Here is a 144,179-nt window from a genome sequence, read left to right as displayed (position 1 = left end):
TGCACATAGTGTTTTATACATGCTTCTCTTTAAAATAATGATATACTTCCTTGATGCACTCTCCAGACCTAGATACTTTGAAGCCTTATCAAAATGTTGAGCTAATAGACATAACACAAATGCTAATTATGAAGTAGGGAAGGGCACTGCTTACTGATAAACTCTATTAAAAAGCCTAATTACACAGGCGTTTCAGTAGTGGGTATATTTAAAAAGCCAGCTCCCATAACATTTACTGCAGGATTGTTGAGTCTAGGACCACAATAAGCTGCCGATGGGAAACTGAAGAAGCGATGCAATGGTGGCTTCATACAAACACCTGGGTAAGCAACAAGGTGTTAATGGTCTGATGGGCACAAGGTTCTGCTGCTCCAGTCTTCTCTGTCTTGACATAAAGTGTTGGTTTGCATCCACAATTTCAGTGGACATTTGTCAGGATCACATGGTATCTGAAGACAAAATTTACCCATTGAAGACCTAAAAGAAGAAGTACAAAATTTTCATTTCACATGTGCATATAAATTAGGTTCACCTCTGCCCATTGAGGAGCCGCTCTCTGTATATGTCACAGACAGTACAACACCAAATTTGTCTAAAAGAAAACTACAGCTTTCCCATTCCTGCAAATGTGACTAGAGAGTAAATGGACAAAATTGGCTTGGCACAACCACCAAACACAGATTTGCACTTACTCACAGGTAAAGTGACACTTAAATACAGTTGTAGAGAGATTTATAATTATCTGGCATGCAGTAATACCCACCTGCACATTGGTTTGACATACTTATTATATGCATCCAAAAGATACTATCAAGGAATATGCAAATGATGATTTGGAGATTAAAAAAATGTTGTTGATCAGAAACTATAACATATATGATTAAGCATGTAGAGACTCACAGCAGCATGAGACCTCCCTCCTCAGTACTTCCATGAAGAATCATATATGGGTTTTTTAATACTGGAATACATCCGCTGCAGCCAGTTTTTCTCACTATTATTGTGATACTGCTGAAGAACATACTGAAAAGCCCATGAATAAATAGCATATTTTTCCATGTCTTCTGTGAAGCAATCAGTATACATCAAGAAGAATAATAAATATAATAACAAGGCATAGATTTTTTCAATGTGTAGTGAATTGAATGATGATGGGTTGTGCTATGCATTAGTGAGCTTTCCTAATGGCATCACAGTTTCCACAAATGACAGCTTATGGAATACTTCAGGAAACATTTTGCTTTGAATTAATTCCATCTTCCTTACAATTTTTAGTATAATGATTTCTACTTGTCAGTTTTCTTATGGACTTAACTAATTACTCTGCAGACAAGCAAAGAATAACTGAAAAAATTGTCATAATGAAGTTAAGAAGTTCACTATATCAAGAAGAAATACAACTAATTGCCTTTTCTGTTTTCTTGCATTTTGACTGAAAGTAGAATCCATTCCACTATGAAGACATAGCAAATTCTAGAGCCACGGTTCCCAAGGTCTACTGAATTCTATCTTCCTAGTACAGAGGAGTATTCCAGTGTTATAAGGAAACACAGAAAATATGTTGGCTACAGGCTCACACATTGTTGCCAATGTTTTGCATGCTGCTATAATTACACTGGGAGAATAAATGAGAAAAGAACCTCTGCACATCTGCAGGGAAAAGCCTCTACACATTTGTTTCACACTGTTTATGTGAAGTCTGTGGAGTTATTTCAATTTTGGGAATGTCTGAAAATAACTAACTCTCTGTTCCTATGAGGGCTGTATAGGCTAAAAATCTCATCCTGAAACGGAATAAAACATTCACAGACAAATTTTTTCAGTGATTCCAAGCCATGCTTCTACTTCATATAATGATGCACAACATATGACTGAAACATAAATCGATACATATATGATCAAACTTCTGAAGGATTAATTTTAAGATCATCTCCAGTGTGACACCTGTACTTTCTGAAGTATCTGAAAGTGATGTAAAGGGGAAAAATCAGTGATAATAAAAATTTTTCTAAACCCTATTTCACCTGTGTGTGATCAAATCATCCTTTCTGTGTAGGTCCTCATCTTTGACAGACCTGTATTGATGGACCTGCATTGATAGACCTGCAGGGGACTTCACAGCACAGATCACCAGTTTCATGGCATCTTGCAAGAAATCCACAGTTCCCCTGTTTCAGCTGTGTGGTGTTTTCTCTGGTGCCAGAAAATGGCTGGTTCCATTCTAGAAGATACCTGATAAATTACAAGCATAATAATAACTAAAATGCAAGGACTATTTCCCTGGTGGGATAAGTAACTTGAAATAACAGTGCCTTTCAAAGAACAAGGCTTTACACTTGTTTCAGAAGAACTGCGTTCCAGATGTGATTCAGCAGTTTGTTGTATATGTTGTCCCTGGGAAATCACCTCTTTGTGTCATACTGCACATGAGTGTGGAGGATATGTTTTACATTCCTAAGCATTACAGGGATGTGATTGAAAGTTTATTGAAATTAATGGAATTTGAATATTTTATATGAACTCAACATCAAAATTGAACGTATCCTCTTCTGTTTAATCAGAATAATATTTTAATTTCATTCCTTCTTTCAAGATACTGAGTTTTTGCTCGCTCATAATTTTACAAGTTCCTTGTATGAGCAGGAATCTTCTCATCTTCTCAAATGTGATTATGATTATGCAGTTTACATACTGAAACAACTCCAGAGCTGATGTCCTTCAGGAAACTGACTTTGATGTCTGTGTTAAATCAGATCAAGCATCTGTCTTCAAAGGCAAGGCTATGCTTGTGTTACCACAATTTTGTTGTCTCTGCACTCAGTCACATGCACATGGGGGCATCTCCTTCATACTGGAACTATAGTGTCCTCTGTGGAAAGCTGTGAGGCAGAATAATAAATGCATTTGTGATTTTGTCAGAACCCCACAGCAAGGCACAGGATAGTTACTACATGGTACTTTGAATTCAGGGACCATCTATGCTTGTATTCTGTGTAGAGCTGGAAGCCAGAATCTAGCTGTGGTGACTAACTGTGGAAACCTGACCTCCTCTACCACCTCAGGCAGGCACTTAGGTTTCCAACATGAGTTTCAAGATATTTAAGGAAGAGCCATATTAATTTTAATTAAATATATCCCTTGAACTGATGTAAGGAAAAGGTAAATCTTGAAGGTTCCAATGCAAGGGAAAAACATGGAACAGAAAAATCAAGGCAGGAACATGGGTGTCTAGCGTAAAAGCCTGTCCCAAAGCAACATCCTTTTCTCAGTCTGTAGTAATATCCAGCTGTGATTTTTGAGTTCTATAAACTTAGTCTGCAGGTGCTTAAACCTTCATCTTACATTCTTACTGGCTACATTCCTAGCGCTTACACAAAGGCAGAGTTTATGTTAATGTCCTGATACTTAAAAAAAAAAAAAAGTGTAGTGATCAGTATCCATCATCTTTCCAACTGCCTTGTCACTACATCAATTAATACAATTGAGCAAAAAATGTCACAAGCCCAGTGGAAAAACCTTTACACAGCCTTTCAGGGGGAAGTTTACTCCCAGCTTTTTTTCCCTTGCATTAGCTCCTGTCATCCACAAAACAACAGAACCCAGTGGTGTCAATTATATTTGATTGACTGAGTAAAGCACACACACAAATAAGCAAAAACAATGGACACAAAAATCTATATATGACTCCCCTTGTCAGTGAGAATGCCTGTCTTCTCCATTTTCATGCTGCACGGTGTCCTGCTGCTACAGGCTTAAATGTTTCCTTCAGCCCCCAAACTATCACCAATTAAGTTAGCAGGGTCTTCAAAGGTGTCAAATGACTCCCTGGGCAATTGGCTGTAACTGCTGTTCAATAAATGAGGTCTAATTTATCAGTTTAACTTCACTTTTAAAAACCTAATGTCTCCTGGTACCATGTGCCATTTGCCCAGGGTGTGAAGAGATGCCTGCCACGTCGCATTTTGAAAATTGTATGAGCTCGTGTTAGCAGTCACGTGTTTTGTCTCTCATACCTTTTCTCCCAGTTTGAAAGATGTATTTAAATAAAATATACTTGACTGGACTTGTGCAGTATGGTACCCCAATAAACTATGCCTAGAAAAACAAATAAAAGGAATAGACACAGCTCATTTCTGGTTTTGGTATAGGAGGAGTTTGATTGCACCTTAAATAACAGCCTCTTCTTACTTTTACTGCAATTCTTTTACACTGACCCTGCATGGAAACAATGGTAGCTGCGTTAGAGATGCAGGAATTCTGTGGCCAGCATAGGAGATGCTCTTTCAGAGGATACATTTTTCAAGGCATATGGCGCAGGGTATGATTGTGGCCTACCACCAGCACTCTAAAAGCGTCAAGCATTACAGAAAAGTAATGTTTTTCTGGTATTAAAGAATAAAATATGTTTTTGCTACAAAGGATCACAGCACCAAGCCTGACAGAGTTCAAGAGACGTATGGACAATACTCTCGGGCACATGGTGTGACTCTTGGGGATGGTCCTGTACAGGGCCAGGAGCTGGACTCAATAATCGTCCAACTTGGCATGTCCTGTGATTCTGTGATTCTGTGATTCTGTGAAAGCTTGTGCTAGGAACAAAACTATTGCTTTCACATGTGTCAGCAATAATATACATCTGTAGTAATGGAAATTCTGATAACACAAGGCAGCTTTAATTACATATTTGAGTAATACCGAAGTGCAACTTTTATGTGTTTTGGGTTTTTCTTTATTTAAATGCCAAAGTTGCTCAGTAAGGCAAACATATTATCATGTGAGTTACTGCTTCAATGCGATTTTTTTAAATCTACCTGACCTAATACAGGATTTGAAATATATGGAAAAAATGTCTTGTACCTGAAATAAAAACCCACACCTACACTGCATGCTAGTCACACCATGGGATGATTGTAATATGGTTTCTGTGCAACCTTCTTAACTTGCCAGTTTCTGTTTTGATTCGAAGGTATCTGCAACACACCTACTCCTAACCCGAAGCCATCCTCTCATATAACATAAGAACCTTAATTTAACATCGAGGCTCATTATACGATTGATATTAGTGTGACACATGAGAAACATTTTAGACTCTAAGCTTATAAACATGACAATAAGAACCAGTCTGGCAAAAGCAAGAAGGCACTTCATATCCACATTCAGAAAGAAGATACTAGTGGAACTGGGCTTTGAAAAACTTAATGACAATCACAAATTCGCAAAAAAAGAGTCATCTGCTATAACATTAGAATGAGTCAAAAGGGTAAAGGATTTCCCTTCACCTTAAAGACATTGAAGGGACACGAGTAGAGCAGAATAACTTTGTAATCTACTCATTTTATCTGAACATCTTTCTCAACACCTGCAGACTTCATTTATCTTTAAAAGACACTAAAATTTTCTGTACTACATACATCCTCATGAGGTCTCAGCAAGTTTTTGTGCAACATTGCTGTACAGTATTTCTCTCCTCTTATATCATCATTGCTTTTTCTTCTTGTCCATGACTGAGGACTACATTGCAAACCGTGATTGTTACTGTTTCTCTCCCTCTCTCATTTCCAAGTACAAAGCCTCTCACTCTGAAGCAGAGTTTTTTACCAATACCAATGTTATTAACCTGGCTATTTTTATGATGAATTTTCCTTTTTTTTCTGTTACTGTAATCCTCACTGTTATTTGATCATTCCTGTAGGACACTCAGGTCCCCTACTGCTGACAGTTCCTCTCCACTCTACACCTTGGACAACTGCAAAGGCTACTAATATCCATAGTGACTTCTCAGAAACTTTCCCTGTGACCTTAGAGCAGATGTTTAATCTCCTGTTCAAAACCAAACTGCTACCACCTCATTTTTAGCTGATTACCACCAGCTTTACAGTTGTTATGTTAATCTCTACCTTAACTGATAATTTTTCATGTTAGAGCATGTCAGATCCTTTAATATAGTCCAGCCAGCTTTGTTTCATCTTCTTCACAAAATCAATTACTGAGTAATGGTATTGAACTTTGGAAGAGTAAGTCGCTTGGATCTTAGCTATAAACTGCTAATTATGAACCTGTAAAGTTTTCTTATAAACCCTGCCTGACTTGTGAATTTATAAACCAGAACCTACAGAATAGTCAGACACAGATTATTTGCTCCCTCTAATTAAAACTCCCATTGAGCTCAAAGAGTTAAATGTAAATTTGAGTTTTATTCCATCTTGGACATGATCCCTTTAGTCAATGTCCCTTTGTATTATGTCACTAATTGTATCTTAAATTTTCTTCTTATCAATAAGAAAGAACTTGTGCTGTTGCTCCAGTTAATGGTTCAAGAAAGGAAACACTGAAGTTGAGATGTTCTTAAAAGAATGCAAAAATAAACCCAACTAGAGGAAGACAAAGTCCAGACCTAGATTTGTCTCAAATTTACCTGTAGTCAATCTGAACCAGACAGCCTCAAAGTGTTCATTGAGCAGCTTTGACGGTGCTATTTACATTACAGGTAGGTAATAGGTCTTATACCCATGCTGCCCCTGTAAAACTATAACAAAATGCAGCCATACAGTATCCACTCTAAAAACCAGTGTGGGAAGGGAAACCCCAGAAAGCCCTAAAAAGTAAAACCAGGTAGCCAATTATTTTTACAACATAAACAAATAGCTACAGTAGCAGGAGCATTTGGTCGTAATATCAATTTGGGAAAAAAAAATGTATGTAGAATTATCTGTGTGTAGTGAAGTAATTTTTCATCTCTCACTTCTCTGAATACCAGGTAGGTGACTGACTAATTTCCTACTTCTTCCTACAAACTTTTCTTCCCCAGCAAAACCTTGGCTGGCAGGTGTAGCATTTCCTTGACCTCAGAGAGAGAAGTGGTGCCAGCATGCAACATCAAACAGTGCATAGTCTTTATCCAAAAAAAACCTCATGGAAGCACAAAACAATGACAGATAAATAGACAATTTCAGTTTCCTGCCCACCACCCCCCCCCCCGATCTGCCTTCTGTCTATTCAAGTTTTGTTTGCAGCCCATTTTGTTTGCTGATCCTGTGATTAAAATTATAATAGTGTCAGATGAAGTTACCTCTGCTCAGGGCTGGAACAGGACTAGGAAACCTGCTCTGCATGATGGGAGAAGAGGTACAGTGCCAGCAGTGACCAGGTGGGCAGCAAACATCTTTGTGAGGGATTAAAACAACTCATGGGCTCCTGGTAGTAGTAAGATCCACTGCAGCAGTGACCTTCTGAGAGAAGCTTGGGAGTGCTTTCTGGTATTACCAGTGACAGCCAGAGTGGGAGAAATTTACTTGAAAAACATAGGCCCTATCAAGTGCATCTTTCAAAAAACAGTGATAACATTAAAGAATTGAGTGGTATTAAGATGTTTTTGTTCCTAGTTCAGAGTCAAACACTATGTTGCATTAACAAAGCTGTTCAAGGGTGTTTATAGCTTGGATTCTGTTTGCAAGAATTCCTGTGTTCCTAAAATGTGAAAAGTGTCACTTTTTTTTAAACTAAAATCAGAATGAATAGTCATAAGTTTTTATACACTTGCCACACTTACCTTAAAGCTGTTAATAAACACCCATGAAGACTTATTCAAATTACATGACCCTTCTGACCTGCTTTCATAACCTACCTTCTCCTCACTTATATTCTATCCCGCTTGTCCTGTAGCCTGACACTGAACTCCCATTTGACTCTTTTCAGACTCTTTTCAGCGCTTCTCTTTTTTCAGAATAGACCCATATTCTGTTACCAGCTGCTCTTCTGGCAGCCCTGGCCGTACATTCCTGCTGGAAGTATCAAGACAGCTATTGAAAATGCCTTTTTTTTTTTTTTTTTTTTTTTTTTTAATGAATACCTACATACCCGTCGTGCTGTGGACTATTGCCCTCTGGAGTTCAGACCTAGGATGAGCATTTTCTCAACGTGTCTTTCAGACAGAAGACTTTGCACTATTTGCCCCTTTTCCCTTCATTGAATGAGTTTACAGCTAAGAAGGAATTTTTCTGGCTTTAGCTCAACCTGGTCTACATGCATAGAGAGATCTGAAATATTTGCTCCTTGCAATTACATATTTTTCTTTAGGGCCAAGCCAGCAATTGTGCTAATCTTGGTTCATTACATCATTAATGCTTATCTTAACTTTAGAAAAATTTCAGAGTTTAGAAGTGTTTGACGTTTTTGGGCATGAGTGGTTTCTTGTTCCCACACATTGGTATTAATTATGGAAATTACTGTTCCAGCCCTAATAGCCAATCTCAGCTATCACAACAAGTGTGTGTGTGTGTGAAGATAAGAAACTCACCCAACCTCTTGAAGTATGTTTTTAAGAAATGGTATATGAAAATCAAATTGAAAAAAAAAAGTAAGAACTGCTGTGGTGCTATTGTATTCTGTGGAAATTTGACTGTACGGAGCCAAACGTTTTTGTTTGTGCTCAGAATTGGTCACACAACTTAATTAGCAAAAACTCTGGTTTAGAAATACAGATTCAAGAAAGAATGGAGGTTTAGTCACTTGGCTTTTCCTACATCTTATGGAATCATGCTCCATAAATATGTCAGGTTCATCTGTGTAGTCCCTCATAACAGCATTTGAACCCTTGATTACACAGTTATGGGAGATGCAGGGCAAGTGGTCTGAAAGACAGTTAAACACCTTAGGGTTTCATGAATACAGGTGTCAAGATAGGGCAGAAAGACTATAAATAATCTGACAAAGGTGATGGATATGCCAGACACTTTCCTTCTTGAACTACTAATTAAATCAACCAGGAGGTACATACCCATAGGAAATCAGACTCCTGAAGTTCTGGTCATCCTGAAATTAGCTATTTTAAAATTAGGATTTGGTAGGAAAGTGCCACCCCTAGCCCAGGTTTAGAAATGCTTTCAGAATATTTAGAATATGCTTAACCAGACTTAGCTGCAGACTGCCCTCTAAGACCTGGAGACGTGTTCCCTCTCCTCAATTTCATTTTATCTAGCCATCAGAAAGAACCTTTCATTTGCTTTGGTTTTGGTAGAGTTGTCTGGTGGTGAAATCAGGCAATGCACAGCCTCTGCCATCAGGGTTCTGTGGGAGTGTGGGCATAAGGCAGGCAAAATCTCTGATGGGATTTCCTTTGGAGCAACAATTGAGGCAGTGACCCTGCTGCCATCACCACATACAAGCAGCTCCACTGAGTCAAATGAGACCACTCACAAACAGGCAAGTCAGCAGGACATAAATATCTAAATGGCATTGGAATATCCATTCCTTAAAATCACTGATAAGGAATACTTCACTCGAGAAGAGCGACGTAATATAATCCTTGCTTTACTATGGCTTCTGAATAAAATTGCAGTTGGACAGTGTTGTTAGCATAGTTCCTAATGAAGATATACAGGGCTCTATTTTTGGAGAGTTTATAACAGGTCTTGTGACAGCCCACGGAGATTTATACTGCAGAATGTCTTCAGATATCTACTGGCTTCCCTCACACAAAGGTATTCCATGGTCCTACAGACTTCATTCTGATGCATCTCAGGAGAGAAGGCTGCTTATTAACTCGTCTAGTGTGAAATATTAACTGATGGCCTTGCACTATGTTTTGTCATGCATTAAGCTTTATACAGTCACTTAAAAAATCAAATCCATGCCCATGTATTCTGAATTCTTAATAGATATTTTAGCAAGACTAACAGAAACATTTCTTGGCTTAACACCAAAAAAATCAGATTTTAAAGAAGCTGAAATACTAATCAATGGTTCTTTAGTCTGGCTTGTTTTTGTACTACATTAAAAAAGTTCTGAAAATGCTTGAATCCCCCAAAGTCTGTTAAAAAAAATGAAATCTTCTTCTCCCAGACCACAGTTTGGTGAAATAAATTAGTATAATGATTTATGTTTACGGTTTTAGTCAATTCTGATAGAGATTATAGAGACAAAATGACAAACTGCCTTAGAGGTAAACTTAAATCATGTCAGCCAATCTTTAGTTTTTCCTTACTCTAATTGCTCCTCTTGTTCATTTATCTTCCTAGGCAATCTTTAGAAGAAATACTAGTTTAATCAGTGCATGTGCAAACCACCAGAGATAAAAAGTTTAGCCTAATTTGTCTCACTAAATTGTAATGCCTCTAGTAAACAAATGTTGGCTTGAAAGGAAACCAAGAAAATCTAAATAAACACCCTCCACAAAATGTTTCTTTACTCTTTGTTACACATAGCGTTGCTGATTTTTTTTTAAACTTTTCCTTTTGATGCAAGCAAAAAAACCCATACGCATTATATGTTTTTGCTGTTTCCTAGGTAGCTCTTAAGCATAAGTAATTTCATATTATTACAGAAAAGTAATGCAAATAATTAAATGCAGAATAAAATATTATAACAATATGATCAAAAGAGATTAATTTTAATTTCTCTTTTTATGGTTTTGAGGCCAATATAATTTTTCTACTCACAGCATGCAGTATTTGCTAACTTGGTATAGCTTTATTGCTGTTAATCTTATCTTCCTCTCACTCAAGTGAACAGTTTTGCCACTCACTTTGGGAGAAGTAGGTTCCGTCCATTAAGCTCTGCTTCCACAAATGCATATCCTTTTTCAGTGGAAGTGCTTGGCATGGAAAAGCATGTAAATGTGTGAATCTTTGCAGAGTAGAGACATAAGACAATAAACAATCACTGGATCAAAAGTGTCCCTGGTATAAATTAATTCAGACCACTCATTTCATTTCTGGAAAGTTAAGATCCCTTAATGCAGACTAAACTTGCTTAAAAAATCCACAGCTCTAATTGCCCAACAATATGCAGTGGCTCAATTTTAGAGGACTATTTCAATGGCTACATTTTGGTTGTTTTTCTGAAGCAAAAGTCCTATCAATGGGAGAAATCTCATTAAAGGGAATTTTGACCTTATAAGGCTTCCAGGATCCAGACTTTCTGGGCATCTCAGATTAGAATCTGATCTCAATAGCTAGGTTTTTTCAAAATACATGTGTGTGTCATTACTCATAAAACTAATCCCAGCAACTGAGACCATATATGTGAGAAAATGAGCATGTATTTTCAAATGGTTGCTGGGGCCCTAATCATTCTTTTATTTTTTCCTCCTAATCATCAGGATCCCATCAGATTTTATATCTAGAAATTTTTGTTATATATCACTGTATAAACCTGAATCCTGTTGCTCATGTTCTACAGGGAGGAGAGACACTTTTAAGCAAAAAAAGTATAGCAGCATCTATAATAAGGTTACTGGCTGAGATACCTTGTTATTAGACAGCATCCTTGCCAAATATTTATGCGCTGGGTGGAAAATATGCTTTCTTCCTAATTAAGAAATTAGAAAGTAAAGATAAAAGTAGAGCATCTCCATTTCTGGACAACAGAGACATAACTCATGTCAGATGCTACAATTCTTATCACTTTCTCATTATACACATTTATCATGGTCATTCATCTACTTATCAGGTCTGCATGATGCTACAAACATCAAAAAAGCACAAACAGCCAAAAGACCTCTAAAAGAGCATGACTTTGTGCCTGACCTTTGAAAATATATCAAAAACACTTAATGTTCTGTCTCACAGTCAGCAAATTATGTAAATTTTAAAGATTAAACACAAGCCTGCAGAATATATGTGTGCGTGTGTGAATATATATATATATCAGACTGTATTATCAACATATTTTTAATGCTCCATGTCTCTTTTTTCATTGCTCTGTTTGGTGAGCCAGCCTCTGAAATGTTTTAAATTGCCATAGTTCCTTAGTAAAGCAAGTTGCAGCTGTGCCAGTTTACACAAACTGAAGATCAAACCCATGCTCATTTCTGAGAAATAGTTGGTCTGGTCTGGTCTGGATTCTGTTGTTCCAGGGCTTGAAAAGGACCTAACTACACTCTGGGAACAGTACAACTACAACAGAGAGAAATTAGAAGCAGGTCCTCTCCATGTCGCCTCAATACTAGTAGAAGCACAACAGCCCTTTTTTGTGTGTCTCGCAGAGTCTTTACACAGAGGCTCATAGCCTGGCTACATGGATGACCAGATAAAAGAAATGTTTCTCTCTGTTAACTTTGTCAAGTGATCAGCAGGTTCAATCAATCAGAACAATATTCTCTAAGAAAACCTAACTCCACTCCCCGAGCACATTGACAAGCTGATTTTTATAGCTCTTCTTTGTAAGGATGGCTGTCAGAAGAGCAATATATAGAGTATAATTAGGAAATACCAGTCTGAGACCTGTTGGTTGCTGTTACTGAAAGCTGGTGGAAAGTGGAGAAAATGGCTCAGCTCCAGCAAGCTGGTGTCCTTGCACCCATCTCATACATCCTTTGATCAGCTCCTGGGGGAAAGAGAGGTGAGTAAGGGCATCCTGTCTCCTTACCTCATAAGGCACGGGAAAGTAACACAGCATGGAAGAAATTACTGTAGCAGACAGCTGTCCATCCTCTCTGGATTACTCCTCACATCTCCTCAGGATCTCATCTTGGTAGTTGTCTGCCAAGGGAATATGCTAGGTATGGGTAGTTCAGGTGGGCACTGAGAGACTTTCTGACTGCTTCTGTGCACCTTTGTACAAGTTTATCTGAATGAGAAAGAAGAAACAAAATACAGTTCAAGCATTCCTCTTTCAATGAAATTTAAGAAATATGAGCAAGACACTTGACATGCAGCTCATTTCTATTTTCAGGACAAAGTCAAACAGTGATTATGAGACCTCAGACATCATTTTAGCTTTCTAAGTGTGAATTACAGAGGATTGAACTGAGTGTTGAAAACAATCTGGCAAATGTAGCCTTTTTGTGAGATACTTAAGAACAGATCACAACTTTACAAAATAATAAATAATTTCAATTGTATGATGAATTGTTATTTTAGTTGATTTAAAAAAAATGTGTCTGCCTGCTTACAGCTCTTGCTGTAAATGTCATATTACTTGACATGCTGTGTCACGCCCTTGATGAATGGTTTCAGCATCATACTTATAGTGAGTACCTGAAAAATCATAAGGAGTTGAAGGATGATTAGACAAAAGCAGGTAAGATCTCTTTTCTTAAGCACTGCTTTAACTTCCAGGTAGCGTAGAAATACATGTACTCTGGCAGCTTAATGGTAAAGGATGTTGTGCTACAAGTTGTGCCACCTAGCAAAATGGACAGTGGTGTTTGTGGTCCTAAAAATCATAATTCCACATGGGAATAATGTCACTGGGAGCTCCAGCTCAGACCCCTTTGATGTGGTCTCTTGAAGATGTGACACCAAACATGCAGCTGTTCTCAGCAGTTCCCCAGTGAGGGTCATAAAATTATATGGGATGTCTGACCCACAACGGAGAGATGAGATTGAAACAATAAACATGAAGCAAGAAAGATGGTAAAGTGATGGTCTTGGAAATCACCAAAGAAGGGTAGAGAAATCCTTTCCCATTGATCTGAGATTCACAGAATGTGACTTGTCAACCTCTCCAGTTTAACAATGCTGCCCTGCAGGAACTGCCTTTATGAGAAAGGCTGTATTAACAATCTGTAGTTATTAAAATGCAGACTTTATTTTCCTGAGAGTGACACCAAAAGTCTAAATAACAGTAGTCATACTTTTGCTATAGGGATGTTTTACTGTTGCAATCAGGATGCAATTATAATGCCACGTAAAACAGGCCACCAAAGACCTACTCTAGCAAAAGGCTATCAGTGGTAAGAGAAAGCACACCACAAAAACTGTGTTTCTGTTACTGATCCCTTGAGATTGCACAGCCCATTGTTCCTGTTTTCAGTGAATTCTTGGTGGGGATCTGCAAGGATTTACAACTTTAGCACAGGATAATCAATTCAAATACTGAAGCACAGCTCTGAAACTATCCAATCAAAACCAAACTGACAGTGAAAAAGAGATAAAGCATGTGTTTGGAAGCTGCACACCACATTATGAGAACTCGACAGAACAGTGACATTGCAGCACCAGGCAGAATCGGAATGTATGGGCAGAAGACAGACTACTAATGTGCACAGCAGAAACCGATTAAAACTGAAAGATGACAGGCTAAACACCACTGTTTTACAGAATAAAGGCTGAGCAGATGGTTAACAATGCTGATCCTTTTGCACTATTTCCCACATGTATATAATAAGCCTGAAGCCTAAGGAGAAAAAAAAAACACTCCTACTTTGCTGAGACTGTAATATAACAATAAGTTTTCCTCTTTGCCCATGTTTGCTAGATTTTGGTTATATTGCCAGAGCATATTACACACAATCTATTGCATTTTACAAGAAACACTGAACAGGTTAACCTAAAGGCCCAATAAACTATACACAGAATATTCTGAGGAGGTTTAATGAAGAAAAATATACTTTAAAGTTTAATTCACAGCAGATTGTTGCTGGGGTTTTTTTCGTTTTTTTGTTTTTTTTTTTTTTTGAGAGAGAGACTTACAGTCTCAAGTGCCTATAAGCAGATTGTTCAAGCCCCAGTATGGAAAATGCCATGCAGTATAATTGCATAATCTGACTTCAGTGATGATATTAAGATGACCTACTGGTATTAAATATGAAATCTTTTGTGAATCTCAAACCTAATTTTGGAGAAGTCATTTACTGCTATTTTTGCACTGATATAAGACGTAGGCTGCATTTCTCAGTTTTCTACTCCTAAAATGTTTACCTTTCTGGAAGGTTAGCTCTCAGGATAAGCTAACTTGCAATTAAGGAGGTAGTCTCATAAGTAATAAATTTAAAAAGGAAGGGATTGAAAACTGTTGTCTAACAGACCTGCTTCACAGATAAGCAAAAAGGAACAATTTAAATAAACTAATAACTTCTGCAGCTTTGTACAACAATTAAACTAATAGAAGATGCACATACTGAGAGAACATTCACAATACCTCTAGAAGATCATTGACAACATTTAATCAATCAGAGCAAGATCTGTTTGAGTATGAAATTTTAAACACACGAAATTAACACCTAGAGATCACTATAGGAATATATAAAGCACAGAGTTTAAAAATAAATGCTATCTTGGTCAGTGACAGAAACCCTCAGTTGTATTGCGAGCTGCAAAATGGTATAAGCAATATAGACAAAGCATGATGGGGCAATAGATCACAGTAATAACATTTGCAATAAACAATAACAGAACAAAGCAGACATCTATAAAAATCCCATGAGGAATTTGCCTTATCCATAATTTTTTTTACATTTGAGAAACTGTGTCAGGAAAGGCCATTACAGCCAATGGCACCAATTAATTTCTGCAACTTTTAATGACATGTTTCTGGGTAAAAACCTCAGATAATACCCCAGGCTCATGATTGATAGAAGCCTGTGTTTGATTTGTACCAGACTGTTGATTTTTTAGCATTTTTAAAGAGTCCCAGTGCAGCCAATCAAGCAATCAACATGAAATACTCAGATCTTTGCTTGTAAAGTACAAGAAAACAGAAAGACAATGGGACTTTCTTCATGGTGTTGACAGAATATTGGTGATTTTATTTCAGTAGCTCTCCAAATGATGGATTACCCAAATTTTTATTCCAGAAGCAAATGATAACCAAAAAGAAATGTCTGATTCTCATGCCATTCTGGATATTATTTTACCTTTAGAAGGGCTGTTGAAATGCAGAGGAGATAAAAATAATTGATTTTGAGAGGTGAAACATCCAAATAAACTGATTTCATATTTGGTTTTCTGTCTTCAGCTAACCAATAGGTTCAAGGATATAAAAAAAATCCAGCCTGGGGTTCTCTCATAATAAATACATGGAGAATTTAGAAAATGCAAACACAATTCCCTATTATTTTCCAGAAGTCTTTACCAACATTTCTTTTATAGTTTGAGATCAATTGCAGAATTAAACTGCCTGAAAACAGAGGTAGGTACATCTTTGCTCTCTAGTGAGCTTCTCACACCCATTGCAATAGATCCTGATGTCTCCGTCTCTGTAAACAGCAAGACAAATGTAACCATTGTGATATTCAAATAGATAAATAAAAGCTCTCAGTGTAAAAATGGAAAATCGTGTTTGTGGATTCGTTCTACAGGGCAGCTGAGCATGCAGGAAAAGTGTTCATACATGTAACTCTATGTGTGTGAGTGCTCGGGGGTGGTCCCTGGACACCACAGCTTTTAGCACGAACAAAAACAGCAGCAGAGAAAGTGACAGGGGCTGGTTTTCTTAGCTACCTGCTTAGCATACAAGTGCTGTAATCACCTCATGCTGGTCTCATGGATAGCCAGCCAGGCCTACAAGCAGCAAAAAGATATGGTAGACAGTCCTGTGAACTCTGGTTTATTGCACTGACGTAATCGTGTAAACTGGCAAAGGGGCATGGGGAGAAGCAAGCCACGTAGCTAAAAAACTCTTAGGCTTGTGAGAGTGTCTGTGGAAATCAGACTGCCAATGTCCAAGACTTCTGGTGGAGGCTTGGATGTGTGTCCTGCACAACTGCTCAGGCACTTTCCTGATTCTCTGTGGTGACCTGTCTGTATCTGTTGGTGTCTGCCTCCACATTCCTTCCTAATTGCTGTAAATGGGATATGTGTCCTCATGGAGAATACACCACAGGATGATTTCTCTGAGGCTTAGCTCTCAGGATAGTCTAACAAGAACTTTCCTAGTTATGAACACAAATTAATTTCTGAGATCTGGGGCTTTGACATTTGAAGACTGTTAACTGTATGTAAATATGCAGTGGGAGCAAGGATCTCATTCATTAAACGGCCTTGAAGGGTTCTAATAACTCATATTGAATTGATCTATTTACAATATTTTCTGAATACTAGAAAGTTTTGAAATACTATGAATGAGAATACATGTAGCATGGGCAACAAATAACAGATCTCAGTGGCGCATTGTACTTCTCACGGTAAGTACTGGTACTGGTACATCACTACTGAGCTAATAGTTACTTTATTCCCCTCTTACTGCCGATTAAGAACTCAAACTGCAGGTACAAATGGTAATAAACAGTCTAACCAAGCCCTCTCACCTGGACTGCCAGGAAAGATTGTACCAACTCATGGAAACGGGCTAATCTTACTCAATTTGGTACATTAGTGGGGAGTTCAGAACTGTAAATTCTATGAAACAAATAGACCTCATTCCTAACAAGATTTGTATGCACACTATTAGAATTACTCCTTTTTGAAAGACCCCTCTGTCACATTAAACTAATTTTATTTGCTACTCCCAAGCTCTTGAAAATGAAAACACCTCTCCCTAAAATATCTAATTTTCTTTTACTGTCCTGGTTCATATGAAAAAAAAAAAAAATCTGGTCTTTCAGTCCCTTCCCTGCCTTAAAAGCTACAGTCCGTCCACAAACAAGCAAAGACTTCCTTATTTTCTTTGGACAAAATAATTTACCACTACAATTTTTTAGTTAATGCTTCTTTCATTACAGGAAATCCTTGTTATATTATCCATTATAGGGGTCAGATGTGCTATCAATGCCTATAATATAGCTGTCCTATAACTATGAGTGCACTAGAGGTTAAAATTTGACTCTTATCATATGTATTCTGCAAGAATCTTCAAGTTCTTCTTGTCCCAAGCATTGCCCCTCTCAATTCTTTTGAATTGATTAGTACTTTCTCTTTGAAGAATAATTATCTACCATAGAAAAATAGTGTTTGCTTTCATGTATATAAGGTATGACAAATTCAAAGGCTACAAGTATTAACAAACAATCGTTTACTTTTATTGGCAGAGCTATGCAAAAGAATACCTCAGTAACAGCAGTGCAGATATTAATTATTATGTAAAGATCAGGAAAGAGATTTTGGAAAAAATGCCACCAGATTTTGGAAACAAGTACCGTGTTTTTCTTTCCTGTTGTCTTTGTGACAACTACTGGAAATACTCAAACTAAAAAGTGAAATATGTCACAGATGACTCAAGTAAACATGCAGTTTGTTTTGTAAAAAGACGGGTGTTTCATCCCAGAGCCTAATTCAGTAGATTTATCTGCTACAATTACTGTGCTTTGATCACTCCAGAATAGGTGGTGTAGTGTGGGGTGTAGCTGTCCTTTTCCAATTCACTCTCCTTATCAGGATACATGTCTGTTGATTTGTGGGAAGCTGGCTGTTTTTCGTTCCTGACAAACTCCAGTGATTAAAATGTAGTGGCTTGCTCTTGTTCCCCTGATAAAGGTGACAGCTGCAGAGTTTCCAGTGTTAGTGGATATGGTCCATGCAGATTGCTTTTTAATGAAAGCAATATATTATCTTACCTAGAGACCCTGCAGCCTTACCTTGTTAATGTATTCTAGCTTGGCACCACATTCATCTATAAATTAGTTGTATTAAACATGCTTCTTACTATTTATCCAGTCTCTAAAGAGTTGTGGTTGTTTTGGTTGTTTTCTTTGGTTTTTTGTTTGTTTTTTGGTTTTTTGGGGTTTTTTTACTTTGTTTGTTTGTTTGTTTTGTCTGCAACTTTGCTTCATACCTCCTCCAGCAACACTATGATACACACAATGAACAGTGGTGTAGAGTTTTCAGAAAAATATCTAGCATTAAATAATATAGTCACAGACACCTCTGTACTTGATGACTTGATAATCCTTCACATTTAGCCATTAAAATATGCAGTAAAGGATGTGAAATCAACTACACCTGATTATATAAGTCATAGCTGCAAAGATTTTTCCCTTTAATTTTAAAATCAATTACTGAAGTAATTTATAAAACAAAACAAAACACAGGTTTCATCTAAACAAATTTGTCCTTCAGTTTTGCAGTCATATCTCTTTCAATTGTCTGAAACATAGCAGACTGAAAATTCCAGTTGCATTGTATCCTTTAAGAAAATTTTGCAGGTCTCTGGAACATTCAAATGCCAAATTCATTATCACCAAGAATAGTCTGTTCTTCAGATATAAGCACTGCATTCACTGTCAATAATTTATACTATTTCCAGCAACCTCCATCTTGAACTAAGTTTCATAAAAGGACTGGAATATCACTTAGGAACCAACTTCTTCTATTAGAAGTATTTTCCTAACAAAAGATAAATATTTAAAATTAATTTGTCTCATAAAATACACATAAAATGTAACAGTTGAATTACATTCCTGTTATTTATTCCTAAGTTATAATGAGAATTTAGTACACTGGTATAATATAATTCAAACGTGATCATTCCATTATCTTTACAAATCTCTTGTATCTATCATAATAAAAAAATAAGAAGTGGTTCAATAATTCAGAAATATGTGAGCTGCTAACTACTGTGAGAATGTTTTACAAATCTTACAATTTAACTATGCCATGGTCAGTACAAAGACTTTTTCAGTGGTGGGTGCATTTTGTACTTGAAATATTGGAATTTAACTTCTTTAGAGTGCCTGTGTGTTTTTGCTCTGTTTGTATCTTTGCTAACAATGCATGTACAGTAAGAGAGATAAGTAAGGGATTAGTAAGGGCTTAAAGGAAAGCCTTTGGTTTATATACACTTTGAACACTGCCTTCACAGTTAACTTTTTGAATTTTTGCATTTTGTTGGAAAGATAACAAAATACTGTACCTGTTTATTTCCTCCATCTAAACCAGAACACTTATCTCTTGGTTTCTTTAAAATGCTCTTCGTCTTTCTAGATATTTTATAAAAATAAAGGTACTCTTGAATTTCTCTCAGCAGCAGCTTTGATGCTAAAGAATTATATTAATTCCTTTTCGGTCTTGCTTTTGTTTATGTTATAAATTTTAAAGTCAACCAGACATGGTATGTTTTCTTGTTTCAAGTGAATAAATTGCCATCTTTTGGTTAAATACCTAGCATCCATTGAGCCTGTGAATGCAGAGATAAAGACAGAGAAAGAAAGCATGTAAACCTGTAATTCTGAGAAGGGCCATAAAGCCTTCTGGTCACTTAACCCGGAAATACCAGTTCGCAGCTGGGGTGGGAACTGCACTTTCTCATGCTCCCTTTTCTCTGGCAAGGTTGCTTTCTAAAAATAGTTTCACTTTTTCTCCATGACAAATATGTGAGATGTATTAAAGGTACAAGTACACCTCATGCAATATTGCAATCCTTTACGTTCTCTCCAAATCTCTTTAAAATCAACAAAAAGTCTCCAGATTCCTAAGTTACTTCAGACACGTGTTTGCTCCTTGTCAATACAGATAATTTAGTTTTTTTCTTAATAAACATCTAAAGTCCTGATTATACTATGCTGACATCTGAATCATGTATACTAAATAACTGAGGTCATAGTCAGAGATTTAATGCTTTAACTGGTAAATTAATGTCATGGGTGAATTTGAGTCTCTAGAGAAGACAGTTTGATTTTTGCTATCATGAATTCATACAGATCCAAAACTGAACAGCACCAATTTAACACTGTTTATTACCTCTGTAGTGATCTAAAGAGTACTTGCATGTACTATACATCATCATTCAACTGCTTGGAACTCAAGTTGATTATCTGAAAGGGTGCCTGTCTTAGCAGAATTGGTTCTAATAAAATGGAAAACACTTTAGATAAAATTTTCTTTTAAGCACTGGGGGTGCACTTGTAGATTGTTCTTTCTATTTGGTGTGATAGTATTGGCATTGCTGTTACTCCATTGCCATATTTTGAGGAGAGGCAATATTTTATTTCATTTCAGCAAATTCTTGCATTTTGCTTCTCATAAATAAAGAATTCAATAAACTACCCATGAAAGAGCTTGTAAAACTATGTATTATGAACTGAAAAGTTTGATAATCATGTAGAAAGCAATTGAATGAACCACTGACAATCTCATCTCACTAGGAGATATTTAGGACCACAGTTCATGTATTTTTCTACGTTTTGTCTTTGGCATGCATACATAGCCCCATGAACACACAGCCTTGCATGCTTAGGATATATTCCACCCCCTTTTTGTTCATCAGTTGTGACTCAAGGGCACACAGCCACCAAATCAGACAACAACCTCTGTACCTCCCCATCCTTCAGCAGTAGCCTGTGTAGCTGGGAAAGGCAACAGCCAGGCCCTGTACCATTTCTGTGCCTGGTCCCAGAAAAGGCTAGGAAGGGGGGGAGCAGATGTGATGCATCAAAGACAGAGAATATGACTCTACCATCAGGAAAGAAAAGGGAAAAGTACAAAGGCTCAAGAGTAAAAAAAGAGTTTTCATTTTGTCCCCATTAATCATTGAGACAACTGTACACGTCTACAAAACATACACAAGCAAACCCAGAGAGTGCTGATTGCAGCATTTGTTCTTTACATATAGCCAACCATTGCTTTGCAAATTGGTTCCTCTGATATATTTTGCCATAAATAATCTGTTTAGAGCAAGCATTAGATACACTATATGGGTTGTTCTCCACTATCTTTTTTGTATATTGGCGTTGCACAAAGAGATTTTGATTGACAAAATAACACACTGGTGTAAAACAAGCAGAAATGTCATGTCATAAATCACAACAGAAAGAAAAGAGATTATCAAACAACTAAATAATGCAACCCACAGCAAAACACACCAGTAAATCATATAAAGCAGGGTAAATTAGATAACACCGTCCATATACAATTACACTGGTTGGCTCCCACGACAGCCTTTAAATGTGACATGTTATTTGACATATATGCAATTAGGGCTTAAAATCAATTTTTTTATATTCCATTTAAAATAAAAAATGTGCTATTTCGAAATCAAATACTACCTTTTTAGTCAAGATGGACAAGAAGTAGTATCAGGTAGCAGCAGCATCTCAGCAGCATAATGCAAGCTAGAAAAGGATGGTTTTCCTGAATACTGTGAAAGATAATATTTCAGATAATTATTCACGCACAGTTATTTATGCTTATTTATCGTTCCAAATTTGCCCCCCTCCACACACAGGACTTATTGTAAAACCAGGATCCATTGAAAAGTAAAAACTCTAAAGCACAATTATATGGATGACACATTAACTATCAAAGAGGGGTTAGCTGTTTCTTGGTAGACAGAGTAACAGAACCACAGTATCTCTAGTGTTCAGTCCCACGGGAAAGTGACAAAAGGGACACCCTGGTACAACACTGAGCACAGAGCTAGGAGAAGGAACATGGCTGATGGGATTTTTTAGGGCTGTCAGATTCACATAACTACTCTGCCACTCTTCTTTCATCAGAATACTCAGAGCAGCAGTGCTTTGCTTCCTTACACAACTTAAAGAAGCATTAGAAGGATTGACTGGTTTCAGTGAAAGTTTGAGAATGAAAGTCATCAGAAACATGTTCAATGTTCAGCATCATTCGGTGATAGTTGCCAGTCAGAGTCCCAGCCTCCTTTGTGCTTTTCTGGCTATCCACTGGCACCTGGGTATCAAATGCCTCCAAGGCTCTAGGCTGACAGATAGGTGACATGAAGTGGCCCAAAGGTCAGAGAGACATACCAGTGCAAGCAAACGATCTATGTTTCTGTCTTTTCCTTACTTTCACTTGTTTTCTCTCTCCAGCCAGAGGGAGAACCTTGCTATACCCAGGTTCACAACCTGCTTACATGTCTCTTCCAAAAGGACTCTATTCACTTCCCATTAGTTACTCCCTCTTTCAGATCCCAACATCTGTGGAGTTCATGTTGTAGGGCCACACATGTATATTCATGTTCTGCTGTGAGGTGCAGCCTACTCATGTCCCAGCTAAGCTAGTTCACCTTGATGCTACCTTGTAGTGCCCTCCCAGAAAGGGACTTGGTGCATAGCTCTGGAGAAGGTAGGTAACTTTCATTTCAAATTCTTAGTTTGTATTTTTCTTCATTTTTACCTGCCTACCAGTCATCAAAAGCTAGTATCTTCCTGTGGCTTCTCACTGCTGATCCAAAGGAAGTTGTGCTGAGAAAAGGACAGTTTTGATGGTTTGAGAACTCCATTTGAATCATTAGTGCAAAGTCATCATTCTCTCTGTCCTTCCTGTGTTTTGGCAAAGAAAAGAAACCTTTCTGATCCCCCAAAGAGAAGATGACAAAATTAATCACATAAAAAATTATTTTAAAAATATACAGTTATTTCCCTTCTACTTGGGAAGTTATATTCCATGAAGGTCAACTGTGCAGTAACTTTGACATTTCTTGTAAATTTTCGTGTAGAAAAAGAATACTTCAGAAATGCCTGCTATACATAGCTTTTAAATGATCAGATGACTACTTCAAAAGTATGAAAAACCGTATTAGCTCCTTTATATAAAACTGATACTAAAATAGGCTTATGTATACCCTGGTGCTTTTGTCTCTTTTTTCTCCTTGCAGTCTATTTGTTATACAGACAATTTAAAAAAAAGTAATAGGGAAGTACTTTACAATTTCCATAGAAATGATTTTCCAGGTCATCATAAAAACTTTAAATCATTTGAGGAATCAAATATAATACATTGCACCTGAAGAGAGCTCCTAAAAGTGAGGCAACTGCACTAGGTAGAAACCCAGAGAAAAGTTAAACAGCGCAAGTAAATGGGTTTTGTTGCCATTCATTGTTCCTTTCCTTTCTATTTCTGTCTTGTCTTGAATCATAAGGCTGTTGCATCAGGAATTGATTGTGCTTTATGCTAAGGTAAATAGTTCTTGCTTATTAAATACAAATGGAACAAGTATGAATGATACATAAAAACTCTTCACTCTTTTATTTCCATAGAAACATGAAACCTTAGGAAATAGTAATTACTAAAGCAAACTGTTCTGCCATGATAGCTGTAATCATGGTTGTACTTTATGACAGGGTATTGAAATGAAGTTCTCTCTAATACTTCTGTGCACTGTCCTGTTGGCATTAATGCTGTGTTGTTGAATCAGACCCACAGATAAAATTAATTCTGGTGATGAGCGCTAAATCAATTTTTCATTACCTTTCCTTTGATTCTATGTGTGATTAAAAAAATGGCACCTTGTTGGTGAAAACTCATTCTGTATCTTTTTTAGCATTTTCATCCAATACACTTGATGAGCAAAGGGCAAATATTCTGGAGTGTCCTCATTCCAGACTCTTGTTTCACGATGATTGCAAAAGAGTGCTGTTCTAAATTACTTTCCTGGAAAAACAGACAGGATTGAGGGAATGACACCCTTCGAGGCTGGTTTTTCTGAATACAGAGAAAGCAATTAAATCTCACTGGATTTCTCTTCGAGACCTGCACATACTGAAAACATGCAAGATCAGACTGTTCCTTGATAAACGGAGCAAAAGCATCAGATGTGCTTGTACTAGTCACCAGGGCGTGACTAGTACATTTTCTCAAATTGCCTGCTGCGGGGAAAGAGGATTGAGGCGGGGAGCGGGAAAAGGACACAGCTGCCACAGTAAGCCGTCCCCTGGGTTGCTAACTTTAATTTTAGTTTTGCAGAGGGCGTGCACGCGATCTCCCACGCCACAGGAAAGGTCCAGCAAGCCTTTAACTCAGGGACAGCACTTGGAGAATCTTATTTCGTTCCTCCGCTTCGCTCCCTCCCCACTGGCGGACAGCAAAAGCAGCCGGAGACGGAGAAGGGTGCGGAGGCAGCGCATTCCGGCGGACGGGCGGGCGGGTGGGTTTCCTGACCCCTCCTGCCTGTTAGAGGGCGCAGGACGCTTCCCATGAGATGGAGACATCCCTGCCAGCCGCCCGTCCCTCTCTCACTCCGGCCCCTGAGTACAGGGAGAGGACGGCGACGGCGTCTCGCTGCCTCTCACCGCGGGACGAGGGCCCCCTCTGCTGCCTTCCTCGAGGAAATGACCTTCCAGGGAAAACAGCGCTCCTGCACGCGACCGGCGGCGTTCTTTTAGGATGAACGCTAAAGCCTCGCGTCTCACCTGCTAGAGGGATGACGGAGGGTTTGGCATCTCTTCTTTCCCGCGTGGTGAGTGAGAAGAAAGAGGTGATTAGATCACAGAGTATTTTCTCCACCTGTGCCCTCGGCTACCTGGTCATGCCCCAGTCTGGTGCTCTTTCATATGAGATAAGCGGGCATTTTTCTCCCCCTTACTGCTGCTACAAATGCCTGGATAGGAAAACATGGTAGGGCACTCTTCCTGGGTAGGCAATCCCTTATCTTAGCTATGAAAAAGTGAACAGATTTACCGTCCTTATTTATGATGTTATCCGTAAGCCAATATACCACGCAATCAATACACAATCAATTTTCGTAACTGGAGTCAGACAGAAGGGCAGAACTCAGCAGTCATCTTCCCAGCCCTACAGTGACAAATGACTGTGTGGCAGTTCTGCTTATGAAACACTCCTGGTGGATCACTTAGAAGATCAGGTCACCTACTTCATGCGCAAGAAGGGGCACTGATCTTACCACCGTAAGGCAATTCTGGGGCAGTCTGCCTCAACTGCTGTGATTGCAGCTGTATTTACTCAGCGAGTAACATAGCTTCTTATTGAAGCTCGTTACTTTGTTACTGCCCTTTGACAAGATTAACTTCTTCCAATCTCTGCCTGGGAGTCTCATTGCTCATGGCTACAGTCAAGACACCCAGAGAAAACCGTGTAAGAGTTTAGATAAGGTCTTACCAAGTATTGGAAATCATCCATTTCTCACTTTTTCGTCTGTCAGCCTGATTGGCAGCTGCAGACAGCCTCTGCTGTAGGAAAGGGTTGATCTCAGAGGCTGATGGGAATCATAAGTTCATTATTCCAAACAACAAAAGAGCAAAAGCAGAGTGAATCCAAACTTGGACAAAGTAAAAACCATCACATTACAGAATACCTTCACCTTTCTGTCTCCTAGGGTCTACTTGAGGTGTTCTCTGGGTTTAACCAAGTGTTTAATTTAAGCTTGATGCATTCATAAAACTACAGCAAGTGTAACTGGAGTAACAGCCTCACCTGACTAAAGGTATGACAAACAAGCTTGTGAAGGCTTGTGGTCAGTGCACAAGCAGTAGCAGAGCTGAGGCCCTGTTGTGAGAGAAATTATTACTACTCCTGTGTCTTTTTTAGGTAGCAGTGAAAGAGAAAAGGTGTTTTAGACTGGATCAGCTGCAGTAAATGCTTGGGTTTTCATGTGCTAGTGTAAAAAACAGCCTTATGAATACCATGGTACTCCAAGCTGATTCCTCTGTAACAAGTGGACATGACCTTATTCTTCTGGCTGGCAGAAGAAATCAAACCAGGACACTGCCTTTTCCTCTACATGGTTAAAAAGGCTGCCATGCTGTCTGAGAGAGAAAAGGTCTTTTCCAAAATGTGGGTTTTTTCTTCTGTCATAGAAAAAGAAACAGTCTGCTCCTACTGAGATCCTCTGTAGCTGTCATTTTGTAACAGGTTTGGTTCTATGTTTTAACGTGCTCTGATAAAGGTCTGACACTTGGGTGTCATTAGTCTCTAAAAAAGACTGGAAAGAGAAAAGCAAGAGCATCTCCAGCAGAGGCCAGTGCATATTTCAAAATAAAACATCCTACCAAATGCTGTTTCGGAGATGTGTATAGGCATCTTTCTAGAAGTGCAAGTTTCTCAGCACTCACTTGCACCAGGTACAGGTATTCACATGTGGTATCACCCCTCGGTGACTTGTTCATCATTTCACAGTCCTCTCTGCCAATTTCTTTCTTTTCCTGCAGTTCTGCTTCACACTTTCTTTTCTGACACCAAGTTTTGTATTTGTCAGTGCATAAATAGAACCAGGATTGTAAAAATATTCTGTTTGGCAGCCAGGCTTGGCAGTTCCAATCAATTAGGACCACAAGTCATGATGGGATGGAGAAGGCAGCCCAGGCCCAGGGTGTATAAATGTTCTCATGGCCCAAAAATTCTCCTGGCTAACCCAGCCCCAAGCAATTCAATCTGCTTAAATTACTGTGTTTTCCAGTGTGCCTGTGCTGTTCTAGTGTGGTTTGCTTCATACTTCTAAGGTGAGCGGTACTTCAGGAATTGTTTCTGTGATGCTGACAAAGCATCTTCTTATCTTGGGTCCTGAGGGTGAGCAGCAGGGGTAAGGGAGGTGGTTGATAGGCCTTTGGTGAACAGTCCCTGTGGATGTGTATGGGCAGCCTGAAGCATATGACAGGAGAGGAGCTGCACAAGTGCTCAGCTTTCTGGACATCTTTCTGTGGTTGTGGTCAGTCTTCACAAATGTGATGAAGATGGCACTTCTAGCTCAGCTTCACCTGCAAACCTGTTCAGCTTCTAGAGTGAAGTATGGCCCATCCCAGACAAGCCATGGAGAAAAGATCAGTAAGATATACAGTAAAAGAAAGAAACGGTGGTGGTAGTCCACCCAACAGCTCACCCTTCCTCTCTGACTAATCACTGAACAATTCTTAGCACTGATTTTAGGGGTATGTAGTGCAAGGCGTAGTAAATTAGTATTAGCTATTCCTCAGAATTGTGCTGACATCCACAACACAAGTGAATTACAACCAAGATAACTTAGCTACATGTTTACTTACGTGCATGTACATATTCAGCTACAGGGATAAAAGGTGTTTCCAACAGCTACCTGTCTGTCCACAGCTGGGTACCTGCATTGCAACACTGTGTTCTGTTAGTTCATCTCAGCTGTTGGGCAGAGCACTGGGAGAAGCCAGGACCAAAAATAACTCCATTACCACTGCAGCTATGGATTCGGTTGTTTCACTTGGCAGCATATGCACCCTGTGAAACATAGGTTCAACTTCTCCCATGTGGGCTGCCTGACCTAATATCAGCTCTAACTGGGTACAGCAGTGTAGTAGTGATTAAGGAAATGACAGAAGAACACAAATTCATCAGCTGGCTCAACACAGATTTTAGTTTTGAATTTAACATGGTCTATAGTCAACAAGATAAACAAAGCATTCATTGTTGCAGCTCCATCTGTACTACAGTCAGGGGGTACCTGTGTACAGCACTGACTGTACACTGTACACACAGAGTTGTGTGTATTATATACCTGTGGTAATAGCTTCTTCTTTCTATCAGATCATAAAATGTTAGTTTTGGAAAACCAATCTGCTGGAAATGGTGCTCTGGTTTCAGAGTTGAATTGATGAATTGATGGTTCAGACATTGTTCTTGTGGGCAGATTAGTCTCAAGTTACCAGAACAGCCAGACATGACTGCATCCTGATCTTCTCTGCTCCCTTTCTCAATCCAGTAGTTTCAGGCAGCCGTTCTCCAGTTGTCGATATATTTCCTAGAGTTTCCATGTCCAAACAAGCCCAAGATCAAAATTATAATCACAGGATCTAGGCAACAGATTCAGACAATCTCTCAGATTAACCTAAATGGAAGTTCAACCTCTTGGTTGCTAACTGCAGGCTACCTTATAACGATCTCTTGTTAAAATTCATAACAGACTTATTCATTGGACTGAGGTACTTCCCCAGTTTTGCTTCTTGCCCAAAAAAAGCACACTTGAAACGAACTTTTTTTTTTTTTTCTGGCACCATAAGACCTGTTAGACCTACTCTTACTTCTTTTTTCCTGTCAAGAAAGTCTACTTTGTGTCCACTCTGCTGTCCTCTAATTTTAGTCCCTGTACTGTGAGTATTTGTGTTCTCTGTTAGGCCTGGTTCAGGCTTCACTAATCCCTGGATTGCTTACTTGCTCAACAAATATACAGGTCTCATTTACCTTTTACAGTAACCCAAACTGAAATTATTGATTTTCTGTTTCCTTCAGGACACGGTGTTAAACTGCTTCACTTCCAAACTAGAGAAACTGCACACAGCAGAAAATCCCCCTGAAAATGTAAAAAGGTCAGTGGTGCATTTGATGACATGAGTGCTTATAAAGCCATATAATTCATCATTTGTTACTACAGAACTTGTTCCTAAGGGGATTAGCGTTTGCCAATAAATATACCATATGCTGGATTCTGTATGGAGATTTTTTAAGCTACCTTACTAAGTCATTAAGGATCTCCCATGACAACTATGACTAAAATGGGCCAAACCCACCAGGGTTCCCTAGACCAATGAAGCATGTAGGTTAAAGGATGAAGTCATGTCTCATTCGTGTACCAATTCTTCAGTGAGACGTTTACAATTAAATAGTTTGGTTGTGACTTGTCTTTTGGGGAGAACTATTACTCCTCTGTGAGGATGTGGACTTAACCCTTTCTTCTCTCCAGAAGAAGAAAGGAAAAAGAACACAGATGAAAGTAAAGTAGAATTAGTGGCTAGTGAGGTTTAGATTCCAACAAGAACTGTGGATATTGAAGAAAGGTTATTAGTACTTTCCAATTACTATTACATTGTAACTTATTTTTTAAGTCAAAGGACCAAATAAAAGGAATAAAACCAGTTTTCAGAAATTGGCCTTTCATAGGAAGGGCTTATGTGTTTCACCTTCATTTTCTCATGGTCCTTCCTTAGCAAAGTTGCATGAAACTGCAGAGAGAGAAAATGGGCTTTCCAGCGACTGCAGCAGGAAGCTCTATGAGACAGACACAAGCATGAGCTCACTCACGGTCTGTAGCTTCCTGTACCAACCAAATGAGAAAAATCTTTTTGCAGATGGTGAGAAAGGATCAAATTGCTTCTTTGGATCTCAACTATCTTCCTGACTCTTGTGCCAAAATAGTTAATATTTCCGTTGCCTCCAGTCATCCTCTCCCGTGTTACGCTCTGCCAGTAAATGAAACAATCGCTCTTTAAAACACACAACCTGCCTTTGTGCATGTTCAGACTTAAGCACTCACAAAAAAACGTGTTTGCTTTTGATATAAAAACATTATATATACACTCTCAACACTGCATGTGCTGAACTAAAACCTAAATCCCATCACTGGAGCCAAATTCTTTGAAGAACTAAGACTGACTGGGGGCAGATCCGCAGCATGTGAGAAACTCTGAGGATCTCTGGAGATGAAAGACATTACTTAATTGTAAACACCGGGAAAAATTCCCAGTATAGCTGAAAATTAATGACAAAATTCCCAAGAAACTTCATTAGAAGGAATATTTGTGACATAGAACAAATGGCTAAATTTATCATGATGGATACAGTGTAAATGATTAAATAAAGGAGGAAAAGACATGAAATAAAAACAATAGTACTCTATATTTTCTCAAACGATCTTAAAATGGATGCTCAAAATCTACATAATGTTAGGATTTTACCTTCTTGAAAAATTTTTTGCCCTGTTTTAAGTTTCTGTTTGCACTAACAGGGAGATTTCCTGAAGCAAATCATGTTACACTAGCAGAGAAAGTTCCAGTTCAGGTAATATTCAAGTGAATGCATGTCCTACCTATAGAAATATATACAGCTTATTTACTTTGCCCACTGTCTAGAATTCACATGAGAACCAACCAGCACAAATTTAGCAAATCTGAGAGGAAATAGAATAAGAGAAGAAAAGTATGTGTCTGCTTATCTGTTTAAACTTACTCTTAAATGTAAACAACTTTCAATAAAGCCAAACCCAAGCAATTAACAACCAGGTAATCCTGTTGACCTCACCAATCCAATAATCACTTTATTTCAGTGCTACAAAAGAAATGGTTCATACTGGCATATGGGATGCCTTTTCCACACTAAATTTAAAACAGCTGCAATAGTCAAAATGAACCAAGGCCAGAACCATACACGAAGGTGCTATTTTGAACAGAACAAAATGAGCCGCCTGATTAACAGAATTCTTATTTGCCTTGCCATGCTTTGGGAGCTGCTGTGTCTTTCTTTCTTCTCCAGTATACTTTAAATAATTATTCATGTCACAGTGTTTAAACACATGAAAGCTGTATGGACCTGGTAAATTAAAATGAGTGCTGTGCAAGTGATCCATTCCTCCTGCAAGCATGGGTGGTACACAGAAGAAATGATAGATTTTATGTGTATGTTTTAGAATACAGAGTACTTGAGAGTCCACATTATCCTGACCATTACAGAATGGTTCTGCTCCAAGACATGTCAGAGAAATGACACTGAATGGGCTTTCAGGGAAAAACTGTCTGACAGCCTGACTACTTGCAAATCATTAAGTTGCCAGTTTTTCCTTTCCTATCAATAAAATAAGATAGAAAGCAGAATGAAGTCATTTAGCCAGATAGGCAAATACAAGTTCTTGAGAGCAGAGGATGTTGATTAGCTGTGGGACCTGTGAGAAGCCATCTCATCCAGGTAATTATGAGGCCTCTGAGACCTGCAGGTCTATTGCCTAGAGCAGTACCATGATTTTTGGCTCCTAGATTTTTTTCCAGCAGTCATTGCTACAGCCACTGTAGACTTCTAAATCATTATTTTGGCTGATGAAACAGTAAAGGCTTGAGTTCATCATCTATGGGCTGATCTCACTGCTCTGCAGGTGTCAGGCCCCGACGTCCAGGCAGAGACGGTCTTTGCTGTCTTTTCAGCCATATTGTAACACAGGTTAATTAAAAGCACTGTGGTTATAAAAGAGAACATACTTTTCCTCCCAGTATTCTCACCACCAAAATTTACATCATTATTAAGAAGTTTTGAAACAATTAAATATCCTTGTAGACATAGCCTTTTAAGCAACAACTGGTTCTGTCAGGCTTGAGGATCGGGTCTCAAATACACTTTTAGTTCTCTCTCAAAAAGGCTGCACCCCAAAAAGCACACACGCATGTGCTTCTGTGTTGATCTGGTCAAACCGTTTGTGTTTACATATTTCATTAACTTAAAAGAAATAAAAAAAAAAGATTTCTAGTGAGTCTGCCTTTATTTAGGAATAATACTCTGCTAGTATGAAGTTACTAATTTCTCTCCTGTCATGTGCATGCCCACCATAACGAAAACAGAGCAAAGCAGTGAAGTCTCATTATTAAGCCTATCTGTCACCGTTTGAAAAACTGCATAATCTTGTGCTACCTTTACCCTGAGCCTTGCTTGCCACTTTCAGCGCTACCCTGAAATGTTACACGCTCTGTCTCCCTCTGGTGATCAACAAGGCCACACGGCAGTGAGCATCTCCATGATGCCATGACTTGTCTGTCACTGCTTCTCTGTATCACTTGTGTTCTAGACGCAGGGTACCCCTCAATTGCCACTCAAAATCCAAATGATTGTATGCAAACAATATTTGCATTCTGACCCCCATACCTTATATTTTAACAGCTTACACCCTGCAATACTGCGAACAGTTTGATGAAAAATGTTCCTGTAATACTTTAGTGACAGAAGCTAGAGACTACATTAAAGACCTGTGCTTTAAAACCTGGAGTACACTGCACTTAAAGTGGCACAAAAAAACATCTGGAATACAGACAGTAATACTCTCAGTGTAGTTGCTAATTGGATGATCATACTACTGATTTATGATTTTGCAGTTAGTGAGATTCAAATAGCATTTCAATGCACACGGTCTGAACTTATCTTCTAAAATATTTGTCTGTAAAATCCTTCCAAATTATGTTGCATTAAGTTCTAAATATGTCATTAGGAAGATTTTAGCTCCTGAAAAGGCTTTTATGTGAAATATTTCTTAAGTAGCTCCCTACTGCCTTGCACATCGTACTTCCAGTGCTTTGAATAATGGTAGCTGCTGAGTTATATCTCATACCTGTTTGACATCTTAAATTCTATTGATATATATTTATACATTTACATATACATACAAAAGAATATCTATCTATCCACATCCAAACACATATCTCAAGGACAAGGGTAGAAGTGAAAAATCAGTCTCCATTAGAAATGGATTTCTCTTGTTTCTGGAACTCTCTACTCTCTTTACTTTCAGAATAAATTAAATCTGTTCCATACTTGACTAAAAGGTCCTAAAGATGGTGACTTCCAACAGCTTCAAAAGGTGCAGTTGCAGAACCATGAAGTGGCCTCTTGACTGCCAAGCATTTCTCTAAGAGACAGCAATGGAAATCTCCAGTGGCTTAGCTGCTTTGGTTTTATTTAACACCAAACTTTCTTCCCCTTACTCTCTGCTGGATATGATCTGGTCCTTTTTTTAAAGGCTCTTCAGAACAGATAATAGACATGTTAAACACACAGACTCTGGTCTAAAAATTTTATGTTGAAGTACAAATATCTCCTGTCCTTCTGTTGAGAAAGTCTGGAAAGGGATGAATAACAGCTCCCTATAGATGCCTGCTTGTCATGCGGCAAATTTCTTTATTCAAAGAAACCAGAAATTCCAAAAGAGCGAGTTCACTACTTTTCCAGTAGTGGACTTTCGTAAATAAAACCTCAAAATAAATTGGAACATCCAAATGCATTTAACACCCAGATGCAATAAGGTTATGATATGTTTGTTGTAAAAGTGTAATAAAAAGCAAACTAGGAGAATGCCTGTTGTTTGGGGTTTTTTAATTGCTACAGCATAAAACGGATTTCTCCTTGTTTCTTTTACTGCACTTTCTGTTTCAGCATTTGTTTAGCTTGTTCCTATGAAGACAGCAAAAGCTTTCAGTGTGGAATGGGATTTCTTTATGAATAATCTTAGTTCATAATTTCTTTTACTGCTTTGAAGCATACTTTAAAGCATTTACCTTCAGGACCATCAGGTTTATGAAGACACAGCACAACTCTACTGAAAACAGTCAAAACTTATCTCCAGTCCTGACACTGGATGTCACTGAATGGCAATTTTCCACCACAGAATTAGAGTAGTTGTGGATATGGTTGACTGTTTTTTAACTACTTCATACTATAGAGGGAAAACAGCTTCAGAAAAACAACTTAGGAGAGTAAGCCCAGGAACATATCAGGCAAACACATTTAAGACAGTGAGACATCCAAGTGACTTTTAGGTGAGAACAGTCAGCACTTTGCACACAGAAGTGCTTTTTTTTTTTTTTTTTTTTTAAAGCAATGCATTTAAAATGATCTCTTGCAAATGCATTCCCAGGGGATCAAGAAATTATGGGCAATAGATTTTGAGGATATTTCTTTCTCCTGTTAGGATTTTATGAGGTCAAAGTATAATTTTGATCTGTAACATCATCTGTAAGGAGTGCTCAAAGGGTTTTCAAGTGTCTCAGAAAGTAGTTCACACAAATGCATGGTTTTGGGATGTAAATCTTCATGCCAAAGAACTCAGCCTTTATCACTGGAATGGCAAAGGTAACTTCTTCCTGTGCTGTTAGGAGAAGCCACATTTATCTTGTTGATATCTCTAAGATGCTTTTTTATGCCTGTCTCCAGCAAGGGAAAGACAGAATTCACATTTGAGCAACAAGAAATGGAACTGAATGCTAAGTACAGCACAGGATCACTCCTAGGATTGCCACTGGGCAGTGGCAGCTTCTCTTCACCAAAATGGGCACCTTTAATTCCTTTTAATTAAAGCTGGACTGTTCAACTGTCCTTAGTGAGTAATCACAGAATCACAGAATCAGACAACGTTTGTTTAAGGCTGGAAGGAATCACTGAAGGTCACCTAGTCCAACATCCCTGCTCAAGTAGGGATCCTTAAAGGACGTTACTGAGGATTGTGTCCAGGTGTGTTTTGAATATATCCATGGAGGAGACTCCACAGCCTCTCTGGGAAGTCTGTTCAGTGCTCAGTCACCGTCACAGTAGATATTCCACATCATTCCAATGGAACTTCCTGTGTTCCAGTTTCTACCTGTTGCCTCTTATCCTATTGCTTGGCACCACCACGAAGAGCCTGACTCCATCCTCCTGATACCCTTCCTTCAGATACTTATAGACGTTGATAAGAATCCCTCTCAGTCATGTCACCAGCTCCCTCAACCTTTCCTCATAAGAGAAGAGCTTCAGTTCCCCTTTGTAGCTCTCCACTAGACTTGTCCCAGAAGCTCCATGTCTCTTGTACAAAGGAGCCCAGAACTAGACACAGCACTCCAGGTGAGGCCTCACCAGAGTAGAGCAGTAGCAGGATCAACTCCTTCAACCTACTAGCAACGCTTCTCCTGATGCAGCCCAGGATGCTACTGGCCTCCTCAGCTACAAGGGCACTCTGCTGGCTCTCTTCTCCTGTACTGCATGTGTAGTGAAGCCTGAGGATCCTGTAAACAAACCTTTGCTTATAGCTCTAATACCTTGTGGCTACTGAAAAATAACATTGCACTGAGCAAAAAGATTTTATCTGGTTTCTTAAAAGACCAGAAGTATATTTTAGAAGCTGTCACAATTTGGGTAGACATTTTCAAGGGAGCCTGAAGTTAAGCCACCTGTTTGATCCCTTAGCAAACCTGTACATGGATATTATTTGATCAGTGTTCTCAGCTAATAAATGCCATATCATGAACCTCTGGCAGAATTGTTGGTTGACTTGACAGTGCTTTAAAAGACACAATGTCTTAAGACCTCACAGTTTTCCCTCTTAAGCTGATTCTGTCACAATTGAATCACAGATCCATTAAAAGAGAATTGCCTGAAAGGGATCTCAGGAGGTCATCCAAGTCCAACTGCCTGCTCCGTGGCATTTCTGATGGTTGCTGCTGGCATGTAATTTCTGACAGCTGTTTCGCCAACCTGTTCTTAAAATCCTCCAATTACGGCTCTCTCACATCTTCCCCCAGCTATTGTTTCCAGTGCTACCATTACTTGTGGAAAATTCTGCTAACACATAACCTCCATCCCCTTTGCTACAGCTCTATATTCACTGCCTCTTATTCTATCCATAGTAGGCAATGTGCAGAGCAAAAAGGGGAGGCATTTATTCCTGTCCTCCTTTTTAGGTGTGTACTGGAAGACAGTTGTCTTACCTTTAACATCTGCATGCATACACAGACACATGGGTATATGGCCAAGACACAGCTTTCTAAACTGCAACCCCCCTGAATTGGTCCCTATACTGCAGTTTTCCTGGATTTTACACATATCTATACACCATCTACATAAAAGTTTATGTTCATGTCTACACAGGAAAGAGGGCAAATTTCCAGACCCACATGATTTTATTTTTTCTCTTAGAGCAGTATTTCTAACTGGCAAAAGAGATAAGAAGCTAACTCTCTGTTCTAACAGTGTCAGGATTTCTTATCAGTTTTCCAAATATACCCTGAATAATTATTTTCCTTCCTCCTGTACACTGTTTGCCAGTAAGCACACTGGCAAAACACCTAGCAGCTTGAGTAGGAAAGGAAGTGACTCTGCAGATGTCAAAAAGTAACATGTTCTTCAGGAAACAGATGGCTTGAGCTATTATTTATAGCTGACCATATATGTTAAAAAAAGCAGTCCATGTTACAAAATCTGGAGTATTTGGAAAATCAGTGATGCATTATTGAATGTGTGCCAGAGGATGGGTGGATCATGCTGTGTATGTAGTCCCTTTATTTGGAAGAGGTTGTGTGGCACACTAATAAACTACCTGATTTGTCCTGGCTGACTTCTCTGATACTTGGGTCAAAGTTACATATCGAGTGGTCAGTATAATGAAGAAAAGATGGGTACAAATAGTGCGTAGCATGTCTGGTGTATGCAAGAAAGGTGATAGGGCAGTGATAATGTGCAAAGACAGAGGATGAACTGCAGGTTATGCAGTGCTTGGGCTTTTACATTTGGGCAACTTAAATTCGGCGTAGTTCAGTGTCTGAAAGACATTTTGGTTACAGGGCATGTGCTGGACTTCTGCACAATTATGTACTTACTTGCAACCTCAATATGCATTTATAAACAGAGAAACAAGGTTATATGATAAGCTAATTATGTAACAGGCTATACTTGGGTACAGCTGATGTACAGTTGGGAAGACATTTCTGAATAGGAAATGCAATATAATTTGAGAAATCATTCTTATTAGGTCATTGAAAACCATTTCATGACAGATAATTAAGCTTTGTAGTTTGATGCTACAAATACAGGGACTGTATTTTTCACAAATATTTCTGTTGATTTTTCACTAAGTGGGTTTTTAAAAGGCTAAGAAATATTTCAAGGGTGTGAGGAGGTGAATCTTAGTCTACGTGCAGACAAAAGTTGTCTTATCAAGAAATCTGTTCACTAATCCTTTACTTCATACCTAGGATGTGATGTGCTGACATTTTTACTTTACTTTTAACTGTGTTGCGTGACCCTATTCTGACATTGCTTGTGATGGTAGGTGATGAAACATGCAATAAATCAGCTCTCAGAGAACATGTTTCTGAGACAGTTACCATTTTGTTATAAATAAGTGGATGTTAGAGTGGTTTTTTACTGTTTTGATGTGAATCATATTTTGTTATGCCATTGATCTTATGTCAGCTTGATGTTACAAAAAGGTTTCTGAATGACAGTTACAATGAAATGAATATTAAATCTGTTTGTCTAACTTGTCTCTTTCATCTCCTTCACACATCAACTATGCTGACTGTAGTTATTTTATTAATTAGTAACTTAGTAAATCAATGTATTCACTCTCTAATATGGAGACTGAAAGGCAAATAAATGAAATATTACTAAAATGCTGCTCTACTAATGCAGGACAAAGCATAGCCCACCATTTTGATGATGAAATAAAGCACCATTCTTGCAGTTTTGATGCTTGCTGCTTATCTCAAGTACCAGAAACAAATGAATTGGTGAGTCATGAAAAAAAACAAGGCTGTTAGCAAATTATTTTCGTTCTTCAAAAAGGAGAGTCAGAGATTATCTGAACTTAGGAATTCACTACTGCTCTCTGGCATCATGTTTATTACAGAACTGCAGGACAAACACAGAGAAGTCTTATTCTGACATTTTTGTGCAGTAACAGAACATGAATGGTTATTCATTTTACCTGTGGTGTCCACAGATACAACTTTATTAGGACACACATTGGTTCACTAGTAAATGACTGCCTTCTTTGATCAAAAATTTTTAAGTGGACAGAGGAGGACCTTTTCTGCAAGAGCTGTAATAATAAGGGATTTGTGTTCCTGTTAAAAACTTTGGTTAACTGATGTTTCTGAAGACGTTTGCTGGAAATTCCCTGATCATCTCTCCTGCCTCTGGGAAATGCTTATGCTTTGCTGACAGAAGCCTGACTTAGACTCATGCCAGTAGGGATATGCCTGGAGGATTACAAACTAAACAGAAAGAGTTACGGCACCTGGATTCTATACCTACTAAGGACACAAATATGCAGAGCGCACACGCATCTGCCAGCTGAAGATCACAGAATCAGCATTTCTCTAATAGGCATGACATCAGAATGTACCATGTGCAGGCTTTGGGGTAGGAAAGAAACTACAAGTTAGGAATAATAAAATCAGCAGTTTATACAACATGAGCTCACCTTAAACCTTCCAGACACTACTTTTCATGCTTAGATCTAATTGGCCTCTCTTCTGCACTAGCTACCCCTAAATAGCTTTCTGTCACAATGTGTTCAGGAACCACGGATATCTCTAACCACAGACTCCAAACATTTTCTGGTAATCCCAATCCTATCTTCTGTAGTAATGTCTATTGCCCTAGGATACTTGCATAATTTGATTCTTTATGTGTTGTGCAAGAATATACTCTAGAAATTGCTACATTGCAGAAAGCAGGTAACTTTTAAATCCTCAGTCTCCAGAATAGGCCATTTCTTTCTTCCAGGACTTGACAATACTTACATCCTGATCTGCTTCAAATCCCTTCACTGAAATTTAATCTCCTGCTTCAGATATCTATATATCTATAGATAGCTGTGGCAGACTTTACACATCTCCAGTCTGTCAGGATCACTCAGCAGGATTGCTTCTTCTGCCACTCACATGACCACAGCCAACTCTCCTCACACTCTCAAAAATGCAAACTGCCTGTTTGTTTTAGGCCCATCTACAAGACACAGAATCTCTCCTTTTTAGCTCTCTTTCAGCACTCTGGCAATTGCAGCACATGTGTCTCTTCTCATTTTGCATTCAGGTTTTTCATATGCACAAAGACGACAGGAGGCCCAGTCAGAGGTATTGCTTTTCCTGGCTCACAGATATTTTTAGAGGTTTGGTTGTTTCTTTAAACAACACAGCGCAGGTCAGCTGGAGTGCTAGGTTTATCACTTTAGCTCAAAAATCAGAGTGTTGCCAAGTGATAGATAAGAACTGTGGAAAGAATTTCTGAACTTCATTTCTGTAAGTACATTAATTTTATTTCTATTTGTGTGGGTTGTTTTTGTTTTGGGTGGGTTTTTTGTTGAGTTTTTGTTTGGTTTTTTTTCGGTTGGTTGGTTGCTTTTTTTGGTGTGTAGGATTTTTTAATTTTCTTTTCTGTTTTTCTGATGTCTCAACTGGCCCCATTTTATCCAGTAGTACTCTGCACTTATCCAAAGCCTATAACGAGGGTGCCTGGGGCATTCAGTCATCTTGGTCCATGGCAGCTGTATGGCCAAATGTGACATCACTCTGAAGACTGACACAAAGAAAGACATTTATCTCACTTAGCTAAAGGCATTCAAATACTATAACTCTTCCAAGAGCTTTACTATCTCACTTCCCTGTAGTAAGTAGGAAGGGACTAGCTGGTACTCCTGGTAAACAAGATATCTCTAATAGGTAGAATGAATCCCATTCAGGAAGTTTCTCTCTCCTCACTGACCAGAAACAAAGCCCAATGGTCAAGATAGACACAGCAAAAGAAGAGGCACAAGAAACTGCATAGAAAGCAATTCCACTGTATTTAATTAAAATCCTCACCTGTCCACATTTTTTAGTTACTAGTTCTGCAAGTGCAGGAATTTAATTTTTATAATATCATAACTTTTTATGTCCCTGCCCACTGCAGGGATGCTGAAACTCAATGGTCTTTAAAGGTCCCTTCCAACCCAAACCACCACTTCATGATTCTATGACTGTCTTTGACATATATAAAATTTCTTTGGCAAACTTCTTTTGACTTCCCTATGTTCTATTAGAACAGTTAGTAAAATAAATCCCCATGTATTTGAATCTTTCTCAGCAAACCATAGCAGTCTTCAAATGGAAATAAATCAATATAATCAAAATAAAGCAAACATATATACACATATTTGATATAAATAAATGTGACAAGTAAAGACTGCCTAGTATAGTACTCTGCTTTGGATGCTGTGCCGTATGACACATTTGAAGAATCTACTCATAGTTTACTAGAAACAAAATGAAATAATTCATTTTCTCTGAAAAGTTCAAAGAACAGTCAATAAAAGGATCATGACAGCTTTGAGAGAATGTGGACTGGAGTTTCATCAGAATATTCACTCATTTGAACAAAGCTGAGCACACTGCTGGTGTTTTGCAAGTAACAGTACTTGGTAACTTAAAATTACATTTATACTTTTTTTTTATTTCGACACATTTTAAAGCTGATAAATGACCACTAAAGCAATTCTTGACTCGATTGACTGAACTGAAATACAGGTACTGGACATTCTCTAATTATCTAATGAACACCAAAAACAACAATAAAAAACTTAAAGCTCAAAAGAGGAAATGAAGTATGAGAGATATCTGCACTCATTGTGTCCTATTAGCACCATCTTTATTTCCTTTTTACAAAAAAATAGAAATAACAACAGACAAATATACTCGGTAAAAAAAAATCAATGCTTTTGCCTTGGTCTCACTGAGGAGCTGCGCAGGCAGAGTCCTGGCTGAAACTTTGACAGTATATGCCACTGACAAAGGGAAATAAAGGTATATGCAATATATCCATGCAAGACACAAAGTACAAAATGTGTTCTGTGGCCCAACAAACATTTTGGAGGTTGCCTGTGTCATAACAATTTTCAAATTACTGTTGCTCACCCATGCCTTTACATAGCACAGCTTACAAACAAGTTACATATACACATATATCATAAAAAAGATTTGTTTATGATCTAACTGCTACAGATTAAGGCATCCTAACAGCTGCTGTTTTGCTGGTGAGGGGTATGTCTCATATTAGTGTTTTAAAAGGCTATATTTCAGGAATTTCAAATGAAGTAAGACATCATCACGTGGTTTAGAGGAAGAATTCCTGCAGCTTTGGCTCTTCAGTACTCTTTTGACTGACAGATTTCTGGCTGTTACAGTTGATGTCATCATGCCTGGAAAACAAAGAAAGTTATTAATGGTAACACTAACAATATAGAGGTATTTGCACTGTGCTTATTTATCCTGTTTTATTCCATTTGCATGTACTGAAGTCTGAATTAATCTTTCTCTCTGAGCTTATTTTTCTAGACATGTACTACACAAAATACTTTTTAATACTGTGTATTTCTACTGAGTTGCAGCTTTCATTCTGAAATCAAACCTGGAAACCATTGGGATGATGAAGAGCTTTTTCAGTCATGGCATTAATTAGTGTGCTGTTGTAAGGTAGTGGTAAAAATGAACAGAACACCAAAAAATTTCTTGCCCTTTAGTGAAAAGTATCACAGTGACAAACAGATCCACTACAATAAACATTAGACATATCCTATTGGTTTCTGACTCTGCCTGTAATGGAATCATCTTGTCCCCATTACTAATCATCAGAGAGAAATGAACACTTTCAGAAGATGATTCACGGTATTTATTCTATGTGTCTGCTTTAGGTAGAAGATGGAGGCAAACACCATAGCAAAAATGGAAAGCAGTAATTATCTTTCTGACATGGGCCTGTATCTGTTTTAACATTGTAATTTATGTAAAAACTCAATTCTAGTCATTAGGATTTTATTAGATGCACAGTTGAGGATAATTTCTCCATAGCGTGTTTTCATTTCCCCACTAGGTAAACTTAAAAAAATAATTTAAAAATCTGTCTATCGTGTATGAGATTCGAATGATAGCTTGCCAATTAGGGTGAAAAAATTAATAACTACATATTTGTAACACTAGTTTTCTTCATTTCCTTTGATATGTTCTTGTTCTGAATTCCCAGCATGTTCCCCCTCTCTTCAATTAACCTTCCAACTAATTGAAGTCCACAGCAACTTGCAAATCAGTTAAAAATCTCACTTTTAGTTATACTACTGAACAGCAAAGCAGCAAAACTCCTACAACGCAATGATGACTACCTGGTTTGCTGCTGCAAAGGACAGATACTACAGTGAAGGCAAGAGCATATGTACAAAAAAGTTTGTCTTAAACTCAAATATTTGTGAGCCTGATTCTTATAAACTGGAATCAATTTATTTCATTCTGCAACCATCACAAAGAACTAAATATTCCCCATAACCTTGTGGTTACTTCAGGATTTAACAGATGTTGACCTTCTCATAGATCACAGTTGTGGGTCTTAATAAGAGGTAAGAGGGTATCAGGGATCATTTTATTTTAAAATCTCCTTCATTCATCTAAATTACTATTGTCACATACCCAAAGTAAGAGCAAAAGGCACAAAATTGAGGCAGACTTTGTAGGAATGGGATTGAGGTAAAAGAGGATCATTTACCTTTTTGCCGTATCTACTTTTTGGCACTTAACATGCATTGCTGTTATCAACAATATGTTTAGCATTACTCACATAGCTTTATTAAAGGCTGCTTTCTAAGGCTAAGATAATTAACTACTGCATGAGCTTAGACTTGCAGTGCTGAAAGTCCCTGTTGGTGAATCCCCCATGTAGAGTCTCACTAGGCACTCTAAAGAACCCAGTTTGTAGCTCTATGGTTGCAATATGACCTCAAAGAGCATCATTTTTAGCGAATGCAGACGTCTCTAGGTGACAATACTGTGACCTGCAGAAAATGTATTACCGATTCTACTAATTAGTAACCAAATTCCTAATCAATTTTCTCACATCTTCTGGTGCCTGTATAGCCCCAGAAATACTAAAAATCCCCTCATGCAGCAAGCAGTGATGCATGATCATAGCAGTTCACAACAGAACAAATGTAAATTTTCTGAGACAAGGTTTAAATTACTTTCATATTGATGTTATACTGTACTAGCTTGAATTGCTACTATTTTATGAGACATACAGATAAGTATTCTTTTTCTGGAGTATATATTTGAAGTTTTAATTTATCTAGCACTAGGTCTGGCAGTAGTATTAGGTTAGATCCACTTAACCGTTTTAGAAATATGCCCAGTTTACTATCTGACAGAAATCTGACAGTGGATTCTGCTGATTGTCCCAATGTATGAAGCAATTTTTGCTGTTGATAGTTGCAGCAAATACAGGAGTTTGTATTGATATGGTGAGTTAGTGCTTACTTTAATGTAATGCAAGTCTCAGATAATTTAAAGTGTGGGAAAGAGCTGTTCATTGGCACGCACGTAAGATGGAAAAAACCTACAGCTATTTGCTTGGAGTTGTAATTTGCCAAAAACTAGCTAATCCTTCCAAAAGGGGAAAAATTATCCCAAATCATCCTGTACATCTGAAATTTCCTTCAAGGCTTTCAGAAAAATAGGGTGTATCAAACTTAAAAAGGCCACTAAAAATTCTAGCACAGTCCTCTGCTATTAAGCTGTGACCAATTTGAAAAAAACAAACCACAGAGCCTTGATGTATTTGGGTATTTTGAATGAAAATTAAACAAACAAACAAACAAGACCAAAAAAATTAAATAAAGAGAAGCTGAAGAAAAAGAAAACAGGAAACTGGTGGACAGGAATTTCATCTCTCTGAAGGCAGATTTTGTATAATGACTTCATATTTCAGGAGATGATAATAAAATCCCTTATATAAGGCGCTAGAGTTAAAATGGGTTTGCAACTGTGTCCAGCAATGTAATTCCCCAATATAACAATCTTCAAAGGTTTAAAACACCAAAGATTATAGTCTTTTCCAGAAAGTTGTTTTTTTCAAAATAGTTCTGAAACAGTATTACATAGTCTCCCCAGGCCACCCAGGGGAAATTCAGATAACGTCCAGGGGCTTGTAGTCCACACCATAGTGATGTTCTATTATTTAAATTTCACAGCTACTGGGCATCATGCAGTGGACTAATAACAGGCACCCATTTTTCCCATTCAAAAATCACAGGAGATATTAAAAGGCATCACAAGGCTGGCTTAGAACCTCTGACAGCCTTTGGGTCTGTGTTCTGATTTCTGAAAAGCACAACAGAACTTCCATTCTTATGTGATTTTTGGAGATCTCATGCCACAGACTCTGGCACACAATTTGCCCATTTCTGTCCTAATTTGTGGGTACCATAACAGTCTCCTCAAACTGTGCCCCTCATGCACTCTGTTCCTTGTTTCCTGCTCTCTGGTTCTACATGTGTCCACTGCCATGGGGGCAACTTCAGGACATGGTGCCTGGACCATTAGTGCCTGGAGGTGTAATCAGGAGCTCAGGCCCAGCCATCACCCTCCCAGCAGGTGACTTCACATCTCTGCAGTGGCAGCCAGACCTTCCCTATCTCTCACTGTTTCTGGGAAATACCATGTTGTCAGGGATTTCTCACACAAGAGGAGTTACACAAGGCAATGCCAAATTACAACAAATGGCTACATTTGGGAGACAGCTCCAACATAAGGATGAGCTTAATGGTTTTGTATTCCTCTATGGCCTGGACAGGCAGCTGGATGTTTTGACTGGAGGCTGACCACTGATGCTCCCTCAAACTACTACTGTGAAGTTTTGTGCACAGGAGTTTCCCCTCTTTGTTTTCTGGAGAGAATGAAACATCTTGGAAATCTTACAGTTCTGTTTCTGGTTTCACATATGCTGTGCCAATGACTTCAGAACAAAACTCCCATTTCCATTACAGAAATTCGGTTTTCAAGTATGGGAAGGTCCTGGCAATAGCAAATAAGTGAACAAAAAACCAAATGTATTAGATATAGAAAATACTAATCTGAAAGTAATTTAGGCTCCTGAACTGCAGAATGACTAACGTCAGACTAACTTTACATCTGAGTTTAACAGAAAAAGGAATTTGTGAGTGTTAAGAGTTGAGTAAAAATGGCAGGCAATTTTTAGAACGCATTTGCTTACAAAATAAACATTGGTCATCGAGTCCAACTCCTGGCCCTGCACAGGACTATCCCCAAGAGCCACACCATGTGCCCGAGAGCACTGTCCAAATACTTTTTGAACTCTGTCAGCCTGTTCCAGTGCCCAACCACCCTCCAACCTAAACCTCCCCCGACACAACTTCAGGCCATTCCCTTGGGTCCTGTCACTGGTCACCACAGAGAATAGATCAGTGCCTGCCCCTCCTCTTCCCCTCACAAGGAAGTTGTAGACTGCAGTGAGGTCTCCCTTCAATCTGCTCCAGGCTGAACAGACCAAGTGACCTCAGCAGCTCCTCATACAGCTTCCCCTCAAGGCCCTTCATCCTTTTCGCTGCCCTCATTTAGACACTCTCTAATGGCTTAAATGTTCTTTTCCCAACATGTCTTTATGGACATTGGGGGACTGATCTTTATCTGCTCCAAATTAAGGAGTTTGAACACAGTCATGGCTGATCAGATTTTTACAAAACAGATTTAAGTTCAAAACCCAAGAGAGAGTAAGAAAAAAGCGAAAATAAAAGACTACTACTTGAAGCACTACTACTTAAAGTAGAGCACTCTGCCTCATGTTCTCTGTACTCTATTTAGAGATGAACTGTGGTCTTTTTTGCTCTCCTCATGAGAGGAAATTTAATTTCCATTCTCATCTGGTTCTTGACTTTCATTCAATGGAGGTAGAATACTCAGCCAAAGTCTGCTATACACCCTGGTGGATTTATGAGTATGAATACTTTCTGTACTTGCTTGGAACTGAATCCTGTAGCCAGTTCAATGGTGACATCAGCAGAAATTCATCATAAATTTCTGCTTTTCTAGGAATTTAGATGTTCATCTACTTCCCTTTTTGTGAATCAATAGATTCCAGTGTTTCAATTACAAATAACGTTAGCAAACACAATTTGAGAAAACAAAGCAACAGAGATGCTAAACATTAGCATGCATAAGCACATACCAAGCATAGTTACACAGAGGTTCTTCATTCAACGTGCTAGAGGAAAGACTGGTGTAGCTGAAGAAAGGATCCTAAGGAAGTACAACATCATATCAGTTAAAAGCATGCACTGTGCTCACCACATGCATAACATGGAAATCTACCAAAACATGCAGTCAGACAGCCACAGTAATGTTTCAACAGATTTCTTTTTATGCCTGAATCTGTTACCTCTTTGAGATGTGTGCTGTGGTCCTTTGGGTTGGTATGAAAATTTATTCTTTCCACAGTTTTGATGTTGACAAGAGTGACATGCAAACATGGCCTTTTCACAGACAATAAGCGTTTTACAGTGCAAGCATCAATCCTGTTAGAATTACCTCATACAATTCTTCAGATTTCTTAGGGAACTACGAAAACTGCTCATGACCCTACAATCTATCAGAACATCTTTGAAGACAGACTGTCTTTTCGTTTGTCACTATGAAATCTGAATCACTCACTTGAAAAAAGAAGCCATTGTGTTATATAAATACTTCCATATTAAACTGGCTGTTCAAGTAGATGGTTCAGGTCTTCAAAGACTCAGACTAGTAGTTCATATTGTGATTCTCAGTAAACTTTAAGAAATGCAGTCCCACTTCAATTTAGCCTGCTTCCTCTCTTTTGAATTTTTAATTTAATTTAATTTCATTTCATTTCATTTTACAGTATGCTATACACTACTGTTCTAGCAGCACCCACTAACATGGACTGCTCACTGTTTCCAAATTCTCTCTTTCCACTGTTTCTTTTCCATACCCATTTTGCCTCCTCTTTGCCTAAGATTTTCCTGTGTTTTTCTCCCATTACCTTGTCATACTTTTAACAGTATATAATTCACCAATTCTTCTCCTCCTGCTATTGGCCCACTTTAAGTTTTTTTTTCATCTTGAATTTATTTTTCCACCTCATGTCTTTCCATCCACCCCTTCCCTCCCAGTGTGACTTCCACAGAGAATAAAATCATCTACCATTCCCTCTCAACTGTATTTTATCTCCAGATGCTCATACTTCTCTCCACTCTACAAACACACTGCGCCCACAGTATTTCCTCCCTCTGTCTCTTTCATTCAATACCTCTTTCTCTTGAAAGATACATTTGTTCAAAGTATTTTCTCCTTCCTTTAAACAAGAGGGACACTCCTCTTTCTGTTGGGATCCCAGAAAGGACATTGTGTTGACTGCAAAGAGGGGATGATCTGGATCCAGTACATTTTGCTACAGACCAACCATATGCTCTGGTACAAGAAGACTCTGTTATGAGGAGAAGGTGGGCAAATAACACTGTAACTCACACAGAAGCCAGAAGGACCATTTCTGCAATTTTTCCTGGTTGTACTTCTCATCAAGTCTTGGCTATAGGACAGGCCAGGGTGAGTCCTTCAGCTATTTACTCCTCAGATATCCCATGGTTTCAAGAGTGACATTCTCATTGTAAGTTTTGTCACTCGGTGCAATATCAAACATCATTTCCATGTGAATCACATTTCAGTAGAAAGCTTTAAACATAGAATATGTGAACCACATGCTCTAAGAGTACAGACTGTACAGTCTTGTACAGACAAGCAACACCTGCCACTCCTCAGAAAAGCCTTCCAAAATTAAAAGGGATTTATACAGGTCAAATACAATAAAGTATTTGTGTGCATCCTTTTGCTATAGAAAGGCAAGAGGAAGAAGCTGTCAAATTTATTCATTACTTAAAGAGACTAGAAAAAAAAAGGCCCTTCCTTCTTTCAGTGCACTCACTGGCTTGTTTCTTCCTTTTGAGAGAACTGCTGGATTTCCCTTGCTGTCTGTTGTCTTCCTTCCTGATGAGGTAAAAGGCAGCGTCGATGAGGTTTTGACCTGGTTTGCTGTTTGACAGTTGTTATTGTTATTTTGGTTGCCACTCAGTGTCTCCATTATGGACCGAAAGGTTCCAAAAGGCCTTTTCAGCTGATCCCCTATATGCTCCCCAGAGCTGGGTGGAGCCCGCATGAGTCCTTTGCTCTGGTCTTTATCCTTTTCCTCATTTAGTTCTGACTCTGCTAGCTCCACCTGCACCACAGGCTCCTCGAAAGTTACACGAAGTTTCAAATTTTGAGACGTTCTGCGCTTTGAAGATGGAGACTTGAGAGCACTCTTAGGGCTTGTGGCAACCTTTTGAGCAGTGGCACTATCCGAGCTGGACGGAGAGTTGTCTCCACAAAACTGGTTCTGAGGTACCGTACCAGACTGATACGGGGCTTCGTTATCGGGATCACTGCTCTCTGAAGTAGGGGAAGGACTGTGACCATCCACAGACTTAGAGACCCTGATACCAAAGGGGAAGCGGCGTCCTGCCGCAGAAGTGTGTTTCTTAAGCATCAGGTTCAAACTCTCTGTGCTCTCAACACTCTCCACTATAGGCTGAGGTCTTGGTTTGTCAGTTCTTTTCGCAGGAGTGTTCTTGTGGTCCTCAAAATTAGGTGAATCTGTATCAGACTCGCTGAGAGACCGCTGCATCAGTTGCCTCAGTCGGGCTAACTTCAACTCCCTTTTCTCTGGCAAAATCTTCTTCACGTTCTTGGAGGATGCATGAGCATCCTGAAATTCCAAAGTCAGCTTTTCCTGCATACAGACATTTTCAGATATTTCCTTCCCCAACAACTGACGCAAGATTTTATCTGAGTCCTCATCTTTTATCTTGGCTCGAGTGCGACTAGAAGTTCCCAAGCTGCCAAGAATCTGAATCCCATCTTGGGTGTTCAATTTACTTTTTGGTGGAGACAATTCATCTGCTTCAGATGGTTTCCACTGGGGTTTGCCAGAAGCAGGAGATGATGGCAAGCTTAAAGAAAAAAAAGAAGAAACACCACAGTGAAATTAATGCATATTTAAAATGTGAAATTGCCATTTCCCATCTCAGCTTCTTATTACGTATCCTCTTCATTGCTACTCACATGGAATTTATTACTATGATGCTACAGCAAAGATTACATAAAGAAGGATGTAACCCTGTTTCCACTCTTATTCAGGATCTGAGGACCTTCACTTTCTCTTACAAAGAAAACTCCTTATAACCAAAACTTAGAATTTAAATTTAAACACCAAATATGACTTTATGAGGAAAACTCTAGAGAAACTACTGTTTCCTATTTATGGGAATTGTTTCATATTTTGTCATGTTTTAAAAGGCAAAGAAACCTGCACAAGGTCAAATGCCTCCTATCCAAGTCACATCATAATACAAAAGTAGCTCATTCTAAGTACTGTGAAAGGACTAGCTCTCCACATTGCAATGATTTCATATATCTACACTTCATGTGGTGCTAACAGCCATATAAGACCTCATAAAGAGTCAGAGCCATTTGCACTCAAAACTTTTTCAGATATGAAATACTGAAAAGCAAGAGAAAGGTGACAAGAATGTATTTCAACACTATTAGAATAATAAATTAAATTTAGAACTCCAAATGTTTTATAGCAAGGAAACAGCAATTTGACATAAGCCCAGTTTGCAAAGAATGTAAATTACAGAGATCTTTTCTTTCCCTGTGACATATGCTAGAGCTCATAATACTTATATACATTCTTATTTTAAACCAATTTTCCACTATGCAAGGACAAGATGACAAAATTAAAGTTAGTGTGAGGCAGGCAAGCAGCTTCTGCTCTGCTGAGTCCATATTCTCACAGTGTAAAAAATTCACATGCCTGTACTACCCACGTCATTTTCAATTCCCTTTGTGTTTTTTTCCCTATGCTAACCAAAACAGACACTAAAGAATATGCATTTATCTATAGTAGACATTCCCAGCAAAAGGGATAAGTTCTTTTAGATCTGCTACGGACTCCTTGGATGATGATGATATCCACAAGTGAGTTCTAACCGGAAGGAAAAATAGTAGCCAACCATGAAATAAAACAGAGTACAATTTTCAGACTTGCTCACTTAACTAAAATAATATTGAAACCTACCCTTTTACAGAAATAGTGAATGCTGAGAGATCTGCTCTCACCTTATCTTACCTGACATTGAAAGTAAAACAGTCCTGGTGTTCAGCAGTACTCAGATGTGAGACCACTTGGAAAGACCAGTCAGCAAAAATCACAGAAACCAAATGAGCTGGAAGACAACATTTGGTCCCATTGTACCTACTAAGCTGGCAGACAGGGAAGACAAAAATTCCTAAAAAAAAGACAAAAAAACCGTCTTTCCAGTGTGGTTTTCTACTTCAGCAGGAGTTCGGAGTTTACAGCCCTTTCCTAGCTGAAGTTCCTTTACACAAATGCAACTGCAATCCCAATGTCTTTGTTATCTACTATTGTAACTATCTGCACCTGCCTGAAACAATGACACATGAAATCCAGGGACGTGGAGCATTTGTACAGAAAAATGCTTGAGATTCTGTAAGAATCAAAAAAAAGCAGTCACTCATCCTCTGAGTTCATACTTGATAACCCAAAGCCGTGATCATCAATGCCTGCAGAAGCTTTTATGCTGGCTACTTAAACACAGATGTAGCTTCCTAACAACTCCGAAACAAGAAGAACCACTGTGTATGTCTTCCAGAGCGGAAAATGTATTAGAAGGTAATGATAAACTGAGTTCTCTTTGCATGTGAGTTACTTCTTTTCAAAGTAATCTTCAGATTGCTGTGAGTGAGAAGCTGGGCTTGCTTGACTTCCATGCATCACACTGCCAGAGATCCAGTCCTCAGTCTTCACCTTCGTCTTCTTTAATGTTTGAAACGTCACTTGAGTTTCTTTCTCCAACTTCTGACATGATACATAAGCAATACATAAAATTTCTAGAGTTTTCACTTTTTATTCAAGCTACTGCAGGTAAAAGATTTAATGAGCGTAAAGAGCCTTATTAATCTGAAGGCAGGATTTGTTGGTAACTGGCTTTATAACTTACTGCTAGCAGTAATGTACAGTGGATCAACATGAGGTCAAACTTTACAACTTTCCTACAGATTTCTAGGATCCTCTGCTGTTCATCTAATTCAAAATATAGTATATTTCACTGTAAAACTGGTTTTCACTCTGTTGGGAAACAGGGACTATTTAGTTCATACTCAAAAATTCCAATATTTATCAACATTACACACTGCCAAATTCCAGAAGCTCACCTTTGAGCCCACAAGGTAAACCCCCCACATTTTCTTTACAGAACACATTTACTACTTAGCCACATCACAGCTTCTCCTGGATAACTGATATACCAGGAAAATGTGCAAATCCAGACTGCAGCACAATTCCCCACCTCACCTTGGGGATGTGGGCAGTGACTTGCCCTCCAACCGCTGGGCTTCTAAAAGCTGCTGAAGTTGGTTCTGTAATGTCACACGTTCCACCGTCTGCCTGCAAGAAAATTTAAGACTGTTTACCTCAAACTGTAAAACTGTCTGCATTAGCAATCTGTGGGGTAACAGACACTATCCTTTCAACTTTGTATTAAAGGAAGAAGTCCTCTTCATCTGTACTTTATGTAGTAAGTAAATAGAGAACTCATAAATAAGAAAATACAGAGTTTGTACTTTTTTCTGAATCTCTGTTGGCATTTTATAATCACTGCACAAGAACAGCTGAGAGAATCTCACTTGTCAGATTATTTATTATACTTCATATAAGAAAAAGTGTGTGATCATAAGCAGCAGAGAATTGGAACTGAGTGACTCACAGATACAAAGATCTGGCAGAGCAAACTTAGGGCCCTTTAGTTCTTACTTGTTTGTAGAAAGGAATAGAAAATGGACACATTTAACAGTCACTTCTGATGTTTGGTGGTTGACTTTTATTTAGCTAAGCAACAGCTGAGACAACTGTTCTCTCCTCTTCTATCTGCAAATGAACTCAGAGAGGAGCCTTTGCCCACTGGAAAGGACTGGTCCAATCTTCAGCTGCAGGATGGAGTTAGGTATGACCTCTGTGCCACATCTGCTTGCTGCCCAACCTTACTGAAGGTCCTACTTGTGCTCTGCATCCATCTTATAGCACCCAGTAGTGCTATACCTAATGCCATTTATCACTTTCAGTGTGGTGTTGTGATTGTTTTGTAAATAGCTTTAGAAACCAACACTCAAAAATGGTAATAGTACCTAAAAATTGTTAGTAATATGAGAGTGATATCCATTCTAGAAACAACATTTAACATTTATCGTGTGCAATCACTATATCTCTTGTCCTGCAATATACTTATTTCCATAGGAAGGACTCAGTTGAACAGTATAACCTACAAACCCTCAAGCAGCTTTACAAGAATGATAGAATAGAACAATTTGGCACAAAAAGGTCTTCTCCCTTTCCCTGCTCCCATACAATTCAGACTTTCCATTCTAACATCAAAACACTCCTTCAGCTTGTTGACCACCACAGACAACATTCAGTCTTGTTTAGTGACCTGTAATTTCCAGTGCTTCTAAACACTGCACAGACAGAATTATTGGGAATTACTGGAAAACAAGAGACTTAGAGCTTTTTATTACTGTACATATGCTATCAAACAGAATTGGTATATTGTGTTTTATTCCCCGGTCCTGATGAAATGACCATGGGAAAATGACTTTTTATCTGCTTCTCCCAGGCTTTGCTTCTGTTGCTGTATAAGTAATATGTTTTTAGGACTTTTATTCTTGTTGGATCTGCAGAACTAAGACAGTTCTCAAACAGTGAGCTGGGCACTTTCCTAGCATGCCATGAGCAGAAGATTTAGTGGAGTTCCAAATGAAGCCTTTATAACTGGCAATGTCAAAGCCAGAAAGAATCCAGATGACTTTTTAAACTAAAGGTTGTACTTGCAGGGCTGGCAGAAAACAAATGTTTTACTTTTAATATATCAAAGTGGATTTGAAAAGTGCTACAGAAATAAAGGTGTGACCTTGACATACTGCCTTGCCATTGCATTTTACAATACAGTCATGCTTTATGTAGATCCTTTCTTCCTTTAATTTTCCATCTTCCTTCTTCTAGCCTACACACTTCCTTAGACCATTTTAAGATTAATCCTACCATCTGTCAACATTGGCTTATATTGCAGATCCCGAGATACTCTCTTTTAAGAACCAGCAAAATTTTCATTCGAAATTAGGTTGTGATGCAATTTCTCTATTTTTTTTTTGTCTTTTATCCTTCTTTTAATTTCTTTTTTAAAATACCTAAATAATGCAGCTAACAGTTTTTAATGTGTTTAATGTTTTTAGCTTTAGTGGAAATTTCTAATATGTCTTCTTCTGAGATAATATTCTCATTCCACTTAAACATTTCAATTTTAAAAGAATTGAAGTCTCCTCCATTTTCACAGTTCCAGTTAGTGTATAACTCACATAAACTAACACATCTTGCCACCACCACCCCTAAAGATATATAACATACACATATATACCTAAGATAATATTGGAAACAAGGCATCACAGCTTCTTGGAATAGCAACACTGCAAAGTATTAAAACCAGACTGATTTAGGAGATAAGATCACGGTAGCTTCTGGGCTAAGAGAGTCTACTTACTTTATTATACTTAATGGACAAATTCTGGGTCTTACCTTAGACAATATTCCCATGGAGTAATATGTAAGGACTCTTCTGTGTCTACTTAGACAGCTGTGGACCCCAACTACCTCCTAATGAAATCTGGGAGCTCAGTAACTCAGCAGGGAATAGGCTGAGGCACTGGGCGCTACTGAAGTATCTTTCATAACATGTTTTCTTATTTCTCCATTTTTTTCAAATAAAACAAGAATAGCCACTATACAAAGCAGAAAATAGAATGGCTTAACTAAGTAAGAAAAAGATGAACATTGTGAAGTTTACACTGAGTTTCTCACTATGCGTCTATATAATACACAATACCATAAAAAACTCCCCATACCAACCAAAAACCCAGCAACTTGCACACATTTTACCATAGCACTACACAAAAAAAAAAAAAAAAAAAAAAAAAAAAAAAAAAATTAGCTATTTTTACAGCTATTCCTGTGAGTTCCAGGAAAATCATGGATTTCTTTTACAGCACATTGAAAAGTGATAGCAACAGAAGATATTAAATTATTTTCTCAGCTTCATTTTTTGACTCCTGGTTTGTTTTGATCTTTGCCTTGCCAGAGATTTTGTCTTGAAAGTGTATCAAAAGAATCTGTAAGTGTCTCTGTTAAACTGATATACACATCCAGGTCCATAAATGTGGGATAGTGAAACCATTTCAGAATGCAGGTCCATCAGCAAGTAGCACTGTAAAATAAGTCTATGGAAGCATTCATTTTATGTCATTAATTTTGACATGGTCTCTTCAGACCAGGAAAGCCCAAACAATAAAAGTCATACTGTAGGTAGGAATTTTCCACACTTGCAACTAAAGATTTTTTAGGTAGATAAAATCAGTGAAGGAGTAAGTAAGATTGTAAGACCTATGGAAAGCTCAGGAAGTAAAACAAAAGCAGACTATTTAGTACAGTCTCTTTGAGAAACTCTTGTGACTGTCCTAAGTATTTTGTTTAGTTCAGAAAGTTGTATTGGATTGACCAAAATTCTGCAATTATGAAGAGATGTAAAGCAAAGCTTGCAGTTTGAAGACAGTAACAGCAAGATTTTGTGGGCCACATTCTTTTCTACCTATGGAAAGGTTTGCTTGGTTCTTTCCCTTTGTTGGGGAAAACCCTCAGTTAATCCTCTTGTGAAGATTTGATGGAACATCAGTACTAACTGCTTATTTCCTTCTTTCTTTTTTTTTTTTTAATTAAAAAACAAAATTTTAAAAAAAGGCTTTTATCTCTGAATGGATACTTAGACCCAGCACAGAACATTTTGCTATACTCCTCTGTATTTGTCAGCTGATCTGCTTTGGTTCAAAGAGCTGAAAGATGTGAAGACTCTGGAAAAATGTGATTTTATTGTTTTTGTTTTGTGCCTTTCTTTCAGGAATGGCTTCAAATAGTGTGATGGATTGGAATAACTTCTCTCCAGAACTGCTCTGTGTTGTCTTCATGATTGGAAAAGCTCATAAAAAGAGAATGAAAGATGGTACATCCTTCTTTGGGTTAAGACCTTTGAAGATAGGTGCTTGTTTAAGTTTCTTTGCTGCTTTTCTTCTTGCACAATATCAACCATTCCAGTCTTCCTGTGGTTGGACACATTGTGTTATCTGAGAGAGACTCTTATGCCTTATTAATGACCCACTCAGAATCATGAAATCACAGAATCACAGAATATGCCACATTGAAAGGGACCCACAAAGATCATCGAGTCCAATTCCTAGACCTGCACAGGACCATCCCCAAGAGTCACACCATGTGCCCAAGAGTATCATCTAAATGCTTTTTGAACTATGCCAGACTTGGTGCTGTGACCACTTCCCTGGGGAGCCTGTTCCAGTGCCCAGCCACCCTCTGGGTGGGGAACCTCTTTTTAATATCCAACCTAAATCTATCCTGGCACAACTTTATGCAGTTCCCTCGGGTCCTGTCACTGGTCACCACAGAGAAGAGATCAGTGCCTGTCCCTCCTGTCCCCTCACAAGGACGTTGTAGACTGCAATGGGGTCTCCCCTCAGTCTCCTCCAGGTTGAACAGACCAAGTGACTTCAGCAGCTCCTCCTACAGCTTCCCCTCAAGGTCCTTCAGCATCTTGCATGATCAGCTCATGTTTACAGCAGCTCAGGAAAGGCTAGAAAGCACATAAGGGCTTTCAGTGTTGATACTGATTGCTCAGGTAATCCATCATGATACAACCATACCTCTTTTGTCTCTAGAACAGTGTTAATTGACACTTGCACAAGTAGTGGAGAAAATACAAGAAAGCTAGTTCAGCTGCCCAAGTTGGAGCTATTCCTACATAACAGCCATTTGAACTGATTTAGACTGTAAACTGGACTTCTATCTGTTGCCATCTGATGTTTTCAGGATCCTTTGAGAAGCTGTTGCAGACAGGTACTTCACACCATCCTCGGATTTTTAAGAAGGATGAGCATTGCAAACAGGGCAAGAGCCTTTTTCCATCATCCTCTCTGCCTCCTGAGCATGAGCCTCTGAACATGGTCCATTGCTTCTATCAAAACCACTCACAGCCTGGGGCCTGCAGCCCAAATAGCCATGCAGAAGCTGCTCTTTCAAGCAGAAAACAGAATATTTCACTGCCTCAGTAAACTGCTACAGGGTTGCACAAGAGACTTACATCTCTCTGTAGAAGAGGAAGAAAAGGCTGCTGCCTGGAACTAATCTGAATCCTGAAAAATAGACTGATGAAGGGAAGCAGATTTAATTCCAGCTGAAACAAGCAAAGAAACCCATCAGGGACCAGATAAGAATCATTTAAATTACTTCCTATGGATACAATCTATGAGATGACAGTGGGGAGACTTGGAAAAGTGTTAATACTTTTGTCATGAAAGTCACAACTAGACTATTTCTGTGGGGGTGAGCAGCCTGCTGACTGATATAAGAAGTCTTTCTCTTCTATAAGAGAAATAACACTTATATCAAGTACTGGGTGAGGACTGAAGAGAACTGAAAACATGGAGACTCTGTGGTTGCCATTTCTACCTCCTGGTGTGTGTTTCCTTTTTTTTTTCTACTGAGCAATGGGGAAAATAAATTTCATTATATATTGTGTCAGATGCTAATGCAGCCTACTTAGGAAATGCCCTAGATTGTATTTTTTTTTCCTTTATGTCAGCTGATTTTATTTTTATTTTTCAGCAAATGAACCAACTTACAGGTACTTTAAAATACCCAGGGAACAGTGTCAGACTGTGAAATTATGAAAATTGAAAATTATAATAATTCTCAGTTTACTGTTTGTATTTTTGACAGTATTAATGATAAAGAAGAATGAAGATATCACAAAGAGAAAACATCAATGTAAAGACAGGGAGACCATTTACCAGCTACTGTCATGGGCAAAAGAGACTTGACTTGGGAAATTTAACTTAATTCATTGTCAATTAGCATAAATATTTCATTATTGCTTCAGGTTTGCAGAAATAAAAAAGGACAGACGTTTAAAACATCTATCCTCCCCTTTTGCAAGCTCAAATTTATCTGCACTGCTAGATCCAACTCTCCCCAGTTCTCAGGCTTTACTCCAGACACCTCTCTTCCCCTCTTGTCACTGCTGCAGGTTACACCCAGTCTCTTCAGTGAGCCAATATGCAGCACAGGTCAGGGTTCATGTGTAGCAGTTTTTCACTGCTGCTCCCTTTTTCTCCACTTTCTCTCGTGCTCTAGTGTGGGTCCTTGACAGGCTGCAGTCCATTCAGGAAATCACCAGTGTGGACTTACCCATGGGCTGTAATCCTTTCGAGGGATGTCCCTGTTCTACCATGGTACTCTATGGGCCACAGTCCCTTTGGGGATGTGCCTTCTCCAACATAGTGTGCCTCCAGCTCCTCTGACCTTGCTGTCCCCTCTGTTCGTCATTCTTCTGGTTCTCTTCTCTCTGGCATTTTCTGCCCTTTCTTAAATATATTTTCACAGAGGTGCTTCAAGATTGATCTATGTAGCTGTGTCCTGAAGTGGACCTGTTGCAGAAAGTTGTGTCCAGCAAAAAGTAGCCTCTCATCTGTTCTCACTGAGGCCACTCTACAGCTTCCCTACTAGCAGAGTATTATAATTTATACCCAGTAAAATTAGCTACATGCTGCTTGCCTAAAATGATATGGTCTTCTCTAAACATGGGATTATCAGAAGTCAGTTTCATGGACTGTGATAGCTGACAAGGTCTTGATCACATATTTAAATTGGAACAATGTTATGTCAGTGTTGATGGTTTCTAAGAGTCTTATGAGCCTATTGACATGGTAAGTCACAGTAACTGCACCTACAACTAAAGAAAGCAATTGAAAAAATTTGTGTTTTGAAATAACAGGTTCTTTAAAGAATGTTTAATAAAAAATCATACTAAAATATTAAAACCAGTTCATATGAAGGACAAACAGAACAGAAGATATTTCTTCAGTAGCCATTGTGGGCTTTGGTGACCTTCCAGGTCTGAAAAAACCCCTCCAAGTACTATTTCTACTATTCTTCCCAACATCAACACCCAGCACTGTAAGTGGGAAGACCCACTCACTGTATACAAAAGCATGCTATGTGAACAGAAACCATGACCAGTAATGATGTGATCCCAAGGTATGCAAAGGGAAAGGAACTGGATTGCTTCATATATACCTTTTTCATTTCTCGCTCCTTTCATCTATGTTCATAGCAAACTGCCACAAAGAAAACAGCTGAAAAATTGAGCTGCTAAAGGTGAAAGGGCAAATACTTGAGAGTAGGAAAGAGCAGAGAAATAAAGTAGAAATATGACTTGAAAATGTCATATATATGAAGCAGAAAACAGACACTGCAAATAAATTGAATATGAAGTAGGGTATTGTTTTAAGATCAATCACTCTGCTAACAATGAAACACTTACTCCTTCAGCTGCTTAGTTAGCTTGACAACCTGAGAGGCCAATGACATACACGTCTCCACAACTACTAAGTAGCGGGAACACATGGTATGCCCCTGTCGCTCAGCACTTTGTGAGGGTTTCTCTCCCACGTGGTTTTGCATGGTGACATTTGCTCCATATTCAACCAATGTCTGCAAAAACATAAAAGGGAACAGTGACATCTCTAAGTATAAGTCTCTGCTGTGACTTCTAATCATCACAAGAATGGCTGGATGCAAAACACTCCTGAATAAAATGCCTGAAAATGTTAGTCTGAGCCAGTAATTTTTAAAATTCAGTCACTGACAAGCCTGTATGCAGCTTGAACTCAAACCACATACCACTAAAATCTACCCCTTAGTGCAACAACAACATAGAAGAGTGAGTTGTGGTTCAGAAGAGCTATAAAAATATTATATTATTTCTTCCTCTCCCCTTGCGCTTCTACTCAATTAATTTTTCTGCTCATTTGTTTACACAGCATAGTACCACTTGTAGCATTCATAAAGTGAGTGAGATCGTCAAATGAAAACAGAGGACTTTCATTAGGTCACCTATTAATTCTCTCCTGCACCACAGTAATAATGCATTACAGAAAATGGTGATAACTTTACACATAGCAGACCTAGAAAAGAAGACACAGGCAAGTGCAATTCAAAGGACATCAGTTCTAGATAACATCAGGGTCCAGAGCAGTGTGCCAGTCAGTTTATAGTGGGTGGTGATGAGTGTAATGGTTTACCAGGTCTAGTAGCTGCTCTTGGGATCTCCACACCCTTAGAACCTTTTGGGAATGTCACCGCTACAGTATTTCCTGACTCCTTTTGTGGTTTACCTCTCAGTTTCTTACCACAGCAGAATCCCTACATTTAAAACACTCAGTAGAGCAGTCTCAGTGTCCTGGTTCCTTAGCTAAGTGATGTTTGGATATGAAAGACAAGGTAGATACTTTAGGTCAGACAGGCACAAATTTCTTATTGCAGAAAAAGATCTGCACAATGATTTTATCAATCTGGTGGGAGTTTTGGTTTCTTAATGATGAAAGAAGTCTCACTGCTTTGCACTTGCTTGGCTAATCCCTATTTTTTCTTGAAGACATACTGAAATATGGGTCAGCTTTTAGTCCGTAAGAAAAATTATGCCTTATATTCTGATGTATATCCCCATGTTATCAGTACTATCCCCATGTTATCAGTACTATCCCCAGTACTATCAGAGAAGATTAGGTTGTTGCTGGAGAACCATCCAGGTTGTGAGCATGACATTTAAGTTACTTTGGGACTTGAATACAGAGCATTCTAAAAGCATAAGAAGTTCTGTCAGGCTGACTCAAGACACACAATAACTGAAGCAAGAATTGAGGCCAAGTCTTCACTCTTTATAATCTGTTTGTGATAATCAGTGTTACATAGTATTTGGATTACTGAAGAACACAGAATAGGACCTAAATGTTCTCAGCAATGCTCTGACACACATTGATCATAGAACTCAGGAAAATTTCTGAGCAACATCATAATACACCCAAAAACTGCAGCTTATTAACATTATACATACACATGCAGAAGAGCTGAGCTCTTGCTTGAGTTATCTAAGCAGAGCTGGTAAGCCACTGATGATTAGAGTGACCTTCTGACCACAAACAGCAGGCACAGCGATCTGAGAAAGAAGAATGCTGGTCTGCCTGGTCTGCTAAAACCACACAGAAAGGAAAGTTATGAACACTCTTGCACTGTATCTCATGTGTTTAATTTATCAAGAAAGAAAATAAGGGAGGGAGAGTTATGACCTTGCAGAAAGTAATCTTATAGTTAGGAACATGATAGCAGTGTCATTTGCTCATAAACACGGTGAATGAGAGCTCCAGGGAATCACTGAAAGACTGTGACTCTCCATTTTTATGCTGCTGCTTATAATTTCCTTGTCTCCTCATTGACTTTTTTCTTCTTACCAGATTATTCACTGTACATTGTTTTAAATTAGAGTATAAGCTTATTGAGCAGAGGGCTTATTTTGTTTCACAGCACAACAAAATATCAGCTACACTTAAGACTGTGAGGTGTTAGTGAAGCGACATAACTAACATTGCGTATTTTTATCATCATTAAATATTTTCATGACTTATTTCTCATGGCTTCAACACAAAGCACTTGCTGATTTGTATATTTATCTAAAATATAATAATCCTAAGAATTCTAAGGCATTTATTAAGGTTCATTCCTCACAGGAAAAAAAGGGCTAGTCCATTTTTGGTTTATTTTTATTCATGAGAACAGCCTGTAGATGTCACCACTCTGTTCAAAATCATCTACACTCACTTCTTTTTCAAATGCATTGTACATCTCAGTGAGGCACTGTTGAGATAGCAACCCTAAACACACACTGTATAGCAACCCTAAGTACACCCTCTACCACAATGGTACTCCCTGATAGTAAATCATTAACATTTCTTCTATCCATTTTTTTCCCATCTGATCATAATCATTGTCTACAGTACAATAATAAAACCACTAGATGCAGAATGGATGTGATGATTTGTTTACGTTATTCTCATACAAGTTTCTACAATGTCTATTCCTCTCATCTTAAAAAAAAAAAAAAGATACACCCCCTTAATGAGAAAATGCAGAGATGGTCATGTCCTCCAAATCTATTTCACTGTCTTCTTTTCAAGTCTATTCATTCAGCTCAGCTATGACCTGTTTTTCTTTTTTATTATGTGAAACTCTCAAACTGGCTTTTATGGAGTTATGTCTTCTCTGTGTCCAGATCTATAAATAGATTGCTATATTAATAATAATAATAATAATAATAATAATAATCAGCAGCTCTGAAGCTTATTGCAGACTAGCGGTATTTCTTTTAGGGTTGGACTAATACAAATATTCTGTACTTGCAGTGGCCTAAAAGGTTATGTGGATCAGTTCATATGTGGTAACAGGACTAGTATGTTTACTGATATATATCTGAGTCTTTTGACTCTGAGAATTACTGTTCCTTTTTAGACATGTCTTCCTCCCTACTGTGGGAGAGAACTTTAATTTTTATTTTTTGCCTTTCTGCCAAGTGGTTATTTACTCTTTTATCTGTTCTTCTCCAGTGAGTAATTTGTTTATCAAATATCTTTCTGCAATTTCGTGGAATAATTTTATTATTATTTCTTCTCCAAATAGTTTTCACTCAAAGTGGCCACAACACAAATACGGAAATGTACTCCTGTGACTAGTGGCTCTAGCAAATTTGATGGACAGGGAGTATGTCTGCAATTCAACACAGAGTTAAGTTGCTTCAGTTTCAACCATTTACCAGCAGTCCTGATCAGCAAGGGAGGTCCCTATGACTGGAAGTTGCCAAACATGGCACCCATCTATAAGAAGGGTGGGAAACAGGATCCAGGGAACCATAGGCCTGTCAGCGCAACCTCAGTGCCAAGGAAGTTCATGGAGTAGATTGTCTTAACTGTCACCATGCAACAAGTACGGGACAACCAGGGGATCTTGCCCAGTCAATATGAGTTTATGAAAGCAGGTCCTACTTGACTGACCTGGTCTTCTGCGACAAAGGGATGAGTAAAAGGTTGTGCATGACATCTACCCAGACTTTAGTAAAACATTTGACACTGTTTTCCAGAGCATTCTCCTGGAGAAACGGCTTCCAATGGTATGAGTGGATGTACTGTTCATGGGGTGAAAAACTGGTTGGATGGCAGAGCCCTGAGCACGGTGGTGAATGGAGTTACCACCAGTTACCAGCTGGTGGTTGGTCACTAGTGGGGCTCCTCAGGGCTCAGTATTGGGGCCAGTCCTGTTTCATATAACTGACAACATGGACTAGGAGATCGAGTGCACCTCCAGTAAGCTCACAGATGACACCAGGTTGGGTGGGAGTGCTGATCTTCTTGAGGGCAGGAAGGCTCTGCAGAGGAATCTGGACAGGTTGGATTGAAGGGATGAGGCCAGTTGTATGAGATTCAACAAGGCCAAATGTCAGGTCCTGCACTTGGGCCCCAACAACCCCATGCAGTGTGACAGGATTGGAGCGGAGTGTCTGGAAAGTTGCCTAGGGTGCTGGTTGACAGCTGTCTGAACATCAGCCAGCAGTGTGCCCAGGCGGCCAAGAAGGCCAATGGTATTCTGGCTTGTATGAGCAATACTGTGGCCAGCAGGACTGGGGAACTGACGGTCCCTTTGTACTGGGCACTGGTGAGGCTGCACCTTAAATCCTGTGTTCAGTTTTGGGCTCTTCACTACAAGAAAGACATTGAGGTGCTGGAGTGAGTCCAGAGAAGGGGAACAGAGCTGTGGAAGTCTCATGAGGAGCATCTGAGGGAGCTGAGATTGTTTAGCCTGGAGAAAAGGAGACTGAGGAGAGACCTATCACTCTTCACAACTACCTGAAAGGCGGCTGTTGTGAGATGGGGGTTGGCCTCTTCTCCCAGCTAACAAGTAACAGGACAAGAGGAAACTGCCGCAAGGTGCACCAGGGGAGGTTTAGATTAGATACTAGGGGGAAAAAAATCACAAAAAGGGTTGTTAAGCATTGGAACAGATTGCTCAGGGAAGTGGCGGAGCCACCATCCCTAGCAGTGTTCCAAAACTGTGTGGATATGGCACTTGAACACATGGTTTAATGGTGAACATGGTGGTGGTGCCAGTTTGAAGGTTGGACTTGAGGATCTCAAAGGTCTTTTCCAACCTTAATGATTTTCTGGTTCTATGATTCTATGACCTAGCCATCCAGTTTAACCCTATGACTTTTTTTGGTATGTCTGCATTGAACATCGGTACTGGACAGAGGTATCCAAACTGGTTTATTCAGATCTGACTCCCAGAAGTATCATAGATGTGTAAGCCTTTTCAGCCAGATAAATTACCATTTTAAGCACCTCTATAAAACAGAACTATATTGCTTTCAGTGGCCAAGATGATTCTCTGAGAATTAGTTAGAAATTAGCATCACTCTACATTGTTTAGCATAGATTCATTTGAAGATGACAAATCTGAAAAGGATGGTTTACTCAAGGTGTAAATCCTTCAACAAACTTATCTGTTACACTTCTCCTAGGCTGGAGAGCTACAACTACTCAATGAGAAAAGAAACAGAAGGAAAATATCAGAACAGTAAGAAGAGTACACATACCTGCACTCTCTGCCCTTTTGTAACACAAAAACATACACACTAGATGCTTATGCATAAATAATATAATCATGCTTTCATCTTGCAATACAACATTTATTTTAGACTTGCAACAGCATAATTGAGAATAGAATAAAAAACTTGGAGCATTTCAGTATTCCAGGCTGACTCCTACTGGTCTAAAATTCGTCTTTCTAGTATATTTTAATATACCAATAATTATTCCTACTTAGATCTCCCATAATAAGTTTTGGTTGCTGTCATTCAAGCTTGATGCTTAGAGGTGTCTGATATAACTACCACTCTACCTGTATGCATCCTAGATAGCCATGTTGAGCAGCTATGTGAACAGCAGTATTTCCATCCTGGTCAACTTCATCCAGTGAAATTCCTTGTTCTTGCATAAACTGAAGAAGCCATAGAAGGATTTTCTCCTAGGGGAAGGGGGAAAGAAATGTCACAAAAGATAAGAAATAACGGAAAGCTAAATTATATGCTAGAGGAATACTGGTATTGCCATCTGTTACTATTACTATCCATTAATTCCTTGTTTTCAGTGTCTCTTAACTTTGTAGGACTTAGCGCATCATGGGTCTCTAGTTTGGGGGTTTTTTGTTGGTGGGTTCTTTTCCCCAAAGGAAATAAGCTGAAATACTTTATTTTATAAAAATATATAATAGCCAAAATATGAGTGCTGTAACACATTCTGAGAAACTGTACGCAAAGAGCATGCCTGCCTCTGTGTTGGTGATGAAATATGGGGCAGAACAACCCACATATCAATTTGAAAATCAGCTTGTGAAATTTGGTCAAAGTTCACAAGCCTCTTTGGAAAATTAAAACAGTAGTATGCTTAGATCACAGAGCTGAGCAGTTGGATTCTTCAAATCTCTAGCCACTTCCCAGCTCTGTGTGGTTGTGCTAGAGGAGAAGCAACTCAACTAAACACAGGAAATCTTGCTAGCCTAAGATCTCAGTGTATTGACTAATGGGTCATTTGTATGTCCTGCATGCTGGGAAGGATGGGGAGACTTGGACTCCAAAAATTTTCAAGTGAAAGTCTGGAAGTCAAAACTGAGGTACAACCTTAATTTTGTACAAACGTCACTTTTTCTGTGTGTGTATACAGTTGTAATACACATTTATCTGGATATCCTTTTCTAACAATGGATAGCTTATAAAAGTGCACGAAGCTTATTTCATATCTTATTTTCCCCAGCAGGTTTATTTGGAAAAAATTTCTTCTCTCTAGGAACTTTCCATGCCTCTCCAGATTAAATTTCATTTTGCCTTACCGAATATGAATCATATTGAAAATCTAGAATAAATCTATAGATTACACAGAAAAGTGAGATCCATTAAAGGATAGCTGACTACAGCTTTATTCGCAGTTTTTGCACCTGAATAGCTGAAAGAACAAATTACCTCCTAGCTTAAAATTCTTTTCTGTAAACATGTATTTTTTTAGTATCTTCCATTTGTATCAATCGTGTAACACTGACACAAGCTGTAGATCAAAAGGGCTGTGTGGATTCTATTGTTGAGGCAAGCGCAGACTTAACCTGCAGCACCTCAGTGGCTTCAGTGACGCATAAGTACGTAACCACCCACAGTCAGATAAAAGCAAAGGTCTCTAAAAGCAAAGTGTATCTAAATAAAACAGTATTGGAAGCATGTAGAGGACTCTGAGTAGGAAAGAGGTAAAAAAGAAAAAGAATAAAAATGAGGAAAGAAAATTCTAGAAAGGCTGGGTATAAAACAATTTTTTTTTGTATAAAACTACCACAAATATTTTAATCTCAATGAAAAGGGGAGAAATCGCCAGACTCTTCCAGGGCTATTCCAAATGATTCTGCCCATTCAAACACCTGGATTTCTGCTTACTATTTCAGAGGGCTAGTCTGTCTGGCAAGTATCTTCCTCATATCTTTATTTTAACAGCAATTTTGTTTTTATTACAGGGTGAAGGCATAGGTGTTTTTACTTCTCCTTGACTGAATGCCCAATACAGTTGACAGACAGCATGGAGAGATGACTTCAGATCACATATCCCTTTAAAAATATTCTTGAGCAGTTTCACAATATGCCGGTGGTGTTGGTCAGAAATGAAGAAGGATTATACTACTCCTGTGAATTGCCTTTATGTTTTAATAATTAAAAGAAAAATATTTTAGCAAAACTCCTCTGCAGAACTGGAAGACAACTACAGCTTTGAAATCATATATTTCTTTGGAATGTAATAGGGACCAGAATGTCAAGCGTTCTGTAATTTTGCAATCACAATCAGCATGGAGCAAATGATGCTTTCTATTAATTTATCTTGTCAATGTGGAAATCAAGTGCCTGGATGGCTATAATCAATCATCTGTACTTACAACTATCTGTGCATCAAGAGATCACAGGCACAAAGTCATAGTCCTACTCAAACTCTTTGTGTTTCTCTCAAATGAGTACATTTTTTAGCAAATTTATCCTTGACCAAAAAAACCCCAAGAAAACAAATATTTTTTTCACATAAAACTAGGGAAAATGAAAACATCATACATCAAAATATACCACATATCGCTATACTAACACTCAGGTTGTAAGAAAAGTGTTCCCCGGAGAAGGTTCACAGTCATCAATGCAATTTATTCAGACAAAATGAAGGATAATAAGAAAATTGTTGAGATGAAGACAATGGAAAATAATAACTTTTTTGTTATTTTACAACAGCAATTGACAAATACTAATGAATTATTCAATATACCTGGTATTTTTAATTCCTACTATGATCTTATGTTGTAGCAGTCACTAACATCCCTCTAGCATATTCTAGACCTACAATAATCCAAACATGCCTATAAAAAGATTCTGGTAAAATTTGGGAAAGGTTGCAGACTTTGGTTTCATCAGTTGGCTTTTGGAGAAGAAAGTACAACTAACAAAGACCATTTAAATGATTACATGGTCAACAAAGGTAAGGATTAGCATGGTGAGAGAACTGACTCTACAGCTACCCTAGCCCCATCATTTGATATTAATTAAATAAGCTGTCCTTCCAGTACCCGTTCACAGCAGAAGAGTGGGAGTCAGTGAAAACAACATATTACCCTTGGAAAAATGACATTAGGCAGGCAGGCAAACATCCTGAGGTGCAAAATAAGGTATTTTTTTAGGCATCTGTGTATCTGAATGTCATATACTGCTTTCCACTGTGCTCTCCAGCACTGTATTAGCATCAGCTTGTGCATGGGATCCCTTCTAGGTCCTCAGTCATGCTTTAGGCTGTTTCCCTAATGTCCCCCTAGATTCTCTGGAGCTCAGAAGCCACAAAACTCTGGCATTTCCCACCCTCCACCTCTTACCTTTGCAGTCCATACTACCACAACACCCCTGTTGGAAAGAAACTCTTAATCAGAACTAGGACAATAGGTACCTAGGACTGCACCACCATCTTCCTGTGACATGGTGATTGTGCCAGGCACGTTGTATGCTGTGTACTCATGACTTATGCCCAACATGAAGAGGCCTGTAAACAATCATGGTTTCTTCTTGCATAATCTCATGCTTAAAGAAACCCTTGCTAAGAGGTGTGCTGACTAGGCTACACGTTGACTTTAAGCTTTTGTGCTCTTCCGTCAGATTGACTTATGTAGTCCCTCTCTCATTGGAAAAATATAAGACTGCTGACATGCCTTTGGAGTCAGGCCATGACACCAAAACCATATGGTTTGATGACCTTTAACACAGGAGCTTTGCTATGAACTCCGCTTTGCTGCCCATTCTAAATCATAATTGTTGAAGAAAATATGGTGCGCCTAAAATGCCTGGGGAAACAATGGATGGACTGACTCTTTTACAAAATGATTCAATAGCAGGTCTTCCTTGTAAAAATATTATTCTTGTAACTCTGCCAAGACCAGTGTTTACACGGATTATCTCCTGTGTAAGTAATGGTAAAATAAATTAAAGCTTCAAGGATAGTGCCAACTAAGCATTTAAATTTCTCAAAGTTTTTTTCTTCTTAACACAGTTGGGTAATATAGTCTGGCATTCCTTCAGCCCCAACATTCCCTCATGTTTGCAGATTGTTTATGGAATATGAAAAAAAGATAACTGACATTACATGTGAACTTTTTTTGGCATTCAGCTAACTAAAAATTTGGCAGCAATTTATGTATCACCTTTTCAAATTTCATTGGTGGCTGACTGTAGCTGGTGTTTCTCAACCAGCAGAGCTTCCGTTCTGCTTTGAAAAGAATCTAGATAAAGTGTGTCAGATCTGTTTCTGGCAGTAGACAGCATAGCTCACTGAAAAAACACAAAGCTTCAAGGGATTTAGTTTATATAAATATCTTTAGAGATGAAGATAAAATTAGGCTAATCAAGTGAAGATATGAATTTAAGTTCACATGCAACTTTCTCTCTCAAACGTTTTCTTCCCAGTAGCAAGCACGCTTTTCTTGAATCAGTTCTGATCTGGCTCACAGCTTCCCTATATTCAGTGCTGTGTTTACAGGCCAAACTTGGAAAGCAGGACACCATCAATCTGTATATCTGGCAGGGTCCTAACTTGCACCAGTAACATCTGCATAGTAGGTGAGTGGAGAAAAGGCAAAGGAAGTCTTTGCACAGCATGAAAACAAGGGAGTCTGCGTGCTTATGGAAACAGCAGGAGAAAGGGTAGACTTCCAGCTCCGTAGCCTTACAAACCTGCTTCTTTCTTTCCCCTACAGTAAATTCATGCTTGGAGAGTAGCAGTTAACAGCAGAAATAGCCACAATAATTGTATGGCATTGAATGAGACAATCACACTTGCACAGGAAAGAATGATTTTCTTAGCAGTTATATTTTGCTTGTTCTCTCTCAATAAGATTAAAACGCATTAGCACAAAACCAGTGGGATTTGGTGTCCCTGCCCATGGCAGGTGTGTTGGAACCAGATGATTTTTAAGGTCCCTACTATTCCATGATTCTATGATTTATCTTTAATGTCTGTTGAAGAAAGTCTGGGACAAAGTTGTCCATCTGTCAAAGACATTAAAGAAGAATAATCAATCATTATTCCTTGCACAGTAGATCCTGGAGAAGGTCCTTTGAAGAGGGGTTATTGCATTGTCTACTTAGGAAAAAACAGACTTTGTGGGAAGACAATGTAGTATAATTAAGTGGCATATATGTTCCTCCAGATGTTAGCAAAGCACTAGAATGCTGTACTTCAGTGGTTTCTTTTTATTATATTTATAGATAAGTTAGGTGTGAAACAGGATTGATTTGCAACATATTTATGTATGTAGTGCTCAATAAAAGTGGCTAGAGCCAGACAGATGATGTTCAAGTTTCACCACACTTCACTTCCAATATGTTGAATTCTTAAATTACCACAATTTGCAAATTTTTTTTGAGAACAGTCTCTCCTGAAAAGATAATATGAACTATCCCAATATATTTGTTGCTTAGCTAATCTTCCTAGATGTTCTTGGTTGGCCTAATATGCCAGTTAATCTTCTCCTAGCCATCAGTCAAAGCTAAAACAAACAAACAAAAAACTTAAGAGAGAAAACACTGAAAAAAGGAAAGATTTTGCTATATTTGATCTAATTCAGAACACCTGCAATTAAAAGTCACAGAATGATACACATGCTTTAAATTAAAATTATTTTATGAGCATCTAAATAATCTCTTTGAAAAAGTAAATGAAAGTCATACCTGGCCATAGCAACCTGCATAATGAATAAGGCTTGGGTGGTCTTTTGAGCAACTGAGTTCTGCAATAGCTTCTGTTTCACTCACCATCCATCGAACACACTCCAGTTGACCATTCTAAACAAGTAAAAAAAATTTCAGTTCCAGCTGTTTCCACCCTAAACACATCTACTAAACAGGGAAAAGCTTATCAAAATTATTAAAAAGTTATTAATTTCCCGTTTGCTTAAAAACATGTTCTTTTGTCTGCTTTTACGTCATGTGTTTTGATCTGGCTGTCCCAGACCAAGTACAGTTTGGCAATTGATTATAGTGAAAGGGGCAATGTGAAAGTGTCAGTCTAATAGGATTGTGGTACCACAATAGGTACCACAATCTGGTACCTACACTCAGATTGTTCAGAGAGAAACCATAGTTCTGTTTCCATCACTTGTACAGCAAGGTTCAATGACAAAATGAGATTATTTGCTGGAGTAGAATGAAGAATCTACCTAGAAACCCAAGTTTTCATTGAACACCAATTAAATGCATGCCTCTTAAATTATTCTTACATATGTAGTAGCTGAATGCCTAAACCTCATGGATTAGGACCTCTGCCCAACAGGCACTCTACAAACACAAATTAAGGAGATGGTTCTTCACCTGAACACCTTTTACAGCCTCGTCTCAAGATTCTCAAGCTGCTATGCACACTCCTAGTAGTTTGCAAGTTACTATGAAGTAGGATGTAGATACTGTGGACACATTAACATTTTCTTCACAGCATGCTCACAGCCCAGTGTAAAGGCAAGAATTTTGTCAGCTCCTCTTCCTGCAGCCCCTTTTCAGCAATAGTATGTTGGTAAATGCAGTTTGGCATGACCTATGTTGTGGCCTGCTCTTACCGACGTTTTTCAACTCATACGTTCATAAAGGTTTATATTCTAAAGGATAGCTGAGACAAGAATTTCAGTTGCTCAGTCAAAACCTCACAAAGGTCAACATACATAACAGAAAAAAGTGGTTTGTGTGCATAAGATAGATAAAGCAATAAACAGAAAGAAATAAATATTCATTTCAAGTTTCAATTTTATTTTATAAAAGCACAGAAAAGAATGTAGTGCATGTTCACCTATACAAAATTATGGGAAAAATAAATATTGAAATAAAATTAATTTTATATCTCTTATTCCTTCCATATGTAATGTATGCACACAAATACAAAAATACACACTATTTTACTTTACTTACTTTGTCTCAATTTCAGCAATGAAGTAAAACTATGAAGCTGCTTGTATTCTTTTTATCACACTAGAAAAATCCTCCTCCTCATATCTGGGTTCAAATATAAGTATGAATAACTAATAATTTTTTTATTTTGTTTTCCTTTGTATCACAACTGAATAAAATATTTTTGTATTTTTAAAATTAAAGAATTAATAAAATTAAGTACCTGCTAAAGTAAGATAATTTTGCTAATGTGGAAAGGATTTCTCCAGAGTTAGTTAAAATAAACTATCAGTATCAAACTTGACATCCACAAGTCCACGGGCCCTGATGGGATGTACCCACAAGTGCTGAGAGAGCTGGCAGACACCATAGTGATAATCCAAAAACTGGGGAGATCAGGAGAGGTGCCCAAGGACTGTAAGAAACCAAATGTCATCCAGTCATCAAAAACAGCAAGAAGGAAGACCTAGGGTACTACAGTCCAGTTGGCCTCACCTCAATCCCTGGAAAGGTGATGGAATGACTCATACTGGAAGCCATCTCTAGGCATGTGAAAGACAAAATTTGATCAGAAGTAGTCCGTACGGATTCACTAAAGGGAAATCATTCTTGACCAACCTGATTGCCTTCTACAATGGGACAACTGGATGGGAGGGGAATGAAGATGAAGGGAGGGCAGTGGATGTTGTCTACCTCAACTTCAGCAAGGCTTTTGACACTGTCTCTCACAACATCCTCACAGGCAAACTCAGAAAGCACAGGCTGGATGAGTGGATGGTGAGGTGGATTAAGAACTGACTCACAGTGGGTCTCAGAGGGTTCTGATGTAACTACCAGTGTTACTATGGAGCCCAGTATTGTTTAACATATCCCTCAATGACCCGAAGGGGCAGATGCCTCCTCAGCAAGTTTGCTGATGACACAAAGCCAGAAGGAGTGGCTGATACCCCAGAAGGCTGTGCAGCCCTTCGGGAGGACCTGGATAAATTAGAGATGTGGGCAGTGCAGAACCTTCTGAAATTCAGTGAAGGCACATGCAGGTCCTGCACCTGGGGAAGAATAACCCCACCGTATAGGCTGGGAGCCGATCTCCGGGAAAGCAACTCTGTGGAGAAGTACCTGGGGGTCCTGGTGGACATCAAGCTGTCCATGAGCCAGCAGTGTGTCCTCATGGCCAAGAAGGCCAATACTATCCTAGGATGCAAAAGGAAGGGCAATGCCAGCAGATGAAGGGAGGTGATCCTGCCCCTCTACTCAGTCCTAGTGAGGCCACGTCTGGAGTACTGTGTCCAGTTCTGGGCTCCTCAGTACAAGAGAGAATGGAGCTCCTGGAATGGGTCCAGCAGAGAGCTATGATGATTATTAGGTGGTGATTAGGGGACTGGAGCCCCTCTCATAGGAGGAGAGGGTGAGGGAGCAGGGCCTGTTTAGCCAGAAGAAGAAAGAACTGAGAGGGGGCTTCATAAATGTCTCTAAGTATCTGCAGGGAGGGTGCCGACAGGATGGAGCCAGGCTCTTCTCAGTGGTGCCAAGCAATAGGATGAGAGGCAACAGGCAAAAACTGGAATACGGAAAGTTCCACCTGAACAATGTGGAATATCTTTGCTGTGAGGGTGACTGAGCACTGGAAAAGGCTGCTCAGAGAGAGGTTATGGAGTCTCCTCTGTGGATATATTCAAAACACAGGAGCAGGGAAGTTGAATTAGGTGACCTCCAGTGGTCTGTTGTAACCTTAAATATTCTCTGATTCAGTGATTCCGTAATATAACAGTGTGATTGGCCACAACATTCCACTCCATTTTCTGTCTCTAGCTCATAGTTAGAGGTCAGAAAGAGGTCTTGAAGCAAAATAATTAGTTTTCATTAATTCATTCCTTATTGGGATATGTTATCATCAGTAAATTGTTGAAATTCTCTTCCATGGAAGTTTATGTTTTCTTCCATTCTGATAGTCATCACTCCTGTGGAAAACCGGTGTACACCCCACATAGTATAACATTATGGGAGTTACAATGGCAAGAAGAATAAATCCCATTTTATCAGTGTTGAAAACCACTCTGGAAGAAAGGATCAAGAGCTAAAAAGTTTAGTTATGCCAGATTACTTAAAGGCTCTAACAAAACTTTGTGATGACTCAGGACAAGTCCAGTCATGGAGGACATCATTAGAAATACTTGGGCCTGAGCAGTAGAAATACTTGGTTCCAAATTAAGTGAGGAACTCCATCACATTTACGCAATTTTCTGTGAATGTCAAAGTATGCTCAAGTATTATTGAAAGTAAAGGAACCAATTATTCAATAAGCCAACCTTTCTGGAGAAACAGACAAAAGGTTTTATTGGCTTATAAACACACTATATACCTACTATATGCCTAGCTTGAAAAAAAACAAGAAAGAAAAAAATTTTAAACTAAAAATTTGGACTTTAGATTGGCAGACTGCAACTATTCAGTTTGACATGGGTCAAGATATAACAGTATCTCATTAGCACAACTACACATCAGTTTAATTTTCTATTCATATGGCTTGATCCATAAAAATAAAAAAACCCAACCCTGAAACCTGCACCAGATCATCGAAATGCCACCTCAAATATGCAAAACTGCAGGTAGGAATCCACCAGTCCTTCCTCAGCTTCAAAATTTTTCCCAAGAAGCAAATAATAATAAAACCCCCAAAGAAACAGATACTCTTGTATTATATTTCACCCCTTTCCTTCTTTATTCTCAAGGCTAAACGGAATGACATTCAACCATTCAGTCTCACTTACTAAAGAACCAGAAGTACTATGGTTAAATCATCAGTCGTCCTGTACACGACTGTGTTTTATTTTAGTATAGTAACAGCATGAATTTTCATATTTTTCTATATAATACGTTTTCCTGTAAACTTTGACATTACTTTTTGCAGATTTTAACAGATCATTCTCTAACATGTACATTTTAACTTTGATGCAATTGTTCTAGACAGCCAAGAATTGTCATCTCCAGATGTCTTTATGCTTTGTAAACATGTTTTCACACTTGTTTTATAGGATTGTACCAGTATTTTTAAAAAATCAAGAAACTGCTATGCTCCCTAAAGAAACAACTGAATCTGAGTTAAATGAAAGCTGCTTAAAATGTGACAAATATTCTTTAAAGTCAGTTGACTTACTTAAATATTAATGTATATGCGTTGACAACAACATATAAATTTTCAGTGTTAGACATTGGATATTGTATCCTGTATAGTAATCCATTTTAATTTGCTTATGCAGTACCAGTCAATGGCTTTTTTTGTTCTCACTTAAAATGCTTGAAAAATAACATCCTGCTGGATGCCTTTCCTACTGCCATCACAGGAGGAAACTAAATGACCTTTATGTCTCATTACAGTAGAGAAAGAGACTGTTACCTTTATTGCTAATCCAGCTGGAGTTAGCTGTTCAATGTTTCGCTCGTTCAAACAGTCTTCACCCATCAAAGAAGTGAGATGCTGCAGGCATTCTGCATGTCCCTTTGATGCTGCTACATGCAACAGATTGTTGTCACATTCATCATGGATCTTATCCAGATTATCTGCTGCTAAATGAGGCTGTTAAAAAAAGTAGTATGTTAGTTACAACTAAGGATAAAATGATACATTTAGCCTCACAGCCCTAGACAGAAGTAAAATACAAAGAGGTTTCCCTATAGGCAAGTTCTTCTTTAAGTCAAAATCCAGAGGTTTTCCTTTCACTATACAGAACTTGGCTACTATTAGCAACAGGAGAGAGGTGGGACTCTCACTGGCTTGACTGACTGTGTAGCTTCTCTCTTTCTCATGCAATTGTCATACAACGGTGTAAGATCTTAAATGGCTTTAAGTCTTTGCACTAGTTTGGTCAATGAGGTAGTTGAAAAAATACCCACATTTTCATAATTTCTGGGGTTTTTTTACAGCACTATATTGATGAGTAATTAAACAGAAAACATCCATGATTTCTGAAAAAAGTAGTAGCTTGTGTTAAGGACAATGTAAAATGTAGTTAAAACGTGTGACAGAAGATTTTCATGTGATAGCTTCTTTCCATGAAAAAAAGAGTTGGAATATTTACTCGAAGTTCTACACAACCATGATGTAAGACAGTATTTCAACTAATTTTAATTTAGAGACAAAACATTTGGATTGAGAAACTCCAAAAGCAAAACAAAGGATGGAAGACATAGTTAAGGAGTAGCAATAACTAAGTCCCTAGAGTTGTGCAGATTTGCCACAGTATTGTTCAATGAGTCTACTTCATTCAGAAGTTTTGACCTGTTCGGAAAAAATATATATTTTCTTTCCATCTACCTATTTACGATAACCTCTCTCCCCCCCCCCCCCCCCCCCCCATTTCAGGGAGAATTTAACTTGCTTTTATTTCTTAATGAGCAATCTAATAGTCTCTTCTGCCTCCATCTAGTTTTGAATATCTTCCTTTGTTCTTGCTTCTTTGTTAAAAGCATGCCTTTCTGCTTGAGCTAGACTGGTAAACAGAGAAGCTAAACAAAAATCTAACAAAAACAGTTCTCACACATACACTGCTCCTCCACCAGCTGTTCTGCGTGGAGATCACATGCTCTGCACCATTGTGCTAGCTTGTAACTAGTTACTTTGGAAACCACCATTGACAGTGCCTGATCACAGCACTAGAATTTACTAAAAAAAATTCATATGGGTCAGAGGCCAACAAAGCTTTAGAGAAAGCTCCTGCGTGAGAATGCTGCTGCAACAAGACAGCGTAAACACTCCTGAATAATAACCAGAATACAATAGAAGCTCCTCCGTTCCCATCATCAACCTCTAAATAACAACCAAGGTAAATCAGCAATAACTGAGCAAAGTGACCCACAAATGTTGTGAAAGCAAAACTCAAGTAGGATTTCAATTTGATATTTTAGTGATCTCACTAGTTAAAATGTCGGCCTTCTATATGATTTCAGTGTACTGCATAAAATAGCAATCTTGAGCATGTTTACATAAAATTAGTATTTTGGTTTTGCTACATATTTTATTTAAATATTAAGACTTTCCATTTGGAAGACCATATGCTCTATTTCGAAGGAGTGTACAAGATAAAAAGGGCAGTGGTTCAAAATATTCACTTCATCAGCTTAGCTGGCTTAATAAACCACATCACAGATCCCTTTTATTCTACATTTTTTATGAAAAAGATGATACTTACCAGTAAAGATATTTGGCCTTCCTTTACAATGTTTAAGATGCTCTTAATTTTTTTCACTTCTTCGCTCCTCTCTTCTGGGGCCCCCGCATTGTTCCAGCTCATACTCAGTTCCTCCAGCTGCTTGCTTTCTACCATTGCCATCTGCAGGTGGAAAGTCCTCCGGTGGCAGTTTGGCATGGTCTTCTCAGTTTTGTGAGCATGAGGATCAACACATGTCCTGCTGAGGAAGCCCTTGCCTTGGCCTTCAGAGTCATGGACCGAGCTACACTTAACTAAAGGCTGGGAAAGCTCTAATTCTTCTGCTGAATGTTTGTGCTGATCAAGGGCAGTGGGCTGTGTTTTTCTCAGCTGAGAGCCTTTCACAGGAGACAGCACACAGAACTGCGTCCCGCCAGCAGGCGAGCTCTCTGTGTTCCCTGCAGAGCAAGTCTTGCCACTAAGACCATTCACTGTTGAACACACACCCAAAAGTTTTTTCTCAGGAGCTATTTTTGTAAAAGGAACATGTTGCTGGCTTGATTTAATATAAGGCACATCCAAAATTTCATCCATGTCCAGGTCATAGTGCTCCAGCTCTCCAAGCAGAACAGCAGGCTCAATGGTTTTGCTTTTAAGGCACTCTCCTTCTCCAGGACTCTGGTCATCATTTGGAGGTGCAGACTGAGAATCACTGCCTTTCTGGTATTCTCCCTTCTGGTTCTTCTGGTCATCACTTTCATTGTTCTCAGAGCTTTCTGGCTGGTGCTTTAATGGGGAAACTCTCTTCACAGGTCTGAATTTATTGCACACATCTGCAATTCCTGTTGGTTTCTGTGCATTTCCGAGAAGAGTTGACACTCCACAATTCCAGCTGCTGCTGGAAACTTTAGAAACAGAGGAATTTGATTTAGAAGTGACTGCTATCATATGGCATGATATAAAGATACACACATGCTGTGCACATATAGAGCTGTGCACGCTTTAAAGATATACCTGGCCAAACACTGGAAACAAGAATTATATGATAACATGCCACATTCATATCTAAGCAGATTTAATGGTATCTCTATCAAAATAGCTGAAGAATTTAACACTCCAGAAAAGAAACTTTCTTCAATACATTGTAATAATTACATACATTGTAATAATTACAAATAAAGTAGTTCTTATCAAGTAATGGAGGACCACAATCACAAATTGTCCATGAGCCAGCAATGTGAGCTTGTGGTCAAAAGAGACAATGGTATCCCGGGGTGCAGTAGGAAAAGCATTGCCAGCAGGTCAACAGAGGTGATCCTGCCCCTCTACTCAGCCCTAGTAAGGCCACACCTGGAGTGCCGTGTCCAGTTCTGTACAAGAGAGACATAGAGCTCCTGAAGCAGGTCCAGTGGAGGCTGACAAAGATTATTAAAGTACTGGAGCATCTCTCCTAGAAGGAAAGGCTGAGAGAATTGGAACTGTTCAGCCTCAAGAAGAGATGACTGAGAGGGAACTTTATAAATGTATATAAGTATCTGAAGGGAGGGTGACAGGAAGATGGAGCCAGGCTCTTCTCAGTGGTGTCAAGCAATAGGGCAAGAGACGACTGGCAGAAACTGATGCACAGGAAGTTCCACCTGAACATGAGGAAGATCTGCTTTACTGTGAGGGTGACTGAGCACTGGAACAGATTGCCCAGAGTGGTTGTGGAGTCCCTCTCACTGGAGTTGTTCAAGAATCATCTGGACACAATTTTGTGTGCAATGCTCTAGGATGGCCCTGCTTGAGCTGGGAGGTTGGACTAGATGACTCACTGTGGTCCCTTCCAAATTTAATATATTCTGTGAATAATAGCCTAGCGGTATTTACAGCAGTCCTGTCCAACTATGCTAGTTCTCATTGTACCCTGCATGAAGATGCATCATAAGAGTAGGATGATTTTTTGGGAGGGCAACAACAGAGTTAGTAAAAAATTTTTACTGGATTTGTTTTAAGAACAGTAACAACAATTCAATTTCTAAGGCCTGTTTTCTCTGGAAGATGTATTTTTCACATAAGAACTGGAAATTCATATGAACAGCAACTCCAAGCTGGGACTGTTCAGCTTGGGGAAGAAAAGGGTCAGGAGGAATGTCATCATTAAGAAGCATGAGCAAGGCCTTTCTCCGTGGTGCCTACTGGCAGGACAAGAGGCAATGTAAAACACATGAAAAGTAAAACACATGAAATTCTATCTGAACACAAGAAGACACTTTTTATTGTGAGGCTAGTCAAATGCTGGCACAGTTTCCCAGAGACTTTGTGAAGTCTACATCCTTGGAGATACTGAAAATTCAACTGGACACAATCCTGGGTTTCCTGGGTTTAACTTGCTCTAGCTGGCCCTGCTTAAGCATTGGACTAGATGATCTCAAGTGGACACTGCCAACGTAAACAATTTTGGGATTCTCTGATCTAAAAGTTAAGCCTACTTATTTATGATGTTTCCTTTTCCACTTCTCCTCTCTGTGCTGGGCTTCTCTGTCAAACTTTCCATCCCTTATATGTACAACCTGTATACACACACATACCCCCCCATAGCTCTGGACCTTCCAGACAATTATTTCAGTGCACTGCAGGATATAGAGTTTGACCAGTGAATCTGACTTACGAGAAGGAAGGGAGCTCAAGTCAACTGAACTCTTAATCCTACTGAACTTGAACTGAATCCTACTGAATTTACACTCTTTCACACAGTCCCAGCTGGTGATATTTATGATCTTCATAATCAGTGGAACTCTGGCAAAGAGTTTTCTTTCTTTTTTTATTTTCAGTTGAGGGACAGCAGTAAAACCTCTAAAGCCTTTAGGCAGTTACTATGACCCTTTCAATGTACACTAAGAGTTAATGCATTCTGAAAGTCAGGAATACTGTTTAAACAAAGCAGATTTATAACATGTGCTAACTGCATATCAGTGGGATCTAATCTGTGGTCAAAACACACAATTTGCCATGAACACCTTCCTAAGGAAACAGATATATACACTTTCAGTGCAACTTTAATATCTGAAGTGAAAGATTAGTATGTCTTAGTAGTTACGGATGTCTGAAAATTACATTAATACTTTTGGAAGTTCTTAAGAAAACATTTCCGAAGAAGAAATAAAAATAATAATAATCAAATGGCATGTAACTTAGTGGGCCAATACAAAGAATGCACTGTACTGACTTATTTATGTATTGTATAAGATTCTAGGTTCAAAGGCCTACACTTTTATGTTGGTTTTATTTACATGAGAAATTTTTTCCAAGTGATACAGGGAAATGGATACCATATGTTTCCCAGCTGTTTTGTTCTGACAGGAACTATTAAGCACTCAGTATGGAAATGAATTCTGTCTGAGTTTTATGAAAACACTGCTTTCAACACAGGGGTCTAGACAGAGGAAAAGGCATCAACATTTTGTTTGTCGTCACTTTATGTAAGCTTACATTTATTTTGTTGCTTCACTTTCTCCACTTTTTAACTTTAATAACTTGCATTTACATAAACCACTGATGACAAAATTGTAAAATCAGACACTGCAAAGAAGCAATGACCTTTGTTACAGATTTGTCTCGGCTCATTGTGAAGTCATGTATTTCTCTTTCATCAGCGTTAGAGCAGAGTAAGGTTCTTCCAGTTTTCATTGTTTTTCTTTCCAACATCTCTTTACAAACACTGTTTTTCCAGAAAACAAACTGGAACACCAAGAACAGTTAACAATACTTTTACTGTCTTAAAAACATACTCTTCACTTAACTAAGATGATGGATTTACACTGCTTTTAATAAAGGATTAGTATACAGCATTTAAACATAGAGCAGTAGGGAACAAAGAAAGCCAGACTGGTTGACACAGTATTTCTCTGTGCTATTTACTACTTGGGCGCTGTAAAGGCTGCACCAGTCCTCAGGCAGTTACAGCACAGCTTCCCTTTACACCCCACGAGGTCAGAGTGGACCAGGGCATGGCTTGAATCTCTTTCATTCTGCTTTCAGATGACTGCTCCCTGAAGAAGCAAAAGCAAGCGTTGCCTATGGCCTCAGAAGCACCAGCACAGCAGGAATTTTGTGAACAGTCTTAAACAGCTGCTCCAGAGGAAAAGCCTCTTGCTCATCTTTCCATACTTATGAACTCAGGTAGGGGCCATTAAAAGTCTGGGTCAAATAAATACTGTTTGATTCTTTTTTAAACAAGAGTAAAAGTGTGTCTGAGCTTAAGGCAGGAGAATGTGGAGCAGCTAGCTTGATTCCAGAATCTGACCAATATTTCTGGTATACTCCCAAAAGGTAACAACAACAATTTTTTTTCCCAACTATGCTGTCAAAATTATTTCCTTAACTTTTATTCATTAATATAAGAGATTTGGATAATCACATTGTTGTGTTGCTGAAGCAGAAAGAGAGAGGAACACAAAAATTGCAGATTTCATTCGCATCAGTGAAAAAGTGTCGTGGTACCTGATAGACCTGAGCTGTCAAAGCACTGCCTTGGCACAAAAGAAAGCTCTATCTGATGAAAACCTGCAAAGGTCAAATTTGCAGTATTTCTTCATCATATATTGTGCTCTGTGTTCTTCTTGAGTAGAGAAAATGCAAAACGTGAATCAAGAGGCCTGTAGGTTTATTTATAGTTTTATTTACTTATTTACTTACTTACTTATAGATGTCCTAGAACTACTGGGGACAAGTAATCAGAAAAGGGGGCATGTCTAGAACATGGGGAGGTGAGAGGGGGAGTTTTATCTGGTATACAAGCGTTTGCAGCATTACAGGGTAACTCTGTGGGTTTTCTCCAACTATCACGACTACCTCATACACAGATGAAACTTTACCCTGTTGTGTTACAGGCAGTTTCTGTGATACTTACAATCTAGTGCCAAACATCAGAATACCTTTAAATTGTCCTGAGTATAATGAAAATAAAACTGGCAAGTTTTTCATTAAGAAAATAGGGGAATAGCATTGACAACTGCCCACATTTTTCTAAATGCAGTATTTTAACATTTTGCTCATGTAATATTGGGAGGGGGCCTGCAACAAGTCTATACAGTTTTGTGTTTGGAGTTTTACTGTCATCTGAAAGAAATGTCTGAGTTTCTTCCTTGTGATATGACTTCAGCAGAGACTCTTGAATCAATTAAGACTTGTATTAATTCCAGGTCCATTTAAAGCACTGTGATTCTGACTTTGAATACAGATGCTGAGGTGTTGACTACACAACGGAAACTTTCAGAAAACTCCTCGTTGTTAACACAAATGTTTCTCTCACACTGGCAGCAGTACTTGGGCTCCAAGTGATAGAGGAAGAGATGTCCCAAGTCAAAGGATAATCAAAACCAGTTCTGAATATCTATTTACTGTTTTATTAATATAACTGAATTCATATTTAGCAATTTTAACTGAAGGTGGCACTGTTTTATAGTTTTAATATATCAATAACTTGTACAAGAAGTTCTTTAGAGTTCTTTACTGTAAGCTGTACATCATGAGAACATGAAATAAAGAACAATTCTGCACAGGTAAGAACAAAGAGGGTTTGTTTCCATTAAGTGGAATTTGAAGTCACTCTAAAGAAGAAAGAAAGAAAGAGTATACAGGGTAAATAATAATTAATGTTTTTAAATAATAATGCATCTTTTCCAGGTAATTCAAACACAGTTACGAGCCTCAGGGAATGAATAATTTTTCTTATCTTGGCTTGAGGAAGAACAGTACCAAAGCTGTCATTATAAAGTAGAGAATATAGGAGATGCAAAGAAAATTTTGAAATTAATAAATTGGATTTACCCTTGTTCAGATTGATCTATGGATGTAAAAGGAAGGTAGCGAGCAAAGTTCTAATGAAAAATCAGAAGAGGTCATTTTGGCACAAAATGTGTAAAACAGGAAGAGGGAGGATGTGAAAATGAGTTAGAAAAAGACTTTATATGCAGCTAGCACAAGTATTCCTTTATTGTAAGAGAAAATACTTCAGTATTCTACCAACGAATGATCCAAACAATATTGTATTGTTTCAGGTATATTTACCTGGGAGATATCTGGAGCACAACAGGCTGTCAAATTGATGCCATGTAACACTGCTTCCAAATTAAATTTCACTTTACTTTCTCATACAATTCAAAAACTACCAGGAGCTTGAGACAGAAATTGTCTGCACTTTTATGTTCATTGATTTATTTCTTTTTCTCAAATAGAAAACTAATCTTCTGAATAATTTTGTGAATGGCAGTTACTCTGGGAATGAAGTATTGTAGAACAATACCTGCCAAACATGAAAGGTGAATTTGTTTTTATCATTCTGTGAATAAAGATCTAGAGTAGTATATTGCCTTCATTTGAAACATTCATTTAATGGCAACCAAAAGTCGTCATAGATGACAGAATTTACTTCAACAATGACATGGCTCAGTGAAGCTTGTTGAACACAGATGTCTTGAGCCATTTGCTCAAGTGGCCTTAGAAAATTTGTCCAGAAAGAACGTAACCAATTCCATGCTTAATAAGAAAAGCATAAAGGACTGACTTCTGTTTCAGTTCATCATTCTATATTAAACAATGCTGGAAATCAATGGGCACACTGGCTAACACTTCATTTCAGAAAAAATGAGCTAACTAGATCCATTTTTAAACTACATTTTTCAATTTTCTATCTTTGAAGATGAACAATCACAGAATCACAGAATATTCTGAATTAGAAGGGACCCCAAGGACCACTGAGTCCAACTTTTAAGGGAATGGCCTGTACAGGCCACAGTCTTGGTGTTATTAGCACTTTGCTCTAACCAAGGGAACTAATGTCCATCCTAGTGGTTATTACGCTAGCTACAAAGATCGTTCTCTTGAAGCATGATGGCGGAGAAAACAATTACCCTTAATCGTGCTTTACTGCAGATAAACTGTGATTTGCCCTGCATTTTTTTGCCAATTTCATATATCTTTCACCGTGTAATCTGGGGGTACTGGCACACATATTTTGGTTCCAAGGATCCCTTGGAATTTTTCTGAGTCAGAATTCCCTAAATCCAAGAAGGACACTGAGGCATCACAAATGACTTGGATTCAGGACTTGAAGGGATACTAAGTAAGTTTGCAGCTGATAGAAAATTGGGAGGAGTTGTTGACTCCCTTGAAGACAGATAGGCCCTGGAGAGAGACCTTGACAAATCAGAGGACTGGGCAATCACTACTATAAGAAGTTCAACTAGGGGAAGTGTCAGATTCTTCACCTGGAACAGGGCAACACTGGTTGTGTGTATAGACAAGGGAATAAGAGCCTGGAGAGCAGCACCATGGAAAGGGACCTGAGGGTCCTGGTCGATGGCAAGTTGAATATGAGTCAGCAGTGCCCTGGCAGCCAGGAGGGCCAACTGTGTCCTGGGGGGCATCAGGCAAAGCATTGCCAGCCAGTTGATGGAGGGGATTGTCCCGCTCTGCTCTGCACTGGGGCTGCCTCACCTTGAATATTGTGGCAGTTTTGGGCACTGTAATATAGGAAAGACATTAACCTATTAGAGAGCATCCAAAGGAGGGCAATGAGGATGGTGAAGGGCTTTGAGGGGAAGCCATACGAGGAGTGGCTGAGGTCACTTGGTCTGTTCAGCCTGGAGAAGAGGAGACTGAGGGGAGACCTCATTGCAGTCTGCAACCCCCTCATGAGGGGAAGAGGAGGGAGAGACATTGATCTTTTTTCTCTGGTGACCAGTGACAGAACACAAGGGAATGGCAGGAAGCTCTGTTTGGAGAGGTTTAGGCTGGATATTAGGAAAAGGTTCTTCACCCAGAGGACTGCTGGGCAGTGAAACATGCTCCCCAGGGAAGTGGTCACAGTATCAATTCTGTCAGAATCCAAGAAGCATTTGGACAATATTCTCAGACGTGGTGTGATACTTGGGATTGTCCTGGGAAGGGCCAGAAGTTGGACTTTAAAGACCCTTGTGGGTATCTTCCAACTCAAAATATTCTGTGATTTTGAGTGAGGACTGAGACTGCTCTGATTGCATGGCTTCCATGCACATCTGGCAAAAGGGTGAAGAAGGAACCACAGGACTTTCCCACCAGAACATGTCACTGGCCAGTGATGCCCAATAAGGGGAAGTGACGGTGGGAGTTCAAGGAGGAAAACCTACACGATGAGAAAACCTTTCTCAGACTTTCTAATACCTCCTTTTACAAAAGAACAAGTAATTCCGAGAAAACGTTACAGACAGGCAGAAATAGTTAGAATAAAATCAGAAATCTATGTGAAATGCTTGACAAAGCACACTGAGTCATAAACACTGATATTTGTCTAGGATTAAAAGTATTTAGAGTAATTCAAAAACAATGTAATCAAACACTTTCATATGTTACTAACTTATTATTCAATGTTTACAAGAAATAGGGAAACAAAAAGGGATTTAGGGGCTATTCACCACATTTATCAACAAACAATGAATAATAAGACTTCCATATCATTAGCCATAAAAGTAAAAAATGTAATTTCACAATGAGAAACTGTCTAGATCAAATCTGTTCTAACCATCCTGCTGGTGAAAATGGCTGCCACAGATAAAGTTGAATCTTATTTTCTCTATAATTTTGTCTTAACTATCTTAGTGAACTAAATATTTTTCTGAGACAAAGCTGACATTGTTTTTTAGACTATGATAGTCCTGCCATATCTAATCTGTGGTCAACTTATGCTTAACTTTTAATTCTCCTAAAAAAATAACTCTTGGACAGTTCTGCTTCCAAAGTCCTTTGTTTTAAAGAAAAAATGTAACCCCTAGCTAAGCAGAGTCAGTATGAGGTAGACAGCTGGATCAGCTCTTTGTAAAACCTTGTGTTTTTCTAGGTGTAACTACTTGAATTGACAATGGAGTACAGATACAAAATAGCATGAATGCCATACATACTAAAGATTTACGATACAGTGTATCTTCATCAAAAATAGCAGGTGCCAACAATAATTTGGCAACATTATTTTAATGGTTTACCATATGAGGAAGGCAAGAAACTGCATCAAAAGCAACTATGAAAAGTCAGCAAATGAGGCCTTACACAATGTTGACTGATGCAGCTCTTGATATTGACATTTCAAGATGCTTCAGATACTGAAGTCTGTATAGAAATGTAAAGTGATATCCTCCTGTCCAGAACCACATGATTACTCAGTAACCAAGCAAAGTAAAAACAAAAGGATTTTAGTACTATTTCCTATTCACCAAAGCTCATAACTGATAAGTGGAGAGAAAAAACAGAATTTAGTAGTTTCCACTTTGCCAATACTATTATCAGTGCTAAAGACCCCTTTTTTACCCCCAAGCTGTGAACTAACTTCCACTGGCAGGCTACTGTAGTAGCAGCCAGAGCTATACTGTCTTCCAGCAATGACTCTATTTGCTTCTGTCAACCCTTTTTCAAGGAAATAGATGAATGCAGATGTAATTAAAATCATAATTAAAAAATGTCCAACTGCAGAAACAACCATAGAACAACAGAGCTACACAATAAGTGTCAGCATCCCCCAATCTAAAGGAAGAGCTCATAGCCCATACTTCATCCTTGCTATTGATCCACATTTTACTTTGTGACTACTATCTGAATTTTAGAAAGAATATACTTTTCTTTCTGTGGCTAAGCAGTCCCCATGAACAGACCACTCACTGCAATTTGTCTTAGGGGCTATTCTTGCTCTCCTTCTCTGGTTCACCTTTCTCTTGGAGCAGCTGAGTGAATGAGTAGCTTTAATTCTCTTGTATGACAAGATTAGATAAAGCTCCTCTGCCACATGATCAGCTGCGTATACTGACAGGCAGAGGAGGAGTGGGAATGTCAATAGTGAGAAAGTAGAGAGGAGGGAGACATGGAAGAGATGAGGGAGATACTGGGTGGGGAATGAAAAGGGGCAACAATGAGGGGCATTAAATAATGGGGAGGAGAACGGTGAGAGGAATTGGGTAAAGAAAGGTCTAGGAGAATGGTGGGAAGAATACTGGAAAATACTTGGGGGGATGACTGAAGGGAAAAACAGAGGAAAGACTTGTGGGGAAGAATGGTGGGAAAAACTGGGGAGGGAAGAATGTGGGGGAAGTAAAATTAAGATCTGGGGAAATGGGGGGAAAATAGCAGGGTGGACACTGGAAAGAAGGGGAGTGAAGAATGGTGGGGAGGAACGATAGGGAGAACAAATGGGAAAACAGTGGGGAGAATGGTGGGGAGAATGGGGAAAGAAGAATGGGAGGAGGAGTGAGGGGAGAATGGTGGGAGCAATGTAGGGAGGAATGAGGGGATGAATGCTAAGGAAAATGGCAGGGAAGAATGAGGAGCAGAAGAGGGAAGAGTGGGTGAGAAAGAAGATAGGAGAAAAAGTAGGAGGAATGAGAGAAGAATGGGGGGAGAATAGTGTGGAGAAATTGTGTAAGAATAGGAGAATGGGAAGACAGTGGGGAGAATGGAGGTAAGAACGGGCAAGAAGAAGGGAAGGAGAGGTGAAGAAGATGGAAGGAGAAGGGACAAAAGGGGAAGACAGGAGGATGCAAGGGATGAAGAAGGGGGGAAGAACTAGTAAGAAGGCAGGAAGAAGAGAGAAAAAAAGAGATAGGGGTGAGGCAGGGGAAGGAGAGAAAGGTGCAATGGCAGAGGATGTGAAGAATGAGTGGAATATGGAGGGGAGGATGGAGGAGGATGCGGAGAGATTGGGGTAGAGTGAGATAGGGCAAATTGAGGGCGGTGAATAAGAGGTCTTCTCCCTTTACAGTTCTTCCCTGCTTTTACTTGCAACAAGTAATGTGTGTGCAATCACTGCTGTGCCCTGTATGGGCAATAACATGGCAAGCAAGTGTGGTAAGGAGACCTTTGCTTTTCTTTATTGTCATGAACAGTGGCATGTGATGACTCAGGTAGAAGAAGTAGCTATCAGAAAGTTTTGACTTAGTTACATATATTAGAAATTTAAAACAGTCTGTAAGGAAATACATAAACAAAAGTTGTTCAAGTATAGCACAGTTCTGAAAGCCTTCTATCATCCCATGAATTCCAGGTCTCCCATTTCTTTTATAAAAGTACTTGATGAAACAACATTCACAAAGTTCAATTAAAATGCCAGAAAGCACAATAAACTTTTCATAGCTCAACAAAAATGCTCCTCTCACCAATTCATTTATCCTCCATCAGGAAGAGAAAAATAAAAGCGGATTAATCTGATTTACAGAGTGAAAAACAACACTGAATACACTTTTTGTCAGGGAGGCAGGGAGAAGGTCTCCAGCTGGTTCTCATCTATATGCCATGATTCTTCATTTAGTTTACACTATTAAACTAAAAAACTCAGCTTTAATCTTAACTGTTACAGTATGCCTTAGAGCAGATTCTATCATGTAGCATCCTTGATACAGTTTCAGACTCTGGCAAAACATCATCCCTCAAACTGGTCGTGACCATATGGGTAATAAATACATCCAACATTTTTTCATTGGCGCCTACATTATTACGTCTTGTCACCAATGGTTTCTCGGGTTTTCAAGTAAATTGTTGCATATACTGTGGTTTGGAGCTGCTGAGATGAAGCCCTACATTTATCTGTATACAGCCAATCCTTTTTTGGAACTTTTTTCCCTTCTAATGAACTAACATCTGTTGAAAAAAAAAACAAAGAAAGTCATGTTTCCAGAAAGCCGTACAGAAATGAGAGAAAATAAAACAACAGGACACTGCCAAGAAGCTATTATTGCCAAGTTGTACATGAGTAAAAAAAAAAAGCCTAGAAAATGATGGGTGGACAGAAGCGGGCATCATACCTGATCTGTCTTCATTTTGTGAATCACACCTTCTACATAATTCTGGGATGGTCTTGAGAGAAGTTACAGAATACTGTAAAAAAGGAAAAAAAAATGTATGGAAGTAATAATTTAAAAAGATAAAAAGTAGGACTTTCAAGAGGTCCAAATTTCATGGACACTAACTAAATCTACCAGCCAAGGGTACTTCTGGCAGTCTGATGGTCTTCTCACGAGAAAAGTAGATAGCACCTACTTGCTTTTGTGTCCCACCTTGAGGCATATGAAAAAGACATTCAAAGCAACAGCAAAGCATCTCCCTACCTCAGATTTCTCCTTCCTGCATATCACCATTATTTAAGTCAAAAACAGAATGCAACAAAATGCAAGATACATCAAAGGACAGAATACATCTGGGCTTCACAGTAAACATCAAGGGTCTCACTTTGCCCACCTGTGCATCTGTTATGGTGACTGCACTGCAACATATGTCATGCTTAAAAATTAGAATTCAAGCTTTCACAAACCAGTATGTAAAAGTGAATGTTTGCACTGTACAGATCTGATTTCAGAGATGGATATACAATTTTTTTCCTTATAAACTTGTGGAATATCCTTGGAAAGACATATGATCCAGTATTATAAATCCATACATTCTGATATACAGTTACTTAATAGCAAGTCTTCCTTAATCAAATGCCTAAATGTTACAGGAATCTTCACTTAAACAAATGAAAATCATTATGTCTGTGAGAGAAAGATCAATGACTTTGCTTATACAAAAAACCCCAAACTATAAAAACCAGTATTTTGGAAACTAAAACAGAAAAAAGCATTTAGGATTAGCACAACTGAAATTTTTTAAAGAATACATAAACACCATATGTTTTCAAAGAAACAGATATTTTAGCTGGTGTGCTGTTGACCAATGAAGCAAAACAACTCCACATAAAACCACATGAACTTTCCACACAAAAAAGAAACAGTCATACATTGTCTTGGTTTTTGCTGACAGTTTGTCATTCAATGTTTGACATGTTTCTAATGCACAGCTGGCAATCTACTTCCAAATAGTCTAAAGTCAAGCTCATGAGACCAAATGCAAGAGTAATTTGCTTTTCTGGTGCAAGTTTAAGATTGTTACTCAAACGACTGTAGTTACTTTATTAAGTCTTGAAAACCTCCCATGCTTTACTTTTTCTCTTGCTGATCTGATTCACGGACGTACTGAGAAACCTCAGCCACAAGAAGAAGCTCTTACAAGTATTTCCAGGATCAAGACTGAACTTATCAACTAAAGTGTGTAGCAGTACTCCACAGAACTACCCTGTGATTCCAACCCCCATCAAACGAGGGGTTTTCTGTAAGGCTGTGAGTGCTCCAGGATGTGACAGACTAAAGCAACAAAGAACAGAAGAGAGACAGGGAAAAAGATGCTACTAAATACAAATTAAAACAAGTTAAACACTGACATGGACAAACACTACGTGCTGTGCTTCACTTTAGTTGTTGTTTAATAAAGCCTGAGCTGTTAAGCTATACATCTTGCTATTTCAGCACAAAGACTCAAAATGCAATGCTGAACTGGTCCAGTAAGATTATTAAGAGAATCCAAGGAACATCTCTCCAAGGAACATGGTAGCTTCACAAGACCAGCTGGTGCAGTTTAAACTATTACACAGTTTGTAATTGAATTAGAAAGAGGCCTTTGGTATTCCATTGCTATGTGTTTTTTCAGGCAACCTCAAAAACAGAAAGCCACCTTTTTTTTTGTCTTTTTCCTGTTGTTTCCTGGAAGAACAGATATTTTTCTGTTTCTACATTGCACTGGAATGTATTCAGTTACCTCATCCTACCACCAAAAATCTATTCAATGTTATAAATTTGATCATACATTTTAATCATATTGGTTTGATTTCATTAACAGATTTCCTCCCACTCACCTCTGTCCTCAAAAAAATTTCTGCACATTTACATTTCTGCCTTCTGTATTTTGTGGGTAAAATGTGAAGAACCAGCTTTTGATCCAGGAAGTAACTAAAGTTACACTCTAAAGTGGACTTTTCCCAATCATAAAAACAATCCATTCCCAGCTCTTCCCACTAGAACTACTTTTTCCTCATACTCTAGCTACAGTTTTAATCATCAGTAATGTTTTTTAGCTTTTCTTCAACTGTAAATTTCCAGGTTGCACAGAGGGACAGCAAAAGACGTTGAGATTGCAACCCTTCCTTAGAACAGAATTTTAGACTTAATGCTTATTCAACATCATTTGAAATTAATTATTTCCAACTCTTCGATAATTGCAATTTTTTTGCATACAAAATTAAACACCACTTCTCACATTTCACCATTAGAGTGAGACAGATTTGAGGGCCATGCCCAAATGCATAACTGACAATATAAGAGCTAAGCACATCATGTCACTTTGTTAATCACTGCTTAGTCTGATCTTTGGTACTTAACTAAAGTCTGTTGTTGTGAGGGTGAAATTCAGTAACAAAACTAAGGGCTTATTCCCAATATAATGCACATAATGGAATTTTTGATTACTGTTTGAAGTCTGAGTTCTTTTCCTGCATTTAGTCAAACCCTTAAGAACTCTATAAGATGGAAGAACAGTATCAAGAGCAAACAAGAGATAAGAAGTAGCAAGTATTTCATATTCCCAACTTTCTCCAACAGACACTGCTAATTCAGGGGAAAATGGAACCTCCCTTATAATGCAAAACATTTATTCATTCTGCACTAGAGAATCTAAATTAATGCAAATGTTAACCTTTTAAATTTCATATGGTTCTCAGATTTTAATGCAATGAATTTTAAACCCAACACATGAAAAAAAAAATCTTTAATATGGCTATTCTGTGTTTTGCCACTTGTCTACCACTTGCAGACTCACTTGCATCCAAGAAGTGTTAGAAAAAAGAAATAACTGATCTTGTGTAAAGCAGAGAAATGTATATATAAAAAATAGTAAAAAAAATGCAAATTAAGAAGCAAAAGTTACTTTTCAAATTCTGTTGTGGAGAATACTTTCAATATTTCCTAAACTGGAGTTAAAGTGCAAACTTGGATGCAGTGTGACTTTCAGACCATGTTATCATAACCATTACACCCTCAAAACATGAAGGACCATGTCCAACTCCAACTGTTTGCAGTATCAAAACTCAAATAATTTACCTCAACTCGATCAAGACACCAGTGACTCTGTCCTGTTCCTAAATGCACAGCTCATTTCCATTTAGATACTGAAAACAGGAACCTTCCTTCATTACAGCTATTTTTTTCAGGTGTTATTATTACTGTAAACTATTTAACAGTCTACTTTCAGTTTATTTGCTATAGTGGAAAACTGTCTCATTAATATTAAAATTCCATTAAAATGAATAACTTTATAATATATTTTCTTAATCATTTATAACTGTGCAACACCACCCTTTTCCCTAGTCATTTATTTGGGAGTAGCAAGCTACACTGAGAAAAAGTAAATCAACAATACTTGGCCTGATGTTGCAGGAAGATTTTTCTCAACAGTAGTGTCAATTTAAGCAGCTTCAGAACAACAAAAAAGGGGAGGAAAGAGATTAGGCTGGCACAGTGCTGGGTGATCCATCTCTTCCTATGGCAAAGGAAGGGTGACAGCAGGCTCAGGAGGTGCCTTGTGTTGAATAAATGGGAGGCGAGTAGATTGGGCACACTACTGACTATACATATTCTACGTCTTCACTGCCAGGTGAGGATTCACATGAAGTTTTTCAAGTTGTTTCAAAATCCCTGACAATTCAGCAGCTGTTTAATTATATTTGAATTCGATTACTGCACTTGCATTTCACAAACCTTTAAATTAGGCCCAGTCCCACACTGGCACCACTGAGCCATGGGTTTTATTAATTCAGAGCTATTTGAGTGATGAGATCAATAATCTAGACAGTCAATCATTAAGTGTTTACAAATATCTTAGCATCAGGAGCTCTGGTTATGATGAGGTTATCCTGTATTATTTCTGTAAACAAAGAAATAAAATAGTTTCAATTTGCACAATTTCCCAGTGCAATAGAAATCCCGCATTTCAATCAAAGGATTAGGAAACCTCCAGGTAGACATACCAGCAGCATAAAACTTACAAGCGGGAATAAATCAGGAGAAATGGGAAAAAAGCAGAAGCTTAAAACATACATTTCATAATGTATCTATGATTTAATGCAACTTAGAGATCCTTTTTTTTCTTACTTTCTGGGAATAGTTATTAACGATGAAATAAATGAAAATATTCAGCTAGGTTGCTTAATGTCACTGCAGACAGAATATTTTTGTTTATTGTAAACAAGAGCCCCAGAAACCTATTCTGCTGTCTAAACTACAGTTAAATATACTATGCTATTTGGATCTGGAATGGAACCATCTAAGTTTGTAAAATAAGCATCATATATGGACTCCAGAGCTCTCACAGACTTGGTAGATGTAGTTGTTAAGCCACTCTCAATCCTATTTTAAAAGTCATAGGAGTCAGTCTCCAGTGACTGGATAAAAGTGAATAGCACATTAATTTTTAACAAGGATAAAAAGAAGGGCCCTGGGAACTACAAACAGGTCAGTCATACCTCAGCACCCAGTAAGACCATGAAACAGATCCTCCTGGAAGTTGTGCTGAAATGTGTGGATGACAGAGGCAATCAGAGACAGCCAGCATAGTTTCAAAAAGGGCAAACTCTGTCTGACTAATATAGCGGCCTTCTACAATGGAGTGACAAGAGCTACAGATGTCATCTACCTGAACCTGAACTGTAAGGCCTTTGGCACACTACCTCCAAACACAACATCCTTGCTGCTACTTTGGACAAAAAATGGGCCACATCCAACAAGTTACAATCAACGGCTCAATATACAAGTGAAAATCAATAATGAGTGGTGTCCCCCAAGGATGCACACTGCAACCAATATCAGTTAATATCTTTATCAATGACATAGATGAAGGGATGGAGTGCACGCTTAGGAATTCTTCACACGACACCAAGCTGAGTGGTGTGTTTGATTTGCTGGAGGGAAGGAAACCATACAGAGGGACTTTGGGAAGGCTTGAGGTGTGGGTCCATGTGAACCTCATGAGGTTCAACAAGGTCAAGATCCTGCACATGTGTCAAGGCAACCCCCAGTGTCCATACAGACTTGGGTATTGACAGCAGTCCTGCAGAGAAGGACCTGGATATATTGATGGATGAAAAATTTGACTTAAACTAGCAGTGTTCACTTGCAGACCAGAAAGCCAATCATATCCCAGGCTGCACAAAAAGTATGGCCAGCACAGTGAGGGAGGTAATCTTTCACCTTGACTTCATTCTTGGCAGAGTCCATCTGGAGTACTGCCTCAGGTTCAGGGGCCCCTGGGACAAAAAAGACATGGACCTCTTTGGTGGGTCAAGAAGGTGACCATGAAAAGAGCCAGAGGCCTGGGACACCTCTGCTGTGAAGCAAAGCTGGGAGAGCTGGGGTTCTTCATCCTGGAGAACGGAAGGCTGCAGGGAGAACTTCTTATGGCCTTTCAATATATAAAGGAGCCTTATAAGAAAAATAGAGAAAGACTGTTTGCCAGGGCCTGTAGTGAGAGGACAAGGGGCAAATGAAAGAACATCAATTTAGATTGGATATATCAAAAGACACTTTTTACAATTAGGGTAGTGAGACACTGCAACAGGTTGCCCAGAGAAGTTGTAGATGCCCATTATTCATGACTGTGTTTGGTTTCTGTGGCAAACTAACAGGAGGACCTGCCCCCATGTAGGTCAGAAGCAACTGGCTCCATTATGGACTGGTTGCTGGCAAAGGCTGATTCCATCACAGATGTTGGTAGCTGCTCTGGGATAACAAATTTATGAAAGGGTGAAAAACACTGCAAAATAGCAGCTGGGAGAGAGGAGTAAGAAAATCTGAGAGAAACAGCTCTGCAGACACCAAGGTCAGTGAAGAAGAAGTGCTCCAGGTGCTGGAGCAGAGATTCTCCTACAGTCCAGAGAGAAGATTATGGTGGAGCAGATACTTAGTCTGCAGCACGTAGAGGACCTCACACTGAAGCAGGTGGACGTGCCCTGAAGAAGCCTGCATTCTGTGGGGAGATAGTGCTGGAACAGGCTCCTGGCAGGAACTAAGGCCCACGGAGAGGAGACCATAGAGGAGCAGGTTTTCTGGCAGGAACTGTGACTCTCTGTGAGACCCACACTGGAGCAATCTGTTCCTGAAGGCCTGTACCTCATAGAAAGGATGCGCCTTGGTGCAGTTCGTAAAGAACTGTGGCCTCTGGGAAGGACTTAACACTGGAGAAGTTCATAGAGGACTGTCTTCAGTGGGGAGGACTCCATGCTGCTGCAGGTAAAGGGTATGAGAAGGAAGGAATGGCAGAGACACCATGTGACGAATCAAATGCAAACCTCATCCCCCTTATCTCCCTGCACTTGTTGAGGTGGCAACGTAGAACACTCAGGAGTGAAGCTGAGACTGCGAAGAAGGGAGGGGTGGGGAAAAGGTGTTTTTAGATTTACCATTGTTTCTCATTATCCTATGCTATTCGATTAGCAATAAATTAAATTAATATCCCCAAGATGAGCCTTTTTTGCCCACAACGGTAATTGGTGAGTGATGTCCCTCTCCTTGAAGCACAGTTTTTTTGTCATATTTTTGTCCCCATCTTGTTAATGAAGGGGGAGTGACAGAGTGGCTTGGTGGGCCCCTGGTGACCAGTCAAGGTCAACCTATCACAATAAGGCTTTGAGCAACCTGACTTAGAGGAAGGTGCCCCTTCCTATTACAGGGGGAGTGGAAATGAATGACCTTTGAAGGTCCCTTCTAACCAAAACCATTTTATGATTCTGTGATCTTGGAAAAAAAGTAGTTTCCTTTTTTTTCATGTACAAAAGCAACATAAAAAACCCAAAACAAAGTAAACCAAAACAAACCAAACCAATCAACCAACCAACCAAACTCCAAATCAACTTATATATCTATTTGCCTTTTAAAACAAATTCCTGCCTTCCTATCTATTTTTTTTGTCTATTTAATTTTGATCATTTTTGATGAAATGGACTACAAAGGTCTGGACTATAAACAGTAGCTTTCTAACTCAGGTACATTTGTAAGAGCATCCTTTTAACAGACTTTTTGCTGCCATTATTTTTAGTCACTCCTCTGCACTGGATTAGAACCAGAGGGCTAACAGAAACAATATAATTGGCTAACACTGATGCTGTTCATCTGCTCTCACCAGAACAGGCTAATGATAAAATGTGAGGGTTAGGCATCTCTAAGTAGTATATGGTAAGACATGAGTAGAGTACTGCAATAACTATGAATGCTCTTCTTAATCTGGATTCTGAAAACAAATCCTTTGTCCTCTTAATTGCTAAAGCAGGGAGTAAAACTGCTACCTCAATAATTTGTACTGGTTTTTTATTTAATGTTCAGCATCCAATGAAAGAACAGGCTATTAAAGCAGGCAGCCTGAGCTGTTCAGCAGAAAAGTGAGTAACCTAACCCACCAGTATGCAGCAACAGCCACAATGGGAGAGGCATGGAGAGGTTACATCTATTATGTTTTACAGTTTTACAAAACTGAGTATAGAAACAGATACCAGGACATAATCTAGCACATAACAGCAATAAAAAGAATGTTGCCCATAATAAGGTATTCACTCAAGATTGGTTCATTGTCTTGTAATATTTTGGGCATTTGCCATATTCTGCTTTAATAAAAACTTAATAGTACAATAGGTACAAAAAAAAAAAAATCCTCTTCAAAAGGAATCTATCTGTGAATAAAGCATCTGGAATGTTTTAAAATGAATCAAGAGTCCCAAATGCTAAAGGGAAAACCAGGCCCTTTGTAAAAAAAAAAATAAATTAAACAATAAAACTATGAAACGTGGAAGGAGACAGTGGCACACTTTCCTCTGAAAATTGTATTAATACATTTTCTTATAGGAGACTTGATTTATGTACTCAAGTCCATTGTTTATCAGACATTAAACATAGAACAATTCTACTGCACAAAAAGCAGAAACACTGGCAGGAGAAGTAGTGTTATGAGTAATAGACAACTATACTGTATCAGTGCTTCCTGCAAGAACACTAACAATGTACATGAACAATGCTTTTGCTTGCCACTATGCCTGCAGTTGTTTTAGTTGTGACTCTAAGGATGAGTGCTGCCTACAAATCCCTGGAAGTCTTTCTATCTCTTCTTGTACTCTATCAACTCCCAGGTAACTACAACACACCAACTGATAAAATCCTGATGTATTTGGAGACAGCTACTGGTAGAAAGGGCAGAAGTGAGAGAAGCAGAAGTTTTCTGACAACCGAAATACATTTAATTAAAAAAGGTAAACTTACAATTTTCATGTCTAAGGCTAGCACTACAGCACACAAATCATTCAGGACAAAAATGGAGACAAGCAACCCAGAAATAAAACTAATTTATTAATATGATTTGCAAGTAGTTTTTACTACCTGAAGGAGAAGAATCAAGTTTTCCTTCCCAGCTTATCAGAGATTTCCTTTACAAAACATCTTATTTTATTCTAGATTCAACCTATTTAAACATTCCTATATATGCAGTAAAACGTGTGGCTTCTAACAAGTCTTGTTTGTTATACCAGGACTAAGACATCTAAGATTGTCTCAACATGAACAAATAAAATAGAATTTGTACTTACCGATATATCATCACTAAAATCTATTTCATCCAAATCAAGGTATTCAGGAGCTTCCATTATTCTTCTATGGACATTTTGGGTGAGTCAGCACATAAGTAAAGACCTAATTAAGACAAAAGAAATTGATTGTCTTTAAATAAAGAGTCAAAACCACATAGAAATGGTACATACAGTTGGTATACATAGCAGTATGCTACACTTGCTATCAGTAGATTACTGAAAACATTTAACTTGAATACTATACTCTATCACAACTTAATCCTAAAAGCTAAACATGATTTGCCACATCTATTCCACATATCATGAAGCAGATATTTCAATCTTTAGGATGAATAGCTAAGCAGTACTTAGAATGGAAGTCAAAAATGCTTGATTCAGCATCATTCAGTCCCTCCAGAAGCTCAATACAGGTGTAAAGATCTAAGCTGTTGAACACCCTCGTAACCTTGCAATCGTACCTGTGTTAAAGATGTATCTTCTCTTAAGGAAGCAACTTCTGTTACTACAATTTCCCTCTCCTCAAGATGGCAGAAAAGAAGAGAGAATCGTGTTGCGCACAGAAAACAAAATCCTATCACACTTTTTCTCTGCTTACAAGCAGAGTAACACCTAGCCCAGCCAGTGCTTTACAGATGAATAGTGTACCACCACTCAGCCTGCAAGTGCATATATCACAAAACAGTAACGAAGGCAAAACCAGAATTATATCAGTGTGCACATATCATCAGGGGCCTTAACCAGTTTCTCACAGCAAGAGAAAAAGAAGAGAAAATTCTCTTGCAAAGCGAGAAATTTGGCTGCAAAAGTCATTATGTAGATTTGAATAAACTGTAGCTCAAACAATCAGAAGATCAAAAACAATAACCCCTCATTCTTAATTCTAACTAGAATGAAGGTGTGTGTTATCACTACACACAAGTGCAACAGAAGTAAAAGTAGAAAAGGAAGGTATTTTAAAGGAAGCTGAACAAGGAAAATGTAATGCATTTTTAAATACTATGAGCGTTAAGTATTATTAGGAAAGAAAATAAAACCCTTCTAGTACTTGTAGACAACAAAAGGAAATGCCTGAAGGAAAAATATAACACAAGCCCAGTTTATTCATATGACAACTGCCAAGAAATATGTCAATGAATAATGAAGTCAGCTGTGTAGGTCTAAAGAAAATCACTGTGTGAAACATTCATATGCATTTAAGAATTTTCTAGGATCAAGGGTCTGAAAAAAATGCTTTTTTGCAGGTGTCATTGGAAAACAAACCTCAGTCATTAATCTCCCTAACAACAGACTATCCAAGCACAAAGCTGGCCTTAAGACACCTGTTCTTGAGAAGTTATTAGAAAGCGAACCAAGAGGCATCTACAGCTTTAAGCTGAAACAGATGGAAAGCAAATTTTTGTTTCTCACGAAGTTACTGAAGATAAAGCACTATCAGCATCATTTTCTCATTAAATGAATTTACTGGTTCTGGCCCGGATGGAGTTAATCTTCTTCACAGTAGCTAGTATGGGGCTGGGTTTTGGATTTGTGCTGAAAACATTATTGATAATTCAGGGGTGCTTTCATTACTGCTGAGCAGGGCTTATGCAGAAACAAGGCCTTTTCTGCTCCTCACCCCACCCCACCCGTGAGCAGGCTGGACGTGCACAAGGAGTTGGGACAGCTGAGACAGGTGACTCCAACTGACCCAATGGGATATTCCAGACCACATGGCATCATTCTCACCACATAAAGCTCGAGGAAAGAAGGAGGAAGGGGGAGATGTTTGGAGTGATGGTGTTTGTCTTCCCAAGTCAGCATTAAGCATGATGGGGCTCAGCTCTCCTGGAGATGGCCATACACCTGCCTGCTGATGGGAATTGTGAATTAATTCCTTGTTTTGCTTTGCTTGCATGCACAGCTTCTGCTTCCCCTACTAAATTGTCTTGATCCAATCCATGAGTTTTCTCACTTTTACTCTTCCAAGGGTGAGTGAGCAAGTGGCTGTGTGGTGCTTAGTTGCTGATTGGAGTCAAACCACAACTATGAAAAAGAATTAAAAAAAAAAAAAAAAACAGATTTAGGAAGGGGAAAATGTTACTGTGCAATAGCAGCCTGGAGAGAGGAGTGAGAATATAGTAAGAGCAACAGCTCTGCAGAAACCAAGGTCAGTGAAGGAGTGGGAGGAGATGCTACAGCTGCTGGAGCAGTGATTCCCTTGCAGCCTGTGGTGAAGACCATGGTGAGGCAGGATGTTCCCCTGCAGCCCATGGAGGTCCATGGTGGAGCAGAGCTCCATCTGCAGCCCATGGAGGACCCTAAGTCAGAGCAGTTGGATGCCCATAGGAGGCTACAGCCATGTGGAAAGTTCATGCTGGAGCAGGCTCCTGGCAGCACCTGTGAACTTGTGGAAAATGGAGCCTACGTAGGAGCAGTTTGCAGGCAGGGCTTGTGACCCCTCTCCACAGAGGTAGAGACTAGCTGTCAGTTTATCACTGTGACTACTGATACCAGCTCAAACCACATTATTAAGTCAGTTTCAGCAAGACAAATGCTGACTGTATATGTCAAATGTATTTGACAACACTGACTATATATGCCAACAACCAGAGGGTGGCTGGGCACTGGAACAGAGTCCCCAGGGAGCACGATGGAGTTCAAGAAGTATTTGGACAATACCCTCAGGCACATGGTGTGATTTCACAGATTTCAGAGAATACTCTGAGTCGGAAGGGGCCCACAAGGATCATCAAGTCCAACTCTTAAGTGAATGGCACATACAGGGATCAAACTCACAACCTTAGCATTATTAGCACCATGCTCTAACCAACTGTCCTGGGCAGGGGCAGGACTTGGATTCGATGATCCTTGTAGGACCTTTCCAAATTAGAATATTCTATGATTCTATGACTCTATATGTACTGTCCTACACAAATTAAAAGATTCTATCATTACGTAAAGTGATAAATGTATGAAGTAAGAATGAACATTAAAATATAAAAGTTTAAAGGTTAAAAACATCTAAGGACCACATAACATACAAATAGTCTGAAAACAAACTAACCCTTCAATAAGTTTCAGTTTTTCACTGGAATTAAATGGATTACAAAAATGCCCATCCACTATATATAAAAATCAATGGAAGAGATAAATAAAGCTGCTCTAAACATGCCATGCAAGCAATAATCAAGAAGTGACATAGTACTTTTGTTTTTCAATTAAAACTGATTTATTCAGTTAATAAAAACTCCAGCTTTAGTAAAAGGATTACTGTTCCCAATTACCACATATCTCAAGATTTTACAACAAAAAATTCTTAACCCTTCAAGAAGCTATTGAGGCAAAAAAAATTGCTGTATCCATGTACAGCTGACAAAAGGACTGCATTTTACCTAGTGATGTACACAACCCATGAAGTCAATCCACAGTCTTGTATAATTACTTCTCCAAAATGTTATGTTCTGTCTTTTTAAAAAGATAAAGACTATGAAACACACAAAGGCCGAAGAGAAAGTTGGTAACCAAAACAAACACATTTTCTCTACAGAAAACTTCCTGAAGATAGTGTTCAGTTACACGAAAAGAAAGGGCAAGAGATTAATGTATTCTGTTCGCTACAAGATTTAAATTTTTTTTGTGATAAGGTACAACAGGACAGCAACTAAGTCACATACTACAACTAATAATATTTCCCATGACTTATACTTGGAGTTTTAGTCAAAAGATGTACTTTTTTGATACATTTTAACGCAGTAGAACTACAATATGTATAATGCAAACCACATGGTAAGGATAGTCACAGAGTTGTGACTATTTCGAAAGCTTTGCAATGGCTGAATCCAGCACATTACCAGAAGCAAAAACAATCTGAATAGCATTCACAAGATCATAAGCACAACTGGTCAAATTCAAGGTAAAAATAAGTGCCACCAAAATTGCAACTGTCTGTAATGAAGGACATGAGATGAATAATGTCTTTCCAGCACCAACATCAAAGCAACACAGATGACTGTCTCTAGCCTGTCAGCGGAAATGTTTGACATTTAACCTAAAAATTTTCCTAACTGTGTTTTGGAAGCTAGTAATTTAATATTCCACAAAATTTTAACCCAAAAAAGGGCATTTCCTTTTCTGGCAATTTGACTTGCAGACAGACACATGCATACACATGTATGTTCTTTACATGTAAAAGAAATCTGGTCTGCTTTCAGAATTCACATCTAAAAGAAGAAAATCACACAAACATCACTCATATGTACTCAAGAAAAATTGGCTTTTTATAGTTTTGTGAAGCAGTTCACTGGGAGAAATCATCAAGCTAACAATCACCACACAGAAACATAGTAATAATAGTATCAGTACAGTAACACATTGCATATGTTGCATTGCAACAGATAATAAACAGAATCCAAAACCAAATTCATCCTTCTCCTTTTCCAGCACAAGCAACACAGATTTCCTCTGCTGCTGTCCTTCTCAGCTAGAACCAGACATCTGAGTTCAAATCCTGTTGCTAACAAACATCCAACAAAATCAGGTGAATGAGGAAAAAAGGGACCAAAAAAACATTTCCAGTATAATACTAATATTATACATTTACAGTATAATACTAATATTACTAATAGTAGCAGTGAAGTATTAGATGCAGGGAACCAAATCATCAAGCTCTGCAAACACTAACACTTCACTCTGGATTGATTACCTGCATATGAAACACTTAAAATTGTTCACAGATTTAATTTTTAAGGTGGATCAAGCCTTGGATTTTTCTATCCACTGTGTCTCAAACAAACAGTCACACCATCAGCAATCCCTAGGGGCCGATGTGCCTTTTGAGGATGAAGAATGTGGGAACAGCAGGAATGTTTTAAAAGTCAGTTCAACTGCCATGAGCTAACCCATACTAGCGCACATCAGGCAAGAACAAGGCCATTACAGGTGAGCATTTGCTGTCTGGTAATTAACTGAGTGAATGAAGACGCTGATGTGAAGGGCAGGATATAAGCAAATATCATGTTCAGTTTCTTGTTCTGATTGCTAAATGCAAAACTGTGAAACAAAAAAGCATAACTGATCTTCAGTGACTCCTTTGCAAAAAGGCTGTAGTGAATTCAGTAGCTTCAAAAGGAAATTGATCCAGGACCTCAGACAAAAGCAGTCTCAGTGCAGCATGTGAAAGACTAAATCAAAGAGGGAGCACAGGGAAAATGTCCTTTATTGAGCCAAAACAAAACAAGTAATTGAGAAAGCATAACTTTAATTATTTACGGATACATAAATAACAAGAACAAGTAACAATAAAAGATCTGCTGTCAATTAAATGTTTATTTCAGTTGTAACTCAAAGAAATTCTGCTAAACGTCACATGGGATTTTATTTGCCACATCTCAGAACTACTATAACAATATATTTGGGGATTTACTTAAAGTTTCAATCAAATATAAAGTGAATCAGATGTAAAATACTTCTAAGTATTTGCAGAAAAAGGCTGTTTTCTTACAAACAGTTAATATTAAAGATTTAGGCTTTAAATGCCAGCATGCCAAGACAGTTGCTTTTTAATGAGGGGATAAAGTTACAATTTTCAATTATAGGTCTAAGACAACAAAATAAACATACGGCTCTTTCCTAAGCATCAGGAGTTATAGTAGCTCAAGTTGTACAAGACTGTGGGCAGAAAGGAAAGACTTTACATCTTTAATTTAAGCACACAGTATGTGTTTCAACTAATGCTTGAAATCTGGTAAGCATTTGAATTTTATTCCCTAACATTAGGAAATACCAAGATCATAAGCCCAAATTTCTTCACTTTCAAACAAATAGAAGAGTGTAATGTTACATTATGTTAAATCTATCTAGCATGCAATGAAAAGCCCAGCACCCAACTAAAATCTACAGCTCAGGAAGGCACATCATCTTGTCAGCACTAGGAAATACCTAAAACTGAATTCAGTTCCTCCATCCTCCAATTCTGCTGTAACAGTGAAGTTCTACCAAAAGTTAATTTAGTCTTTCAACCTTATTTAATACACAGTCTGAGGAAAGCACTACAGTATGTTCAGGAGGTCTGCCATAATTTGGGGATGTGAGAATGGGACTGTTGAACGAAAGCAAGTAGGTTCCTAACAGAGTTAGTCTGGGCTAGCACTACCATCTCTGTAGCTATCATATCTCTTACTGCTTCTTATGCTTCCTGGTGCCTAGCTGTGTGTTGTCTCGTACTAAAGACTACGTGTTCTTTTAGACAGATATTGTGTGGTCACTCTACATTTGTCTGGCTTTTCATATAGCTGGTGTCCTTGTTTATTAACAGAGCTTTGTGGTGCAAGAGTGATTCAATTAAACAACAAACATGATACAAATACGCTGCAGTGGGCTCTGGAAGAGGTCACATTTGAAGCTTTGTAGCAGATCCCCAGGATAACTGAAAATCTTTATTTGCTAAATACAAATGGTGCCTTTGCAGGTGATAAATGCAGAAGTCAAGGAGAAAGCATAAAAAACATAGAAAGCATGCAGTTCCATTAGAATAGAACAGAACAGTTCAGTTGAAAGACACTTACAGTGGTCATTTAGTTATGAGTAATACATTAAATTTAACACTATACATACATGCACTCTTAGAAGACCCCAGCTTCTCATTAATATTTGTATTATTTTTATTATTTCTAAAGGGGATATAATCCATAAATTTTCAAGCACATGACTTTGAGACTACAAAGAGCAACAGTGAAGCTCAAATAGAGGTTTATTTGCTTTTCAAGCCTAGTACTTTAACTTCACATGTTCAAATAAAATGGCAACATAACACGGTTAGACTATGTTGACATTTTTAAGTCATATATGGGTTTGTGATAAGATAAGGCACTCTGAAGTGCATTGTGCAACCACCTTTTGTTACTTCTAGGGCTCTCAAAGTGTTTTTTTCTGGTTACATGATATAATTTTTTTCTTTACTTATCCTTAAAATTACCTATCCAGTCAAATTTCAAATATAAAAATAAAAAAGGACGGCTCAATAGGAGCAGTAGGTGATATTAAAGAGTTAAGATGAATTTTAAATAATAATTTATTGTAAAAAAAAAGTTACAGTGAGGCTGAAAAATTAAGTGATTTATTTCAGTGAAGGAATGAATTCTGTGACCAAGATTACCTAATCCCTTATCGCACTTATTCAGCAATATTCCCAAGTTTAAAAGTTCACAACAGCAATTTATAATAGTATGATACCTCTAAAGCAAGTAAAAATAAAAGCACTGCTTTTACTCACCACTCAATGCACAAGCTACACTGACAGGACAAGAAGACAGAATTCAGCAAAGCACAAGATAAGAACAAATGTATTTGTTCCCAGCCAAGCACAATTGACCTTCTCCTACTCCTATACCTGGACTTCAAGAACACATATTCATCCATATCACTTGCATATAAAGGAGGTGATTGTCCCACTCTACTCCGCACTGGTGGAGCCTCGCCTCAAGTCCTCTGTACAGTTTTGGGTGCCACAGTATAAGAAGGATCTAAAGGTATTAGAGAGTGCCCAAAGGAGGGCAACGAAGATGATGAAGGACCTTGAGGGGAAGTCGTATGAGAGTAGCTGAGGTCACTTGGTGTGTTCAGCCTGCAGAACACAGAGGGGAGACTGAGGGGAGATCTCATTGCAGTCTACAATTTTCTTGTGAGGGGAAGAGGAGGGGCAGGCACTGATCTCTTCTCTGTAGTGACCAGTGACAGGACCCAAGGGAACTGCATAGAGCTGTGCCAGGATAGGTTTAGGTTGGATACTAGAAAAAGATTCTTTTGGTGGTTGGGAATTGGAACAGGCTCCCCAGGGAAGTGGTCATGGCACCAAGCCTGGCAGAGCTAAAGAAGTGCTTGGGCAACACTCTCAGACACGTGGTGTAATTCTTGGGGCTGTCCTGTGCAAGGCCACGAGTTGGACTTCAATGATTCTTGTGTTTCCCTTCCAACTCAGGATATTCTATGATTTTATGATTCCTACGGAGTCTTAGGGGAGATGCACAGATACTGCGTGCTCACAGCCCAGAAAGCCAGTCATATCATGGGCTGCATCAAAAGCAGTGTGGCCAGCAGGGTGAGGGAAACAATTCTGCCCCTCTGCTCCCCTCTGATGAGACCCCACCTGTACTACTGTGTCCAGCTCTGGAGTCCTCAGCACAGGAAGGACATGGACCTGTTGGAGTGGGTCTGCGGGAGGGTCACAAAAACAATCAGAGGGATGGAACACCTCTCTTGTAAGGAAAGGTTGAGTGAGTCAGAGATGTTCAGACTGCAGAAGAAAAGGGTCCAAGGAGACCTTATTGCAGCTTTTCAGTACGTCAGAGGGGGCTTACAAGAAAGATGGGACAGACTTTCTAGTAGGTCCTGTAGTGGTAGAACAAGGGTTAATAGTTATAAACTTAAAGAGGATAGTTTAGGCTAGATACAAGAATAAATTTTTTACAGTGTGGGTGGTAAAACACTGGAACAAGTTGATGAAGAGGTGGTAGATGCCCTATCCCTCGAAACATTCAAGATCAGGTTGGACCGTGCTCCGAGCAATCTGATCTAGTTGTTGTCCCTGCTCATTGCATGGGAGTTGAACTAGCCGACCTTTAAAGGTGCCTTCAAACACAAACCACTCTATGATTCTGTGATTTCCAACAAGTCATATGGAAGTAGGTAATAGTATATGGTTCACCTACTCTATCTTCTACTTCCACAAATTTAATGGAAAATTCATCACAACAAAGACTGATACGTAAGTAAAATGTATGTCAGCAGGCACAGCATGAAGATAGAGTGTGCTTATTAAGACAGTTCCTTATAGTTGTTAGGTTTGTTGGGTTTTTTTAGCACACATATCTTATGGCAAGTATTACCCTGAGGATGACATCTGTAACTAACATTTACTTTGCCATTAATATCTGTGTGACTAAGATGTTAGCCACCTTAAGGCAAGGAGTGTCTATCTGGCAATTAGGAAGCATCTCCTTCTTGCTTTTCTAAATACTAGTCCATTTAGTTGTCACATGAATAACCATTACATTTAATATTAAAAGACAGTGATTCTACTCCTTCATTTCCAAAAGAACACAGCAACATAACAAAACGAAACTAATATTCAGGCTACTGAGTAGTCTGACTAACTGAAGAGTCGTTTTTACTGTTTTTACTGTAACACAACCTGAAAGACATCTCACTGCAAACTACCTCAGATTTCTTATAATAAAACCATCATTTCCACCCTCTAGTTTTATATTTCCTTCAACATTCAACATTCACACATTAAAAAAACTGGACTCCAAGCATTCAGCCAGAAATACAGACTTGAGCATTTTGGAATAAGGCCTAGAAAAATAAAGTTGTTTGTTTCAATTAGCCTTGAAGGAGAAACCTTTGGAGTTGGAAATTAATAACTGTTATTTCAAAACTGAAATAGCACACATGATTCAAGCACTGTACAAAAGCTGATGCACTGCCTGCTTAACTTTAATGACAGGATCAAAACAAATAAGAGGTCAACTGATGTGCTGAAAAAATTTCTCTGGCTTTGATTAATCTATAATTTTATTCCCTTTGAACTACTACAAGGTTATTTGTTCTTAATATGAAATATCCACAGTCATGCAAAATTAATATGCTTACTTCAGAGCAATCTAACTTACATGGCAACTGTTCCAGTTCTTTCATTACAGCTAAATCTTTCTGTATGCTTTAGGACTCCTCAACATGCAGATCAAAACCAGATCAAACAACCTCCCTTTGTAAATGACATATGTACATATATGTATAAAAGGAGGGGAAAACCAGGCAGAAACCTCACTAGAACACAGAGCAAGAATACACACTGCTCCATTGTCATAACTTACTTCTATAATGCCACTGTCTGTAGTGATCTGTTGTCAACAGAGGCCAGACTAGGACAGCAGCCTTACTGGACACTCAGTCTGCATTTGGAGTAAACACAGAGCTGCTGCCTTGGATGCAATCCACAGACAAGCTGTAAGAAAAGCAGATGGTGGGATTTACTAACATCTTAGCTTTTGCACGGAAGTGGAATCTTGTCTGGCTTTGCCACTTACCCAGTTGTCAACTCATGCTAGTAGGAAAAGCAGTGCTTTAACCACGCACAGAGGTACAGCTTCTCCTGAGTGCACTGCAGCACTCCTCTCCTCTTCACTTGAACATGCTGCTGTATGTGCACACAGGCTCCACAGAGTAACTATAACCATTAATGTCTATAAGCCCATTCCTTATTTAGTAATTTTATGTATAAAAAAAAAGAGATTCTACCTGTGAGGGGAGATTAAATGAAACAATGCACTCGTCATTCTTAGCTATTTTTTTTAAAGGCCATTAAACTAGTCAAGCATAGAAAATATTCTGTAGTTCTACTTATTTCCACTGCTGCTTTCATGCCACTTACCTAAACTCTGGTGTACTACTTCCTGCCAGCCACTGACCCTATTTGGGCATGAGGCCTGCTCCTTCCACTTGTTTAAAAAGGGTCTTTAAATGGTAATGAACTTCTGCTTCTTCCTTTAAACTGCTCTATGAATGTGTGTCTAATACCATGATTAAGCTTGGTTACCATTTGTCCCAAAATCAATTTTTTCAGTCTTCTCACTAAATACATTTGTGACATCATGACTCTAAAATAACAAAGTGTTTCTCCTCAATGTAGAGAATAATAGTTCTCACATTTCTGTTAGAAGAAAAATAGTAATGTCCATTTGAAATTACCTTTTGTGAATTTAAAAACCAGCCACCTAGAGGCATAAGAAACAGTCACAAAATAAAGCAAGCTACTTTAAGTGTGAAGTTCTTATCATTCATGTATGAAATGGTCATTTCTCACAAAAAAGATCAGCATTGTCCCCATGAAATATAATTTATTTTCTCAAATGAAATGTTCCAATGGTTTCAAAAAGGATACTTCAGGCAAACAGTGCACTTACAAGCAGAAATTTTAACAGCAAAGACTGAATTAAAAAAATCATTTTCCATCAATAAAAATAAATTTTCAGAAAAGTAAAATCCACTTCCTCAATGTAAAAAGTGAGAAAGTGAACAAAGATATTTTTAACAGCTTTCTATATACTTAGAAATAACTCATCAATTGATCAACATTATCCCCCAAAACAGCAGAGAGTTGCTGAGGTTAAAGCCCAGAATGTCATAGGTTGGAAGGGTCCACCTCAGATCATTTAGTTCAAACCCTCTGCTCACACAGGGTCAGATAGCGCAGGTTAAATTCAGGACTGCTTCCAGCTGGTTTCTGCATATGTCCAAAATGTCTCTGGGCAACTGTGCCAGCATTTGACCAGCCTCACAGCAAGAAAAGTGTTTTCTTGTGTTCAGACAGAATTTCATGTGTTTCACTTTGTGCGCATTGCCTCTTGTTCTGTCAGTGGACACCACAGAGAAGAGCTTCAGTCCCTCTTCATTCTATCTCATCAGGTATTTATACACATTGATAAGATTCTCCTGAACCTTCAATTCTCCTGGCTCAACAGTCCCAGCTCTTTCAGCCTGTGTTTATATTAAAGAGACTCCTCTGCCTTAATCATCTTTGTGTATCTGTGCTGGACTTGCTCCAGTAGGTCCATATCTGTCTTGTACTGAGGAGCCCAGAACTGGACCCAGTGCTCCAAGTGTGGAGTCATCAGGGCCACCCCTCTTGATTTGCTGGCAACACTCCAGAAGGCTGTTGGTGTGGGAAAAGAAAGGGCTTAGGGATGACCTTATTGCAGCCTTCCAGTTCCCAAAGGGAGCCTACAAGAAAGATGGAGAGGGACTATTTACAGTTTAGAGACTGGACAAGAAGCAGTGAGTTCCAACTGCAAAAGAGTAGGTTTAGATTAGATATTAGGAAGAAATTCTTTACTGTGAGGTTGGTGAAGCACTGGAACGCGTTACACTAAGAAATGGTAGATGACCCAACCCTCGAATGTTCAAAGTCAGCTTGGATGGGACTCTGAGGGACCTGGTCTAGTGAAAGGTATCCCTGCCTATACCTAGATCATAGAATCATCAAGGTTGGAAGAGACCTTTAAGATCATCAAGTCCAACCATCAACCCAGCACTGCCACTGTAACCCCTGAAACACTAAACCACATCACCCAGCACCAGATCCAGACACCTCTTAAGCACCTCCAAGGATGGTGACTCCACCACCTCCCTCAGCAACCTATTCCAAAGCCTGACCACTCTAGCAGCACAAAAACTTTTCTAATATCTGACCTGAATCTCCCCTGTCTCAGCTTAGGGCCATTTCCCTTAGTCCTCTCACTGCAGGCACAGTAGAAGACACCGGCCCCCACCTCACCACAACCTCCTTTCAGGTCCTTGTAGAGAGCGCTGAGGTCTTCCCTGAGCCTCCTCTTCTCCAGGCTAAACAAATCCAGCTCTCTCAGCTGTTCCTCACAAGACAAGTTTTCTACACCTCTCGTGAGCCTTGTTGTCCTTTGCTGGACACACTCCAGCTCCTCAATGTTCTTTCTAAAGTGAGGGGCCCAGAACTGAATGCAAACTCCAGGTGTGGCCTCACCAGTGCCGAGTACAGGGTGGAGGATCACTGCCCTGGTCCTGCTGGCTACACTACTCTTGATACAGGCCAAGAGGCCAGTGGCCTTCTTGGCCACCTGGGCACACTGCTGACTCATATCCAGCTGGCTGTCAACCAGCACCCCCAAGGCCCTTTCTGATGAGCAGCTCTCAAGCCACTCCTCCCCAAGCCTGTAGTGCTGCATGGGGTTGCTGCGACCCAAGTGCAGGACCCAGCACTTCACCTCCTTGAACCTCATGCAGTTGTGCTTAGCCCATTGATCCGGTTCTCTCTGTAGAACCTTCCTGCCCTCAAGCAGATCAACACTCCCACCCAATTAGTGTCATCTGCAAATTTACTGAGGGTGCACTCAATCCCCACATCCAGATCATCAATAAAGATGTTAAGCAGGGCCATCCCCAAAACTGAGCCCTGGGGAACGCTGCTAGTGACCGGCCACCAACTGGATTTAGCTCCATTCTCCACAACTCTCTGGGCCCAGTCATTCAGTCAGTTTTTTACCCATCAAAGAGTCCACCCATCCAAGCCATGAGCAGCCAGTTTTTCTAGGATGCTGTCGGAGATGGTGTCAAATACTTTACTGAAGTCTAGACAGGCTATATCCACAGCCTTCCCCTCACCTACTAAGTGTGTTACTTTGTCATAGAAGGAGATCAGGTTGGTTAAGCAGGACCTTCCTTTTGTAAATCTGTGTTGGTTGGGCTTGATCCATGTTGGTTGGGCTTGATCCCCTGGTTGTCCTGCATGTACCATGTAATGGCATTCAGGATGATCTCTTCCATAACCTTGCCCAGAACCAAGGTCAGACTGACAGGCCTGTAGTTCCTCAGATCATCCTTCCAACTCTTCTTGTACATGGGCATTACATTATTAAATCCCAGTAAACCAGGACTGCTGGTAGATAATTGAGAGTGGTTTGGCAAGTGTTTTTGCCAGTTCCCTCATTACTCTGGGGTGGATTCCATCAGGACCCATGATCCTTAAGGTCCCTTCCAACCCAAGCTATTATATGATCCTATGATCAATAAGTGTTTGCAGACTCTTCTTTCCAGGGCTGTAACACATGGGATTCTTTCAAGCAGATCTCTGAAAAGATTTATTGACTATTATTTATGGTGGCTATCACATTAACAATGAATTCTTCCTTTAAGCATTTATTATCTATTATTTTGCTAGTTTGTAAATGTGTGTGATAAGAAAACTTCAAACATATAATGTAAGATACCCAATTTTGAAAACTAAACCCAAGGTAGAGATGAAGACTAATTTTGCATTTATATGAATTTTTTCAAAAGTTGGCATGGTTTCAATTATTTTTCATTTTAGTGTCCTTTTTATATATTGAAGAATTTAACAGAGATAAGAACAAAAAAGAGAAAATCCTGTTTAAAGGCTTCTTAAGGTCTGTAGAAACAGAAATACCTATCAAAATAATTGTTTGCATAATCATGACATAAACAAGCTGCAATTAGGCTGTACTTATCATTTCATTATGCTGCTCATTATGACCAAGATATCCTGTTTGTTCTGCCTGTTCAAACAGAAAAAAAACAACCCTCTTCATGAAAGCAATTCTTTAACAGTGTTTCAAAAGGAAGCTGGAGCTGGTAAACACATGTTCTTATGGGAAATTGCCATAATCCTGACTATATCCCAGTAGGCTTTGAAAATATTTCTCACAAACTCTCTTATATAAAATCTAGAACATATGTATGACAGACGATGCTTCAGATCCTTTTAAGGAACTTGTTAGATTAATGAAGAGGACTTTACTCTTGCTTTTCCTTTCAAACATCTACCTTTTGCTACAGGTATTCTGCAGTATTTGTTTTCCCTCCTATTTTCATGATTTCTGCAGTTTCATGAATCTGCAAAAGAGACTATGGAAGTTTACATCTAGACCCCCTACTGACAGCATCTTACTGCAGGTTTCTAAAGAAGTACACCCAACACAGTCTATTGATAAATGCATTTCATTATGTTTGTACCACTATGCTCCTACCATTCTGTCAGGGCAATTATCAGAGAAATCAATACAGTTGCTATTTTTTATGTGGTTGCTAAGAGGATTTGAAACTGATCTCACTTTTTTTTTTTTTATTACTATCGACTGATATGCCAGAAAGAACACAAACAGATCAACACAGCTCCCTTACTCATTGTCATTCAGCTGAATATCTATAAGCCATTAGGGACATATAAAAGTCACAAATTTCTGGATGGGGAACACTAACATTGATGAAAATTTTAAAAAACTTCACCACTTGGAAAACATAGATTACTCTTTAGATTCTTAAATGGACAGCATGGTTTCCTCAGCTATGTTTTCTTCACTTCTTCTTAACTGAGTTTTTGCCTTCTTGCATCAAACAAGGCAATTCAGTTAAAGGAAACCAGACCATATTAGACATGGAAACATTCTGAATGCAGAGAAAAATGCAAGAAATATCTTGCACTTTTTATTCCAAATATAGTTCTTTGATATTCCAAATCAGAAACCTAGCAATTAGTCTTTCTGAAGAGCTCTGTGATCCAATATCACCTACTGTAATTATCTATTTTTACCAAAACCAGAATCAGTAGCAATCAGAACTCTGCCAGGACTACTGTGCATGTTGTCTCATGCATCATCTTCTTTCTCAATTGTTATTTTTTCCAGAATTGTTTTCCAGACAGATGAACAGCAATGCCTGATTGTCTTCTACTCATTGGAACAATCCTGACCTTTACGATTTGTGCAACTTGAAATTATGTATTTAAAAGACAGCATAGATAAGACAACACTTCTGCCCTGTGTAATTTACTAAATTTTTAAAAAGTGGATTTAGAACTCCTCTATTCTGATTTACCAGCATTTTGCTCACACATATGCTGCATTTCTAGAAATAGCTGCAGAAAATACAGGAGAGAAAAAGAAAAAAATCAGACCTTTAGTGAATATACAGAAATTTATAACTGATGCCCTCCATGTTGAAATATCACAGATGGTAAGATTAATTTTTAAATGAGTGTTCCTTCTTTACCACATGCAAAAATATTGCAGTAGTATTTTTAACTTTTTGGATGTCAGTTGGCCACAATGACTTGCTACTGCAGTTGGAAACCAGACCACAAATGTTCTACCACTAAAGTTTAAATCTATCTCTTGGTTTTGACTCCATGCTATAAATTACTAAAACAAACAGAAAAACTTTTCATTTGAATTTCTGTTACTTTCTATCCAGGAGTCTACTCTCCAGACAACTATTCAGACTTCCCTGCTCTGTTACATGTGACTCTCTTAAAGCCCAATATTTTCAGTGTTCTGCCTAGAGGATTCAAGCTACTTCTGTGGGTGTCATTGTTAATTAAGGACACATGGAAAGGAAATGAAGGAGCCAAAAAGCAGCCTTGTTGTCTGGAAAAACACCAGAATACATGGACATGGGTGACAACAGTAGTAAAAATCAGAGCTGGATAACAGGAAATGTTTGCAGCTGACAGAAACAGTTTAGTTAGTGCCTCTTTTTCAAGCATATGAAGAAGCTGAATGAAGAAAAAATCAGCCTCAAATGAAGGAAAAACTGGGGCAATGACCTCAAAACTTCAAATGTAACTAAAAAAACCACAGAAATGATAACAAGGATGAGCCTATTCCAACAGTTAAAACATATTTTATTTTCTTTTTATATATTCTACTCAAACTTCACTAAACATGTAGTCATTCATAACTTTATCCAGATTATGTAGTTAGCAAGACAGAGAGAACCCCGGTGATAAATCAGTAGGTAACAACAGAGATACAACTTACTTATTGACTAATTTCGAATTAAGCTTTCTACTCTGTCATAGCTTCATTTTTGCTACACCAACTACATTTCTGTTTGTGATGACAGAAAAGCATGCCAAAACCAGATAATTCCAATCTCTGGTAACTATTAACTAACACCCAATTCTGATTTCTAGAAGCTAGCCTTCACAAGTGAAATGATACAATCATATCACTTAGGATGACCACTGAGAAGGACTGTAATTTAAGATACATGAACTGCACGCCTGAGCCTCTTATCAAACAAAGAGAAGAACCTAACCCTCTCCACTGAGCTATCATCATCATTTCCAGACTCCCTAACTCCTCTACCTCTGTTGAGATAGTCTGAACTCCACACACAAACTCTTCTCTACTGATGACTCTTGGGCCCATCAGGAACAGCTGTTACATTTAGTACATGTTGACAGGGATTTGAAAGAATGTATGGCCAAATGTATGACCACAGCCCCTTATTTTTTCACTAAAAATTATACCAACCAACATTTCTACTTCTAGTTCTGGAAGGGTATAAAAGAATAAAATTAGAAACTCAGAATAGATCTATTTACTGAAGGGGAAAAAAATCAACAACAACTGAAACTGAGAACATTTGGCAGACAGCAGCTTAGCATCACAAGCAAGTATGTAGCTGTCCACAACTGACAAGTAAGCAGAAACAGTGATTGGCTAGATGTGGTTTAAAATCTACACAAGCAATTTAGTATCGATGCTATAATGTTTAGTTTTTAAGTAAACAATATTGTCATAGGAAAGCTTGTGCTTATGGATAGTAGCACTATAATTTGTAGTTTTATTAACATAATTTTCTGTATCTATAAAGCAAATCATCAGTCTTGGCATGTGACCAAGGTACAAGGGTAGTCACTTCACTGGGAATAAATGCAGTTGGCTAGGCAGTGTTGTAAGACTGTTATTCCATTTTTCCAACAAAGGAGTATTTCTTTTACTGCCTCTTTTTCACATACACTGAAACATGCAACACTCCAGTTAGGGTCTGTCCCAGTTTTAGGAAAAAAAGACAGCTTTAATCCTACTCAGAACAAATCAGCACCAGTTGCAACTGTTTAAGAGATTATTCCTTTTAAACCAGAATCAACCTTTTCCATTCACTTGTTACAAGGTAAAGGGGCAACACATCTGCTGAGCAAGGAGGAACAAGGATTTCCTGGTTTGTATATCCCACTACACAGCAAAAAGCGTTGTCAATCCCAGAAGCTGAATTTTGGAATATTGTCAAAATTGTGAACCTTATGTGGCTCAGGATGTTCATGTGGTATTTCAATTATAGATGATTCCCTGATATTTATCACAGCCGTATAGCCTGAAAAAAAACTCTGGACTGCTATGTCAGTTCACCACTCAGCTGCTGCTGCATACAACCTTAAGTTGCTTGTTATCCAGCAAATCTGTCTTTCAAAAAGTATGTTCTTGCTACTCAAAAATCAGTTGTAACTCTCAAAAATGCTCTTAGGAGATAACATATGTCTTACAATTCCAAGGAGAACCCTGTCTGGGCAAAGAAAAGAGTGTACTGTCTGCAGCTGTCAGAGTTCTCTGTGAGCTGGTGATTGAAGCTCATGTAAAATATGAACGTCCCTTATGTCATCACCATCAGTTCTTTTTTGTGAATAGTTGGGATATCATACTAAAACCTTACATAAACTATAGTACAGATACTGTCCTGAATAGGTATTTATTCAGACACACAAATTTTGCAACTTAAACCCGATACTGAGTTTAGAGAAGGCAGAATAACTAGGGCAAGTGAATCCTGAATTTGTCTGAAATCCTGGATCCAACAGTCTCCAGCCCTCATAGCCAAGTTTTCAAAGATCTGACCAGTAATGAAGAATTTCACCCACTACGGCTTTTCAAATACTCACAGATGCAGCACCAGCACAAGTGCTGACGAGCTACTGAATTTTGTAGCAGTACTGTTCTTTGAGGATTTGCAGAAATACATGCAGAGCCATAAAGTGCTGGAGAGTCACACAAAGAAACTAAGCAGCTTATGGAAGAGCTTCTGACAAGAGATTAAGCATATCTGTAGAACTGTAAGTGGTAAAGACACTAATCTCTCCTTCAACTCACAGATTCAAAGAGCCCATCACCAAAATACTTACGAAGCCACATTCTTCCCTGCAAGATGACTCAGCTTCCCATTTGCCTGCAAGTTAGCTAATGCTTTTACAAATTCTATAAAAATCTAGCAGGACCTTTTAAGTATGGAGTGCTTAATCCTTTAATACCAAGGAAAGTGGATCTTTCCTTAAGGAAAGTCAGGTCTAAGGAAGATCTTTCAGAATCAGCTGGAAGTCTCAATAGGACAGAAAATACTGTTGCATGCCTGTATGTATACAGAAACCAGGACTGGACATAACAAGCAATTCTATAGAACATCCCACTCTACCCAATCTACAACAAAACCTTAAATTCAGATTTACACTGAACAACCACACAGGATTTATTGCTAATGTAACTGAGATTCACCTACCCTTCTGAAATCCAGGGTTGCTACTTCAGCTAGTCTCCCAAAGTGAACTCAGGTGAAGCTACTTTAACCCCGAGAAGTTGTGACATACGTTTACCTTCCAATTCAGATATCTGAAAAGCTCCCTTTAAGTCTAGAAAAGAGTAAGTATTGATTATCGTCCCACTTTCACCCGTGAATGTAATAGTACTCCACAGGGTTTAACTAAGGGATGCAAAAAATTATTACTATCTCTTTTGTAATGTACACTAAATTTAGTTTCCAAAGCAAGAAAGCAAATGACTTCTTTCACTCTGCAGAATTATGTAAATACCAGCATTAGTGACTTTTTCACGTTCTTAATTTTATGGAAGCAATTTCCTTCAAAGCAGGTTATGTATTACATTGTCATCCTGAGGGCTCAAGTCTAGAAAAATTGTAATCTGCAAATATTTTAAAAAGATTTTCCAAGTGCTACAATTTTTCAAGCATCCTGATTGGTTTAAACTACTCCATTTATGGGAAAAGAATATTCATTTCTGTTGGTCCTGGTGAAACTCGTATTTTTCGTGTTGCAGTTGGAAATCTAAAATACACTTATGGAACACTGCTACACTATATCTGTAGTTAAAACATGGTTTTCACTTTCTCCCCCATCACAGCCATCAGTCTTAGCATGTTTTAAAAAATTAATAAAGAAAGAAAAAAAAAAGTCTTTTTTTTTTTTTTTAATTTGGATTCCAAACTGTTTCAAGAACCAAAATTACAGCACTGGATTGATACTGTAATATTTTCTTATGGAGATTCTAGTAAGACTGAATTTATAATTAATCATGCTGCACTATCCCTATAATCAACACAACCTCTGAAATTCCAACATTTCAGCAACATGTAAAAAGTGGTTCTGTTAAGAAGGTCTATGGAAGGGCTTTTTCCCTTGCTTACTGAATGGCGAAAAAACATAAAGGATACAATATCAATGAATGGACTAAACAAAATAAAACCAACCGAACCAAAGGGGAAAAAAATACATATCCTACTAAGATATGAATAACATTTAATTAGACCAGAAGCACAACCTGGAACAATCTGTAACAAAACAAAACATGCACAACAGTGGGAAACCTGCCATTGATATACTCTGTAACACTGAATGTTCAAAGGCTCAACTTTAAATTGTGCAGCTAGTAACCAGCTCACTGTACTTCCTCTGAGCTTTAAAAATATTTTCTTAAGCAGAACTAGCCAAAGATGTCTTCAAATACATTTGTTTTGAGTACTGGTAATTCAATGCTAACACCAAACCCAGGTTAAAATAATACATTCACATATAGATCAGGAGATTGTATATGACATAATTTTCCATGGAAAGTTATGGTTGAGCAGAAACATCAGGAATTAACAATTCTGTTTTTCAATCATTTTAGAAGTGTGAAATCTGACCAGAAAAGCTTTCCTAACTATGCTTAAAAGATACTCATCTTTTTTTTCTAGTTCCTGCAAAATTTTAGGAAAAAAGCTGCTGCTACTCCCAAGTGTGACTCCCTGGAGAAAATGTACATACAATGTTTGCAATTACTAGGAAAAGTCCACTGCAAATTGAATTTATTACTTTACTAGTGAAAATACAGCAGCTGAACTAACAAAATCAGGTTGAGTGTTGATTTTTTTAATAACTACCTTTTATATCAGCAAATTCTATGGCAGAAATAGATTTTATTTCATGTTACCTATCTGTTCTACTTTTAATACCAATGGCAATGCAGGAAGTCCATAAATCTGAATCCTCAGGAGGCTTACACACATCACTGAGAACAGTAAAATGAATGGTTACACATCTGCAGTCTGAACTTTGAGATGAATACAAGTAGATTGCAAATGTGCATTTTTCAAATGATTGCACCCATTATTTTCCACTGACTCATGATTGCTGGCAGAAATGAATAATACATTTTAATATAGTATAGAGATTCAACAATCATAAATACAGAGAGTATGTATGAATATATCCATCTTCTCTGCATATATAATACTAAAGCTATAGGTTTTCATCTGTTTTTAATACTAAAACATCAAATAATTTACAATGCAGAACTGTAATATATATATAGAACACTGCATCAATCATATACAAGTACAAGTGCCATTCAACATGTCTATAAATCCTCCATTAAACCTAGAGTTGAGACTGAACCAAAGACTTACATGGATCAAGTCATGGTCACTTGGAACACTGAGAGACATAAAATGCTGTATTATTTCATGTCAAGATTATTTGCAGCTCACTTCATTATTTCTAAGAATATCAGCAACTGAAATACAGTGCATTCTACAACAAAACCAGTGCTTATTCCCTCTAATTCAGGAGGCAATTACTAAATGATGATTGCAAGATCAGCTGATCAGACTTCTGAGGTATTTTTCACAACCAGTACATTGCTAATGAAAGGAAATAAAATAGAGCCTTGTGTAGCTATTCGGTAACATTGTTAGAGGAAAGAATTAACTATTTGAATACTAAGAATGCCTTGCTTTGGATTTCTACATCCCCCTTGTAACATACCATAAGCCATTTGTCAAGACAACAACCACTACTCATCCTGTACTGAAAATGCACAGAAAAAAGAAAATTCAACCGCTATATCCTAAATGGAGCCGAAAAGTGTTAAGCCCATGCGTCATCTGAACAGCACTCCAAAGTAACATAAAACTTTACCAACATAAAGAAACACTACAGGACAAAGAGTGTGTAAGTGTACGCGCTGCTCTTGTACTTACTTAAGCAAGACTTGGAGATGTGCTTTTTTAGGAGAATTAAGCAGAATGTACAGGAAACCAATGATTGCACACAATTCATAATCAACTTGAGAAGAAAGTGATACATAAAAATATTCATGATAGTTTGATTTAACAACAGTTTACTCTAGGTATAATTTGAAAAGTACTATGCCATAAAAGCATTCACAACTTCTCGTCTTTTGGCAAGGGTAATGAATATTGAACATCTGCAGGGCTCTTGTGAGTTCATGAACTACAGAAATAAAAAATTGCCTTCTTTTGGTAGCCTAGTTCTTATGTAAAAATCCAAAAATAATACACTCTAGTAACAGCATCCACAAGGAATCAGATACTTGGCCTCAAAGTAAGACAGAGCAGCATAGGGCTTATGGCAACTACCGCTGCTAATGTAGGCTCCAATGCTTATGTTAGGATGAAATCAAGCATAGCAAGCTCAGCCTTTCCAAACCATGCATTGGTTTGGGAGGAGAGGAGGAATTCTATGTCAATGTCTTTAATAAAGCAGATGTGACTCATTGCACTCTCATTTAAAATCATTAACTGAGGTTTCTCTTTTTCCTGCTGAATCAACGGCAGCAGCACTGGGGGTAGTACCACTGGGGCAGTGATCCTTCCTAACTTTCTGCTGTCAGTACAGTCACTTAAATAAAATCATATTATTTGATACAGCAGTTTTGTGACACAAAACCTGGCTTTGGTTTCTCCTTAACACCTTGCAACACTCTTATTCACCCTACTTCTGCAGTGGCACTGATCATAGAACAATATGGAATTAATTTAATCAGTATATCATCCCAATAAATCTTTCAAAAGTACTTTTTTATTAATTGAAGAACACATTTCATTTATATGTGTTGTTTCAATAAACCAAGTAATCTAAAATATCTTTGCTTAACAAATTTTTAATGCTGAAAGCATCTGTTAGGTCATGGTGGGGTTTGAGGGGCCTTTTTAATTATTATTTTTAGAATGAGAAAAAGGCATTTTTCAAACACTTTCCTGTATCTTTCCTTTTCTCATTTAAATTACCTAACCCAAATTCAATAATTGCCAAGTAGAATTTCAACACCTTGTAGTCCCACTGTGGCTGGTTCAATTATTTCTAGAAATATCCTGGAAAAGAACTAATGCCAAACAGTACTCTCAAGTTTGCAACATCCAAATGCTGTATTTGAAGTCAGAAATTTAGAACTTGCCTCATTTACATTTCTCTGCCAAAATATATATCCTGCATTCAGTCCCACGATGATTTCTTGCTTCATGTTCTATGCTTCATGTTTTTTTTTTCATGTTTTAATTATAGATTCAAGGGAAAACTTCTATATAAGTAACATTTCCCGCAAGGGTCACAATATATCAAGTGTATCCACCATCTGTGTGAAGTCTATGCACCATCTTGCTCTCTGGTCCAAGGCTTGTTTCTCTGCAACAAGGATCAAACCACCTTCCTATTCTGTCTTCCAACTGCACCCTTTTTTATTCTCTCTCTTTTAATATATATGGGCGATCAATTCCACTGTCCCATCCTTTGTGCACTGAAATTCACTAGTATATCCAAAGGCTAAACTCTAACAAAATGTGATACTTCAAATTTCAAACTTCCCGTTTATTGAAAGTACATTCTACTCACAGTCTGGATCTGAGGCACCAGTGTGTGACCAGCAATACACTTCAGTTTGATATGTGAGTCAGCCTTATATATCACAGATGAATGTATCTGTGCATATGGTGGCCATGGGCCAAAAAAAAAGAAACGTTGAACTCAAAAACTCACTCACAAAAACTCACTCTCCTTGTCACTCTGACCAACCCACTTTCGAGATTACTTGATGAATCACATCAATTTGATAAATACTGTATGAATATATTACAGGTATTTATTTTTCAAGTAAAGAAATATTGTTAAAAAAACTTTTAGCAAACTTTTAACTTTCACTGCAAACATGAACTTCCCTCAAAATCAGCAATGACCACTAACATCTATGAAAATATCTTCAGTTTGATAAAATTAAATGAACACAGGAGAGAAGTTTCACTATTTTTCATACTCTATTCCCAGACACAGCCTGTGAAGTCTTTCGCAAAAATTCTTAATAGTTAGCAGTGTAAACTACTGTAAATTTAAGCACTGTCAAAAAAGAACCTTTTCTTTCAGTTAAAGTTTGCTGGAAACTGGAAAATTCAGTGAAAAACAGCTAAATTATTCTTCAGAGATCAGAATGCTGTCCTTCAGAAACTGTCATTATTTTTTCATTTGAGTAATGAGAAATAGACTGCAACCGTACTGCTGCAGCTATACAATGTTATTATACATAGAGTATTGCTATCCAATATTAGTTGCTTAAAATATTTAAATATTAAAATATTATGAAGATAAGACCAACACCAGTGCTCAGTTGTACAGCTATTAGTCTCCAACAGCAGTGCGGGATGAGGTGGCAGAAGTTCCAACTTTAGAAGTAGTAATATTATTTTAAGCTGAAATTTTGTAGTGTCTTCTTTCAGAGATTTCTAAAACACTTTACCAAGGGAAAAAAATTACATTTTTGAAACTATGTTAAGGAAATGAATCTCACTACATCAAAAACTACAATGTCACAAAATTTATGCATTGGCACATTCATTTACATGTACTGATTTTGATACAGAGATTAACTGAAGGATTATACTTTTATGTTTTGCAAAAGGATACCTACTTTATGCAAAGCACAGCCAAACTACTCAGAAAAATCAGGTGGATATTTTCATTTCTTGTATTTCTCATCCAGCATTTAACTAGAATACATCTTACTAATTTTAGACTCTGTAAGCTCCACAGTGAGTGAAAGATCAGCTTTTTCAAGGATGTTCATCAGTACTGTCCAAGTGTTTTCACAAACATTCCTTAATTCATTCACAGTCTCCATTACAGGATGAGAAAGCATTATTATCCCTACCTAGAAATTTGAAACACAGACAAAGGTGCTTACAGGAAGCCACAGAATAACAACAAAGAGGCCAGGATGAGAAACATGGGAGCACATGGGATTTCCTGTGTATTTGTCCACATCTCCAGACTGTACTGATCACTGTCAGAAGTGGGAGACAGCTCTCACTGCAGTTCATTTCATGTATGTCTCCAACACCACAAGGTTCAGTGTAGACAACCTAAATATGAAAGCATATGGCTTTCATGGCTATCAGCCATATAATGATTTGGGTTTCATGCTTAGCAACACACAAGGCTACCACCACAGAGGCAGAGACACAGGCTATTCACTGTTGCCTTGTCTCTTCATACTATTTCATAGAATCACAAAACAGTTGAGATTGGAAAGGAGCTCTGGAGGTCATCCGGTCCAAACCCCTGCTCAAGCACCATCAGCTAGAGTCAGTTGCCCAGGACTGCATCTAGATGGCTTTCAAGTATCCCCAAGGACGGAGACTCTACAACCGCTCTGTGCAACCTGTGCCAGTGCTTGGTCACTCTGACAGTGAAAAAATGTTTCCTGATATTCAGAAGGGACCTCCTGTGTATCAGTTTGTGTCTGTCGCCCCTTTTTCTCTCTCTGGACACGACTGGGAAGAGCTTGGCTCAGTTCTCCTTGTACCCTACCAGTGGGTATTTTTTATATATTGACAAGATTTCTGCCTCGGGTTTCCTTCTCCAAGCTGAACAGTCCCAGACCGCTCACCTTTTCCTCACATGAAATGCTTCAATCGCTTATTCATTTTTATGGCCCTTTATTGGACTCTCTCCAGTCTCATGTCACTCATACTGGGAAGTCCAGCACTGGACACAGCACTGCACCTGTTGCCTCTCTTTTCACTCTACTGAATAGAGGGGATGGCTCAGCTTCCTTGACCTGCTGGACATACCCTGTCCAGTGCTGACCAGAATACCATTCACCGCCTTTGCCAAAAGGGCACACTGCCACTCATGTTCAACCTGTTCAACAAATATTGTTAAAAAAACTTTTAGCAATTTTACTGCAAACATTAACTTTCCTGAAAATTAGCACCAGGGTCTTTTCTGCCAAGCTGCTTATCAGCTGGGTGGCCTCCAACATATATTGGTGCATGGGGTTGTTCCTCCCCTGATGCAGGGCTTTGCTCTTCAGTGCAGTAACATGAGGTTACTGTCTGTCTGCTTCTCCAGCCCTTAAAGGTCCCTCTGACTGGCAGAACAACACTCTGGCCTATGTGCCACTGCAGATGTGCTGAGGGTGCACTGTGCCCCACCATCCAGATCATTAATGGTGATGTTAAACAAGATTTGACCCCTGGGATACACTGCTAGTCACTGATCTCCAACTAGATTTTGTTTCATTGCTAACAAGCCTCTGGATTAGGCCATACAGCCCATTTTCAAGCCACCTCACTGCCTGCTTTTCCAGTCTGTATACAGACAGCTTCTCTGTGAGGATCTTCTAGAAGACAGTGTCAAAGGACTCACTAAAGTCTGGGTAGACACCATTCACCGCTCTTCCCTCATCTACCACACTAGACATTTCATCATAAAAGTTTATTGAGTTGATCAAGCATAACTTCCTCACCATGCTGACTATGGCTGATGATTTTCTTGTTTTTCATGTGCCTGGAAATGGTTTCCAGGATTAGCTTCTCCAGCCTCTTCTCAGGGATTGAGGTGAGGCTGTCTGGCCTGTAGTTCACTGGGTCCTCCTTCCTGTGTTTCTTGAAGATAGGAATATATTTGCTTTCCTCCAGCCTTCACGTACTTCTCCCAGTTACCATAATTTATCAAGGGCTATTGAAAGTGGCCTCACAATGACAGCTTCCTCAGAACTCATGGATGCATCCCATCAGGATCTGTGGATTTACTTATGACCAGTTTCCTTGTCGTGATCCTCTTCTACCAAGGGTATATCTTCCTTGCTCCGACCTTTCCACCCTGAAGGCCAGGCTTGCTAGTAAAGACTGAGGCAAAAAATGCATTCAGTACTTCCACCATATCCGTGTTCTGTGCAACCAGGCCCTCCATATTGTAGTTGCCAAGCCACCCTCCATGATACTTGAAAGTCAGGGCAGTCAGTTGAACTCCCAGGTGACTGGAAAAGGGGAAACATTGTACTCATCTTTAAAATCGGTAGAAAGGAGGACCCGGGGAGCTACTGACCTGTCAGCGTCACCTCTGTGCCTGGGAAGATCATGGAACAGATCCCCCTAGAAGCTTTACTATGGCATGTGGAAGACATGGGGAGGTGATTCTAGATGGCCAGCACAGCTTCACCAAGGGCAAGTCCTGCCTGACCAACCAAGTGGCTTTTACGATGGAGTGATTCCATCGGTGGACAACAAAAGAACTGAGGATGTAATTTATCTGGACCTTATGGTCCCCCACAACATCCTTTTCTCTAAACTGGAGAGATAGGGGTGGACTGTCTGGTGAATTGGTCAGATAATCAAATCCAGAGAGTGGTGGTCAATGGCTTAGTGTCCAGATGGATACCGGTGACAAGTGGTGCCCTCAGTGGTCTGTATTGGGACCAATGTTATTTAATATCTTCATTAATGACATACATAAAGGGATCTAGTACACCCTCAGCAAGGCTGCAGATGACACCAAGCTGACCAGTCCTTTTGACACACCTGAAAGTCGGGATGCCATCCAGAGGGACCTGGACAAGCTCAAGTGGGTCCATGGGACCTTCATGAGGTTCAAAGAGGCCAAGTGTAAGATGCTGCACCTGAGCTGGGGCAACCCCTGGTACCAACACAGGCTGAGGGATGGAGGGATTGCGAGCAGCACCAAGAAGGACTTGGGATTGCTGGTGAATGAGACACTGGATGTGACCCTGCAGTGTGCACCCGACAGCCCAGAAAGCCAGTTGCATCCTGGGTTGCATCAAAAGAAGAGTGGGCAGAAGGTCGAGGGACGTGATTCTGCCCCTTTATTCCAGCCTTGTGAGACCCCACCTGAGCTGCTGCATCCAGCTCTGGGGTCCTCAAAACAGAAAAGAAGACATAGACTTGTAGGATTAAATCCATAAGAAGGCTACAAAGATGATTGGAGGGATGGAGCATGTCTTGTAAAAGAATTGGGATTGTTCAATTTGCAGAGGAGAAGGCTCCAGGGAGATCTCACTGTGGCCTTCCAGTACCTGAAGGCCTACAAGAAAGCTGGAGAGGGATTTTAAAGAAGGGCTTATAGAGATAAAACAAGGAACAAGAGTTTTAAACTAAAGGACAGCAGGTTTAGATTGGATGCTAGGAAGAATTCTTCCCTGTGAGGGTGGTGAGGCACTGAAACAGGTTGCCTAGTGCATGAGTGGATGTCCCATCCCTGGAAGTGTTCAAGGCTAGGTTGGATGGGGCTTTAAGCAACCTGGTATAGTGGAAGGTGTCCCTGTCCATGGCAGAGCGGCTGGAACTAGATGGTATTTAAGGTTCCTTCCTTTGTGATGATTGTTTCTTTACCCTGTTGTCTATGTGTATTCCAGCTCCATTAGTAAATGAGCCAAGGATGTCTACTAAACATTCTTGACCACCATGCAACTTGCCAAAAAGGGGAAGAGCAAGGACATCATGAAGCAGTTCTCACATTTTTTACCTTATAAGCACCTGACTTTGTAACCATTGCAAATCTGCTAACTATTCATGTAATTTCCAGTTATGGTTTGGTTTTGGGTTTTTTTCCAAGGAGGTTTAACCAGAAGACACAGTTCTTTGCTTCCAGCACACAATGTGTGTAGAGAACAGTCCTGTGGGACTACATAATGCCCCCAGCATTATGCAGGATTATGGAGGGGTCTGAGAAAGACTAAGTACACCATGGGAAATACACTGAGTCTCATAGTTTGAAGATGCTGGAGCTGTTCAACACGAACAATGAATCTTTCTCAAAACAAAAAACTGTTAGATCTCCATAGTACAAAAAGATGTTGCTATTGACAATTTGTGGTTCCCTATTATATTTTCTTCCAATTTTATAGGTGAAAAGACTTGAGCCATTTATTCAAGACCATGTGGTGCTAGAACCAGGCTTAGCTTGCATTCTTGCACAGCATCCAGTGAACTAACACTATTCTTTTTCCTCAGAAAGGTGTCAAGGACAGGCCTAAGAAGTACTTCTTTTAAAGAAGTGTTTAATAAAAGATAAGAGAAGATTTTATTTATTTCAGTTTAAGCATTTATCTAGAAACAACATATTTTCTTGGCAGACAAGTTGCAGCATACCACCAGGCTAAAAAGCTCAGCTTCATGCTACTCCTCTAAAGCATGCCTCATGTCACATAACACATGCTTTATTAGAGTCTATTTTGTATTCCACTCTGTTTGACAGTATTCACTCTTAAGTGAAATATTTTTGTGCCATGAAAAAAATTTGCATGAATTAATCCTTTTATATCCTAACTTCACTTTTCAAACCATGTTTTCTCCCTTGTCTTTGTTAAATAGCATGAAAATTGTCCAGTAAAAGAACTGGATACTCAATGGGTATTTTCAGAATATATCTTTAGATATAGATCAATTTTGCAGTTCTCTGCAGAGTTTTTTTGGTTGGTTGGTTCTTAAGAAGGAAAGGAGAGTCTATTTCTGAATTAAAAAATACTAAAATCTGATACGCAAGTATACTTGTCGTCAAACTTTACTCATACAACGTGCTACCTTAATTGGAAGTACACTTCATTGACAAGCATGTGGAATAATTTAACAACTAATCTGACTGTCAAACCAAAAATAATGCTTACTACATAAATTAAAAAAGCAAAAACTGAAAATGCCCTACCAATGAAACAAACAAACCAATAAAAGAACCCCACAAACCAAAACAACAAGAAACTCTTGGTATTGCTGGGATTTTCTTTGAAATGTTCAAAACTCATACACATTACTTCTCTTAAAAGCACATTCAAAGCCTTTTTAACAGAGTTGGATTGTGTTTTATATATTATAGTGATCTTACTGTTATTGCTGACATTTTTCATATAATTTCACTTCTTTTTTTCCCTGTGGTCTAGATTCAGTGCTTTGATAAAGGACATTTTAAAATGCTCACTTTCTAACACCACTTCTTCAACCTGGTCTCTCATCTGAATTTTAACTCTTGCAAAAATGTGTGGCCTGGATCTGAAGGTTCTTTAAGGTTGAGCTTAACAATCAAATTTAGAATAGGGACTCTAAAATTAATTTTTGGAGTGCAAAATTGTCAGAAGTCTCTCCTACACTCCACTGTCCGTTCTATAATTCCTTACAGAGAGGAATTATATAGTGAAATAGCCAATTAAACTCAGTGGAAAAGAAATGAAGACTGTGTCAGTACAAAGAAAAAGAAACACAAGTCCAGATGCAAAGCATCCACCAACAAGGTTGCGGCAAAGCAGTGGGCATGCAGTTGTCAATTATGTCACCGTGTGTAGGAGTATCCACGATAGTGCAAATCGAGAGAGCACAGTTAAAAATAGCAGTGGAGACAGATGAAAGTAGACTTCAGCATGGTTTAACAATCTGTCCAGAAGGCTTGCAAAGCCCTCTCTTAAGTCTAGGCTGGCATGTCTTCATATCACATATAGATCAAAGCTATTACAGAGCTGTCTGCATGTCCTGCAATCACACTACTCGACTGCAGTGTAGACACATCCAAAAATAGAGCTACCGTAGATATGTTCATCTAAAAACTGCATTTGCAAAACAAAAAGTCTGGAAGTCTACTGTAAAGCGTATGAGACCTGATGAGGAACACATGCTAGAGAGAGTGTCCATTTTGTTAAATTCTATTAGCTGTGCTAATTCTGTCCTCTGCAGAACCTCCTTCCCTTGTACTCCTGGAGTACACTGTAACACATGTTGGTTGGCCTTTCCTGTGGGGATTTGCAAAGTCAGGCCAGGTTAACCTGAACCTTCACGTTCAGCAACTCACTGAGCTTTACCTCTGAGGAAGAGACACTCTACAGGCAGATGGAGACAATCGTGTTACCTGTAAACAGCACTCATTCCTATTCATATATTACTAACGCTGGATTCTGAAGCCCTAACTGAAGCAGGCATATTAGTTACACAATCACAGAATATGCCTAGTTGGAAGGGACCCACAAGGATCATCAAGTCCAACTTCCGGCCCTGCACAGGACCATTCCCAAGAGTCACACCATGTGTCTGAGAGTATTGTCCAAATGCTTCTTGAAACTGTCAAACTTGATGCTGTGACCACTTCCCTGGGGAGCCTGTTCCAGCATCCAACTACCCTCTGGGTGAAGAACCTTTTCCTAATATCCATCCTAAACCTCCCTTAACACAACTTCAGGCCATTCCATCAGGTTCTGTCACTGGTCACCACAGAGAAGAGATCCCTGCCTGCATGCTTCTTCCACTCACGAGGAAGTTGTACACTGCAATGAGGTCTCCTCTCAGTTATCTACTGGTTCAAGGCCAGTGATTTCAGAAGAACATCAAGATACCAACAACACCTTTACCAGGGGCAGAACTTTCTGTGAGGCAAAAAGCCAGGAGCTGATAAAGTCCTATGAATTCAGGACCTCCTTTCCCCAAACACTGCTTTGCTGCACAGCTGCACCACTACATCCTCTACTAGCTACAGACTACTACAGACACTGCATTCTCTCAAGAATGGCTTACTACCATTTGTCCAGCAAGTGACCAAAGGGATCTACATATGTTCTTAAACTGATTGTGTAATAAATGATTCACTCTGGGGAGATTTTGTGTGCATTTTGCTAAATGACAACCAGAAGACAAGTTAGGAAGGAATGCAGTTATTCAGCACACTTAGCTGCCTTATCAGGAGAGTATAAAGACACATAAGCTAGTGTTGACTCAGACAATTAAAGCTCTGGTAGGAATTGGATCTCAGCAGCAGGGGTAAATTACTCATGGGTTAATTTACCGTGGGAAGAAGCAAGTTAGCAAAATACAGAAAGTTCTAGGTGCAGGGATAAAAATCTTTTGTTGCTGCCTGTCTCTCTGGAAACTGTAAGCACATGCAAAGTTGTGCTTCAGTTAGCTGTCTGGACTTGGGCACCTCAGCACTTAATCATAGAGAAATTTCCAGACACCAAGCAGTGCTGTCCTGGTAACTTCCACCAAACTGGGAGAAGCTGCTGACTCCTTTGAAAGCACATCCCGACAAATTAGAGGGCTGGGCAATCACCAACCAGATGAAATTTAACAAGGCCAAGTGTCCGATTCTGCACCTGAGACAGGGCAACCCCAGATGTAGGGACAGACTGGGAAACAAGTGGCTGGAGAAGGATTGAGAGGCACTGTGGAACAGGACCTGAGGGTTCTGCTTGATGGCAACTTCACTACGAGTCAGCAATGTGTCCTGGCAGTCAAAAAAGGATCAATTATATCCTGGGGTGCAACAAGCACAGGGAAGCATTCCTCTACCTTAAAAATGTCAATTTAATACCTACATGAGCACTACTCTCAGTTCTTACCATCGAAAGAACAATACCCAGTGTCCTGAGGTACATCAGCTGCAGCATCGCCAGCCAGCCAAGGGTGGTGATTTTCCCACTCTGCTCTGTGCTGGTGAAGCCTCACCTTGAGTACTGTGCAGTTTTGGGCACCACAATATAAGAAGGATCTAAAGCTATTAAAGGGTGTCCAAAGAAGGGCTAAAAAGTTGGTGAAGGGCCTAGAGGGGAAGCCGTAGGAGGAGCATCTGAGGTCACTTGGTCTGTTCAGCCTGCAGAAGAGGAGACAGGGGAGATCTCATTGCAGTCTACAACTTCCTCACAAGGGGAAGAGGAGGGACAGGCACTGATCTCTTCTCTGTAGTGACCAGTGACAGAACCCAAGAGAACTGCATAGAGCTGTGTCAGGGAAGCTTTCTTTAGACTGGATATCAGAAAAAGGTTCTTCAACCAGAGGGTGAAGGTTCTTCACCCAGGAAGTGGTCACAGCACCAAGCCTGTCAGAATTTCAACATTAATGAAAAGCAACTCAAGGTAAGTTTTTGCCCATGTCCTAGCAACAAGCATAAATATTGTGCTTTATCCAGTATTCAACATATGAGTTTGCAAAATGATAATATCTCAGAAATTAACATAATTCAAACACGTACCTTAAGACTCTTTGCATGTACAAAGAGGAAAAACAAGTACACTTAGACTTAGAACAACAGAAGTGTGGGTCAGGGAATGTGACACAGCTCATTTACCCTACTAGCACTCTTCTGCTTCTGTGTACACTATTTCCCAAATATATTCTGCTTCTTTTTGTTTGGTGCTTGTTTGCTTTTAAAAACATCTTGGAGATAGCTTTTACAAATATTCAATAAGTGTCTTCAATATTTAGAATCTTGAGCCAATTCAAAAGCAACTTGGGCTCTTCATATATTTACTGCTGGGACTCAACTGGAACTGACAGTACAGCATATAAAAGGCAGGATATTTAGAGCTGTATTTTAGTAAACAAGAACACGAGGTAGGTACATGCACATATAAGCATGGCAACAGTTATATGTTGTTAGTCTGGACAGTTAAACGCATGTCCTAATTCTTAAAAAAAAAAAAAAAAAGCCACTCACTGTGGCCAGATCCTGCAAAAGAACTAAATGGATGGAAAACCAGCAGAGCAGTGTAGCTTCAAATCACAATCATGTGCATGCCCCTGTTATGCGCATCACAGAATCACAGAATAGCTGGGGTTGAAAGGGACCTCTGGAGATCATCAAATCCAATCCCCCTAATAAAGCAAGCTCACCCAGACCAGACTGCACAGGATCATGTCCAGGCTGGTTTTGAATATTCCCAGGAAGGAGACTTCACAACCTCTTTGGGCAGCCTGTTCCAAGAAAGCTATGTAGCACAGCTTGATTTTTACTCAAAGATGTAAACAAGTTGGCTAAAATGGGGGGGGTTGAAGGGAAGTGCTAAGTTCCTGATTAGAATTACATTTTAAATGGAATGTTCCAGACTGATACAGTAACAATAAAGCAGAAGGGGAAAGGGAGGGAGGATTTATATATAAGGAGAGGTCATATAATACACTGTATTGAGTTTAAAAGATAAGTAAAACAATGCTTTTTTCTCTGGTATAAACAAAAATAATGCCAGCAGTTTGACTGCAAACAAGAACTGAGGAAGAAACAGAACTGAAAAGGAAATGCTTACAGCAAACCTTACAAACCTAATGCTATGCTTTAATGAGGAAAAACGCATTTTCAAGCATCGCTCAATAATTCTTTAAAGAGTGCAAATCAACCCCATTCATGTTCAAAGTAAGCTTTTGCAAACACCCCTTAACATACAACAAAATATACATAATGGAGGATTGCCCTGACTGCCAAACTATAGTGGCTCAATTGTACTTCTCTTTGATAACTCTAAGATCTTCAGATCCCCGAATCACTTAGAGTTTTATCTTAGAGGATGAAATCACAGTTCCACCTTAGACAGGGAAGTGGCAGATGACATTTCTACCAAAATAATTAATTATTTTCCCCACTCACTTTAAAGCTCTCTTAGGATCTTAAATCAATAAAGTATCTGATGCATATGTTCTATTTTCTTGTTTCCAATGGTTCCATGGTGCATATAAATCTATTGCAGAACCATATTTGCATTTAAAGAGAAATTCTCTTGTGTTTTCTCTGCACCTGCTCCATGTAAGCCTATCTTCTCTGCCTCCTTCGAGAAAAAGAGATCTGCCAGAAAAAGAGGGAGCACAGACACAATGCTACTCCACGTCCTCTTACCAATAATCTAAGCACTATTTCCTTTAGTTTACTTTAGTTATGGTCCTATTCTGACAACAGTCGAGAAGAACTATTTGCCCCTCCAAAATCCAACACTTCTCAACTTTTTCTAACATATTTTTAATCTTGACAAGGAACATATATATTTCAACTCTACAAAATTACTGTATTTTCTAAGCAATGCACAGTAAAGCATTGGCAAGTGGATTCCTTACAAAGACTTTCACCTGAAAAATACAAACTTTTGTTTATTTTACTTGGCATTAACTATAATTATCATGGCTGCATAAGGAAGGATAAGCATATTCTTCTCCTGACATTTTACTTTCAACTGTAGCCTGAAAGAGATGTAGATTTATCCTAATAAAACTGAAAAAAAAAAGGGTAATTGCTCCCTTCTCTTCCCCTCTTTGCTCATGATTCATGGGTTGCTTCTGGAGCTTCATGCAGGTAATCAGAGACAGGCAAGGCTGGAAATAAAGCTGTGCTGCACATCTCATCTAGTCTGCTGAAACATTTAAAAGCCAGATGAGGGAAATAACTTGCTGCATTCCACAAAGGCTGCTGGAACTACTGGTCTTTGTGCTCATGAGATGCGGCATCACCACTCCATGCACACATGACACCGAACGATGTCACAACTACTGCCAATGTAAATTTTGTGCTGCTGGCCATGACAGCTGAATAACCCCCATCAGCCTGCCTCTGGCTGTGTGCTCCTCCTTTCTTGCTGGCATCTTGTCACACGTGGAGGCAACGCTACATGCACGTCTCCACTTCAGAGCACAAAACTATAGTGGCCACAGTAGGGCCGCCCCACTTACCCCTTCCTGTTTCTAATCAGACAAGCGTCCAAGAAGAACAGAGCTGCTGTGGGTGTAGATACAACAGAGGTCTGGGACATCCTGGAAGGAGACTGTGTGAGGAAGAGAGCTGCACCAGTGTGGGTGGTATCCCTTCTCATACGTGTGTGGGATGAAGACTTCTTGCACCTATGGAGTCTGCATGGGAACAAGTATTGGCTCCCAGGAAGATCGCACAATTGGGAAGCAGAGGGGCACTTCCTAGTTTTTCAAGTTCTGCTGATGTCTGGACAAAAAGCGGTTACAAAATACATAATATTTGGGATCACAGTTTCTCATTCATGAAAAAAAAAATTACCTATCACTTATTCACAGTACTTGATGAAGGGACAGAATCTCCCAAAGTATCGCATAGTCACCTTTGTCCAAGAAGTCTACTTTTTTTTTACATGCAGCACTTTGTAAACTCAGAAGCTGGCCCCAAAGAACTCATGTCATACTTACTTGCCATGTTGCTGTCACTAGAGAAAAAAACATTAAGAAGACAAGCAGTTTCTATCTAATATGATTTACTATCTTCTATACAAGTTTTACTACCTTCTACAGAACTTCTATAGAACCTGAAACACTGTCCATCTCCTTATGCCAAAATGCCACTTAAAGCATTTTGAGTAGCCCACACTGGACTGCTCACTTCAGAAAAAGGAGGGTTTTTTTAATAGGTTCCTCGGATTTGGAGTAACTCTTCACTGGGCCAGTCCTCCGATGTAATTCTATTTTACCCATTTTTTCAACAAGCTACAAGCCACATATGCTTTCTGCAGCATGCTGAATCAATGACACAGACCAGAAACCACAAAGACCTGAAAAATCACTGAACTGCCAGTTTAAGACAGTGTCAGTGCCTGTGATAAGCGGAACAGTCAGTTTGCGTAAGCTGATCTTGACACACAAAAACATGCAGAAATTAGACATACCACACCTTACAAAGGGAGCCTTTTCACATCAGGCATGGGCAGTATGTCTCTGTGCTAACTAACTGAACACCAAAAGGAAAAGTTACAATTTTCCAATTGTAACTATAGTGATGAGGCAAATGTCTTCTTGATAACTGCACAGGTCAATTCTAACTGTTTTATATACATGAAAAGTGCTTCTTACTGTTTAACATCTCACTGTGTCTTGAGCAACTCCCCAAGCCTGCTCTCGAAAACAGGTTTCCAGCTTACCTGCAAAATCTTCGAACTATGGCTCCAGTATCACACCAGGCATACTTGCAGGCTTAGCAGTACAAAGAGAGAAGTGGCTTACCGAGTTCAACAGGCATGAGCTCACCCATGAGCTAGTTGCAGAGGATTTTAGGCTGAAGAAGCTCATGTTTATAGGTGGTAGTTAGGCAAAAGGTCATGCTTTTTATGGCTCATTGGAAGTACATGCAGTACATATAACTCCTAAATTCAGTAAGGGCAGGACACCATGAAAGTCTGCTACAGCATGCTGGACAAGGTTAAAATACACGCACATCATTCTACATAACTTCTTGCTGAGGGACCAGTGATATTTGCACAAGACATAAAGTGATTTTGATTTTCCAATGCTATGATTCTATAACTTTCTTCAGCCATCTAAATAACACAAAAGGGTCCAACAGTCAAGAGATTTGCTTAAGCATAATTTTTTAAAACTTCTTTTCAGTTACCTTTTGCTGTTGGATTGCTGAGGTGTAAAACGAGGCTATGCTTCCAAGATTTTCCATGGAAGCACAGGCACTAGCAGTTCTTTGGTGGGTTTTCGATTGGGGGGACTTTTTGAAAAGCAGTTGTGACTGATTAATATCTCTGTAAGAGTTGTGGCTTTAAGCCAATCATTGAAAGTGCCGTCAGGTGATGACACTGACAACGAAGACAGACTGTTTGGGAGCTGGTTTTTATCCAGTACCATCAGACCTGATCCTCGAGCTCTTCTTCATATAAACTGCATTTGCTCACACAAAAATGCTCACTGATACGAGCATGAAAAAGGTTTGATCTCTGGTGCTGCAAAAACACGATCTTGGGCTCGCCCAAGTATAAGCCTTGGCACAGTTTTTCTACCCGACGACTTGGCATTTATTTCCCCCCAGTTACAAACATGAAACTCCTACTTGATTTTCTTCCAGATTTCGGCTTGCCCGGCGGGATAGGAGGGTGCTGACAGCCGGGTCCCCGCCCGGGCGCCCGGCTCCGAGCAGAGCAGCAGTGGATCTGGGTCGGCTCCGAGTGTCAGCGCCTTACACCGCGCTACAAGGGCTTAGCGGCGGCACATCGCGGGGCTGACATCACGTATGCGCTCAGCCCCAGCAAAACCCCCCGCGTTCAGCCCTGATTTCATGCGGAAAGCACTTCCCCGGGGCGGGCTGGCAGGGGCCGGGGCTCAGCCCCCGCTCGCCGCTCCCGCCCCCCGGCCGCGTCCCCCGCCGCCCGGGCAGCGCCGCTCCCGCGTCCCCGGGGGACGGCAATACCCGCACCCCCCGCGGGACACCCCGGGCTCGGCTCCGCGCCCCCCTCCCGCCGCCCCGAGGGACAGTGCTGTCGGCGGCAACAAAGCCCCTCGTCCGAACGGCTCCGCTGCCCTCGCCTCACCTCAGCCCTGCGCTCCGCTCGGCCGCGGCCGCTCCACGGCAGCCGCGGGGTGATGGAGACAGGGAAGGACCCAGGTGACGCCTCTCGGCTGCCGCCCCCCCGCCACTCTACGCCGGTGCAGGCAGCGCTCCGCCAGCGGCCCGGCTCCCCCGCCCCGCCCTCCGCCTCTGTCCTGCCACCGGCCAGCGGCCGGGAGAAGGAGGAGGAGGGAAGGAGGAGAAGAAGAAGAAGAAGAAGGATGGAAGGGGGGGCGGCCCCGCCCGGCCCCGCTGCGTCACAATGCGGGGGGCGCTGCCACGTGACCGGGGGGCGGGGGCTGTGCGGGACCCCCGCGCTCCCGGGGCGGCCCCGGCGGAGGTGCTGGGAAGTGGGAACGGGGTTCCCGTCCCGCCGGGAGCCGCCCCCGCCCGCCCCGCGGGTCCTGCGCGCGTGTGAAGCGATGCCCGCGGTATCCGAAATCGCTGCGCCGTCGTGACAAATCGTCCGCGCGTGGCACAGTGCTGCGCTAAAAAACCACGAAAATGCAGAGCTCTAACCTGAACATGCCGAGTTCATTCCGCTCACATCTGTTTGAAATAAAATTTAATGGGTTTGGGGGGGGGGGCAGTTTTGTTGTTTGTTTGTTTGTTTTTATTTGATATGCTGTAAAACCTGGAAAGTCTTTCTGCTTCCCTCTGGCTCGTGAGGATGGAGGCGGTGGCACGCTCGAACACCTTTCCATCGAGCTAATCCCACCTTCCTTGGCGAGGAACTTACGTTTTCTCCCACAGTGCTGAGAGCACGCGGAGCTGCCGAGGGTGCTCCTGCACCCAGCCGCTGCAGGTGCCCACGGAGCCGGGCAGAAACGCGCCGGCTGTCCCTTAGGCGCTGCAGGGACTGCACGAAGAAAGGAGGCCTCCAAACAGAGTAACACCCTGCCACATGGGCACCTGATGGCAGCAGGAGAAGAGCATAAAAGTGAACCTTTGGCTGGTTTTCCTCTTTATGATTTAGTCTGTTTTGTTGAGGGTTTTTTCCCCCCTTAGGAAAATAGGCATATTTTCCATCCTGTCTCTCAAGTGTATCCCTTTACATGCCTTTCCACTTCCCCTCACTTTTATGCACTTTTACCTTTCAAACAGTACATCTTATATTTCATTTTCTCTGATGAGAAAGCACTGAAAAAAGCCCGAGAGATGCATATAGGAAAAATAAGTGAATTTATGCTAGTTTGGCATTTTGGAAAATTATTGCCTGCAGAACACATAGAGCATACTCAGCAGTACCACAAGTACCACATTAGACAGCACGTAGCACTGCTCTGGATAAGTATCTCTGGAAATGGGGAAAACAGTTTAGGCTCCAACTCAGTGGGTCTCTGTTCTTCCTACAGAGATTTCTAGTTAACGTGCTAATCAAAGTGTGGCTAATGGGCATAAAAAGAAATAACTTATTCTGCTTAATCCTGACACAGAGTCATCAGACACTGCCAACCTTGAGACGCTTGTCATCTGAACCCTGTGACTTGGAGATGAAAGGAAACTCAGTCCTCCATAATATGTTACTTGAGCTATCTCAGTGCTGCAGCGTCATGCATTTTCAAATAATTTGCAGCTTATTTAACACTCTTGCCCAGAGGTGGAAAGCTGTTATATTCCTTTCTTATTAAATTACACTTTTAAGACATGTAAAAAAGAAGCTTGAATATGAATTACAGTAATGGATTCTAATGTATATGTGCAACACCAACTATATGAAGCAATACTATCTTAACCACCTTAAAAATGTCTGTGGGTATTGAAGGGGGGGGAAGGTATACTTCGGACAGGTCTTCTGCTTTTATGTAATTTGGTTTTATGAAAGAGCATATTTAGACACTGCATGTTTCACACTTCTACATATATGGAGATTAAGTAACCATTTGGGGTATTTGTAATGCATTTGATTAGGTGGTTTTATACAGGAATGTTGGTCAGCTGTGTGTGATTAAATGGTTTGAAAGGAATGCAGGTCAGCTCCAGAACACAATGTCATATAGGAGTATGGCCTACTTGACAAATAGCGTTGATGAAAAACCAAAACCAAAAAAATCTTATTTTAATTTAGAGTCTATAAATACCATTCATATGCAAATATAGTTTGTAAGATAAAAGCTTGCCAAGTGTCTTTGTATGTGTTATATATGATAGTATCTCAATTAGAACTGATAACCCTGTTTACGTATCTACTTCTGAACTTATTGCTGAAAGTATTGTTTAAATAAGAAGTGCTGATTATGTTACATGACTGTAAAAAACCCCTAAATTATGATATACAACTTCAGTTCTTGCAAGAATTCCAGTATGGATTTTTACTGCCAGCTATATGGCCCGTCATTATTTTTTGTCTAAAACAAAATCACAGAATTAGCTCTCTTCTCACTGAGTGTGCAGATATGAACGTTTGCTGAAGTATGAAAAAACATCTCATTGATAATCCTATTCCCAATGGAATAAAGTAATTCAAAAATGTGTTGCCCACTGCTTTTCTTAGCACATCTCTCCAGGATCATTTAGTGGCTTGTTGAACCTCAGTATTCCTACTTGATGAAGCTGAGGCTGGTATTCGTGTCAGAACTGCACAGTGTATGGTTGGATGCACATGAGACAAGACTGATCTGTGGCCTAGCAGCCCTTGGAAAACTGAATTCCATGGCCCACATCAAGGACCCATGTCAGTCAGCGGCAATCACGGCATTCATCAGTGATCACATCTATTGATTTTAATGAACGCGACAGAAAACCCTCCATTACTTTTGAAATTCCTCTAAGAGGTGAACTTGAGACAGATTTAAAAGTGTGGTGCTTGCTAGTACTCCTCATGAAGACATGACCACATTTTACTTACTGCTCAAAGCCCATGGAGACATGTCCAGCAGGAGATTTTCTATTCCTATGGAGGACCAACTCTGGTGCCCTTATGCTTGTTCCTGGAAATGTGCAGCTGTCTTGTGATGGAAAAGGTAGACAGGAACAGAAAGGAAGCAGCAGAAGCCTAGAAGACATGAGTCCAGCAATATACAGTGTGTTGCCATTTTTTTCAGAGCACCAAGGCTGGGATTCAGTGTTGTTCAGGTAACTCAAACAGTTGGTAACACTGTAGGGATTTGAAGTAATTAAAATATAAAAGAAACCTGTGAACTTCCTGATGGTGACCTAGGACTGCTGACATATATCTCCACGGGGGGACATCACCAACAGTATCATATTAAGTAAAACCTAGCAATTGCAGTGTAAGTGTATCTCCTGAAATAACAGAGAACAAACTTTAGCTCGGTCAAATGATGAACCGTGATGACTCATAGTCATTCAAGGCAGTCATCAGGGCACTTAGATGTTCTCTTTTAAAAAGAGTAAATTAAAAAGATTGAAAACATTTAACTTTGAGGATCAGTAAGAACAACTACCATTTTTTGAGCATGACATAATTTATGTACTCATTTCAAAAGAGGGAGTCCAAACCAAGACAAACCTGTTCCTATCTTCACCTTCAGATTCTGAGATAAACAGGCTACAGATCAAGTCAGTCTGGCATCTAACATTCAAAAAACATTGTTCCTAATTTTTCCCACCTTCAGTTTGCCCTTCAATATATCAAATATTTTACTCAAGTTGGAAAAACATTTTAACTCTTAAAAGCATGTATAAATATAACAAATACTGTCATGGGCATAATTCTATTAGGCTGAGAGAATGATGACAGCATTGCAGAGATTGTTAGAAGTAATGACTTACTGTTTTGCCTTGGTTACAACAAACGGTGCCACAGACATTCTGATGAGTAAGTCTATCTTAAATTCATGGAACTGCTACATCTGAAAGAGTCTTTAAAGTACATACCTGGGACTGCAGTAAAACAATTGTTTTTCTGCTCTGTTTTTGCATTCTTTTCAGTGTTTGTAATGTTAGCCCACAGTAGGCCAATCTGCCATCAATATAACTCAGAAAGCAAGAGATTGCCTTGAAAAGAATGCAGATCAGGTCCTCATCCACAAAAAGAGAGGCAGTTACAAAAATCTGAATAATTAGTTCAAAATCATCTTTCAGTACATATAGCTTTGTTTCTGGGATTGGGCAGAATGGTATTTTCTGCAATCTTAAGAGGCCATTTACTTGGCAACATCATGGGGGGAGAGGAAACTCAACCCTGGGTTTTATTAAATGTTTATTTATTTGACCTATTCTGCTGGATAAATCACGCAGAGAATTTCACAATGTGACATCCAAGGTCCTACTCACACGTTCAGCACAGCTGTGCAGAAGGACAGAACATAGTATGTACCGTTGGAAAACTAGTACATGGCATTACTGCATCAAAAGGTCAGGGACAATTACCATAACCGGCTATTCTGACTTCTGGCATAAAGACCCACAATTCCTGGTTGAACTAGGGAATGTTTTTCAGAAAGTGATCTAATCCTGATCACTACCCTCCAAACAACACTGATGTAGTAGATAATTAGCTTCACTATTAAATTACCCATGCTTGGTCCATCTTCTCATTCAGCTATTTGAAATTTGAAATTCTGACCCTAGCTTTAGTTTTGCCTTTGCTTGCTGTAAATAAGATGCTGTCCATGCTTATAGATTTTCTTACCATCCATGTATTTCCAGTATATTTTCAAGCCTCCTTTCAAAAGTTTTTTGGAGAGATTATAAAAGATTTCTTTGAATTCCCTGGGATTTTGACAACAATACATGCCCACAACTTTGAATTTGTGAATATTTGACATCACAGATCTTCATTCTGAAAATTAATGTTGGCAAATTGGAAAGCTTCTAAGTGTGACCCTCAAAACAAATTACAGAGGGTAATAGATGGTTTGGGCTTTTTTTCATATCTGTTATTCCTCTGCTTTATGTACAAATACCACCTTTGAACAGGTGGTGTATGAACATGGCAACATAAGCAAGTTGCCGCAAGGTAAGACAGACTCTAAAGCAGTGGCTTACATCCTCTGCTCCATAACTGTCCTGGTATAGCTCCTTCTGCCTCTCATGCTGAAGTCAGATCACTTGCTAAGGGAGTGCTCCTGTTTAAGGGGCATGTGAACTTGCACTCTTCATAGGGTGACACCATGCACAGAAGCAGATCCCACTAGGCAGCTGAACCCAACCGGTTTTTGCATTATCTTACAGCACTAGAGCATGCTTTTGGGATTACTTGGCTACTGTTTTATACTGGGAATACACATGTAGTTGGCTGTCCAGAGTTACACTCCACTTTTCTCCCATCTTGTATATGTGACCTGCATTCTCTGATGTGATCTCATTAAAAAAGAAGAACAAGGAAAAAAGGTATTGTTGGGTTTTTTTGTGTGATTAGAATATATATGTGTTGTATGCTGCCAATTCAGAGATAAGATAAAAAGACAAAAGGCTTGGAGTTTAAGTTCAATGTCGATTTACACATATCCTTTTCAATTCATTAGGAGTATGAATGAGTCATTAGAGGAAATCCTGACTGGGGAACACATTAAATTGGATTAAGACCAAATATTATGTTTCACTTGAGCCTCAAGCAAAATCTGTACCACCATAAACTTACTGGAAGAGCTAGAAGTGAATTCTGGTCACAGCAACCCTGTGCATTAATAAAAGACTTTACAGCTATAACCAGAACACCACTACTGATTTGACTGTTTTGAAGGTGCTCCAATTAATAACATTATTTTGAGAAAGTTAAAATCCCTGCTTACTGTCAATCCCTTGGCAGAAGACTCCATTTCCTGAATTAGGTCCAAGCAAGACATTTCAAACAATCTCTAAGTAATTGCTAAAATAATGATATAATAAAACCCCCAACAAACAGTCTAGAGCCTGTAAATGAGCTGACTTTGTAACAAAGGCCTAAAAGTAAAGTAAACTCCCATAAAAAAGTTAGAGCAGAAAAGCTTCAGCTTTGGGAGTTGACAAGTGTATTGGGGCCTGTTACTTCTCTGCTGAAATGAAGAGTTCTGCAATAATTCTCAGTGGAGGTAACTTGGGGAACACAGAGACAAGACAAGGTGTTTCTAAGCAGTTAAAGTGGTGGCTGTTTCCAGTTTTCTTGTCTTCCTGGATCTTAGACAACACATGCAGACCTGCAGCTGCACACAGACACAGACACCTATCTCCATATCTATCTATATGAAAAGAACTTGACAGAATGATGGCTAAAACTAGCTCTGAAATCATTCCTTGAAAGTAAACTCCAGCTCTTTATCCATCTTAATTCTCTGTGAATCACTTAAAAGACAGCATTCATTTGCAGGGTTAGCTCAGTGAATGGGAGTAAACTGAGCTTTCTTCTTATAAAAATAAGGGTGCTAACGGTGACCACACTACAGCACAACAGACCCCTCGTATCATGATACCTTCTTGAACAACCTCTCAAAAGAATCCAGAATCATGATCAATGGCACTATTTTGGGTAAAAAAAATAACAGAGTTTCAATAAATAGAGTCAGATGATAGGAAAGAATATGGAATTTGCATAGAACTTGAGAACACACAGGTTCTGGGGGAGTGTCAACAGGAGGCTACAGCCACATTCAGTAAAGCTGCTGCTATGTCCTGGAAAACAAACTAGTTCAGGTGTAGCATCAAAGAAAAGGGAGTCTCATTTCTGTGATCAGATGTGGAGGGTTTTCACCTCCTCAGTGACTGGCAAGATGCTTCTGAACATTAATGTTCACATTAAGAAAAAAAATTCCCATTCATGTGACTCCTTATTTAGCAAATCCATGTTTACCATACCTTACTAAAACCACCTGCCTGCCTGAACATCCATGTGTAAAATCAGAAATAGTGCTGTGAACAAAGAAAAGCATAGGAGAACTGTGCTTTCCTTTACCATAATTAACATTTAAAGATTTTTACCTGTTATTATACATTCCTAGTGGGAAAAGAGAATTGTTTTGTGAATCTTCAAATTGACTTAGCCTGACTGCTTTCAGGTTAAGAAATCAGGTTTCAGACTGATTTCTATTGAATCATACAATCATACAATGACCTGGGTTGGAAGGGACCTTGAGGATCATTTAGTTCCTCCACTGGTATGGACACCTTCCACTATACCAGATTCAGGGCCCTGTCCAGACTGGCCTTGAACACTTCCTGGGATGGGGCACCCACAGCTTCTCCGGGAACCTATTCTAGTGCCTCACCACCCTCACAGTAAAGAATTTCTTCATAATATCTAATCTGAACCTATTCTCTTTCAGTCTGAAGCCATTCACCCTTGTCTTGTCACTACATGCACTTGTAAAAAGTCCCCCTCCATCTCTCTTGTAGGCTCCCTTAAGGTAAGGGAAGGATATAATTAGATCACCCTGAAGCGGTCTCTTTTCAGGCTAAACAAACACAATTCTCTCAGCCTTTCCTCATAGGAGAGGTGCTGCATCCCTTGTCCCTCCTCTGGTCTTGCTCCATCAGGTCCATGTCCTTCCTGTGTTGGAGACCCCAGAGCTGGATGCAACACTCCATGTGAGGTCTCACCAGAGTGGAGCAGACGGGCAGAATCACTGGAAAGCCTGCTTTTCTTACCCTTGTACAGATGCACTTACAAACAAGCTTATTTCAGACAGCCTTTCTGTGGCTCTGCTATGTTGTATTTCACTGTTGTTTTCTTTCACTGTTGTGATTATCTATCTCTTTCTCATCTCTGATGTCTAACACACAGCTATTTGAAGTACTGTGAACTAAAAAACAATTTATGTTCTTTTTTTGTACTACTCTGCTGTTGCTACTAAGTAATACATACTCCTATTTGTCTGCAATAAATAATGTATAAAGGCATTGCAATTATAAGGGTGTATTAGACTGTGTAAATATCCTTGACAAGATACTAACTGTGGGTAAAATAGACTGAAACTAAATTAAGAAACAACATGTTGTTCTCCATGAGGAAGAAGGCATATTTTCAAAGCAAAAGCTGAACTGAAATCTAAACTAACTCCCTCTGAACTCAGAATACTCTCTGAACTTGGAATACCAGTTCTCTAGACTTGGTCAATGACACAGAATCAAATTTTCCCTCTCCCAACACTCACATGTGCAATTATGAACCATCAATAACACAATTTCATAATTATCATTTGAAGTCATCATCTAGTTGCTCTGATACCAAATAGAGTTTCTGCCAAAAAAACCTGTTAGTTATTTAAATAGCTTGTATTAAGCATTCAAAAGACTTTGAAAACTCGAAACAGCAGTCATGTCCCATGAGATTCACAGCTTATATTGTCAGTCCACCCTCTGTCCCGTGATCATAGCTATGATTTACAAAAGTAAGACCAGAAAAAAAACAAACCTAAAAACCAATATGAGTCAAATAACAGATGTTCTAAATTGTATAACTTTTCCAATCAAAGATGAATGATGTTGATTTACAACCATGGAGATTCTAACTCTGATCTTTTATTTTATTCCTTCCAATATGTCAGTAAGGAGGATAATAGTAGCCAATGATAACATATCTTACACAGTATTCCTATTTTCTTTGTATTTGTCCTCTTATTATTGTGTACTACACCAGAATTATTCTTCTCTTTTCTCCAGATGCTTCTGTTTCTCCTCCTCTTTCTTTTGCGTCTTTTCCTTTGATACATTATTCTTATTTGAAATGGCAAAGAAACAGGTTCCAATTTTTTTTTTCTCCAGAAGAAAACAGATTTATTTGAATCTCTCTTGGTAGCATGTTCCCCACTCATGAGCCACCATGGAAGTACCAGACTCTGCACTTAGTGACAACTCCAGTGTTCTAGATATTTGTTGTTATTGTCATGTGCCTGCATAATAAGAAAAACTGCAGTACACTTAGCCCACTGAGATCTTCAAAAATGAAGATGGAAAATTATATCTTCTCTTTCTAGTCTCTTAACCATATGAGAAGTTTACCAAGGGGCTTGAAACTTTCCACCTACCAGAACAGAATTTCTTAATTTCCAAGGAAGCCTCATATTAGCATCTAGCTATTCATTATATACAATTTGTCCTCCCAGTGCAAGAAGTGGAAGCTGCATAATCCAGGCGTGACTGCACTGGGGTATGCAAACCTGGCAGATGGTTCCTCTGGAGCTGCTAGCAGCTGGTATACTTTAGAAATGCCTTTTGGTCTGTTGAAATGGTTTGGAGATGGCATTGGATCCACATGAAGACCAAGCTATTCAGCCCTCCTCCCCCCCTCCCCTCCCTTTGTGTGATTGCCAAACCCAAATTGAATGTCTCAGAGCATCTGCATCAAGAATTTAGAATTTAACCCAGGATCCTACTTGGTCAGATGCTATACCTGTACTATCACAATCTGTACAGCAATAGGCTGTCACATCCTCCACCCTCTGGGAAATTCTTTTGGGCCAGGTATGGTACATTGCCTGAAGGCTCACAGGCTTATGGGTCATCCTGGCCGGATCTCCATCAGCCAAAACAGTCTGTATTCTGGCCAGCCCCAAAACCCAAGGCGTTTTTTACCAGCTATTGCTTTTTAGATATCTAGTAATGGTGAAGCATGAAAAGGACAAGTTTAGAACCTGACCTAAGAGTCTGAGGTTAGTTCTTTCACTTAAGGATCATATCAGCAAAAGTAAAATGTAAGTGAAAGTTCAAGCATTGGAGATCATGGAGGTAACTGTGACTTAGTTAAGAAGGATTTGTGAATTTCATGGATAAAATAGACAAAACAGGAGTAATTGTGATCTGACACTGATGGATAACAGAATCCCACATCTCCCTTTGAAACCGCCCAGTTTAAGAAAAGCTGTAGAATTTGCATTCTCAGCACCTGTCAAGATTGCAGACTGACTTCACAAATTTTTTCCCAACAAGAGTTAAAAGATTGAAGTGGACACAATCCTGAAAGCAGGAAAAGGAAGGCACAATTAGAAAAAGAGCAAACATTCAAGAAAAGGATTTTACTGTGATTACAGTGTGAGTAGCTGAGAATTTGATTATTGCATATAAGAAGGTTGGGAGTACAGTCAACAGATTCAGAGGGAAATTAGGTCAGAGTAGTGTTAACTGCAACAGACATACCTTCAAGGAATTTCAGACCATATGGAATAATTATAAAATGTATTCCTAGAATCATAAAATATCCTGAGTTGAAAGGAATCCATAAGGTCCATTGACCTCAACTCCTGGCCCTGCACAGAATAACACTAAGAATCACACCATGGGTCTGAAAGCATTGCCCAAGCGCATCTTGAGCTCAGACAGGGTTGGTGCTGTGACTACTTTCCTGGGACGCAAGTTCCAATTCCCAAACATGCTCTGGGTGCAAAACCTTTCCCTGATATCCAACCTAAACCTCCCCTGACTCACCTTCATGGTGTTTTCTTGAGTCCAGTCACCGATCACCATAGAGAAGAGATCAGCACCTGCCCTTCCACTTCCCCTCATGAGGAAGTTGTAGACTGCAATTAGGTCTCCCCTCAGTCTCCTCTTCTCCAGGCTGAACAAGCCAAGTGATCTCAGCTGCTTCTCATATGCCTTCCCCTCAAGGCCCTTGATCATCTTTGCAGCCTCTAAAAGGTTTAGATCTCTCTTACATTGTGGAACCCAAAATTGGACACAATATTTAAGGTGAGGCCGCACCAGTGCAGAGCAGACAATCACCTTTGTATCACTGTGGGACAATCACCTCCCTCGATCATCCAGCAATGCTGTGCCTGATGCACCCCAGGACACAGGATGTAGGTCTTTGGTTGGCAATGACTGGGAGTAGTACCCCTGCAGGTGCCCAACTTATATTTATAAGGCAGAAGAATTCTTTCATGTGTTTTTTTGTTTGTCCTCTACATGAAAATCCAAAACTGTTGCCAGTGTC

The 144,179-nt window shown here is 39.1% G+C and overlaps 1 protein-coding gene across 3 annotated transcripts; it reads right to left on the bottom strand.

Annotated features, from left to right (window-relative positions):
• Positions 1-40,186: 40,186 nt before the first annotated feature.
• On the bottom strand, positions 40,187-133,467 carry SNCAIP (synuclein alpha interacting protein). Of its 3 annotated transcripts, XM_064642784.1 has the most exons (12): positions 133,356-133,467; positions 95,641-95,743; positions 86,957-87,029; positions 75,198-76,060; positions 73,406-73,585; positions 68,803-68,916; positions 63,420-63,545; positions 57,961-58,130; positions 50,826-50,918; positions 47,337-48,399; positions 45,567-45,637; positions 40,187-40,761 (listed from the first exon to the last, which is right to left on the bottom strand). In XM_064642784.1, the coding sequence occupies exons 2-12, from the start codon at positions 95,695-95,697 to the stop codon at positions 40,677-40,679; spliced, it is 2,895 nt and encodes a 964-aa protein (XP_064498854.1). In that variant the 5' UTR covers positions 95,698-95,743; positions 133,356-133,467; the 3' UTR covers positions 40,187-40,676. The 3 variants fall into 3 exon arrangements, 2 of the variants coding, with proteins under 2 accessions (XP_064498854.1, XP_064498855.1); XM_064642785.1 differs by lacking the exon at positions 45,567-45,637; XR_010426947.1 differs by lacking the exon at positions 40,187-40,761 and having other exon boundaries at positions 46,883-48,399.
• Between the last annotated feature and the right edge of the window lie 10,712 nt (positions 133,468-144,179).

Source organism: Pseudopipra pipra, chromosome Z (genome assembly GCF_036250125.1).
Source record: "Pseudopipra pipra isolate bDixPip1 chromosome Z, bDixPip1.hap1, whole genome shotgun sequence".
Classification (NCBI taxonomy): Eukaryota; Metazoa; Chordata; class Aves; order Passeriformes; family Pipridae; genus Pseudopipra; species Pseudopipra pipra.
The sequence above is the reverse complement of the archived record's forward strand: the minus strand, read 5'-3'. Positions and strand labels throughout refer to the sequence as shown.

Coding starts and splice junctions, on each gene's coding strand:
- SNCAIP (XM_064642784.1), bottom strand. CDS start 95,697: ATGGAAGCTCCTGAATACCTTGATTTGGATGAAATAGATTTTAGTGAT. Junction 73,586..75,197: donor AAGGCCAAATATCTTTACTG/GTAAGTATCATC, acceptor TTTTTTTAACAG/CCTCATTTAGCAGCAGATAA. Junction 50,919..57,960: donor CTAACTAAGCAGCTGAAGGA/GTAAGTGTTTCA, acceptor ATTTTCTTGCAG/GCAGACGGTGGAACGTGTGA.